This window comes from Salvia hispanica, chromosome 2, assembly GCF_029641045.1.
Source record: "Salvia hispanica isolate PSC_SH4W2 chromosome 2, Shi_PSC_v1, whole genome shotgun sequence".
Classification (NCBI taxonomy): Eukaryota; Viridiplantae; Streptophyta; class Magnoliopsida; order Lamiales; family Lamiaceae; genus Salvia; species Salvia hispanica.
Window position 1 is genome coordinate 38,510,884 of NC_142693.1, and position 130,362 is coordinate 38,641,245.

At 36.3% G+C, this 130,362-nt stretch overlaps 10 protein-coding genes and 3 pseudogenes across 14 annotated transcripts; 9 read left to right on the forward strand and 4 right to left on the reverse strand.

Annotated features, from left to right (window-relative positions):
- The first annotated feature begins 12,366 nt into the window (after positions 1–12,366).
- On the forward strand, positions 12,367–14,884 carry LOC125211228 (Pentatricopeptide repeat (PPR) superfamily protein). The gene is made up of 2 exons (XM_048110953.2): positions 12,367–14,406; positions 14,489–14,884. Exon 1 carries the CDS (start codon positions 12,488–12,490, stop codon positions 14,375–14,377), a length of 1,890 nt encoding a protein of 629 aa, XP_047966910.1. The 5' UTR covers positions 12,367–12,487; the 3' UTR covers positions 14,378–14,406; positions 14,489–14,884.
- Positions 14,885–18,001: 3,117 nt separating this feature from the next.
- SGR9 (RING/U-box superfamily protein) lies at positions 18,002–19,044 on the forward strand. The gene has a single exon (XM_048099581.2). It carries the CDS (start codon positions 18,031–18,033, stop codon positions 18,895–18,897), a length of 867 nt encoding a protein of 288 aa, XP_047955538.1. The 5' UTR covers positions 18,002–18,030; the 3' UTR covers positions 18,898–19,044.
- Positions 19,045–24,671: 5,627 nt separating this feature from the next.
- Positions 24,672–26,359, forward strand: LOC125201461 (uncharacterized). Of its 2 annotated transcripts, XM_048099582.1 has the most exons (6): positions 24,672–24,690; positions 24,809–24,888; positions 24,979–25,099; positions 25,237–25,610; positions 25,697–25,804; positions 25,918–26,359. In XM_048099582.1, the coding sequence occupies exons 2-6, from the start codon at positions 24,884–24,886 to the stop codon at positions 26,165–26,167; spliced, it is 858 nt and encodes a 285-aa protein (XP_047955539.1). In that variant the 5' UTR covers positions 24,672–24,690; positions 24,809–24,883; the 3' UTR covers positions 26,168–26,359. The 2 variants fall into 2 exon arrangements, with proteins under 2 accessions (XP_047955539.1, XP_088921672.1); XM_089065546.1 differs by lacking the exon at positions 24,672–24,690 and having other exon boundaries at positions 24,746–24,888.
- Positions 26,360–27,351: 992 nt separating this feature from the next.
- LOC125201462 (TBC domain-containing protein C215.01-like) lies at positions 27,352–32,365 on the forward strand (annotated as a pseudogene). The gene is made up of 11 exons (XR_016135721.1): positions 27,352–27,507; positions 27,596–27,941; positions 28,059–28,128; positions 28,358–28,969; positions 29,055–29,222; positions 29,494–29,607; positions 30,202–30,260; positions 31,141–31,207; positions 31,283–31,334; positions 31,429–31,694; positions 31,763–32,365. The product of XR_016135721.1 is annotated as a TBC domain-containing protein C215.01-like (transcript).
- A 508-nt stretch (positions 32,366–32,873) lies between these two features.
- On the reverse strand, positions 32,874–35,452 carry ADK (adenosine kinase). Its single transcript, XM_048101009.2, has 4 exons — positions 35,069–35,452; positions 34,596–34,736; positions 33,406–33,678; positions 32,874–33,239 (listed from the first exon to the last, which is right to left on the reverse strand). The coding sequence occupies exons 1-4, from the start codon at positions 35,342–35,344 to the stop codon at positions 33,096–33,098; spliced, it is 834 nt and encodes a 277-aa protein (XP_047956966.1). The 5' UTR covers positions 35,345–35,452; the 3' UTR covers positions 32,874–33,095.
- Positions 35,453–36,800: 1,348 nt separating this feature from the next.
- Positions 36,801–38,633, reverse strand: LOC125199396 (2,3-bisphosphoglycerate-independent phosphoglycerate mutase). The gene is made up of 2 exons (XM_048097421.2): positions 38,410–38,633; positions 36,801–37,214 (listed from the first exon to the last, which is right to left on the reverse strand). The coding sequence occupies exons 1-2, from the start codon at positions 38,540–38,542 to the stop codon at positions 36,946–36,948; spliced, it is 402 nt and encodes a 133-aa protein (XP_047953378.1). The 5' UTR covers positions 38,543–38,633; the 3' UTR covers positions 36,801–36,945.
- Positions 38,634–40,661: 2,028 nt separating this feature from the next.
- On the forward strand, positions 40,662–41,534 carry LOC125194699 (cyclin-dependent kinase G1 pseudogene; annotated as a pseudogene).
- An 11,558-nt stretch (positions 41,535–53,092) lies between these two features.
- Positions 53,093–55,052, forward strand: LOC125202540 (actin-depolymerizing factor 1-like). Of its 2 annotated transcripts, XM_048100950.2 has the most exons (4): positions 53,093–53,203; positions 53,304–53,343; positions 54,267–54,532; positions 54,656–55,052. In XM_048100950.2, the coding sequence occupies exons 2-4, from the start codon at positions 53,341–53,343 to the stop codon at positions 54,804–54,806; spliced, it is 420 nt and encodes a 139-aa protein (XP_047956907.1). In that variant the 5' UTR covers positions 53,093–53,203; positions 53,304–53,340; the 3' UTR covers positions 54,807–55,052. The 2 variants fall into 2 exon arrangements, with proteins under 2 accessions (XP_047956907.1, XP_047956906.1); XM_048100949.2 differs by lacking the exon at positions 53,093–53,203 and having other exon boundaries at positions 53,210–53,343.
- Positions 55,053–59,081: 4,029 nt separating this feature from the next.
- LOC148932358 (zinc finger BED domain-containing protein RICESLEEPER 2-like) lies at positions 59,082–62,811 on the forward strand (annotated as a pseudogene).
- A 6,388-nt stretch (positions 62,812–69,199) lies between these two features.
- On the forward strand, positions 69,200–71,428 carry LOC125201079 (putative ADP-ribosylation factor GTPase-activating protein AGD6). The gene is made up of 3 exons (XM_048098987.2): positions 69,200–70,238; positions 70,317–70,406; positions 70,691–71,428. The coding sequence occupies exons 1-3, from the start codon at positions 69,450–69,452 to the stop codon at positions 71,180–71,182; spliced, it is 1,371 nt and encodes a 456-aa protein (XP_047954944.1). The 5' UTR covers positions 69,200–69,449; the 3' UTR covers positions 71,183–71,428.
- Positions 71,429–73,757: 2,329 nt separating this feature from the next.
- CHX20 (cation/H+ exchanger 20) lies at positions 73,758–78,160 on the reverse strand. The gene is made up of 5 exons (XM_048098985.2): positions 77,933–78,160; positions 77,391–77,850; positions 76,436–77,004; positions 74,383–75,207; positions 73,758–74,251 (listed from the first exon to the last, which is right to left on the reverse strand). The coding sequence occupies exons 1-5, from the start codon at positions 78,110–78,112 to the stop codon at positions 73,919–73,921; spliced, it is 2,367 nt and encodes a 788-aa protein (XP_047954942.1). The 5' UTR covers positions 78,113–78,160; the 3' UTR covers positions 73,758–73,918.
- A 43,028-nt stretch (positions 78,161–121,188) lies between these two features.
- LOC125212005 (heat shock cognate 70 kDa protein 2-like) lies at positions 121,189–124,019 on the forward strand. Its single transcript, XM_048112009.2, has 2 exons — positions 121,189–121,583; positions 122,158–124,019. The coding sequence occupies exons 1-2, from the start codon at positions 121,370–121,372 to the stop codon at positions 123,888–123,890; spliced, it is 1,947 nt and encodes a 648-aa protein (XP_047967966.1). The 5' UTR covers positions 121,189–121,369; the 3' UTR covers positions 123,891–124,019.
- Positions 124,020–125,485: 1,466 nt separating this feature from the next.
- On the reverse strand, positions 125,486–128,128 carry LOC125221000 (uncharacterized). 2 transcript variants are annotated; one of them, XM_048123132.2, is made up of 2 exons: positions 127,861–128,128; positions 125,486–126,782 (listed from the first exon to the last, which is right to left on the reverse strand). In XM_048123132.2, exon 2 carries the CDS (start codon positions 126,768–126,770, stop codon positions 125,697–125,699), a length of 1,074 nt encoding a protein of 357 aa, XP_047979089.1. In that variant the 5' UTR covers positions 126,771–126,782; positions 127,861–128,128; the 3' UTR covers positions 125,486–125,696. The 2 variants fall into 2 exon arrangements, with proteins under 2 accessions (XP_047979089.1, XP_088921807.1); XM_089065681.1 differs by having other exon boundaries at positions 125,486–127,621.
- Between the last annotated feature and the right edge of the window lie 2,234 nt (positions 128,129–130,362).

Here is a 130,362-nt window from a genome sequence, read left to right on the forward strand (position 1 = left end):
AATCTATGGTAAGAGTAAGTTTACTCACCATAAGGTGTTTGAGAGCGTGATGCGACACGATCCCAAAGTGGGAATTGAAGTTGAATACACCATCGCGATTCCAGCCAAATGACACCAACCTTGAAGAAAGTCGTGGAAGCTCAAAAAGGTCAAGGACTAGTGAGGAGGGAGGACCTCAAATCAACTCCACACCTGTGAGTGTTTCTTCAACATTACAACGTCCTATTGGAAGAGATAAAGCTAAGACTAAGGTTAACAGAAAAGGCAAAGAAGTTGCAACACCATCATATATAATTCCTAATGATTTCACTGCAGCACTACGTGAAATGAGAGTCACACGTGAAAGGGAATGTGATATTCAAGTTCGGAAGATCAAGGCAGCTAGTGATATTCAGGAACGGAACATCAAGGCAGCTATCCTTACTCCGCTGATGGCTTGGAGGGACTGAACTCCAGAAGAAGAAACACAATCTAATAACAGAATTGTTTGGGAAGTGATCGTAGTTTATCTGTTTTCAATGTATGTTTCTTAGTACGTATCTTTCAACTTCTGTTGCTTCGTATGTAACCTTTAATTTATGTTGCTTATGTAACTTCCAGTTTATGTGATAAGCCTTCAATCAAAGCATGAATAGATGAAATGTTCTCACAAGTCGTGGAGGAATCCAATGACATCCCATGTGTTCACAGAATTCAAAGTTTAACTAGATGACAAGTCACTCTCTATCATAAGTGGTGGAGGAATACAATGACATCCCATGTGATCACGAAAATCAAAGTTTGACTAGATGACAAATCACTCTCCTATCACAAGTGGTGGTGGAATCCAATGACATCCCATGTGATCACGAAAATCAAAGATTGCCTGACAAATCACTCTCCTATCACAATTGGTGGTGGAATCCAATGACATCCCATGTGATCACAAAAACCAAAGTTTAACTAGATTACAAGTCACTCTCTATCACAAGGGGTGGTGGAATCCAATGACATCTCATGTGATAGTGGTGGAATCCTATGCTCAACAAATAACTTCTATATATTTACCTATATGCTTCACGAAAATTACACACAAATCCTCTCACAATTATTGAGGCAACTCTCCCTAAAAAATGTTATCAAGTTCTAATTTTGAAGCTTCCAATCTTCTTGAAGACAATGAATGGGAAGAAAAAATTGTTGAACAAAATCAGCAACTCGATCAACTAATCGAGGATATAGATATTTGGCCAACAACCCTTTCTTCACAACCTAGAACCCAAACGGTTAGAGCTAGAAGAAGATACATTGAAAGGAATCGCTAGGAGGGTCATAATACTATTTTCGAGTAGTGTTTTGCTGAAGATTCAATCTATCCTCCACATTTTTACCGAACAAGGTATCGCATGCGAAAATCTTTGTTCGAAAATATAATGAACAAGCTCGTCGAGACTGACAACTTTTTTGTTAAAAAAAGTGATGCTACTGGTCAGCTTGGTATGTCTACAATTCAAAAATGTATAGCAGCGATAAGGATGTTGGCCTTCGGGACGACGACTGACTTGCACGACGAATATTTAAGAATGAGCGCACAACTCATCCGCAAATCTCTCATCAAGTTCGTTGAAGGTGTAATTTCTAACTTCGGCGATGAGTACTTGCGAAAGCCCACCGAAGAAGACTTGGCAAGACTTCTATATATTTGAGAACAACGTGGGTTTCCAGGTATGTTGGGTAGTATTGACTGCATGCATTAGGAATGGAAAAATTGTCCCACTTCATGGGCTAGACAATATGCCGGAAGAAGCGGGAGTCCGACAATCATCTTAGAAGCAGTAGCATCTCAAGATTTGTGGATCTGGCATGTTTTTTTTTTGGAACTCCAGATTCGAGAAATGATATTAATGTGCTTGATCAATCTCCTGTTTTTGACGATATTTTGGAAGATCGAGGACCAAAGGTCAATTACATAGTAAATGGCCATGAAAAAAATATGGGGTATTATCTTACTAATGATATATATCCTCAATGGGCGGCATTTGTTAAATCTATTCCAGGTCTACAAACGATGAAGTTGTTTGCTCAACATTAAGTCCGCGTGAAAAGATGTTGAGCGAGCTTTTGGTGTTTTGCAAGCTTGTTTTGCTCTTATCAAATGTCCATGTCTTATGTGAGATCGTGAGATTATGGGGAAAATAATGATTGCTTGCATAATCTTGCACAATATGACAGTGGAAGACGAAAGAAGCACGTATTCGAACTATTGAGATACAACAGAATTTATTCAAGATCGACTTGGACAAAGTAGGTGAGAATGAAGATGGAGATGAGAATAATGATTTCATATATTCTACGAATTGGATTGCAAGTCTAGCTTCTTACATGAAAAATAGAGCCCAACTTTTAAACAGGGAAGCTCACAAAGCACAACTAAACGATTTGGTTGAGCATATATGGCAAAATTCGGAAATTGCAATTGAATATCTAGTTTTCATCTTATGTATGAGCACCAATTATGTATTTTCAATTTCGTATTTCAATTATTGTAATTTATGTGTTTTAAGTTTGTCTATATAATTTTGGGTTTGTCATTTATAGTGTTTTTTGTCTAAATTTTATTTTGCAATAATAAATATTCATGTAATATTATTATTATTAAAAAATAATATAAAAATAAATATATAATAGTGTGGTTGGGTGGTCATTGATAAACCATGAAAATAGGCGTGGTTGGATTGGATGAATATTGATGATGTGGAAGATGATGTGGAGGAGATGGAAATGAATTAAATATTGAAAACGTGGATGGTTGGGTTGGGTTGGATGGTTGCTGATAAACATGGTCTTAACGACACGAACCACATTGGGTCAATATGACACGATAACAACACGACCTGATAACACGGTAAGAACCTGATAACAACTGGTTTTTATTAACAAAAGTTACAAAACCTTGAATCTGATCATTAAGAGTCTCATTAAAAACCTAAAATCTGATTATACAATCTGATCTGATGAAAATAACATCAATAGATTCCTAGCAACGAAATCCAAAGAAATGCAACAAAAAAAATATCAATTTTAAAATATTAAAAATTAATAATATTATAATATTATTTTTAACGGGTAACTCGAATCTGTCACGAATTTTCGTGTTTTTAACGGATCGAACCCGATAAGGATACGAACCCAATAAGCTTTGACTCAAATCCATTAATTTCGTGTGGATTTGTGTCGCGATATCGTGTCGTGCCAAAATTGACAGCCATATTCTAACCAACTTCAATATTCGTGTATATTTTAGGATGATTCGTAATTAATTTAATATCGATTATTAGTTGAAGGTATAAAGATCTTTTGTGGCATGACAATGTCACAAAATATCTCCACATAATATAATTCTATTCTCCACGAGTTTTTATAATTGTAGATCGTAAGTGTCTTTGAGTATTTAAACAGTGGTTTAACTTTTATGTAACGGTGCTTAGTATTTGAGTTGATAGCTGGCTCAGTATAATATTTGGAATTAGAATTGATCACCTTTATTTGTTGTTATCGCAATAATTTATTTTATGAATATAAAAGAAATAGCTGTAAAAAGTTCTGGTTTTAGTATGTATACTTATTTGAGATTTTGAATTTAATATAACATGGTCGGCGGAGTGACTAACATTGCTCTTAAAACTGTTCACGATCTGTTAGAGGAAGCTAAATTCTTAATAGGCATGCGCAGCGAAGTGAAGGCACTAGAGATCATTCTTAAGGAAACGATAGCTCTTCGGGTTAACGCTAAAAACGCCAATGAGACCGTTGGTAGCTGGCTCAGGCGTGTTAGGGACCTCGCCTGCAGAGCCGATGATACCATTAGTCTGTATGTCTCATCCAATAGAAGTCTGCTCCACAAATACTCATGCATCCTTACAAAGAGGCAGGGCTACTCTCTTCACCAGATTGCCTCTAAGACCAAAGAAATCAAATCCAAGATGGCAAGTCTCAACTCTCAGTACTGGATAAGAAGCATCAAGAGCGCTAAAGCAGACAACCTTCAAATTCCCCTTTGAGACTGAAGATTTTGTGGGGAAAGAGAAGGAAGTGGAACAACTTGTATCCCTTGTAGTTGATGATGAAGCACATCTGAGTTATTTCGTTGTAGAGGATGGGTAGTATAGGCAAAATTAGTATTGCCAGAAAAGTGTACAATCACCCAACCACCAAGTGCTTCTTCGACTCCTTCACATGGGTTTGCGTTTCTCAAAAGTTTCACACCAAATCAGTTTTGGAGGATGTCTTGAAGTAACTCAGCCCACTTCACAATAGCTCATATTTGAGCCACACAGAGTTGTCACACCTATTGTTTCAAGTTCAAAAGGCTAAAAAGTACATGCTCATTGATGACATTTGGAGTGCTAACCATCGGGAACAACTTAAGAATGCCTTTCATCCCAAAAATTACATGCTCACTGATGTCGCAAACATTAGATCTGCAATCAAGGTTGGCTTCCTCACCGATGACGAGGGTTGGGAGTTACTCAAGATCAAGGGGAAACCATGTATACCCACCAATGTTCTAGGTAAATTAATTCTATATATAACAAGAGTTGACAATTACTAATAAATTATTGCTTTCTTTTTTCCTACTTCGCAGCTGAAGAAATTAATATGTTTGAAAAAATTGGGAAATAAATCGTATGCTAGTGTGATTACCACTCGTCATTTCATTGCTTGGCGGGATATTGAGTAACAATGAATCAAGTGAAGAGTGGAAATCGGTTAATAAAAACATAAGTGCCCGTACTGGTGTTGAAAATCCGAATGATGAAATTCGGCAAGTGTTGCACTTAAGTTATCTAGACCTGCCATATTACTTGAAGCCATGCTTTCTCTATATGGGTATGTACAAGAAAGACGAGGTCATTCTGGCAATATATCTATGTGTGATGTGGATCGCAAAAGGCATGATCTTGCACCATAATCACCCAAATGAAGTGAAGTTGATGGACATAGCACAAGACTACTTGACTGAGTTGACTTCTAGGTCAATTGTGGAAATTGCACGTGATGATCTTACTCGTGGATAGATGACTAGAACGTGTAAACTTCATGGCGCGATGAGAGAGATGTGCTTGTCACTGGCAAGAGATGGGGATTTTGGTTTGCAAAATTTAGATTACGAGGGTGGACCATTTAGTGGTTTTTTCCATGATAGATTGTCATGGTCAAAACGCGTCATTTGATTATTTATTTGAAAAGTAAATTACAAGAAGAAAGCAAAGAGCTCGCAATCACTTTTTTTTTTTTGGATCAGCATGATTGTTCTCCACTCAACAATTAAATCCAGGAAAATTCACAGCAAGAAGTAAGAAATCCAAACTTCTAGAATTCATCACATGAAAAGAGAAAATCACATGAAACCACAGAGAAATGCTAAAAAAAATCGGCTCATTAGTAGTGGCCATCTAATCTAGATCCTTTCTTGTCTTCAATAATAGTGGTTAAAGGCAGTGAATGTGGAGTCATGGTTCATCACCCGTATCCTCAACAGATTCCCTAGTCAATCCCATCATTCCCGACATGGGCCTCGTCCCCATCATTGTTGATAACTTGAATTTTTCTATTCTTGACCATGGACTTCTTTGTCCTTTCCCGACAGATTTTTCGATACTATTCGAAGTTTGCCTAGTGGGGTTCCATATCAAATTTATGTTCCACCTTTCCTTCCATAGCAGAACATCCTTGAGTCGACTTGGAGATAATACCCATGGAAATTAAATCCTTGGACATGTTGAGAGAATAACTTTTCGGCCCAGTTGTCTCCATTTCCATCTCCATAGTAAATTGGGGGGGGGTGTAGGAGTCCTCCCTCCGGCTGGAGGAGATCGGAGGAGTCCTTGGCAACGAGTCGACGGAGGTGGAGGCAACTGAGGACCAGGTCTCGGAGATGATCGGAGGGAACTTCATCATCCACAACGATTTGTCAGCTTTGTAGGTTTCAAAGTTCTCCATGGAATCCTCGAGTTTCTTCTACCTTTCTTCGTTGATTAACTCATCCAAGAGTTCGCAATCACTTGTGGCCAAAATCTCACCAAAATTGTGCGATCTCTACTTTCTGTCAATGACATGGAGGGAAGGCCACTCACTCGATTTCTGCATAGAATTGTTCATTTGAAGGAATTCAAAATGCTTAACACGCTATTTATAGGCGGATTTGTTTTCGAGGGAGGAAAGTTGCCAGAGAAGATAAGTAAACTAGTCCTCCTTCGGATTTTACGCTTGTGCGATTGACTGTTTAACGAGATATGTCGTCCGTGAAAAATTTGGTGTACTTGCATACACTAGATCTATGGAATAGTGGGAACGTTCTAATACTAAATGGTGTTTTAGATAGAATGTTACGATTAAGCATTTGTTCCTTCCGGTATATTGTGCTAAGAATTTAGAGGGTTATAGAATGAGGTTGGAAGGTCTTGAACAACTGGAGACACTTGTTGGGTTCAATAGTCTAGTGCACCAATTGGACTCCCAAACCCAAATGACGAACCTCTGACATTTTGAAGGCATAGTCCACGAATGCCAAAGTTTGTCGGATATCATTAATGCCTTTTATACAAGCTGGAGTGAGTGTAGATGTGGTGGACTTATAATCAAACAAGGCTACCATATTTCATCAGAGAAAGATTTGATGATTTTCAAGAAATTGTTCAAACTTCACAATTTGTATATTTTTGTTCCGATAGAAAATCTGTTCAAGGAGCTGGTAAAATATATACCTCTAATCGTATTTGCTTGATCTTGTCCGGGAGTAAAATTGAGGAGGAATGGAGACACCTGGAAAAATTCCCCATTTAGTACATATGTCGATGACTGATGCATGCTTATTGGGAGAAGAAATAACATGTCATGCGTCTTCGTTTGCTCGTCTCGAGAAGCTTATAATAGAAGAATTATCAAACCTAAGAGAATGAAAAGTGGAGAAAGGAGCCATGCCCCTCGTTTCTGAGATTGGTATTCATGACTGCCCTTTATTGGGTATGGTTCCGGATTGATTCAGATTCCTCAATGCCTTAACAGATCTGCAAATTAGTGGAATGCCTGAATTAGGAGAACGAGTAAGTGAATGATGTGAGGATTTTCACAAAGTGCAGCATGTTCCGTCTATCGTGGTCAGGTATCCCATTTAGTTATGAATTCAAAATAATGTACGAAACAACATCTATGGTTTCGTCCCTTATTCTTGGTCCTATCATTCTTTGATTTTGCAGAACTCCATTTCAAGTGAAGAAACATGAAGCTCATCTTTATAATTCGGTCATGTCTTTTCGATACTGTTCTTGTTCATTGATAGTTTTCAACTATATGATGCTGCAGATATTGATGATTGAGCAATACTTATTTGTATTTTGGATACTTGTTATTATGTGTCATTCCAAACTCAATTTGAAATTGAGTGATTCTGTCTAAGTTATCGTTGTTGTTGTCTTTGAATACTTTTTTCTTATTTCTTCTACTTATAACTATGCAATACTTATTACTTTTACTTTAGGCTCTTGTTTCTTGGTTTATACTCAGTGTGAATGATCAAATTTTAATGTAAATTGACCGATCCTATCTGTTAATTGCAGATATAACCCCTTAGGTTTGAGTCAAAACTCATTTATTTGAATATATGTTTGATAAGACTAATTTCATGCATCGGTTATATGGTAAAAAGCGTTACAATTTGCTGGGTCTAACATGTTTCCTAAGCCAGGTGTGTGATAAAATCGCTAGATCGAGGGAATGCTGAAGGAAACGGTCTAGCAAAGGAATGAAGTGAAGTGAGCAGAATTCGAAAGAAAAGAAGGCGTGACGGAGAGAGTCAGTGGCTGAGGGCAACAAAGTCTATCTATACGTCGCTGGACCCCACTCCAACGCCTATAAATAGAAGAGCATGCAACGCACAACGATATCACTTTTCACTCTCTTTTAGCTCACACACATAACACACACACTTGGGAATGGGAGATCTGGGGTAGTTCGGGTTACGAGGGGTTCATTTCTTTAGAAGGTCTCAGTTGCAACACCGTCCGTGTGTGGACGAAGATACAATCTCTTTAAATTTTCAGTTGTTTTGCACTTTTGCGGTCGAACTTCACTTTCGGGAGTCGACTTGGCTGTTGATGTTACTTGTTATCTTTTTGCTTCTGTTGGTTTGCGTTTAGTTGTGATATTTTGAGTTGATTTACGTAGATCTTGCTGCTGAGAGTTTATTTTAACAAGTATTATGTCGATCTCTGTTTTATTTTGATGTTGTGGTACTCGATCTGGGAATTTGGTGATAGATCTGTGGTTTATTGACTGATTGGAGGTTGTTGTTTAAATCTGAAGTGATGAAGTGTTTCTGTTGGGAGGAGTTTGTGTCGGACGCTTGGATCCGGAGTGGATTTAGCGTCTGAGGTTGGATCCGAAGTAAGAAAAGGAAGTTGTTAGATGGATTTGAGTTTTCTGCTTGTTTCCTGCTTTACTTCGTCTAGCATCTGTAGATCCGTTCAGTTCTTCATTGTTATGCATCAATTTGATTTAGATTTAGTTTGCTGTGCTCTGATTTCGTTCAAGTTGTTCTTCTTATGAGTTTTTTTTACGCAATTTGGTTGAAGAAGATGATGTCGTTGTTAGTTAGTACCCGAGTTAGTTATTCTGCCAGCTTTTCGTCCGTACCCTGCTTTTTTCAGTCATGGTCCCCACAGTCAGTTTGTTTCCTAGGTCTAGGTAATTAGAGTAGTTTTTTTTTAGATCTGGTGATTGAGCAGTTAATTTTCTTGCAACGTTCTCTTGTTATTTCGCCTAAGTCTAGCTATTAGCGTAGGAGTTTTAAGATTCCCAAGTCAAGTTTAATTTGTTTCCTCAACCCAAGAAAAATGCGTGGCAGCAGCCAACACCAAAAACAAGTCCAAATCCTTGAACATGATTATTACGCATCCTTCTCTGTAGGATCGATCCCTACTTCCCTATACTAGGTTTAGTAAAGTGGTTGAGGGTTTTTGAAAGAAGTGCTCTGTGTGTCCGACGACCAGGATTTCCTGCGACCAACGAGTTCCTAGACCGCGTGATCTAGTGGATTGGCTGGACCAAGGAAACCTGTTTATTTCCTTCTGTGCGCACCGTGAACGCATACTCGTACTTTCAATGTTCTTGTCCAGAGTTAGTTTGTTGATAATACTCGTGATGTGTGCAATACTTATTTATATTTTAGACACTCGTTTGATATATTTAATTCTCAAATTCAATGTGAATGATGAGTTTGAGATTATTTTTATGTAACACCTCTTAGTTTTGGGTCTAAAGCGAACTTAAAAAGATATGACAAAACTCTCTTTGGAGTTACTCCCTCCGTCGCTCTATTGCTAAGTCGTATTCCTTTTTGGGTTGTCCTTATGTAGCTGAGTCATTTCCTTTTTTGGCAAAAAGTACTTTACTATCTCTTAGTTTACTCTCTCTTCATCTCTCTACCTTTTTCCTTTCTACTTTATTCTCCTTATACTTAACTCATTTAAAACATTTTTTCTTAAATCCTGTGCCGAAAAGAAATGCCTCTATTACAGAGGGACGGAGGGAGTACTAAATTATTTGACTTGATAACAAGGTAATATAAGTATAGAAATAAGAATTGATCTTTGGAGGAACTATTTTTGGATCGAATTGATCATTTAGTTGATATAAAATTTCGGTGACAATTTTGAAGCATTTGATTTGTTCTCGCTTTTGCACAATGTGTTCGTTGATTAGCCAGAGAGGTTCTTTGTTTTATTTTTTGTTTTCATGTATGAATAAGATGCAAACAACAAGCTTATGCATTTGGTCGTTGAACTCTCTCAGTTGAATGTTTTTTTCCATCACCAAAATTCATTCCTAAGCACATGGATTTATGGTTCAAACACACAATTGTTTTTTAAGGTTTTTGGATGATAGATTGATTGTTGTATCGCTGGTGCACCTGTGAAGGTAAACAATATCCCACATTGGAGAATGAACAAGAGTTGCAAGCATATATATATATGGGCTACCCCAACTCCATTAGTATGAGGCCTTTTGGGGTGTATCCCAAGAGCAAAACCGTGAGGGCTTTTCCCAAAGTGGATAGTATCATACTAATGTGGAGTTTGGGTGTGTACCACCGATCTCCAACAGTACCAATCACAAAATGCATCCAAATTTTCCTTGGGAAGTATAAAACATTCACAATAAGAAATTATCTCAAAGCTCATCTTCATTTTCCTCTTGCCACTCAGTAGCTTAACACACAGCTCATCTCTACATATCTCACTATTTCTATATAATTCATTTTAATTGTTGGTGTTTTTCAAATGTTACCTCCGTCCCCTAAAATAAATATTTTTTCCTTTTTAGTCTATCTTCTAAAAATAAAAGCTTTCTATTTAAAAAAAAATTCTCTCTCCCTAATGAGATGAGACTCATTTTCTACTAACTTATTTTTCTTTCTATCTTTCTTACTTTACCAATTTTGCATTAAAATTCGTACCATTTCAGAAGTTTAATTTTTTGGAGATGGTGGGAATGTAAAACAATAAAAACGAAATAAATTTTAGGAAAAAAACATAAGAAAAAACCAAACATAATTTATTAAAATAAAAAATGAAATTGGAGATTAGCGCCCGTTCGAAGTGTTCGAAGCGCAATAGGCGCTGATCTCGCGCCGATCGGCGTTCAACGCCTGGGGCAGCGGCGCCCTCCGTTTGCCGCCGCTCGGCTCTCACCCCCAAATAGGCACCGAGGGAGGCACTGATCGACGATCCTATTGTTTGCTTTTAAAGAATGGCATTTTTGCTACTAAATTTTTTCGTCAATTAGCCATTGATGAATTTGCACGAGATGTGACGACAAAGGTAGGAGGGAAAAACGATATTGGGATAATTGGATCGTGAACTACATAAATGGTACTTGATCTTTCACTTTCGCACATAAATGGTACCTGATCTTTATTTTATAGTATCGTTTATGGTACCTATAAATCACATTTTTTGTACATGATGCAATTTTCACCCCAAAATACCCTCTAAACAAATTATTTTTCCATCTGTGTCATAAATGATATTTTGGGCATTGACAAAACTAGTACCAAAAGTGATATTATAAAATTTTCTCTCATTCTCATCACTCTTTATGCTATTATTATTAATCAATATTCATATTATTATTTTGATGTTATAAATTAATAATTAGTTAGTTTTTAACTACTCCCTCCGTCCCGGCTAAGATGACACATTGCTTAGTCGGCACGGGATTTGAGGAACTATTGGTTAAAGTGTTTAATTGGAGAGAAAGAAGGTGTGTGTAAGTATTAAAGTAGAGAGATAAAGAAAAATGAATATTTTAATAGGAGTGAGAAAAAGTGGTTGAGTGTATTAATTGGAGAGAGAAAGTTACCAAAAAAGGAAATGTGTCATCTTAGTTGGGACAAACTAAAAAGGAAAACGTGTCATCTTAAGCGGGACGGAGGGAGTATCATTTAAAAATACTTATCATAATTATAGTTATAATTATATTGAATTATTGTAATAATAATATTATTATAATAATAAATTATAGTTATAATTATATTGAATTATTAAATAATATTATTATTATTATTATAAAAACTAGCAGTAATTAATAAATAATAATTATTTTATATTAAATTAATAAATAATCAATATAGTCTTAATAAAAATTTAAAATTGTGAATTGTATTCATAATTATAAAGAGTTGAATATTTTTAATTAGGTGTTTCAACCCTAAAATGAGTATAAATAATTTAATTAAAAATATTCAATTGATTTAATTACTTTTACTAATTAATTTAATTAGGTGTTTTGTTATTGATTTATATTATGAATGCAATTAGATGTATGTATAAAACACTAAAAAAAAGAAGAAAAAGAAGAGAAAAGAAAATAGAGGAAACATAAACTAAGGAGAAAAAAGAAAGAAGAAAGGAAGATAAAATACTAAAAAGAAAGAAGAAAATGAAGAAAAAAGAAAGAAGAATAAACTAAAGAAGAAGAAAAGAAATAAGAAAGGAAGAAAAAAAATCACATATTTGATTCTATTTAATTAAATTTTTAAAAATATCCTCCAATACAAAAAAGTCACATTTTTTATACCTAGGGTTTTTGTCATAGGGTACCAAAAATGATATAAAATAAAGATCATGTAATATTTATATGCGAAAATGAAAGATCAAGTACCATTTATGCAGTTCATCCGATTGGGAAAGCCGAAAATTCAATGGAAATCTTGTCCAATTTTTTCACAAGGAAATAATAGAATATTTACCCAAAAATATAAAGTACGTGTAATTTAAATAATTTAATTGAGTGAATTTCACGCCAAATAAAATCTAGTAGTCCGCTCCCTTGATCATGGGCATTTTGAGAGCGATGATTTAAAATTTAAATTGAACTGCTGTAATTCCTTTCGAAAATTGAAATAGAAATATTATTGGATTAGAAATTTGAATTCACTAGAATTTGAATGACAGTGACAGTGGCAGTGCCATTCCCCCGCCTACATGGCTACCACATCAACTACACTCTCTACGGCCGCCTCATCCAGCGCTGCACCGACCTCCGCCTCCCGCGCCAGGCCGAGCAGCTCCACGCCCGCCTCATCCTCACCTCCACCACCGCCGACAACTTCCTCGCCTCCAAGCTCATAGCTTTCTACTCCAAGAACCGCCAGATTTCCCGCGCACGCCATGTGTTCGACCAAATTCCGCACAAGAACACCTTCGCCTACAACGCCCTCCTCATCGCCTGCACCGTGCACAACCACCACGCTCACACGCTGGATCTCTTTGCCTCCTTGTTGTCTCGACAAGGGGATCACGATCGTTTCGATTTGGCGGATGTCAAGCCGGATGGTTTTACATTGAGTTGCGTGTTGAAGTCGATGTCAGAGGTGGCCTTGGACGGGCCTCTTCCGGCTCGGATGGTTCATTGTTATGTTGTTAAATGTGGGTTTGATTGTGATGTTTACGTGGGGAATGGGTTGGTGACTTACTACTCGAGGTGTGGTGATGTGGCTTCGGCGAGGAGCTTGTTTAATGAAATGCCTGAGAGGGACTCGGTCTCTTGGAATTCGATGATCTCGGGGTACTCGCAAGGTGGGTTCTTTGAGGAATGCAAGGGTTTGTATAAAAGAATGCTGGATTCGGAAGCTGTAAGGCCCGATGCGGTTACTGCAGTGAGCGTTTTGCAAGCGTGTGCGCAGTCGAGTGATCTTATAACAGGGATGGCAGTGCATCAATATTTGATTGAAAATGAGGTTGAAATGGATCTTTCACTTTGTAACTCGATCATTGGGGTTTATGCTAAATGCGGTAGCTTGGACTATGCTAGGCAGCTTTTTGAGGAAATGAGTGAGAAGGATGAGATAACTTATGGAACGATTATATCTGCCTACATGGTTCACGGGTTCGTTGAGGAAGCTATGAGTGTATTTAGGGGAATGTGGAAGCCGGGATTGAGTACTTGGAATGCAGTTATTTCGGGTAGCGTTCAGAATAATCAGCATGATAGAGTTTTAGATCTAGTTCGTGAAATGCAAGGTTCTGGTTTCAAGCCTGACGCTGTAACTTTGTCGAGTATACTTCCAGCTATTCCATTTGTCTCACATTTGAAAGGGGGAAAAGAAGTCCATGCTTATGCTATTAAAAACAATTACCATAGGAATATCTATGTGGTTACTGCAATGGTTGATGTATATGCCAAGCTTGGATATCTGAGGGGAGCACAGAGAATATTTGATCTTGCACAGGATAAGAGTGTGATAGTATGGACTGCTATAATCGCAGCCTATGCAGCTCATGGAGATGCTAACTCAGCACTTAGTCTATTCGAGGAGATGCTAAATAGCAAGATAAATCCAGATGCTATCACATTTACTGCTGTTTTAGCTGCTTGTGCTCATGCTGGGCTAGTGGACGAAGCTCGTGAGATATTTGGTTCTTTGCTGCCAAAGTATGGAATTCAGCCTTTGCCGAATCATTATGCTTGTGTGGTTGCATGCCTGAGCCGAGTAGGTAAGCTGTCTGAAGCAGTAGATTTTGTAAAGAAAATGCCTAGTGAACCTACGGCTCCGGTTTGGGGTGCTCTGCTTAGTGGAGCTTCAGAGGCTGGTGATGTTGAGCTTGCTGAGTTTGTCTGTGAGCATTTATTCGAATTGGAGCCTGAAAACCCAACCAATTACATTGTTATGGCAAATTTATTTTCAAAAGCTGGTAGGTGGGAGGAAGCCGAGAGTGTAAGAGAGAGATTGGCGAAGAGGGGATTTAAGAAAGTTGCTGGCAGTAGCCGAATAGAAACCTCTGGTGGCTTCGTGAGAGGAAGTGCTATGAATGAAAGAAGGGGCAAAAGTTGGTAAATGTTTGCAAGAGTTGTTGGTTAAAGAAGGTATTTGATGATCGATGAATTTAATGAGGGGAGTTATCAAGAGTTGGAAATGTAATGGTGTTTGCTGTTGAGATTTGTACAGGAGTCACAGTAACAACATAAACCCAGTCCGAGGGCTAGGCTCACACACTTGGAGCGCTACAAATGTTGATGGCTAAAGAAGGCATATGATGATTGTTTGAAGGAAGTTAGTACGACATAGAGTTCTCCAGTTCACTGATGGTTGCAAATCGGGGGATTGTAGAAGAAATGTAATGGTGTCTTCTAGGTGCTAGCAAGATTTCTAGAGGAGATACTGTAACAACAAATGAGAGCAGTCCTACTAAAAGTCCAGTTTGAGACTGAGAGCTCGGCTTGTGCACTTGATGATAATTGATGCATCCATGAGGTATCTTGTCCATTTTCTTGATTTAGTTACTATTTAATGAAAACAATCTCTAAGAATTCAATAATACCAGAAGGAAAAAGTTATAGCTTCGGTGATTTGGTGTTGTCAAAATCTTTGAGCTGCTTCTTGCTACATGTTCTTGATTGTTGAAACCTGTGACTTTATTACCACTGAGTAGTAAGCATATTATCTAGTTGAATCTGTTAGTTCGTGTCATTGTGTGCCTTCTGCGATGGAAATTGTGTCCTCTTCAACCAGGTAGGATCAAAGTTTAAGCAACTAAGGCTTGGCTTGTGAGAATATTACACTAGCTAGATGCTTGTAGTTAGATTACCATTTTCATTCTAATCGTCTCTGCTCCAGCTAGTAACTTTCTGTATAGATACATTTCAATAGTTCAAACCCAACCTGTAGACATTTTACCTAGGATTCTCATGGCAACACATATATCTGTCCATTGATTGCATTAGGTAATTAACAGGAGAAGTGGTTCAATGCCCTTAACTTTTTCCTTTTTGCCTTGAGTCATGATGGTACTGGTCCCACGTTAGGCCTTTGCTTGAATCTGCACCAGACTACTTAGCCATTTCATTAATGTCTTTTCTCAACTATTGTTGCATAACCTTTAATGACACCCCGAAATGGTATGTGCAATCGTTCACGTACAAGACGTAACGCCACCACCAAATCCAACTAACGTATAGTCGTATAGAGATTTTTTATGATTTTAGTTTCATTTTCCACACAACTCGATCGCTTGGAACGCGACTGTTCAGGGCTGAAAGGTGTAACTAGTTAGTGTAGTGCAATCTGCATTATTGATTTCCTAATACACACTTTGTAGGACCTGTGAAAACATAGAGTAGATATATGGGCCAACTTGTTTTTTTTATTTTCTTGTTATTTGGTCCTTTTCGTTTTGGTAAACAGATCCGAATGATAAGTAGAAAAATGTATAACTGGACACAAAGTTCAGGACAAATATCAAACATCTCCAGACACTCCCTTCCATGTTACTCTACCACCTGTGAAGTCCCAATGCTTTTTTTCTTCTTGTTTTTCACATCATTGTTAATCATACTTGCCATGCTCAATAATGCAAAGTAGATGTGGAATTTTTTGTCGAATGTCTACAACTTTTGTGAACTTGACTAGGAGTATTTGATATGGTGATAATCAGAATTCTCTCTACACCTTTTTTGTGTAATTGGCTTACAAACGAGCTATTGTGTATTTTAAGGTATAAATTACACAAATATCTAAAAAAAAAATAGAAAGAGCATCATCTCTACTTTTTAGTCTCTCTTACTTTAATTTCTTTTCAATTAACTCACTAAACAACGATACAAAATATCTCGTGCTGATAAGCAAATGTTCACATTTCGTTGGACGAAGGGAGTAATAATCACCCTAAAATTTGCAAGAGAGCCTACACGAAGACTAAAAGGCTATCTTATTCCTTAATTAACTAAATTGAGGGATAAATTGATTCTCGACATTTCGCATGTGTTGTGTGGTTCGTCTTCTGACCACATGGTTTGTGTCATCGGCATTGTTTCAAGAGCAACTTTCTGCATGGCCCTTGCATCTTGAACTCCAACCGACGACCCTTGTTGTTTTGCTTTATTTTCTTGCTCCAAACTTTGTCATTTCTCCATCTTTTCTCCAGCCATTATCTACATAAGTGAGCTAACACTAATAAGTCCATAGAACAACATAAAAGTTCATCAAACCTAATGGAGAAAATACTACAATTTGATTCCCATCATGGGGCTTGCTCCGTGACACGTCTGAATCTTTAGGGTGTCGGGACTGTTGTCTTAGATTCCCATTTTATTGCATGTTTTACTTAGGGCTGGGGGAAAATGCCAAAATACCGGCTTTATCGTATCGAAAAAATACCGAAAATACCGAATTTTTGGTATACCGTGACTTTCGGTGCGGTATGATACCTTACCGAATGATTCTGGTAAGGTAACGGTATGAATTTTCAAATACTGCGGTATATCGGTATACCTCTGCATACCGAAATTCGGTATATACCGTAAATTAAGGTATATACCGTAAACTAATGTATATACCACAAAAATATAAACACAATCATATATAAAATATACTCCCTCCGTCCACCATTAGGAGTCTCATTTATGGCCGACACGAGTTTTAAGAAATGTTAAGAAAAGTGAGTATTTTATATATTTTTAAATTATAAAATCTATTATGAAATATAAATATAATTATGAATAAATTATATTTAATTTATTTTTAAATTTATAAAATATAAATAATATTCTAAAAACTCTAATTTTCTATTTTAATTGATGTAGAAAGTCAGGTATACCGCAAAAGTAAGATATACCGAACTTCGGTATAGTATACTGAAAATGAGGTACGGTATCGGTATGGAAATTCGTCATACCGAAAATAAGGTATACCGAAGTTCGGTACACCGAAAACTTTGGTAAGGTAAAGGTATGACTTTTTCGCATACCGTATTTACGGTAAGGTATACGGTATGATGGTTTCGGTAATGTATACCGTACTTACCCACCCCTAGTTTTACTTTCAGAGTTAGCATAAAATAAGGGAGATATTTGTATATGACTTCGTATTTGATTTTGTTTCCTTAGGGGCCTTCATATTTGATTTTATTTTTGTCTTGCGAATTGGTCTTGAATTTATAATCAGATCGAATGGGTTAAAATGATAAATATGGTATTCCTGAAATACAAAGTGTGTGAGGCTGTAAAATTTACTTGACTGTGGAAGTGGGGCTCATGTTTACTTTCCCTTTTTTGGTTATTATATCCACAGCTTTGGATCTGGTGTTTGCTTTCAAGAACATTCCTCGTCCATCAAATCTTTTTTATATATCTTTTGCCACTTTACTACTGCAAGAATCCATTACACTTCCTAACATTTGATAATCCAAAAACCGGTTTTAGTACTTTAAACAACTGAATCAAATTTGACACACTGAAATACAAGCAATATGCTATCATGAATTGCCTATGTTATTCATGACAACATGTTTTTTTTTGCACTAATCATTTACTAGTATTGATAAATCCTAACTTTTTAACCATGAATGTAAAAAGTGCTTAGTCCTCTATAGTCCAAAGAGGGAAAAAAGTTGTGAATACAATAATACTTTTTCTTATTCTTGTTATAGTCACACACCCTTTTTGTTTCCTTACATATAAAAGCCATTCCACATTTCACAATTAGAGAGGCACATGGTTTTTGCAAACATGGCAAATTACTTGAACTCCACAGAAGCCATACTCATGGGTGCTCTCTCCACTCTCCCTCCTCCCCATCTCTCTCACCTCTCCCACTCCATCTCCGCCCTCTTCCGGCGCCACCTCCGCCGCCTCGTGGCCCTCCTCTCCTACCCGACCCTCTTCACCCTGACTCTCCGCCACCTCCAATCCCTCTCCCTCCACCACAAGTCCCTCCTCGTCGCCCGCCACCTCCTCTCCAACCTCACCCTCCTCACCCACGCCATCCGAAACCCCACCGCCGCCCCTCCGCCGCCGCCCTCCGCCGCCCACATGAAGCTCAGAGACCTCGACGCCGTCCTCCTCCTCCTCCTCCTCTGCGAGCTCCACCAGCACGACCCCAACTTCCTCGACGCCCCGCCCTCGTGGTGGCGCGCCATCCTCGCCGGCTACGTCTCCGACGCCGTCCTGAGGCTCTCGAGACTCGGCGGCTGCTCCGACGGAGAGGCTCTGGTCCAGTTCGTCGAGTCCGTGAGAAGATGCTGGAATTTGGTGGGCGTGATGGGATGCGGCGGCGGCGGGGAGGAGGGGAAGGAGGGGAGGGAGGAGGCGGCGTCGGCGGCGGCGGTGGTGGCGCTGCCGTCGGTGGTGGTGAAGGGAGGGGAGGAGTGTGTGATATGTAGGGAGGAGATGAGGGAAGGGAGAGATGTGTGTGAGTTGCCATGCAACCATTTGTTTCATTGGATTTGCATATTGCGGTGGCTCAAGAAGAGGAATACTTGCCCTTGCTGCCGCCACCGCCTCCCCACCGACGATCTCCGCCGCGAGATCGACCGCCTCTTGGAGGAGCTCGCCGTGATCGCCTCTTGTGAGAGTACATGAGTTTTCCAATTACTAAATGTAATGTGTGATGAGATATTGTGAAATTCATTGCGAAATCAGTTAGATGGAATGGTATAATAGAATTAGAGATGATGATGTAAATCATGTAACAATGCATTATTAGAATTACGCAGTGTAGTTTTTTTATGTGATTGTTTTATTTTTACCAACGATATGATTACTAATGCTTTACCAATTCCGTGATTAATTGCAACGGACCACTTTTAGTTTCTAGATATGTTTTGTGATTTGATGTTACATTTTTATAAAAATTAAATATGTCATTATATAATATTCTTAATAATATCCTACAAAATTGGTGGTTTGGCCATATGTAAATGACACACGTGTCAAAATACACATACACATGTAAAATATAGTCTGACATAATTATTTATCTCGAAAATATATTGTAAAAATATTATGGAAGTCATAAATAAATGTGTATAAAGAATGGTTGAGAAGAAAGAGATGTAGAAGGATGAACATCAACCATTATAGATAAAAACATGAGTTTGTGGTTTAGGTCAATGTTAGCTGGTAGAGAGAGTGATGTCCAGAAATCGTCGAATTTTCAAGTGATGTCAACCACAATAAATATGTGTTCAATAATTTCCATCATATCCATCTATTTATTAATTTATAGTAGTTTGACATACGGATATATACTTGATTGATTGCAAATATATATTGTTCGCAGCTAAATTCCTTATACATACAGTATTGGTTAATTAATTACTGGGTTAATCACATTTTATCACATGAATTTCCAGCTAGCTAGTTCAATTTATAGCCTTAGCAATCGAAAATACTAGTATTTAGACTAGCATTCTCCGTAATCTGATTTATTGTCCGTTTGAGGCTTTGAGTTGTGGTGTTAATTGACAATTTTAAATTAATTATTGTACCAATGATGTCGTTTTGAGTTGTTGACTGTCAGTCCCATATCCGCCCTTGCTAGTTTGATACCTGAGTCGAGCGCCGAGTACCCTCACCCAAAATAGCTAATGATTATAAAATATTATTTTCTGAATCTTTTAACTCCATCGAACCAACTGTTGTAATTTACACACAAGAACCACATGATACTTACTACTAAACGAGAACTGCTGTGATTTATAAATTCAACTACCAAGAATCCCTCAAAAATATATTCCAATACCATTTCAATAGATTCCGATTCCATTTGCATAATACCGAACGGGCATTTTTATTGTTTTAACTTTTGCCTATATATTAAATATTTCAACTTAGTAAAATACGTCATGCACGAATATAAATAATTAGAATATAAACGAAAAAAATGTAAATCAATTAACAATTTAAGCCCACGTAAATGGGCCTATCACTAACATCATATCATGCAGCCCAACCAGCGTGTTTGAATCAAGTCGAATAGTAGTTCAGAACCTGTAGCTTTGTGGACTCATCAAAGTTTTTGAAAGGTCCGCTGATTACAAGATAAATTACTTCCCTTTCTTCCTAATAATTTATCACTATTTACTTTTACATATATATTAAGAAATACTTTATACTCCGTATAATATAATGGAAATAAGTGGTGAATTTTGGATACAGACAAAAATGTAAATAAGTAACAAATGTTTTATCATCTTCGTAATAATTTATCACTATTTAATTTTATATGAATTTTAAGAAATACTTAATATAATAGAATGAAAGTAAGTGATTAATTTTGGGAACGAGTAAAAATGTAAATAAGTAACAAATGTTCAGAGACATATTAGAATTGAGGAGTACCTAATGTCAAATACCATTATCCTATTTTGATACTACGAAAGTGGACCTTTGGCTTTCACTATAACTTAAAGAGTGAACTACAAAAATAGTCCATGAATTATGCGTTTATCTCGCCAATGAACTCTAGATTTAAAAAATATCCTAGACAACCCTGAACTAAGCGTTTATCTCGAAAATGGTCATTTTTCGCTGTTTCGTGACGAAAATACCCTTTTTTTAGGGGGGGGGGTTGGGCAATTTGGTCTTTTTCCATTTTAAATCTGATATTATTTCAGTGATGTACTAAACCTGATATTATTTCAAAATTATCATTCTTCTTTCCTTTTGCCATCCTTCACTCTATTTCTTTATTTCAATATTAGATTTATTTTATAAAATTTAATTTTAAATTTTGATTTTTAAATATCAATAAATTTTTTTAATTATTAAAATTACTATTAAATAACAAATTAATAGTTTTAATCAATATTTGACAGTGTCTAATATTTAATCAATAAGGTAAAGGTACGATGACACCTTAGTTTTAATCATAAATAGATCATATAATACGATTTATTCCGAAATAAATATGCATATAATGTAAGACTAATATAATTTTCGTTTATTAATTTGAAAACAATCAAAATTAATTAGAAAATTTCAACAAAAATTCTCGTACATCAAATTTTTAGTCAACTTCATAATATTTTTAGTCAAATTCTCATATACATTAGATGCATATTTATTGCAAAATAAATCATGTTATATGATCTATTTATGATTAAAACTATTAAATATTGATTAAAACTAAGGTGTAGTCGCACCTTTACCTTGTTGATTAAATATTACACACTATCAAATATTGATTAAAACTATTAATTTGTTATTTAATAGTAATTTTAATAATTAAAATTTTTTATTGATATTTAAAAATTGAAATTTAAAATTTAATTTTATAAAATTAAATCTAATATTGAAATAAAGAAACAAAGTGAAAGATGATAAAATGAAAGAAGAATGATAATTTTAAAATAATATCAGATTTAGTCCATCACTGAAATAATATTAGATTTAAAATGTAAAAAAGCCAAATTGTCAAAACTCCCCAAAACCCCCCAAAAGGGTATTTTTGTCTAAAAAATGACCATTTTCAAGATAAACGCTTAGTCCAGAGTTGTTTGAGGATATTTTTAAAGTTCAGGATTCATTGGCGAGATAAACGTATAGTCCAGAGACTATTTTTGTAGTTCACTCTAACTTAAAATATCTGGTATTATGAAGATAGGAAGTCGTGATATAGATAAATAAGACTTGGAGTGCAGTGCAATCTATCTACTTTTGACAAGCCTATAAATTAAAATTATGCAAAGTAAATTGTTAAAAAGTTGAAGTATAATAATCAAACCTTGGAGTATAATAATTTAATTTTAAAGAAATGAAGTCAATTATTACAGGCAGGCCCAGTTAGTGTATTGTCCAGAAATTGTATCCAAACATTGCTTCTGAGCGAAGGTTAGAGGCAGAGGTCTCGATGTTACCAAAATCATAACAATGTATGAAACGAGGCCCTTTTGTTACACGTCGCCAAACATGATACTTCATCATTATTCATCAACTAGTGTGTGCCATACAATCATGTCGTTTATTGTAGTCTTGTAGTTTCAATATAGATTTTCGTTTAAAATATTTATACAAATCAGATTTACAATCTAATTTGGTTCGGGTATTCGATGTCTTTAACTCGAGAATCAAATAGTATAAAACTAGAAATTATGTTTTCAAACTTATTTTATCTTCACTCTAGACCTAATTTATATAGACTGGAATGATATTTATTACCCATTATTTTTTGTTCAACTTATGAGACATATGAAATGTGTTTGAATATTGTGCGGTTTTTGTGTAACTTATTACTTACGTGAATTAAAATACTAACATTACTATATTTAAATGACTACCTCTAAAACAGTTTCACTCAATAACTTGAGCCAGGAGAACATAATCGAAAAGTTTGAATTATCAAGCACACTGGGAAATCATAAAATTATTGAAATCTAAACCTTCCAGATCCTGTGACATTGTCTATGCTGGGACTCTGAGTCTGTGATCACTCAATCCTCGAAATATAAGAAGCAACAGATATTTGAGATACTGTATTTATATACATTTATTTGTTTGTTTGTTTACATTGGTAGTTAAATTTGAGGGCACGGGCGAGGAGTGAAAGAGAGGTGGGGGCACCGTCTACGACGTGACTTAACCTAGTCTCAGATTATCTATTTGTCCTCTTCCCATTTCATTATATTCAAAGTATTAACTTCTTATTTAGTATCACTACTCACATTCTCACAATTTAATCGACCCATATCACTATATCACTCAATTTTAAGCTATTTTCAATTAGGGTGATCGGGCTCTTTTTTAAGGTTAAAATAGTAGGCCTTCAATTCTAACCCAACCGATTCCGGGCTAGTCGGCCGGGCCTAACTAAATTTAATGATACTGACTTTCTTAGTAACTAGTATTTTATTTTAGTATTTACGAAAAATATTATATTGTGATTTTTAAAATTGGAACGCTTAATTTCATATTTAGATAAAAAAATTTATCATTTTAACATTAATTTACAAATTAACTGACAATTTTTTTTTCATATGAATGAGTAATAATTAGAGCAAATTTTTATCATAAAAATATAAGTATTAACAAATTTTAAAATTAAATACTAAATACAAACATTGCAGTTAACAAGGCATTCCTATCGGTTTTCGATATATTTTCAAATCGAGCCAATTAGACTTTTATTAATATTTTAGGCTAGTTATTCTCGGTTCTAAACCAATTTATTTTTCTTGGTTTATTTAAATCGGTCTCTCGTTTTTCGGGATTTTTGACATAACTACTCTTCTCAATTCAGTCGTCGGGAATGGTCGAATGTACATACATTATATATATAAATTCTTAAATTGTAGAACAATTTAACGCAAGTTTGTTGAATTGACTTAGTTATATTTGAGTATTTCATTGATAAATTTAATAAAACGGGGCAAGGGCTTGTCTCCCGATAAGATCAAATAACTAACTTAGGGGTTTCTAGTATAAGGGACTTAAATAATATGGCTACTGATGCCTACGCTTTTAAAAGTATCCCCGCATTTAATTGCACATTTCAATAAAATAATGAAATTTACATTTGTTATGTAGCTTGTTCCCATGAAAAATGCATATACACAACTAGTTACCAATTACGAAAAGTATTTACAAGGTTAGAATCGAAAAAATATTTGCAAATCAGAAAAAAAAAAATCAAAATACGACACCTATATCTCTTGTTTTCTTTTTCCCCTTCCTTTTCCTTTAAACTTGAATCTTGGTAATAATTTCGAAAAGAAAAAAAAATACAACTGACATTAATGCTTCTTCCCCTATAGGAAAAAGCGGTAAGCTTTTTAATTATCCAAGACTAAATATTTAATTATAAAAAGCGGTAAGCTTATCTGCATAAAGTTGTTTACAAAAATAAAAAAACCGGGCAGTAATTACTGCAATAAATGATCAGTAATAACTATAAGTCATAATACAGAAATAATCTTGATGGAGTAGTATAAAGCCAGGACTCAGGTTTGACTTAAGAACATAAATACTCTTAAATTTATTTTGATCTCTAATTTATTTTGAGCTGCCTTCACGCAATGTCTAAGAATTTCATGATATGAATTAGTCAATTCATAATTTTTAGTATTAAAATTTGTAAGATGAATTCGGTTAGTTTACAGTTTCATATATTAATATAATATTGAGACTGAAATTACGTGCAGATTTAGTATGAATAGTCTGAATTTGGCCAGTTCAAACCATCATTCTATTATTTCGATAAACATAATGAAATCGTTTAAAGGAATTTCAACTGTCTCATTCCTAGATTTTTGTTGAAGAAATTGATTGTAACTTGCCGTTTAAAAGATTTTAAAATGATGAGATAGCAGTAATAAACATTTATGGTGGGTAAGAAGAGGCCAAAGGCTTCCTGACATGTAAAGCCCCAATGATTTTGTAACCTACTTTCTTTATTTCTCTTTTTTGCTACAATTCAATACAGTATTTATTTTATTTCAAAAGTCGAATTATTTATGTATTCTATAAATTCCTCTATATTTTCAACTGTAAACAGAGAAAGCAACTGTTGAGATGGAGATGTTGAAGAACTGAGAATGATGTGGAGTGAAGGAGACAATGCAGATAAATAATGAGGTGAGTTTTCACAGAATTTCATGGCATTGTGTGTGTGTGTGTTGTCTTTTGTTTTTTTAATTCGACCAATTGATGTGATTGATGGTTTAGTGAGAGAAATATGGAAGGAGAAGACAGTGTGAGGACGGTGGATTGCTTGAGAGGAAGACTGCTTGCAGAAAGAGCTGCTTCCAAAAATGCTAAAGAGGAGGAACTACAATTGGAAAATAAGGTATCAAATCAAATGTAGAAACCTGTTAAATTTGGGAATTGTTTATTTTAACTGATTAGTGCGGATTCATTTCACTCAAATTTGGAACCTAATTCAACTGAATGTTATTGTTCTTTTCAATGTCGAAAAAATCACAGTTGATGGAACTAGAAAAGCTGTTGAAACAAGAGGCGAAATCAAGGAACAAAGCTGAGAAGAGGCTGAAATTTCTGATGAAGAAGCTTGAATCCGTGAAAAGTTCTCATTGCTCAGATGAATCAGAATGCATTTCATCCAATCCTTGTTCAATCACCAAAGAAGAACAAGAATGGAAAGAGGAAAAGGATTTGATTGACACACAAAACTGTTCATTTAATCTCAGTGATGACAGCTGCTCCACTGCTGAAGGGGCTTCTTCAATCTCTTGTGCAATTGAATTCAAAGGCAGAATTGTTGAGCAAAGAAATGACACATTTGCGGATTCTTTATCGTCTGCTAGCGAAAAATCGAGTTCGAATGTGGATCAAGGGAGGTGAGCTTCATTCAAGAATCTTTGTTATTGTAGACTACCTTTGAGATCTTTAGTCATAGTGAAACTGTACTAGTGTTTTCTTGCAGCATTAGATCCTCTGCTGATGAGGGCATCAAGCAAAGAAATGGCTTGTTTGAGGATTCTTTGTCATCTGCTAGTGATCAGCACTCAAGTTTAATTACAGATCAGCAGAGGTGAACTTGATTACATGCTTGATTTTGGAACTATAATAATCTTGTTTGAAAACCTCTTTAGCTTAGAAGTGATACATTGGTAGTTTAAACTTGGACTAGTTGTTTTCTTGCAGTGGTGTGTGCTGTCATAGCTTTAGATCTTGTGCTGATGATTCCAACAGCCAAGTAGATGATTCCATGGCTCTAGTTGTGGTTGATACGCCTCAAAGGGAGCATAGGATTGATCCGGTGGCTCTTGATGCTTCAGTGAGGGAGGTGCTCGACACACTGAGGCGGGCAAAGGAGGAACTTCAGAGCTCCATGGTGAGACGGCGGATGAAGATGATGGGAGTTAATGTCAAATCTAGTGCAGTTTTCATATAGAATAAAATGGCTCATGTATTGCTAAATTATTGACAACCTTGTTGGATAATATGCTTGAATGCTACTCTCTGTAGTTTGGATCTTCAGTCATGTTAGAGAAAGTTGAACTGTAGAATAAGATCATATTTCATGTCCCCAAGAGAGGATGAGGTTTCTTTTGGTATTGAGATAGTGGGGGCTTGTTGGATTTTACCGGGCATGTTCATTTTTTGTTTCATACAAAAATCAATTGATAATAGAAAGAGTGAATTACTAACAACTAATTATGTTATATTTCAGTTGATGCTTTTTAAATGAGGCAATTCATATGTGAATATTTTAGTTCTATGTGGCTTCGATTGGCTCTATATGCCTTTGCAAAACATCCTAACATCTAGATAAGCAGCCTAACTGCTTAACCGATAATTTTGGTGCCATAGACCTATAACTAATTTCTCAGGAAAAGAGTTGGGAATCGGCCCATGTTTCTTAAATGACATGTATTATAGCTCAAGCCTTTTTTTTTTTTTTGGCTCATCAAGCTTAAGAAGTTAAGAGCATTACTATTTACACCAATATTGAACTACTTTTGCTTTGTTTAATTTTTCATTCACGTGGAGCATAAGTTGTTACATTATAACTTTTCTTTATTACATTGACCAAAGTTTACCCCCTTCAATAATTCCACTCACATGATTTCACCTGTATTCTACCCCATCAATCAAGCTCACATATGCATAATAGGGAAATGAATAAAGTTCAAGAGATAGCAATGAGCTAGTTGCAGGAATTTCGTGACCGAATTCAAATTTCACAAATTCCATATAAATACTCCCTCCGTCCATGAAAATTTGTCATTTATTTCCATTTTCTTTTATCTTTAAAAATTTGTCACCTTTCACTTTTATCATTTTTTTAGTGTCATTCTACTAACTTATTATCACTTACATTTTATTATAAAACTAATATATAAAAGTAGCACACATCTGTCATTAATTTTTTTCAATCAACTTTCTATTATTAAAACTCATGCCGGATTAATGGTGACGAATTATTAGGAACGGAAGCAGGAATTATAGATTTGAATGATAATTCAACTCAATATTGCGAAGGAGATATTGAGAATGAAGAGACGGCCCAACTACATAATATTGAGAATGAGACGGCCCAACCCAATTCAACGCACACCAGTGCTTTCAACCGTTGGGCACCTCAAAATGGAATATGGAGAGAGAAAGTGAGGGCGCGAAAGAGAGGGAAAATCAGTTAGCTGTTGGAAGAGATGATCAATCGATACTACGGAAACTGCACTCTGTGTCAGTCAATGTATAGCGTCTATGCAATATGCTCACGCTCTATAGGTATGATATTTCTGTAACCTATGAGCTCCAGTTATGCGTTTCCGTTGAATTCATGATTCGAAACTTTTGGAATTTCTTCATTTTCCAGAGAGAGAGACTTGTCACCAATTCGGATAGTCGCTGATGTTGATTGCGTTGTTTTGGTTTGGTATTGTAGGCTCATTAGAGGATTCTGAAGTCTGAGACTGAGTGTAAATTTATCATCATCTGATTCTTCTCCCTTCCGTATTGATTAAATTTTGATTTTCTAGGGTCAGATTTAGGGAGTTCATGAAGAGATCTGGAGTGTAATTAGGGAATGTTGGAAGGTATTTGTATTGGAGGGTGGCTTGATTGAAAAGTAGAGCGTTATGGGCGGTAGTATTAGATTTAGAATTATTGGCAAGTATGTTGCTGTCCTTGTTGAGCAAGCGTACATTATATGATGATTCCAGGTATATTTATGGTCGATTCCTTTTCTGATTAATTTAAGATCTATTCTAGCTCTACAATTTCAATGATGAGGATGTATCTATGATGTACAAGCATACGCATGTGTGAAATGTTGGCAGGGATACCTATGGATTTACTGTGAGACCTCAACATGCCCATAGGTACCGAGAGTACGCCACTATCTACAAGGTAATCCCATCCGTGTACATCTTCTTGGTGAAATGCCAATATGCCTCAGTTTTTCTTTGTGTTTTGTGGTGGCTTGTACTTGAGTTCTTACATTTGCTCATTACAGACCTTTGTAGATTTTATTTGTTATTTATCGTATTTGTTTGATGAGTGCAAGAAATTCTGTCTAGAAAACAGGTGTAGAGTCACACTCGTGCTCCACTAAAAACAATAACACGTAATATTCCAGGAAGAAGAAGAGGAGAGATTGGTGAAATGGAAGGGATTTCTTGTGCAGGAAGAAGAGTCTACAAGGGCTAGTCATGCTAAGGAAGAAGACATTGAACCTGTTGTTTCTGAGGTTACAGAGCAGCCACGTGATCTCGGTGAAATAGCTACTGAGGAAAGTGATGATTCAGCCAAACAATCTGCTGCCATTTCTGAAGTCACTGCTGTTGACAATGTGAGTGGAGAAGATGTGAATTCAAGTGAAAAGAGGTCTGAGGGAAGTTTACCTCCCAATGAAGCTCCAAGTAACCAACCTACAAAGCCCCGTGAGGTGAAGACATGGGCTGATATTAGTTCATCATTAAATTCCTTAGACCATTTGATGAGTTTGCGAATAAAGAAAAATGGGAACATGAAGCGTGAAAAGATAAGATGCGGAAATAATGACCTTCCATCAATAGACGAGGTAGATAGTGGAGGATCTGAACTCGACAGTGAGAGAACTGATAATACAGACACTCCTACAGTAGAAACTAGTTCCAGCGATAAACTACCCCCAGAATCCAGTTTCCCTGGGAAAGAAGAATTAGCATCCCTTGTTCAATTAGGAGTACCTAAGGACCTTAGAGGGGAGGTACAGTTTTACCCTGCACCAAATGTAGTGTTATTGACTTTCCAAGATCTAAAGCTTCTTCATGTTTTTGCACTGAACTGGGCAGGTGTGGCAAGCATTTGTTGGTGTTAGAACTCGCCGAGTTGATAGATATTACCAAGATTTGCTGGCTGTAGAATGTGATTCTAGTAGTGATGGCAAAGAGCATGATAAATCAGCATCTGTAGGGAAGAAATGTGATTTGTCAGAAAAGTTGAAGAAGCAGATTGAGAAGGTCGTTAGCTGCATGGCTCCTGGACTTTATCGTTCAATCTTTTTGATTCGTAGGTGCTGCTTCTTTTAGGATTCATCTAGGATGGTCTTCCATTGCAATATCCCGCCAGATGGATGCTTTAACTTTGTTAACTTTGGCATAGAATTCCATCCATTGTTGAACATTTTAGTTCTCTCTTTAAATTGGAGTCAACATTCTGTTACTAAAGGCTATTTCTATCATGCCTTGTCATTGTTTCTAAAAGACTGATCTTCTTGTCTGCTTGCTTCAGGATCTGCCTCGAACATTTCCAGGCCATCCTGCATTGAATGAAAATGGCAGGAACTCATTGCGGCGTGTGCTCTCAGCATATGCTCTGCATAATCCCTCAGTTGGGTATTGCCAGGTGAGTGCCTGCTTTAGTGTTATCGTATTTGGAGTGAAATGAACAAGTAAAAAAGATGAAAAAAAATCTTCACATAGATATGGTATGAGGTGAAGTATGAACATTGAAGAAGAAATTAGAAGCAGGATGTGATTTATCATCTAGCAAGATGATTTACCAAATGTACGTATTAGAAGATAACATTAACAATTGAAGAGAGTGGAAAAATTGTGTCTATTATAATATAATCAAGAATATTACTTTCATAAGCACATATAGGTGTATGCTATCTATATGTTTTAAAGTAGAAGGAAAAGTTACAAATTAGGAAACTGGTAGATAAAAGTTATTTGCAGTGAAAACTTCCGATGATTTCTGTAATCTGGATGTCATCGGAAACATCGTGGAAAAATGTTAGTGTTACGAGAGCATAGCTGAAAAAAAGAATACAAGTCCTGTAACAAGATGGGAGAATACAAGTTGTAATATTCTTCACATACTCTGTTTGCAAGATGAATTCTTGCTTCTGCATAATTAAGTCGAACTTCACTAAGATTTTTTATTTTATTTATTATTATATTCAGTTTTTCTCCTTTGTTACCATTACATTTTCAGGCAATGAACTTTTTTGCTGGCTTATTACTTCTGATGATGCCAGAGGAAAATGCTTTCTGGTAACTTTCAAGCTTTACATCATCCTGTTTGGACATGCATGAACTTTGGTAACTTAGGAAGGGAAAAAGATCATATCATCATCATGTAGATATTATTGGTATTTCCTCTAGGATAATTTCCTTTCCCTTTGTTATTGAAATACTAAAATAGAGGAAGTACGAATGTTGTTCTTAATTTTTGCTTGACAAGTTTGAGCTAAAGTAGTTCATCAGTAAACCAAACATTCAAAATATATTTTGGCAGAAGCTGACGGTTCATTCTATCTTATTTTAATTACTATCTCAGTGCTACAAAACCAGCAGTACCATTGTTATGTTGTTTCGAGAGTATTCATTAACCATCAACACTATTCTTATTGATAGGAGATTGAGCTGTTTATGCATTGAAATTGTTATTAACAGGATTTACTTAAGTTTCCATGTATGCAAGGATACATTTTATTTACTTCCAGTTCTTCATGCAAGATGGTCAGGAGCTCTAAATATCCTATGGTTTTTGTGAAATCATTCCGTCAAAACAATAGATTGGATAAGTTTACCATGCATATTCATCTTTAAGAAAGAAATCTCATAATAATAGATGGTTGCCTGTTACCTCAGTACCTGTACTTGAGCATCATATGTAGTTATGCCTGAACTTCCCTTTCAAGAACTCATGTCTCCAACCAAATGGCATGTTGGCAGTTCTCTTATCTTAACACATGACCATCTCATATATTACTCTGTTTCTTAAGGTTCCTATATCTTTGTTACTCCACCGTCATGTCATCTGCCTTGTCTCAATAAATGAAAATATTTGTTTTTACAGCAACATCTACTCATGCAGAAATAATAATGAATGGGTTAATTTTTATCTACTAGTCTTTCACAAACATTTCAGGACACTGGTGGGTATAATCGATGATTACTTTGAGGGTTGTTTCTCACAAGAAATGATAGAATCCCAGGTTTGCGTCTCGACAAGTATCATTTCTGGAACGTGCTCATGTTAACAGAAGCCTTAAATTTTTGTTACTTCATAGGTTGACCAGCTTGTTTTTGAGGACTTGATGCGTGAAAGGTTCCCTAAACTAGGTTTTTGCTATACAAAAAGCTAAAAACTTTTCTCATATGGCTTTGTTACGCATATTAGCTATACAAGTCCCTCATCAATTCCAGTTGGCTGCAGTAAATCATCTTGATTACTTGGGAGTTGAAGTGGCATGGATATTGGGCCTTGGTTCCTATCAATCTTTGTAAGCACGCTTCCATGGGAAAGTGGTGGTGTGCTTTTTATTGTTTCACTTAACAGGCTGAAATACATTACTTCCCAACATAGCTCAACTCTACACTATCTTGCCCTAATTTCAGTTCTTCGAGTGTGGGATGTGATCCTGTTTGAAGGAAACCGTGTCATGCTCTTTCGAACTGCACTTGCTTTGATGGATTTATATGGTACATGTTACATATTTTATGAATAGTTTTAGTTTGAGACATTGAATTATTTTCGCTTTGATATACAGGACCCGCTCTAGTTACAACGAAGGATGCTGGAGACGTCATAATTTTATTGCAAACACTTACTGGTTCCACATTTGATAGCAGCCAACTTGTCTTAACTGCTTGTATGGGTTTCTTGGCCATTACTGAAGATCGACTGCATGAACTGAGACAGATGCATAGGCCATCTGTAGTTTCGACATTCAAAGAACGAGCCAAAGGGTGTAAAAGTTTCAAAGATCCTAAAGGTCTCGCAACTAAGTTATACAGCTTCAAGCATGATCGTGGATCAATAGTAAAAGAAAACGAGACAGAAGCAGGCTTGAATGATGATACGGATATGTTATTTATATGTGGGTGTAGATGAAAACAATCAAACTATCGTGACAGGGGAAAGATGATACAGGAAATAATGTGTCCGGAAATAGCGATGGCCACCAGCAAGAATAGAAAGAAGAAAATTACAAAAACTATAGTGAAATTTATGTTGCTAGAAAATGATGAAATTGAAAGGGAAACGCTCATGCATACTGCAGTTTTTTGAGATCGTTCAAGTTTGTATATAGACGATGAGGTCATAAACAATGTCCGTTATCTGGAATGTTTGAAGATTTTGATTTTACATATCTGATCACAATTTACAGAGACTACTTGTTGGAGAGTATGGTACTAATACGTTTTAGAACAAAAAAAAAATTAAAATGCCAATTTTGTAATATAGTAGGTATTTCTTTCGTGAAAATTGCTTACTGTATATGAATTTGTAACAAATTATTGAAAATCAACTTTATTTTCCTTTTATCAGCAAGACATCATTTTAGACTTTAGTGATAGAAAGCAAACAAACATGGCCAAATAATTTTAATAGTGCCTGGTATAGCTGTTCGCAATCAATGTGGTATTTACAGTATTAAAAAAACAATCAGATTGTAACAAATGCTGTATTAAATTATTTACGATAATTTGAGATTTTACGTGTAGTTATGTACATACATATGATGGTAACATTTATACATACTCACAGCAATTTAGAAATAAATAAATTGCCCATGTCAAAAACATTGTTAATAAATAATGGATGTCGAATATAGTACCCTTTTAACATGTTGGTGATTTAATTATTACACTTGAAAATGAGATAAAAATTGAACAAACTTGCCGCAACCTCAATCGATAAATAATCTTACAACATAGTAGTTGGAAAGCGAAAAAGAGGCCGTTCACCAGCATTACTGCACAGTGCACTCATAGTTTTGTTATTTTTCCCATGTCGAGAATAAATGGTATTGTGTAAAAATATCAAAACTTCTGTTGTCTGCAAAACTTGAAGCATGCAACTCCACATGCCAAGAAAACCTATACTGTCGCCGACTGTTTCTCCTCGTTTTCGTCAAGGTTCAGTGCTTCCAGCAGCTTTGGCAATGACTCTGGGATACCACCGGGAATAACAAACTCGAGCAGTTTCCCTTGACGACGGTAGAAGTCCTCCACCGGCTGACTCTGCATTGTCCAAAGGAAATTGAATTCAGTAAAAAGATGGACTAGAAGTAAAAGCTAAGGCCGTGATCACAAGACTGATCAAACGATATTCTACAAGGTTATACTAAATAGATGGACTTTTGAACCCAAGAATTACTTGTGAAATCGGAAGGGAAAAAAGTACTACCTTTTCAGTGTACACAGCTAGCCTCTGTTTTACAATACTTTCGGTATCGTCAGAACGAGTAATGAGCTTTGAAGCACAGTGGGGAGGAGGGAGAAGGGGGTCCATGTATATGTCTGGATTCCCATTCTCACCCTTGACATCGATTGTTGCCACATTGAAGTTCTTCCCACATTGACTGCAAATTCTTCTTCCCAGGCATTTATCTATTAGTACTTGTTCAGGAAGCTTCAGATTTACCACCAGATCAATGTCGGTTACATCATTTAATATTTCCTGCATAATAGGGAAGGTTAGTTACTCAGCATCTCAATAGATAACAGACAAATTTGTACACAAATGAGGAAAAACTGCCAATTTGGGTAGAACATATTTGGTGGTAAAACACAACATTCACGGAGTGGAGTATATTGTTAGAAAAACACATAATGCATAAGTAAGTGGATATGGAGTACATATCCTTTCTGACGATTACCCACCATAGCCCAAAGCATTTGGGACCAACAAAAATGACTATACTTCAATTCTTTTGACAATATTGACAAGTAAATTTTGATAGCAAAATGACTATGAGTGTAGCATGAGAGGGATAAAATTGTCATGTTTCTCGGTTAATGATAAATGGCAAATGGCCCTTTGTCAGTGACTATAGTTTTCAGAACTTCTGAGCTACAAACATTATTTTGAAAAATGATTTTAAAAAAATGCATTAAATGCAGCTTTAAGACTACCAGGTGAGAGATGCAATATCTTAAACAATCACAATCGTGCCAATATAAGTGTGTTCACATGACGCAGAGGAAACACTATAGAGGTCTTTCAAACCATAGTGTTTTCATGGAATTGAGGTTGTTTCCTCCCACGAAATGCTAAATAACACTCCTATTGGATTCCAACACTCATGTGGAGTAAATGAATTAAGTCTTTCAGAGAACCATTGATGATCATATCTTTAATAACTAGAAATATCCTACTTCTTCTCCTATTTCGACCCAGTTCAGAAAATCACTTGAAGAAACTTGCAGGGAAGCAATAATTCCTGAACTAAAGTGAGAGTGTTCCACTACAATGCTTCAGATGCTAGCACCACTACGATTTGGAACAAAACCTTTATCATATCATGTAGTCACTGATTTCACCTACTTCATAAAATATCACAACCGCTTCAATTTGCACAAAGAAAAATCACTCACCGCCTGTCTAACTGTGCGAGGAAAACCATCAAGTATGAATCCAGATTCTCCCTTGGATTCTCCAGATTCAAGCCTCTTCGATAATAAATTAATAATTATCTCATCCGATACCAGTTTGCCTTGGTTCACAATTTCTTCCAGCTACAACAAAGAGATCCAACAATTCAGCTAAGCAACCTCAACCAACACCAATTCCCATCACACTAAATAGACATAAACAAAAACAACACAGCATGGGAGATTCAACCTTGCACCAAAACTATAAACTTGATTACAATTCACTAGAGTGTCAATTTTTTCCAACTACTTTTAACACATCTCAAACTCCACAAATTTCACCCAAGTTATTTTGTGAGTATTCCAAAACATAATTGGAAATTTGAAATCACAGAACATATGCATTCAAATTCCACGATCCCACTCAATAAATTCAAGCACAAACCAAAACATCACCACATGAAAATGCACCACACCTGCTTGGACATAGGGCCGGAGGAATTGAGCTCTTCGCGGACGAGATCGCCGGTTGCGATGTGCGGAACGCCGAGGAGAACAGAGAGGCGGCTGGCGTAGGTGCCTTTTCCGACGCCGGGGCAGCCGAGGAACACCCACTGGACATTTCTGGCCTTGGGATCTACACGGGGAGGGGAGGGCTGGGGTTTGAATTCGGTAGCGGCCGCCGAAGAGAGGGACCTCCGGATTGAGAAGACCGCCGATGAGGATCTGAAGAGGCGGGTCATAGCCGCCATTGGTGGTGGTGGAAACGAGGGTTTGGCCGGCGGCGCTCGAGCTGAATCGAGAAGGGTAGAAAAGGAGATGTGTCGTGTTTTTTTCTAGGCTTTATGTTTTACAAACGGCGGAGATTCCTTTCAGATTCGGTATTTTCTATTTTTAGATTAAGCATTCTTTTCCGGATCAAATAACCTTCTACATTTAGATTTAGCTATTTCGTGTATAACCCTCCATCTTTATGCGGTAGTGGTTACGTTTCTTTTCGGCATGTAATTCAAGAAAAATTATGTTAAGAGCATCCGCAATAGCATGAATTAGCAAATAAGCTAGTATTAGGACTAGCCAAAAACACTTCCTGCCACATCACTGGGACTTCTCATAGTCTGCTACAGCATCAGGACTTTCTACGACCCAGTAATCGGCTAGTATTAGAACTAGCAACGCCCTAGCCAATCAAACAAATTCACAAATACGGAATCAAAAGAGAATAGCTCTCGTCCACCGTGCGTTCGTCCGTCCCGTTCGCCGAGTCCAATAGCGGACGTCCGCAACGCTCGAGCCACTAGTCGGTGGCTAGGGCGTGCGTTCCGCCTATTGCGGATGTTCTAAGTGAATTAAGTAAAAGAAGCATAAAGTAGGAAATGGAAAAGATAGCGAAATAAAGAAAGAATAAAGTAAGAAAAAGTAAATAAAACGAGAAGAAATGTATTGACCTTTACTAACAAGGAAAATGACTCAACTATTATGGAACGTACAAATATGAAAATGACTTCACTACTGAGGGAGTACAAAATGTCAAAATCGTAATCAACTTTTATATAGTCTAAGTTCTACGATTTGTAATTTCACTCTAATCAAAATTAAGGTGGCAAAATTAAAGGAAAATAGCCGCTATTTTTGTTAATGTAGGTAGTTTCTGATTTTTTCTCATAAATTTTGATGGATTGTGTCAATTTTTTACTACGAAATTTCCAACAATGTAACAAATCTTAAATGTCATTTTTAATCATATATTGATCTATTGGGATGTTGTGTGGCTTGCAACTGATCATGAATTCACGATGATGTTGATGATCATGATGATCTGGACATGGATGAATCAAACGAACTGGAAGCTAGCCTATCGAAACAACATTAGAGATGAAAGAACCAGCTGACATTGTGTGATCCTGGGCTAGGCAGTACAGTCAAGGCTTTACACCCATTTTTAACTCAGCCTGTCAGCGGTCGAAGAATGCTTGCTCAATTGGGACAGTCACCTCCGCTGAAAGCTGCATTGCACGTGAGGGAGAGAGATATGAGCTATAATTTCCTTGTGCCTGGTCCAGTTGTTACACCATATATATTGCTAAGTATGGTGTAAGAAGCTGATTCTTCAAGTGATGTTGGTTTATTTCTTTTCTGTCTGTCAGTGGTGCTAATTGAAAATAACAAGCATTACACTTACTTGAAATCTTGATACGACATCTAAGATGTTTGAACTGAATCGTTACCTTTTAATCTCTGAAGTAAATAATCATACCATCCAGAGTTTTTTTTTTTCATTTTGCTCATATATGTAGCAAAATGTAGAATATTTCCACTAGAAGGAATTTACAGAATTGGAAGATGAAAGGGTTCATTTAAGGGGGTAAAGAATTGTATAGACAAGAAGAAAAGTAACAATGATAATCGCTCCAAACAGAGTAAACCTTGGACTAGTCCATAGCATAAGATTCGATCTCTCGCTTCTTTTTATGGGGTCCACCTCCTCCGACAGCGGATACTCCGACCGCCTCGGGTTCCAGCTCACGTATTTGTTTGGTGAGAAACCTGAGAACAATGTGTTCTTTCCTTTCTTTTTGAAGCTGGTCCATGCTTTATCCCAGTCTCTTGAGGATTTATCTTCTGCAAAAAGATGTCAGTAACTACTTCGCTAGTCTTGCCATCCTACTCAGAAACTTATGGCTCAATACATAATGAACTTAAGTTCTGGCCAGACCATTAAGCTCTAGATGGACATAATAGGCTTTGGCAAGGTTATCAATCATATAAAAATAAAGGCAAGTCCGATGTATATCTATGTTTTGTTCACAAAGTGGCAGTACCTCCTATACATTTTCCAACAGTTTCCTGCGCTATGATCTTTGTGAGAAAATCTGATGTTTATGATGCATCACCATTATATTCCACTCACATGACACATAAATTTCACATACCTATTACCTTGGGGAGGAAATATAACACAAGCACAAATAAATACATCAACCTTACTATAAATTGACACAGTTACAAATGAATGTTTTACTTAAGAGGAACACAGCAGACGAATGTATTCGGAAGCGCAGAAAAGTTGTCGGATGCACATGTATCCAGGAGAAACCGTTAGCATCAACACATTAGGTCCAAAACAATTCCAACATTTGGATAAAATTAAGTTCTTTTCCGTGAAGGGGATGAAGCCTATAACGATAACCTACTGATCCAAGTCTTGTGAACAGTATCTCTGGACTCACAACACTGCATAAGTTTACTCAGCATTGAGCAAGATTTGTACCGTGTCTACATTGAAAGTTACTATGGTAGGACTCAATTGGGAGGGTTTGAGCGTCTTAAATAAGGTTCCTAGAGAACTTTGGTGTTCCTAGAGAAACAAACACTGACAAATGCAACATCTTATAAAGAAAAAGTGGAAAACATAATCCTATTTGGCTGTGAAACTACAATGGATAATCCTATTTGAAAGTGCATCAAGATCAATTAAGCTTCTCAAATTCTCACTGATAGGCATCCTATGTTTTTGTAAACCATGTAATTTGTAGGTTGAACAAAGGGACCAAGAACACCATAACAGAGGCTCCTTGCAATTCGAAATCTATTCCCAGCCAAATCAAACATTGCACACGCAAAATCAGTAAAACCTAACAAACCATCAAATCGACGCAACTATTCACGCAAAAAACTAGCTAGGCCCCAAAAAAAACCCATCAAACCCCCAAACACAAACAAAACAAATCATTGAGTCCTCGAACAAACACCTAGCAATCAGGATTTAGCATTCAGTGAAAACGGGTGAAGTTAATATGAGTGTGGGTACACTTACCGTTGTTAGTGTTATCGTTATTTTGCTGGGGAGGCGGCCCTCTGACGCAGCGCGGTTTCAGAAATTTGGAATTTGATGTGAGATTGAGACGAGTGTGAGAATAAAGGCTTCCGATTCGAAGTCGAATATCCATGGCTGCTTCAATGGATTCTGCAATTTTCAGCCGCAGAATAATTTTTGGTTATAAGCTTCAAACCGGTGTGGAGTGAGTGATTGAGGAAATCGCATTTCCCACACTGCGATTTAAGTTGGTTATTATTGTTGGGAAAATTATTTGTTGGTGTAGTAGTACAAAATTACATCCAAACACTTTTCCAGAAAAAAAATGCATAAATAAATCGGTAAATGGATCAATAAATTAAATTATTTTTAGTTGTGACGGTTTTTTATAGTTTAAATTTATCATTGAACTATTGAGCATCAGTAAATCAAAATTTTCACCATATTCCATCAACAGTCTACATACGTTATTTTCCTCAAACTTCAACAACATCACGCCACAACTTAATTAAAATAAAAAATTGTAAACATAACAAAAAGACTTTATTACTTTATCACTAAATCAAAAACCTAAACAACTAACATTTGCCAGTTCTCCTTAGTAATCGACAATATATTTTGTGCTAGCATCATAGAATACTGAATACATGTTGATCAGCATTGCATCTCCGATAAAGCCACGTTCTCTTTATACTTTGTGAGTTGAGGGTCCACCGTGCTGTAATGTGCGGAGAAGACGCACAAGACCACCACACAGTCACGGCCCTACATCGCTCCCTGCATGTATGTACCAGATGCGGCCCACACCTCCCCGATAATGCAGGGCTGAATCGGACCTTAGAATTGCTGTCCGAAAAATGTCAATTTAATTCAAATCATTGACATCCTAGATTTTTTTTAAATGAATTAGTAGTACTATAAGTTTAGATGACATTTTATGATATTTTGTAATGACACTATACTAGGTTAACTAAAAAAAAAAAAAAAAAGAGAGATTTTACCGAGTACATATTACCAAGCACAATGTGTTCTTGGAAAATACTGAACACTCTTTTGCTTATACACCGAGTACATTGGCGCTCGGAAATGAGCATTTTTGTAGTGGTATTTAATGACGTTTTTAAAAGATTTAAGTGTTAGAATGACATTCTGTTTGGCATATTAATTCTAATGTTATAAAATGATAATTTTTTAGTTAATTTCAAATTTTATACAGTATAGATTAAATTCGTATCATTTCTATGCTTCTAGCTAGGGATTGATAGTTAATTGCTTTACCTTCATGAGAAATAAAAGTAAAGATGTATGAGTTAAGATATGAAATACAATAATTATGGTAAAATCCAAAAATCAGATATAGAAAATTATGACATAAAGAGATTATATTAAAAATTATATTCTGAAATTTAATTATAATATAATTGAACTCAAGTATGTGACACCGTACTTTTTCCATGTATGCAACAAAACAATAAATCAAGATATTACAATTATTATTTTATAATTTTCTTATAACTAACTGATCAGATATTGCAATTATCATTATAATTTTTTAAGAAAACAATATATATCTCAATTTGAAAAAAGATTTTTTCGAGAAAAGAGTGAAAATAAAAAATGAAATTCTGGAAAGTTATAGAAAGAAGCGAGACAATATCGGAGATTTTCTTTATTTCAGAGACCATATTAAATACTCCCTCCGTCCTATGCTACTCGCACTTTTCATTTTAGGCCGTAAATTTGAGATTGATTTTTTTGTGTAATTAAATTAGAATTTTAAGTGTAATGAGACGTCACTTAATAAAAGACCTCTTAACTTAAACTAACATATTAATTAAATGCATTAATTCTAACTTAAACTATAAATAATGTAAGGAGTTTGTGACGTGCCGAAAAGTAAAAATGCAAGTAATATGGGACGGAGGGAATACTAATATAGTGTTTACTTATGGAAGATATGATGCGTGAATATTGGGTCCCCTGGAGATTTATCCTAAATTTACTTACCATAACTGAATTAATGTATTATATCCACTAATCTAATCTCCTGACAACAAAAGCAATCACGCGGCTTTATCCCTAATTAAGAGCATAATGAGTTGTAATAGGATTAGGAGAGGTATATAATACAACTCTAAACCTAGTTTGTGCTTGATCGTAGTAGTATATATGTAATCAATCCGGTCATTTCACAAAATTAATCTGAGTTTGTTTGTTGTGTTTCGAAATTGGAATTGATTGGTATGGCAGTAATGGCGGGATTAGGAACTGCTTATTTGGTGGACTACATGTATTCGAGCGATGATCCGAACGACGACGAATACTTGATTCTGGAGGAGATCAGCCGGGGCACTTACGGTGTGGTGTACAAAGCTCGGAACGAGAAAACGGGAGAGATCGTGGCGATGAAGGAGGAGGTGGGCGGGCTGTGCCCCTCCACCTTAATGGAGATCAGTATCCTGAAATCACTACCGCGCCACCCATGCATCGTGGGGTTCAAGCAGGCGGCGGGTGGTGAGCGCGCCTACGTGGTGATGGAGCACATGATGTCGGACCTCAGGCGGTGGAGGCGCACGCGCAACAAACCCTACGCGCTCTTGGAGATCAAGTACATAATGGAGGAGATACTCAAGGGTGTTGCCTTCCTCCACCACAATGGCATCATGCATAGGGATCTCAAGCCCTCCAACATCTTATTGGGCCACAATTCCGATGTCAAGATCTGCGACTTTGGGCTCTCGGCCCGCTTTCCTGGGCGCAAATACAGTTCCCGCGTGGGGACACTGTGGTACATGGCCCCTGAGATCCTCCGCGGGGAGCGCCACTACACGTGTGCGGTCGACATGTGGTCTGTGGGGGCCACCATGGCGGAGCTCCTGCTCGACCGGGTGCTTTTCCGAGGGGAGTCCGAGTGCCACCAGCTTCAGTGCATCAAATGGACCATAAACCCGCTCTTCAGTTTTCTCAAGAAGGAATTGGCGGCGGCGGCAGAGGCGTCTCCGAACCTGGCCGTGGCGGCGCTGACTGAAGTCGGATTTGACTTGCTCCAGAGGCTCTTGGCGTATGAAAAAGAGGATAGGATAACTGCCAAAGACGCACTCAATCATGCTTGGTTTGCAGAATGACTTTGAGTGTACATTACATATATACGTGTTGTTTGTTCATTCACATATCAAATTTAATTAAATTAATACACGGTTGTTTGTTCGATGGAGTATTCTTTTTTGCGTTTCTAATTCAATGAAAAAGTGTTTGCGAAATACCAACAAGGCCAGTGCTGCCATTTGTGATGATTTAATCAATTCTCTTTTCCAAATCTAATTTCAGATTATTTAATTAAGCACTTGATTACAGCTCAATTTCCTAGTCCCAAACCTAATTTCCACTCTTTGACTTGTGCTTAAGTGCAAAATACCAACAGAAAGGAATGGTGATCACTGATCACTTTCTTGCCATAATCAATTTACTTTCTACATGAAAAAAATGTTGTATTCTATACTTTTTGGCTTTCAAGAAGTCTGTAATTCATGTCGATAATAACACGAGAATTGTACCGACCAAATTTTTCGGCAAGGAAATTAGTCAAATTACTATACTATGTAGATTATCTAGATTAAAAATACGATAAAATCAAATCTAACCACGCTGACAAGATGATCTTGCAAATATTCCCTCAAAAAGAAGTATCGAAGTTTGTTAAATACATTAACAAAAAATCCCGTCAAATTTTTGCAATCGAAGTTGAACACGGCGAGAGGAGACCAAGCCACTATAGGCCTTGGAGGCCCATGGTCCCTACAAGAATTTAAATTGTTAAAATCACCAACTTTGGTCATTTTTCGATTTTTCCATAAATTTTAAAAATAATTAATTATATCATAAACTTTGGGGAGTTGTGTAATTTTCCAGCCAAAGAACTATTCTTGCACGTCAAATTATTCATATGTGGCTCATTAATTACGTGTCAATATATGTTATATGGATTTCAAGGGCATTGACGTGACACATTAAATTTCATTTAGATGATCTAAGCGGATACGGATATTGATATAGCATATTTAACTTTATAATAACTTAATTAATCAAAATAATACACCGAATCACAAATCATAGTACTCACTTTGTCCCACAATAAAAGTCACATTTCACTTTTATCATGTCTCACATTCCACTAACTAACTTCACTCATATTTTATTATAAAACTAATATAAAAAAGTGTGTCTTATATTTCACTAACTTTTTCAACCCACCATTTTTTATATTTCTTAAAATCTGTGTCAATACCAAGTGTGACTCTTATTGTGATACAGAGGGAGTAATAACTAAGATGCACAGTACTCCCTTTATCCCTCAATATGTGTCTCACTTTGACTCAACATGGGTTTTAAGAAATGTACTGAAAAAGTTTGTGGGATATGATACTTTTATATATTAGATTTATAATAAAATATGAATGAGAATAAGTTAGTAAAACGTGTGTTCCATTACTAAAAGTGATAAATATGATACAATTAATATAGAACATATCAAAATAAACTAGGACACATAATAGGGACGGAGAGAGTATGATTTAACTCCTCTCTCGTCACAAATCACTTTGTCTGTTTTTTAACAAGAGAAAAGATTTCTGGATTTGTTTCATGATACCTTCTTCTTAGTTGTCGTACCTTCTTCTTTGTCGTACGTTTGAAACCAAAATTCATATAGAAGAATCTGTCAGCGTAGGACTTAGGAGTGATTGATACAGATAAAAAAGGAAAACTCAGTACAAAATACTAGTAGTAATTTATTAGGAGAGAGAGCTCATTTAATCTAAATACCCACTCCAGTTGTTCTCACGATCGATTTAGGACATTGAGTCCGTAACACTAATGCAGTTACATATACTCCTACCATGTTTCCAATCACATGATTGAAGTTTATATTCCAAACTCCACATGTTCTATTTCGTCTTCTCCTCATCTCCAAAATGAACTCCGTCGTTGGCAACTACTCCTTCTCCAGTTATATCGGTCGACCTTGGAGCTCTCAAATAGATTCGCAGTAACACATTTGAAACGTGCAAGGGTTCAAGGCTCTCTCTGTAGATCTGGCGCTTGGTTTGCATAACAGAGGGTCAACATTAAGTGTACATGTATAAGGCATGCAGAACAAAGTGTTTGTACGTTGAATATATTGTTCAAAAATCTAATTGATTGAATACATATCTTTATTCATTGTCTGATACTCCCTCTATCCACGAATATATGTCTCACTTTTACTTACTTCAGTTTTAAGAAATTATTTGGATATATGATAGCCGGAGTGTGGTGGGTACCACTTAAACATTGGATAAATTAAACATTCTTTTATTTTTAAGTTGTAAACTTATTTTCATTTATAATTTTAGATTAATTTATTTTAGTTTAATATAAGTAATCTGAACCAAGAAAGCCATAAAGTAAATAAACTTAAAGAGATGATATGTTGAGGGACTATATGTGAGCACCATATGAGCGACTGCTGAGGTGTCAAGTTAATTTCCATAAATCTCTCCCTTTTATTTGTATATCCACTACTATCACGAATCACGATTGTTATGACAACTGAAAAATCTGAATATATTGTCATTTGATATTCTTGTCTCTCCTGCACAAATCTGGTTTCCAGTTTTTAACCTTCTCGACTTCCCTCACCTTCACATTCTAATCTAAAAACTCTTCATTCTTGGGAAAATGTCGAAAACAATTTGTTCTCCATCTCTTTTGGTATAAATTGATTACGAAGGACTGCTATTTTCATGAATAAGATTGCAAGTTTTGAAATTGGTCATTGCATAAAATGAAAAGGATTTCAAAATGAGTTCAAATGTGTTGACTATCAATGTTTATCTGCAAAGACTAATTTTTTCAAAACTAAACTTGCAAAAGCTATTTAAATTTTATGAAATTTTTTGTAGAAACTCATTTGATGAAAAAATTAACTACAAAATTCTGTTAACGTGTGCGGAACTAAATCCAATTGAATTGAATAAATTGGCATTCATTAAATTATGAGAAGCTATGCTTTTATGGTGAAAAAACACACTCATGAGTGAGGTTGAAGATATAAGGTTAAAAAGAAAGAGGTTGAAGCAACAAGCGGCGAGGAAGAAGAAGTAAGCGTACAAGTAAAAAAAAGAGAAGTGAAGGGCCCACCACAACCAATTTGTACCTATAATAATAATAATAATAATAATAATAATAATAGAAGATGAGAAAGAGATTTGGTTTTAAACGTTAGTAACATGAGAAATTTATGGAAATTAATTTGACACATCAGCAGTTGCTCGTACGGTCCTCACCTATTGTCCCTCTTCGTATCATCTCTCAATAAACTTAATAATTAAAAGCATAATAAAAGGAGAGAATAATTGTCTGCATTGCTTAAATGAATCATTACATTATATTGCAGATGTGATCTTAAAAAGGAGAGAAATTTTATTGCGACATTCAAACTAAAATTACATATACTTGAGCACGTCCCACCAGCGTGCTCTAGCCAAGTTTCGATAGAAATTGAAAAACTAAATAGGAGAAACAAAGAGGGTCTCAAAGCAAACTCATCATACGGCAATGGGTGTTAGAAGAAATTCATATATTCAAAACACAACAAAACTCATCATACGGCAATGGCCAATGGGTTTTAGAAGATATACGCACTTAAATCACTAGAGAATAGGAATAGGTTTATTTACTTTATGGATATATCCACATATTTTGTATAAATATCTAATAGGAACAGAATTAAATTAGGATTATGATTATATTTTTCCAATATAAAGAACTCATTATACATTGTATGAAAAATAACCAAAGCATGTTACAATGTAGTTTTTAAAATTCTTCCGCCTTTTATTTTTTATCTTTTATTTCAGCATTATATTTTCTTACAATGGGTGTTCAAAGGTATAACCGTATAAGGGAGCTTCAAGATCATGGAACCTCCTTTTCAATTAGATGGCCAAGTCCTTAATTTGACAAAGTTGATAGAAAAAATATGGTATTCTTGGTACTCTACATATATGACATTATATTGATTTATAACAACAAGAATATGTTTCGGGCATTGGGGCATGATTATCCAATAAATAGAGATGAGAGATATGACAGAAGCTGAGGATATACTTGGGATCAAGATTATTTACTATCTTGGGGCATGATTATCCAATAAATAGAGACGAGAGATATGACAGAAGCTGAGGATATGCTTGGGATCAAGATTATTTGAGATAGTAAGAAAAATAAGTTATGCTATTTTAGCTAGATCCAATGTAATTTAAATCCTCTAATTTAATATATGACCCAAGTAATTAAATCCCCAAAATTAATTAGATAAAAAGTAATTAATTCTTCTTATTTAATTAAACACAAATTAAGTAATTAAATCTCGTGAATTAATTAGACTCCAAGTAATTATATTCCCTAATTTAATTAGAAAGAAATAAAGACTTCATCCATGGATCTCTAATAGGAGTACAATTTATTTTTGTAAAATACCATAAATACACAAAATTCATTCACGTACTAATTTTGTAATTCACTCTTATTTATTGGTGCCATACTCACGCTATAATTTTGTAATTCACTCGTATTTTTTGGTGCCATACTCACAGTAAAAGGCTAACAAGACTTATAACCAAAAATATTTTTTTTACCAAATTTTCGTTTGAATTTATGAATAATTTAATGCAACATAATCCCATGTGAATGGATAATCTGACTTAATTTCCCTATATAATAACCATTCTAGACACATCTTTTCACCACACTTCCAAAACATCCAAACATTTCCTCCACATTTTGTCCACTCCTCTCAAAATGTCGCAGAGAGCTAACCGTCACCAGCGCCGCCCCTCGCAGTGCGTTTTCGTCATTCCAGACAATCTCACCGCTCCTCTGCCGGACGAGATCTCTCCTCCGCCACCTGCCGCTCAGCCTCCACATCCACCGCCAGAGAAAAACGGCAGCGGAGTCCACTTGCCGCCCAAGCCGGCGGAGGAAATGCTGGCTTCCGGTCGTCCTATTAGAGGATAATCCGTTGAGCTTATAAAATAAAATTACTAGTTTCTTCTACCTAGCTTTCTGCTTTTTTAAACTAGATCTTTGCTGTTAGAGATTAATGTAAGCTCTTCATTTCGTGATTCCAGTTTCTCATAATGCGATCTAGCTCATTTGTTCCTTATTGTGTGATTCGAATTTCAAATTTTAGCTTTAATTTCAACAAATCATGAACTATTTGATTCCACGTGCTTTGTCCTTACAAGCAATCGGGTTATACACAAGAAATTCAATCAATATCCATTTTGTTTCGTAAACAAATTCGAAAAAGAAATGCCGAGAAAAGCAAAAATTTCTCGTTTGCTCATGAAAACTTGAATGTCTCGTAGTGCAGTTTGAGGTGCAATTATTAATTTTAATTTTTGTTTCTAAAAGAAAAGAAGATATTTGATGATTGGGACAGGGGAGAGACTTTGACCCCCCTTAAAGTTGTGGAGGTGGTGATTTCTCACAATAAATTGGTTGCAAAAATCTCGATGGTAGTTGTTAGATTAAACGGCCGAATATCAAAATTTAGGTAGCGAAAGCATTTAATTTCAAAATTTTGAAGAAAAACATTTCACCGACACAGGAAAGAAGAAACAGCATTCTACGATTTTATAATGTGGTTGCTTTTTTTTTCCTCATTTCTTGTCGCTCATGAAATCTTTGTCATTGCAAAAGGAATGGCTCAAATTTTGCAGCCTTTTCTTGAGATAGGACATAGGAATGAATACTCCTTGTTTTTGTGTTGTCGTTTAGCTGAGGGGTACCCCAGTCGGGACAAATATCGACTGATTTTATACACTATAAAAAACCAATATGATGAGATTAAATACTAACTATAATTTGAAATTATTATGAAGTCGTTGGTGAAGATATTTTTCAATCCAATGATTGTCTACATAAAAAAACTATGAAAGAGATATTTTATCTTCGTATTCCGAGGGATATTAATTATATGTGATTATTGAAACAAAACTACTTTGATAAACAATTATGGTTGTTTTCTTTTGGTTGATGACCTGATTTCTAGAAATTGTGACCCTTCAGTCACATAACAATTAATTATACAAATTAAATCACCGATTCACCGTTAGATACATTATTTGGTCATTATATTGAATGTACAGTCAAACGCATTCAGATTTCTTGGTCTCTCTGTAAGTGGAAAGTTGGTTAATGTACCTAGTCAATTTCCTGTTCTTTCGTTTTTATGTGCTTAACTTGTTTAATTGCGGTTTGCAATTGATCCAATGTTATTATATCATTTTCATGTTTTAAAAGATTTTGGTAGCATAAAACATAGAATCCATATCAAATTTATGAAAGATATGTTGGTTTAAAAAGACAAAAAAAGGTAAAATGTAAGAGCATCCGCAATGGGTAATAGGTCAGCCATAGGCCAACCATTCTCTCCCCTGCCATGTCAGCAACACTCAAAAAACCACCTGCCACATTAGATTTAGGCCAGCCATAGGCCAGCCGCAATAAAAATAATTCAAAATATACTACATTTACGGAATTAAAATTACTAAAATACGGAATTAAATTTACGACACATATACGGGAAAAATAATCCATTCCATTAAAAAAAAAGTACAAATATTTTATAAAAAAAATACATGATTCTTTTCTAAAAAAAAGGGCTTCAACACACGGGTCCCGCCGCTCTCTACTCCTCGTCGCCGTCTCCGTCGCCGTCGCCGCCCCCGCTGCCGCTGCCGCCACCCGCGGTATCTGAGCCCACGTCGGAACCCGTAAGCCGTGCCCTCGCGGCGGCTAAATCGGCACGCATGCTCTCGAGCATCTCCTGAAGAAACATCTTCTCCGTGGGGTCTGTGGCGGCCCTCCACTCTTGTAAGACCTTGTACATCTGATCCCGCGTATGGTTACGCGAATGGAGAGTGTACTCGAGTGGGGCGGGTGGGAGGGCGGAGGACTGGACCTCGCGGGGCGATAGGGGGGATCCGCCCCTCGCAGCTCGCTGCGCCCGCTTCTGTCCAATCGGGCGGGCGCGACCTGTAAATGAAGGAGGAGACGGAAACTCCTCGACATCCGGGGGGAGGTCGTGAGATCCGCCGCTGCTGCCGCTGTAGTCGCCGCTATAGTTCAGTCGCTGCTTCTTCGACCACCCAGCGTCGCACCCCGCCCGGAACTTCTCGAAGTCCTTCAGCAACAAGAAGCACTCCCAGAAGGTGAACTCCTTATACTTCCCCTCCACAGGGAACTGACTCGCGGCTATCCTCCGGGCGTCCTCCTCGTTCTGCCCACTCTTGAGCTGACGGAGGGCGTTGGCGTACAAGTTCGCAAAACGGCCCACCGCGGCCCTGGTGCGCTCCCACCCCTTCCGGACCTCCTCGTTGCTGAAGTCCTTCCCCTGCGGGCAGTGCCTCCTATAGGCAGCTCTGATCTTCGCCCACATGTTGACGACCCGCTGGTTGTTCGCAACAAGCGGGTCGTCGCACACCTCCAACCACCCCCTGGCCACCCCGACGTACTCATCCTCCGTCCACTTCCTCCGGGTCGGGGTGTGGTCAACAGCGGGCTGCGATGACTCGCCGACCGCCTTCGCCTTCCCCCTCGTCTTCTTCTTCGGCGCGGCCCGCCTCGCCGGAACGGGAGTATCCGGATCATCGAGATCGATCCCCATGTCATGCAACGACAGAAGGTCATCGCCAGTGAACTGCGTCTCCGCTGGGGTCGAAGTGTGAGACGAAGCCGTCAAAAAATCAAGAGAGGGCCATATACCGGGTACCCTCCCGGTGACCCCTGCCCCTGCAATCCCCCCTGCATCCCGGGATACATACCCTGCTGCACCCCCCCCTGCCCCCCGCCCTGCCACATCATCCCCATCATCTGCTGCAGCATCATCTGCTGCTGCATCTGGGGCATACCCCCCCACCCGGGCGCTGACTGCCCGCCGCTCCCCTGCCCGCCCGTCATCCCCCACGGCATACCCCCCGGCATCCCACCAGGCATACCCCCCGGCGCACCAGCCATCATCCCCATCATCTGATTCCAAGGGATGTTAAACCCCAGGCCCATCTGCCCCCATCCAGATCCCACAGGTACCGTGGGAGTCTGAGATCCACTCGTCGCTGGGCTGGACTCGTTGTTGTGATCCATCGCTCGATAATGCTCTTGTACAGAAAGTTAGAGAGAGAGAAAACTCGTTAAAACAAGTGGTGCAAATGAAAATGAAACGAAAATCGCGTTTATATAGGTTTTTAAAAAAAAAATCGGAAAACACCGCTGGCCGATCGCTAGCCGATCGGGCCTCTACAATGGCGGCTAGCCGATCGGCCAGCGGATCGGCTAGCGACGAGCGATCTGCCAGCCCACGCCGATGCGCTGGCCGATTTCGCGCTGGCCGATTGCAATGGTTCGGCTAGCCGATCGGCTAGCGCGACGAATCGGCTAGCCGGTCGCTAGGCGACCATTGCGGATGCTCTAAGGAGGGCCGAGTAATTGATGATAATATCAACTATTGTTGCAACATATGTCAATTATATCATCAAACTTAATAGAATTAAGATTGAAAAATTTACACGAAAAAAAAAATCACAACTCAAGGGTGCTTTTAAGTTATACACTGTTATGATATAAATTTGTGAATTACTCCCTCCGTCCACGAATAGAAGTTCCATTTTTCTATTTTAGTCCGTCCGCGAATAAGAGTCTCAGTTCACTGTTGACATAAATGGTAGGGCTGGCAAATCGTGCATGTCGGGTCGTTATCGTGTCGACACGATAACGACACGAAACAACAAACACGAACACGACCCGTTAAGAAAACCTCGAACACGAACACGAACACGAACACGACCTGCTACCCTCAGACACGAACCACTTCGGGTCAACACGACACGATAACAACACGTATTGAAAAATGAGATTGTAAGAGTCATTTAATAAGTATTGAAAAATGAAAATAATAAGAATTATTAATATTAAAATATTATTTGTTAACGGATAACACGAACCCGACACGAACACGACACGAACACGCATTGTTAACGGATAACACGAACTCGACACGAACACGAACACGACACAAAATTTTCGTGTCCTTAATGGGTCAACCCGATAAGGACACAAACCCAATAAGCTCTGACCCAAACCCATTAATTTCCTGCCGGTTCGTGTCGTGTTATCGTGTCATGTCAAAAATTGTCAGCCCTAATAAATGGTACTAATACTGTTCCACATTCTACTAACTCATTATATTCACATTTCATTTAAAACTAATATATACAAGTGAGCTCTTATTCTGCTAACTTTTTTTTCATCCACTTTTCTTAACATTTCGTAAAATCTGTGGTGCCAAAAAATGAGACTCCTAATGACAGACGAAAGGAGTACATTATGAAACTCAATTTGATGAGGTAGGAAAATAAAAATGATCAATACAAAAATGCACCTTAATATAATATCCAGACTAAATCCTGACCATGAGATTTGTCAATTTAATGGTCAATAATATCAAAAACATGAAGGGTCACATTATTAAGCAGTTTTAGGTCGTATTATAAAATTCGAGTTGAAATCATGTTAAAATCATTTTAGGTAATATTCGTTATAATAACTTAAAAATAAAATAACAATAATCTAAAAGTGATCTTCGTATATTTGTTTCTCCGTTTTTGTATTAAAATTGAGTTTTGCATTGATAAAGAGTAAAGACCCTGATTTAGGTAAGAAGATCTATATTTGGGCTCCCGTCACAGTCGGACCATTTATAACAAATTTTAGCATTGATAATTTAATTCATGTATGGGCCCAAATTCGGTTCAAATCAAATAAAGGACATATTAACTAAAGTGATCACTAATCAGACCAAGCCAAGTTTCAAGCCACTGAAATCTAAAATTTCTTTATTAGGGGTATTATTATTTTTAATTATTTATTATAATAATAAAAATTATTATTATTATTATTTATTATTATTATTATTATCATTTATTATTATTATTATTATTATTATTATTATTATTATTATTATTATTATTATTATTATTATTATTATTATTATTATTGTTATCACAGAAAGTTATTTAATAATACAAAAGTACAGAAAATTATATAATTAGTTACCCAAAAATCTTATAACCTTGATCCAATTTCAATTTTGAGTGTGTTTTTTAAATCGATTTACATGTAAAATGTTAAAAAAAATTCGATTATATACATAAATTTTATTTAAAATAATTAGTATAAAATTTATTTGTTAGCAATGACTAGTTTTAAATAACACGAAATAGGCGACCTATAATGGCGACAGCACCTTGCACCCCATGGAAATCTTGCCTCCACGTTCTTACTTTTGCAAAATACTATAGAAAAATAAGTTCAGATCAAGTAACAATATTTTGTTAATAAAAGTAAGTTCAGATCACAAAATCTAGGCATAAGCAGGTCGATCCTAATTAAGCCACTGCTCTACTTTTACTAATCGCAAAGAAAATTTAATTTTATTTCTCTTTTTTTGGAAAAAAGAACGTGAAAAGTCATTTCATTATGATCGAGTAGCGTGGAATTAACGCAGGAAAGTAGAGAGAGAATCTGTGGTGGACCCCACTCGGCGACTTGCATTATCATTATTATATTCTTATAATTTTCTTTAATTTCATAAATGTTTGGAAATTATAATACTCCATCCGTTCTATAGTAATTGAGTCATTTTATTATTTTGGTACGTTACATGGTATACTAGAGTCATTTTCTTTTTAGTAAAAGTCAACACATTTTTCTATATTGCCGAAAAGAAACGCCTACATTTTTATGTAACCACTGGCGGACCTACATACAATGGGGGAGAGGCTTTAGCCCCTAATGAATTCATTTTTTAAACTTTTTTCTACTATAAAGTTCTAAAATTTATTCATATTTTATACATATTATTATATAAAAGCCTCTATTAATAATCCAAACTACATACAAATTTATTTTTGAGTAAATTTTGAAAATTTAGCTCCTACTCACGTCCATTTCTGCGTCTGCAACTGTACGTAACTATGGAATGCATTTCTGTTCTGGTGATTTTTTTGGAAAAAAGTAATGAAATAATAACAGCACTCGAGAGCGTATTTTACAGAATGCAGACTCGTGGCGTGGCTGATTTACAAACCAAGCCGTGTTTCCCCACTACATTAGCTTCCTTCTTCCACAATACTAATAAATGATTAATTATGAAATTGTTAAGTTTATAACATTAATTATTGTCCTCCAACATACAAAAAAGGTTTCCAACATATTTAAAATATGCTAATTACATTTCTTTAGTTTATTATTTAATAGATGCACTCGTCAATTGACATTTCTTTTAAGTTCGTAGCAATTTAAATTGAGATTATAGTCAATTTGCTTCGTAGCAATTTAAATTTAGATTATAGTCAATTTGCTAGAATTTGTTGGATGACTGGATTTTGAAACAACTTGCTTAAAATTAGTTTTTTTACAATGATAATACCATTTATATTGTTGTTATATTCATGGAATTCCTATTTGATCATCTACAATGTCTGGTGATAATATTAGCTATTCTAATTTTGCAAATAGTAAACGAATTTTGTTGATATCTTTTCAATGTTTAAAGTGTAACAATAATATTCAAAGTAGTAATAAAAGTATAAATAATACTCCCAGTATTGCAAGCCGCCATTGCCGCCGACTGCATAGAGAAGAAGTGCACGCGGCGTCACGCAACCGTTGTTTTCACCCACTGTAAAATCAAGTAAAAACCCTACCGCACCCGCTCAATAAAGATAGCTCGCACGTTATCGCTTGCTCTCATATTCTCTATCTAATTTTCTCTGCTTTTCTTTTCTCCACAGTTCGCGTTATCTGCTTCAAAATTAAGCACGATTGAAAATGGTGAGTCTCCGCCCATCTGTTTCTCCAGATTTCCTGTTGCATTGCTTTCGCGTCTCCTGATTATTGCTCGCTTGATCTGATTTTCGTTTCTGTTCTTTCGTCTATTTTGAAGAAGTAATCCGTTTTTGTTTCGGCGAGCTACCTGATTGATCTTGTTTCTGTTGGATGGTGTTCTCTTGCTTTGATTTTTCAGTACCGAGTTCATTAAGAATCATTTAGCTATTGAGATAAGTTTGCGATTCGCATAGCAGAATTGCAGCTTAATTGCGCTCGAGGCGTGGTATCTGTTGTTTGATTGATCTGATATTAATTGCTATCCATTTCTGTGGTTTTGCTCGATTGTTGATGGTTTTGTCCATTTTTCGAAGTTTATGTAGTCCATGTGAAATTACTTATTGATTCAAACTTCAAACCATCCTAATGCTTAATAATTTTAGCAGATAAATCGTAGAATGATTCGACTATATGAACAGCTAGTTGATGGATGGGGATTCTCCTCTAATTAGTTTCTCTATTCTGTAACAATGCAATTAGTATGTGTTGTGAATTGTGATTTTCTAGTTTGATCCATTTGCTATCACTATAGAGGCTAAAATATACTGCTGTACTTGTTTATGCGGCAAAATAGATAGGTGATATTTTTCAATGTCTCGAGCTGTGATTTTGTATGAAGGCACGATTGCTGAAATTATATTTGGATTCAGGGTCTGTTGGTTAGTGGTGATGTGTGTGGAAGGGGGTTGGACATTGCACATTTCTTTGTTACTTGTGTTTTGTTTTTTTGACTCTTGAGATTATTAAATAAGTATATCACGTTTCTGCAGTAGCTGCTTCTTGTATTAGCATGATGATTTTTCCTGATATGCCTCCTGCTATGAAGATGTATATGTTATCGAAATGATGTTCTTGTGATCACATAACAGGCAAACGCAGCATCTGGAATGGCAGTTCATGATGACTGCAAGTTGAGATTCTTGGAATTGAAGGCAAAAAGGACTTATCGCTACATTATCTTTAAGATAGAGGAGAAACAGAAGCAGGTTGTTGTTGAAAAAGTTGGTGAGCCAACTGAAACCTATGAGGACTTCGCTGCCAGTGTCCCTGCTGAAGAATGTCGCTATTGCATCTACGATTTTGACTTTGTGACTGCAGAAAATTGCCAGAAAAGCAAGATTTTCTTTATTGCTTGGTAATGTCAGCATATTATTAGCTTATCCATTAGTTAACAAATCATGATGCACTACATTTTTGAGAAAAAAATGCATTACTCACGGAATATGGTTTATTTGCTCGATTGCTTTGCTTTTGTAAGGTCTCCTGATTCCTCAAGGATCAGAAGCAAGATGATCTATGCTAGTTCGAAGGACAGATTCAAGAGGGAGCTGGACGGAATTCAAGTTGAACTGCAAGCAACCGATCCAACTGAAATGGGCCTTGATGTTATTAAGGGTCGTGCTATGTAAGTGAACATTCGTATGCAGTTGTTCCATGCAATGCATACAGATTGTTGGATGGTAAAATTGGGTATAAGTAGTCGCCAATTACTTGGTATACTGTTTCTTATAACTTGATGCAATTTATGTGTGTTTTAGTATATGATGTTTTAAAGTATTGCAGTTGTAGTTTTAATCTACAAGCTGATATTGTAACAATCTGGGAGGTGTAAGACTGGCATGTTTTGTTATGATATGATATATCTACATTTTTTACTCCTGGCTTTATTCCCGAGTTAAATTAACATTCTTTTCACCATCGCATTACCATTTCATTCTTTTTGTAGATATGGATAGAACAAACTTTCTTTGATAATTTATTCGTTTCTTGCACATGTATGCCATCTTTACTCAGCTAGCTAGCTAAAAGTTTGATTTCTTGATTGCTTGATGAGTGTCTGCAGAAGTTCTTATTTTGTTGGGTGTTCTGCATGTGTTTCCATTCTGCATGTATTTAGGTAAGTAGTGTGCTAGATGTTTGAAGCTATAAATGTCCCATTCTTGATTTTATTTTTCAGATTACTTTTGCTTAAATTTTAGTACATGATTGCAACTATTTCCACCTGTGTTAGATACTTCTTCGAATAAGTATATCTAAGTCACAATCCTGGAGTGAAATATTAATACATTCACTCAGAAACTACTGCAAATCTTAAGTGACACACAAGTTTTAATAAAAGTTGGGCATAGTATTTTTTTAGTGAAGAAACGATCTCAATCAGTGGCAGACTTAGCAGGGGGCGGCCGACTCTTTTAGAGAAGAAGTTGGATTCAAGAGTGGTGTTCGCCCAAGGCTGCAATGTAGTTAAGATCTTGTTGTCATCGGTAAGCTTGAAAGGGATAGAGTGAGGGTGTGGTTGAACAGGAACTGAGGCAGTCCCAATATGTAGACGATGAAAGAGTGGATGCCTGAGTTGACTCTGATATCATATCATAGGTACCAACCCAGGGCATGGATCACCTGCTGTGGAGGAAGCACAGCAGGTCCGCCGTAGGGGATCCATGGCCACTAACCCGACTCACCAATGCAGTTGAGATAAATAAGACAAGATATGATAGTACATTTTTAGATAATTTTCTCCTTGATTACAAACAGAAACTGAAAGGGGAATAAATATATACTGAAAATCTTCACCACTAAAATGAACATTACGTCAAGGCTATTTACATAAAAATTCTATATGCTATATGACATAAGAGATCAAATAAAATTCCACTATTACAGAACATCATATGAGGCCATCTTCTCTTCTGGGTAGATTTTTCTTACCTCACTTCTATCATTCAATCCTCCACAACAGTCCTTTCTCCTTCTGGATAGCTCATTAGATTTTCTTGTTTCTTTCATGACTCAGTTAATCAAGTACAAGTGGTCTGACCTCTGACCCCAGCCATCAAGAATATTATAGAAAGAAATATAGGAAATTTCCACAACTCTTAACATGTGAATATGACAAGTAAATAAAAATTCCAGAGCTGGAAAGGGTACAACATAATACTCACATTGTTTCTCAATAAAGAAAAGTTCAGTATTCAAGTCAGATTGCACATTAACCAAAATGTCTGAGTTATTGCTAAACGTAAATTATACTCTCTCCTTCCGCCATTAGGAGTCTCATTCATGGATGACACGGATTTTAAGAAGTGTTAAGAAAAGTGGGTAGAAAAAGGTTAGTGGAATAGGGGTCCCACTTGTAGGAGAGTGGTCAATTGCTAACTCATCATTTAATTGCTAACTTCAACTAATTTAAGGCCATAGGATTTTAGAAAACGTGTGGTCTACAATTTGCCACGTGTAATTTTTGTTTTTAATAATAAAATAAAAAAAGATAAAAAAAAACTCCAAATTAGGATTTTGGATGAAAATGTCAATATAGTGTTTCGAAAATATCAACATAATGCTTTGAGAATGTCAACACAATGCTTTAAGAATGTTAACCCATTGCTTATATTGACATTCTACATGTGTTATATTGACATATTTTTATATAGTATGTTGACATTTCTACTGTACGAAAAAATTAAAAAATTTTGAATTTTTTTCAAATTTTAACGTCGGAACATATGCATGTAGGATATCGTTGGAATCCTTATGAAATTATCTTTAATTTGATATATGTTATATGAATTTAAAATTTTGGGATTTCTTTTAAAAGTTAGTTATAACTAAACATGTAGTTAATTGACATTAATACCCCTATTGATATTTTTTGGAATTAATCCTATGGTCTTATAGACGTTTTTCGTTGATCGTATTGACATTTAGAGATTAATGATCTAAGCCCTTAATTTGAATATCTAATGGCTATTATTTAGTTGTAGTTAGCAATTAAGTTATTAGTTAACAATATAACACTCCCCCCACTTGTATATATTAGTTTTAAATGAAATGTGAGTGGAATGGGTTAGTGGAAGGTGGGACCTTATTACCATTTATGGTAAAAGTGAACCAGGACTCTTATTCGCGGATGGACTAAAATGGAAAAACGGGACTCCTATTCGCGGACGGAGGGAGTATCTTTTATTTTTGGAAAGTTGTTATTTAAATTGTGGTACTTCCTTCGTCCATGAAAAATAGACTCATTTTTCTAATTTGAGGTGTCCAAAAAAAATAGTCTAATCTTTTTTGTCGATAACCTCAGACCAATCAATCGAATATTGATTAATACATAATTGATCGAACACTATTTGAAATCTATCATACTCCCTCTGTCCCATTAGAAATAAAACGTTTTCCTTTTTAGTTTGTCCCATTAAAAATGGAACGTTTCTAAAAATAAAACAATACCCTCTCTACTTTTTGTTCTCTCTTACTTTACTCTCTATTCATTAACTCACAAAACAACACTACCTAAAATCTTGTGCCGAAAAGCAAATGTTGCATATTTAATGTGACGGAGTGAGTATTATTAACACTATTGTATTCATATTTTCTCATTATTGTTCTTACTTTCTTCAATCTTAGAGCATCCCCATCCGTGCTCTTGGCAAGAGCACGGATGTGGGGTCTGAATCCATTTTTATTCATTTTTTACTATCTGCTCTTAGGCAAGAGCACAACACCCACATTCATGTTCTTCTGCAATGACAAGCACAAGGGTCTCACCATTCTATTATTCAATTTAAATACTTCAATTAAAAAATATTTCTACAATATAAAAATACATTAAAATATAAAAATTACATAATTAAATCCTAAAAAATAAAAATTACATAATTAAAATTTTAGAAAATAAAAATACATAATTAAAATCATAGAAAATAAAAAAATACATAATTAAAATCCTACAAATTAAAAATTACTCCCTCTGTTCCATAATAATAGAGTCATTTTGCTATTTTAGTACGTTCCATAGTAATAGAGTCATTTCCCTTTATAGTAAAAGTCAACACATTTTTCCACATCTACTTTACTCTCTATTACTTTTTTCTCTTTTCATCTCTCTACCTTTTTCATTTTCCACCTTATTCTCATCTCTCCCTTTACTTAACTCATCTAACACAATTTTTCTTAATCTCCGTGCTGAAAAGAAACGTCTCCATTACTATGGAAAAGATGGAGTACATAATTAAAGGCTAAAATATGCCATCGTGGAAGACTAGTCCTCTATCCCAATGTTCTTCGGAGACCCCGTATCATTGCAACATGTGAATCAAGTTGATCGGGAGTCATCCGAGACCTATCGGCCATATTGAGTGTGGCCAAGAGGGTCCACAACGAGTTGGTGGGGGGTTGAGGTGGCACAAAGGGAACGGGGGCGGGGGCGGGGGCGGGAGCGGGTGGCGCGACGGCGGTAGGCGGTGGCCGTTGCCTTCTTCCTTCCTTTTTAGGTGCATGATTTGAGTGCTATACGCTTTACCTTTATACACTTTGGGAGTGAGAGAAAGAACACTTCCCATCTTTGGAAGTTTGACACATGTGAGTGCATGAATTCAATGTGTTCCACGAGTTAATAATGAAAGTGCACTAATAAGCCTTGCTTGATTTGATTGCGTTAATTCATGCTTAATCTATTCTTCCATCCTATGAGTCAATTACGACGTCTAGTCTTTGTGCATTTCGTGCGTATATATTTGTGTTTTATTGTTTTGTTTGAGGACAAACAAATATTCAAGGTTGGGGGAGTTGATACGCTTTGCACGGTTTTAAGGCCATTATTTGGTCCGTTTGACTGTAAAAGTTGCATTACATGTCCATTATTTGAATATTTTACCCATTTTGGTATTTTGACGTTTTTGTGAGAAATGTGCAAAGTAGAGCAGAAAAAGGGCATAAAAAGGTGAATTTCCGGAAGCTGGACTGAAGGGACGCCCAGCGGCCCGTTGGAACAAACGCAACGGTCGTTGCAAAGACTCCAGAGGGTTATGACTCTCTCCAGCGATCGCTAGACCCTTGCCAGCGACCGCTGGGAAAACGCGGCGCACGACATCTGTGTTCAAATTCAATTTTTCGGCGATCCTGAAGTCCGATCAGGGTGTTCTACATGTCATTCTCTTCGTCTTCGAAAGAGCTTCGTGTTAGTACCAAGATTTCTCAATCAGAATTCTGTGGAGAGAGTTATGGTCGTTCTACCAAAGTCGCGCAAAACTGTCAATTGCAACCTAGGCGGAAATTTAAAGAAGAAAAGAAGATAATACCTTGTGAAGCCAAATTTTTTCCTTCTACTATGGGGAGCGAAAATTTCATCTTTCCTATTGCTTGGAGGAGACTTTTTACCAAATTTAAATCCTTCTCAACCTAATATATACCCCATAACCTAATTCATAGAATTCACCCTTCCATAGCCCCAAAAGGGGAGCTTTCATAGCTCCTCCTCCAACCCTAATCTTTCACCCTTCATCTTTTTGCCAATTAATTCCATAGCATAAATTTGAGAGTTCTTCATTGTGCAAGGGGTTGAAGAAGGAATCAAGAGAAGATCAAGGCTACAAGGATTCAACCTTTAAGTTTTATTTGCTCTAGTTCTTATTTTCTTTATGACTTCCCTACAATCTATGTTTTTAGCTTACTCTTTCATGTGTAACTAAATTCATAGGATTTTAGGGATGTGTTAGTAACTTTTATTGGTTTATACAATTATGTTTTCTATTTAATATCCATTTTCGTTTTACTTCGTTTATTCCCTAAGTTGTTCCTAATACTTCATGCTTGAGTAACATATTCGATGAAGATTTAATGTAACTTGCTACATTAATCGTGAGAGGAGGTTGACGAGTTACATCCACTTAGTAGACACTACAGTTAGCTTTCCTTAAAACGACACTGTTAATTGAGAGTGGAGACTTTTCAAGGGCCTTAGGAGCTTTTAGGAGTTATGAATCTAGGATTGACAACCCTAGTGTTAGTAATAGGGCTGGGGAAAAATACCGAAAAAATGATATATCGCTCGTATCGTATTGAAAAATATCGAAAAATTATCGAATTTTTGGTATATCGTAATTTTCGATACGATACGGTATCGTATCGTAAGTTTTCGATACGATAACGATATGAATTTCCTTATATCGTCATATATCGTTTTATATCGAAACATATTGAAATTCAATACATATTGAAGTTTAAAATTATAAATATATAAATCCATTTAATTCATTCATATATTTAGAAAATAAATATATATATATATATATATATATATATATATGAAACCCTAATAAGAACACTATTTATTTTATTGTGTTGAAGTTTTATTAACTTTTGTGTTATTTTTCAGTTTTGAAATTATATTTTTCGATATATAGGTATTCGATACGATAACGATATTTCGATATATCGTATCGATCTTACGATATATCGAAATATCGATATGATAACGATATTGATATTATCCATATCGAAAGTTCGATATATCGAAAGTCGATATATCGAAACTTTCGATACGATAACGATATGAAATTCTTTCATATCGATATTTTCGATACGAAACACGATACAACGTTTTTGATACGATATATCGTATCGACCCACCCCTAATTAGTAATCTACACTTGTACCACATGGGCATAAAATATGTGACTCGTTCTATCGAAGTATAAACTGTGCTAGAGTATTGTAGTTGGAATTTGTATAACCATAATTGTGAAAGCACATCCCTAGAATTCTCTTATCTCTCATACTTTATCTTTGTGATTTAATTGCAATTAGTTGTTTACTTGCTTTTAATTATTTTTATTTTCAAAAATACAAAATTCTCTTGTTTCTCTAGATAGTATTTGACGCTTAGTACATAATAGCCAGTTGCAATTATATTCCCCGTGTTCGAAAACGGTATAATTTATTAGGAAGAAACTACATTCTTCCATTAAGGCTACTAGGAATGCAGTTATATTCCTTCATTCATCCCCTTCTAGATTGAATAAATTTAGGGAGTTTGCTCTTCTAGCCAAGTTTTCAAGTATATCAACAGTACCAATGGATGTGAAAACTAGGTGGAATTCAACCTATAAGATGCTTGAAGTTGCATTGAAGTTTAGAAGGGTGTTTGAAAGGATGTATGAAGAATGGTTTCCTTTCACGAAATACTTTCAAGAGAAGGATGAAAAGGGTAATAAAAGAATGGGGCCTCCACTTGCAGATGATTGGGATAATGCAAAATCATTTGTGCATTTTCTCAAGAACTTTTATGATGCGACTTTAGAGTTAAGTGCATCAAAAACACCTACATCTCATTTGATTTCACTTTCAATGTTCGCTCTACAAATTGAGATTGAGAAAAGGTGCAGTGATGGTTCAGATCCGAATCTTGCAGATATTGCAAGAGCAATGAAGGTGAAATTTGATAACTATTGGGGGAATTGGAATAAGATGAATCCACTGATTTTTATTGCTAGTGTTCTGGATCCAAGAAACAAGCTTAAAATGCTTACGGTAAGCGTTAAGAAATTGAGAGGCTAAAAATTGAGAGATGATGATCAAGAGCTTCAAGAGTTATGTGATCGATTTAAAAATGACTTGGTATGTTTGTGGGGAGAGTATAAGGGAGTGCATGATACCTTGTCCACTCAGGATCAGAAGTCGTACATAGAACATGTGGACAATGAAGACAATATTTGTCAAGGTGGTTTGCATCTCTTTGATGAAATTTACAATGGAGTGGAAGAAGAAGTTTCTCAAGACCAACTTAAACAAATATCCAACGAAGTGGATAAGTACCTAGCTGATGAGATGGAGCAGCGGTCTAATCCTTCTTTTGATCTTTTGGATTGGTGGAAAGTAAGTGAAACTAGATATCCAATCCTTTCACTAATTGCAAAGGATATCTTTGCAATTCCTAGCTCAACAGTTGCTAAACAGTTGCTAGTGAATCAGCTTTTAGCTTGGGTAAAAGGATTGTGGATCCTTTTAGGACTAGCTTGAGCCCAAAAATGGTAGAGTCATTGGTGTGCACGAATGATTAGCTCAGAGGAGATAAGTTCAGCTTATATAAAGATCCAACTGATGATGATCTTGAGTTGTATAAAGAAATTGAAGAAATTGAAAAAAGTAAGTGTTATTGTGTTAGTGTAATTTATTAAATTTCTTTATCTTATATATGATAATTATTTTTTATATTATTTTGTAGATGCAACCATGAGTCAAGATGACTCTCAAGTTTTATCTCCTATTTGATCCAACAACTTATGAGGTACTAGATATTATATTACTGTTTTAAGATACATCTTTTCAATCAGCCATGTAATGTCGAGTACTTCTGTTCATATGAAAACTGAAGTCATCTACATAGTAGTCTATATTGTCATTATTTTACTTTTAAGTTTAATCGCTTCACCTCTTCTTAGTTAATTAGGTGGTGTCGATATATGGATTTTACACTTCATATATTTATTTTAGTTTGGTTGTTTCATAGTATTTGCCATTATGATTATGCTCGACTATTTATAAAGATTGTCAAATGCAGATGACACCTTCAAAGATTTCTTGTGGGATTGTGAGTATGAAGACAACAAGGTTGCGAGAAATGAAGATAGTGTTTGATCAATTGAAATGTTATTTTAAATATTTTGGGTATAGGTTTGGTTGTTTTGGATTTAGATTCTTGAAGTTTATTGTTTCGAGCTTTTTACAAATTGTTGAACACTTGGAAATGTTATTTTAAATATTTTGGATATAAAACTATAATAGTTTTTTTTATAGCAGGTATAATGGTATTACGGTATGCTGTACTGTATTTTGGTATACCGCAAAAGTATGGTATACCGTAATACGGTATGGTATACCACAATAATGGTACGATAATGGTATTGAAAATTATCATACCGAATTTTCGGTACACTGGACTCCAGTATACCGAAAATTCGGTAAGGTATCGGTATGGAATTTTGTCATACTGCTACTTTCGGTACGGTATACGATATGACACTAATGGTACGGTATACCGTAGCGATCCACCCCTAGTGCCAACGTCCGGATCTTCGGAGACTGCCAAGTAGGCTCTGAATAACTGATCCATCTCCCGCGGAGTGTACGGGGTGCGGGTACCATGAGGAGTAGAAGTAGAAGTAGAAGTAGGAGTATGAGTAGAGCCGCCGCTCCCTCCCGAGCCGGGTTCGGGTGCCCATCCGTATCGCCCATCGGGGGCATCTTGGTCGTCCACTGAGTAAGACCGGTAGCCACCCGGAACTTGAGAACCTTGGGTTTGAGGAAAGGCCGAGAATTGCGTTTTCGGACTAGGGAATGGTTGTGAGCCGAACCATTCATGGTTCCAACAGCGGGAGTCGGAGGGGTGATCGCAGGAGCCAGACATTTTTTTTGTAAGTGATGAGAGAATTTAGATGAGAAAATAGATGAGAGAATAGATGAGAATTGTGTAGTGTGGTGGGAAATTTTTTGTGTTGATTTATAGATGAAAATGTGAATTTTGGGGAAAAAAATTGAAAAAGAAATTAAAAGTGTGTAGAAAACGGTTTAATTTATTAGGAAGTGGGAAAATATTTTTTTTATTTAAAAAGATTTTTAAAATTAATTTCGAATTAAAAAAAAAACGAAATTGCCAATGGTTAAGCCGTTGGCCAATCGCATGCCGTCACGTCAGCCTGCTCAGCGGCACGGACGTGCTCTTATTATCGAGCAGTGTCGTGCCGTCGGCACGTACGGACAGCTGCGCAGCGGCGGGCAGCGCATGCCGCGCTGTCGGCACGGACTGCGTCCGTCTTACGGACGACAGCTGCGGATGCTCTGACTATACTGATTTATCATTAAAACCCCGTGTCCTCCATATATGGAGACTACTTTTAGTGGATGAAGGGAGTACAATTTTTTCATTAAATTCTTGGTTTATCTAATAGCCTCAAACTTTGTGAATTAAAATATAACTTTACTAAAATTTGCAATTGTTCCAAGATAATTGTGCACCCAACTCTGCTTCCACGTCAATTAAAGCTACGAACCATCTAAATATCAAATTTTTAGACGTCAATAATGCAAATTAAGCAATGTGGTTTCAAGTCTACCTAGATGACAACATTTTGAAGAATCAATATTTTGTTTACGTCGGAAACATTGTGCTTAAACTATGAACAGTTTCGCTAAAAAATTACTTCATGGAACAATTATATTTAGAATAATGTTTAATTAGTAGTGCTTAAAATCGTACTCTCTATGTCCGACTCAAGCAGTCCACATTGAGTGGCACGAAATTTTAGGAGTTGTTAGATGAAATAGGAAAGAGAGGTTTTATTTCTAAATATAGAAAGTGAACGTCTTGAATGTGACAAATTAAAAATGAAAGGTGGACATTTTGAATGTGGTTGAGAGAGTATGAGATATGTCAGAAATCAATTAAAAATTGTGATTTAAAGTAATATTTTTTATGATGCAACAAATTCATGATAGAAGGCCTTCATTGAGTCGAGATCCAACTTTAGACCATGTTTATTAGCAACCACCCAACCCAAACATCCACTTTTTCAATATTTTATTCATTTCTATATCCTCCACATTATCTTCCACATTATCAATATTCATCTAGCCCAACCACACATATTTTAATGGTCTATCAATGACCACCCAACTACACTATTATATATTTATTTTTATATTATTTTTTTAATAATATTATTATTACATGATATAGTTATTATTATACATTTATAAAAAAACCATAATAAATGACAAGCTAAAAATTATAAAAACTAACAAATAAAAAACATAAACTACAATAATTGAAATATGAAATTGAAAATATATAATTGGTGCTCATATTTAAGATGAAAACTAGACATTCAATTGCTATTGCCGAATATTGCCCATATATGCTCAACCAAATCACCTAGCAGAACTTTGTGAGTTTTTCTATTTAGAAGTTGGGCTTTATTTTTCATGTAAGAAGCTAGACTCACAATCCTATTCATAGAATATATGAAATCATTATTCTCATCTCCATCTTCATTTTGACAATTTCTTTGTCCAACTCGATCTTCAATAAATTCAGCTGGATCACAATAGTTCGAATACGTGCTTATTTCGTCTTTCACTATCATATTGTGCAAGATTATGCAAGCAATCATTATTTTTCCCATAATATCACGATCCCAAATAAGACATGGACATTTGATAAAAGCAAAAAGAGCTTGCAAAACACCAAAAGCTCACTCAACATCTTTTCACGCGGACTCTTGATGTTGAGCAAACAATTTGTGCTTCATCGTTTGTAGACCTGGAATAGATTTGACAAATGCTACCCATTGAGGATATATGCCATCAGTGAGATAATACCCCATATTTTTTTCGTAGCCATTTACCATGTAAATGACCTTCGGTGCTCGACCTTCCAAAATATCATAAAAAACAGGAGAATGATCAAACACATTAATATCATTTCTCGAACCTGGAGTTCCGAAAAAAGCATGTCAGATCCACAGATCTTGAGATGCTACTTGTTCCAAGATGATTGTCGGACTCCCGCTTCTTCCGAAATATTGTCCAGCCCATGAAGTGGGACAATTCTTCCATTCCCAATGCATGCAGTCAATACAACCCAACATTCCTGGAAACCCATGTTGTTCGCTAATATGAAGAAGTCTTGTCAAGTCTTCTTTGGTGGGCTTGCGCAAGTACTCATCACCGAAGTTAGAGATTACACCTTCAACGAACTTGATGAGAGATTTGCGAATGAGTTGTGTGCTCATTCTCAAATATTCGTCATGCAAGTTGGCCACCGTCCCGTAGGACAACATCCTCATCGTTGTTGTACATTTATAAATTGCAGACATACCAAGCCGACCAGTAGTATTACGCTTTTGAGCTTCCACGACTTTCTTCAAGGCTGTCGTCATCTGGCTGGAATCGCGATGAACCGGTGCTATTCAATTTCAATTCCCACTTGGGATTGTGTCACATCACGTTCCCAAACACCTTATGGTGAGTAAACTTACTCTTACCATGGAGTCGTTGAACGGCTTTCTCAATATCCTCATTAGATCAGCTGCTCGTAGCTCGATCGTGCACATGCTTGTATGCACCAATCCACTTGGGGACATTTGGGTTGAGTCGTTTGTATAGCTGCCTCAATGACTCCAAACTCCTTTGTTCACCCATGTTTGGATTTTTTTTTTCTTTTTTTTTCATATAGATCAAGAATACTTAGCCATAGATTCACACTAGTTCGGTTGGTACCAACAATTGTATTTGTGCTGATAAAACACCAAGCAAACATTAGTGCAATGTCTTCTTGCTCACTCCAACCATGTGGAGCGTTTGAAGTGTTCATGTTAGTTTGAAATTGGCTAGAATTTGAAAAATCATTAAAGCTAGAGAAATAATCTTAGGAAGGATTGAAATTTTGGGTTGAATAAAAATTTTGAGAATCTGAGAATATGTTAAATAATTAATTATACCAAAAGAGAAGGATTATATGAGGAGAAAAGATAAGACTTTTTTTTGTGCAAAACTATAGCAAATGTGGTCTCTATTTATAAAGGATAAAAAATTATGAATTTTAGTATAATTTTTATAATTATTTAATATAGTATTTTCAAAATATATAAATTTTAAAAGAAAACTATCAACCAATGAGAATGTGCCATTTGGCACAATCTCATTGGTTGAATCATTAGATAAGTTGACCAACCAAGCAGTTGGTGTGTGGTTGCCTCCAACCTGACCGAGATCAAGGAGAGAGACCGATCTTTAAAATCATTTTTTTAATGCATAATGAGGTGGCAGTCGAGCCTCCTCAACCGATAAACATCGTCTTAGAGTGTCCACTATAGCGCTGGACAAGTCTAGCCGCCGTTGGGGTAGGACGCGGGCGCGCCGAGCACTCGGCGTGGAGGGGGCGTTGACTGCGCGCCCTATTGCACGGCGCCGCGAGCCGTGGCGGCCGGGAAACATTTTTTTAGGCTGCCCGCGGTGGGAGCCGCGGCGTGTCCACTATTGTACACTCTCTAGGGTCGCTTGTCGACTTGTATTTAAGAATAGCATGGTTTGCTTCATAGTAATAACTTGTATAACACTTCAATTTCCAAACCAATTCCACTTGCACCACCTGCAGTTGGAAATTCCGGTTATTTACCAAACTTCTGTTACTACCAATATGATGATTGAGTGTAGAGAAATTACCAAATTTAATAAAGAGTGAACTACAAAAATGGTCCCTGGATTATGGGTTTATCTCGCCTATAGTCCCTGGACTTTAAAAATATCGCCAGTAGTCCCTGGACTAAGGGTTTATCTCGAAATTGGTCCTTTTGGCTTTTTTTGGTACGAAAATACCCTTTGATATTATTTTGGGGGGTTTGGGCAATTTGGTCTTTTTACACTTTTAACATTTTAAATCTGATATTATTTTAGTTATGTACTAACTTTGATATTATTTCAAAATTATCATTCTTCTTTCATTTTGTTATCCTTCACTGAATTTTTTTTTATTTCAATATTAGATTTAATTTTATAAAATTAAATTTAATATTTAGATTTTTAAATATCAATAAATTTTTTAATGAAAACTATTAATTCATGGACACTATAAATATTGATTAAAACTATTAATTTTTGTTATTTAATATAATATTCAATTGAATTGAAGAAGTACAGAAAAATAATATTAATCATGATGGAAAAATAAGAGTTATTCTATTTAGCCTCCGTTCGGTTGTTATAATTGCTTATCATTAAATATTATGAAGTTGACTAAAAATTTGATCCTACTTAAAATTTTTATATAGGAGTATTTTTGTTAAAATTTTCTAGTAAATTTTGATTGTTTTCAAATTAATAAACAAAAATTATATTAGTCTTACATTAGATGCATATTTATTTCAGAATAAATTGTGTTATATAATCTATTTATGATTAAAGCTATTTAAATATTGATTAAAACTAAGGCGTTGTCATACCTTATTGATTACATAGTACTATACACTATCAAATATTGATTATAACTATTAATTTTTGCTATTTAATAATTTTTATAATTAAAAAAATTTATTGATATTTAAAAAATAAAATTTAAAATTTTATAAAATTAAATCTAATATTGAAATTAAAAAAACAAATTCAGTGAAGGATAACAAAATGGAAGAAGAATGATAATTTTGAAATAATATCAAAGTTAGTACATAACTAAAATAATATCAGTTTTAAAATGTTAAAAGTGTAAAAAGACCAAATTGCCCAAATCCCCCAAAATAATATCAAAGGGTATTTTCGTACCAAAAAAAGTCAAAAGGACCAATTTCGAGATAAACCCTTAGTCCAGGGACTACTGACGATATTTTTAAAATCCAAGGACTATGGGCGAGATAAACCCATAGTCCAGGGACCATCTGTGTAGTTCGCTCTTTAATAAAACGCAAAATGTATGATCACATTTCTATTTTATATACCAAAAGTAGTCTGTACCTATTATTATAGAAATCTATTTTTAAAATGAAAAAGATTTAAGAGTTCGAATAACAATGGTAGAATTGAGAATAATTTGCACATTATTAAAAGTCCAAAAAATCAATGGAAATGATCAAGATTGAAAGATTTCCTGGAAAAGTTCACTAAAATTTTAAATAATATAACGTCTGATTCGGACGTAAAGGAAAATCATATAACGCAATGATATGAAATCAATAAATGAGAAGTGTATTACCTCTACAAAAAGAAGAAAAGTAAATCAAGTCTATAAAAAACACCATATATATATAATAGTCGAACTTTCAAAGATTGTTTCTTACCGAAACCAAATTACAAATACTAATAGTACTTAAATTGGAAATGGAAACAATAGTTTTCCCTTTATTCATAAGTATCAACAAGTATTCTTCAAAGCTATTTCAGGAAAACTATGATAACTCACGTTTTATATATCAAAATTGGGGGTATAGACAACACATTTTTGTTTAATAGGAGTATATATAAAATTATATAGTGCTAATTTTTATATGCTTTTTCATTTGGAAGGTGTCTCCTGTCAGTTGGCAGTGGGTGTAATTGTAAATCCATCTTCTCTCTCTATTTCGTCGGTTTCCATCAGCCATTCCCTCCTTTATTTGATTGGATCCGATTTGTTTCTCTCTCAATCTCTTTCTCGATTGCGTGCGCTGGCATCGACAATCATCGATTCAATTTTGTAGATCCACATCGCCAAACCGCACGCACCGATTCCGACCCGGATCCGACATTGTATGGCGGCGACACGGCGGCTCCGGGAGCTCCAATCGCAATCCGGCAACAAGATCTGCGTCGATTGCTCCCAAAAGAACCCCCAATGGGCGTCGGTCTCGTACGGCATATTCATGTGCCTCGAGTGCTCCGGCAAGCACCGCGGCCTCGGCGTCCACATCTCCTTCGTCCGATCGGTCACCATGGATTCGTGGTCCGAGATCCAGCTCAAGAAGATGGAGCTCGGAGGCAACGACAAATTCAACAATTTCATCTCGCACTACGGCGTCCCAAAGGAAACCGACATTGTTGCCAAGTACAACATGAAGGCTGCCGCCGTCTACCGCGATCGCATCCAGGCGCTTGCCGAAGGAAAGCCCTGGCGCGATCCTCCGGTTGTGAAGGAATCGTTGAATTCGAATAAGAATGGTTGCAATAGTAAGCCCCCTTTGAGTGGCAGGAATGGCAATTCCGGTGGTGTTGATGCGGGGTGGGATAGTTGGGATAGCTTCGACGACGGCGGGAATAGTAATATCAGGAGAAATAATACGGTAGGGGATTTTAGGAGCGGCGGTAGTGGCGGCAACACGCCGTCGCGGTCTAAGTCGTCGGAGAGCATGTATTCGCGGGCTGAGTTGGAAGCGTCCGCGGCGAATAAGGGGGATTTCTTCGCGAGGAAGATATCGGAAAATCAGTCGAGGCCGGAGGGGCTGCCGCCTTCGCAAGGTGGAAAGTATGTGGGGTTTGGATCGACTCCATCGCCTGCTCCTGTGAACAACGCCGATGGGGATGTCCTTTCGGTTGTTTCTCAGGTTTAGTTGTGAGCAGTTTTAGTTATTGTATGTGGTGTGAATATGGTTGTGATGGTGGATGTCATTTTGCTTATGCAGGGATTTGGCATGCTATCAATGGTGGCTGCATCAGCGGCGCAGTCGGCCGCCAGCGCTGTTCAAGCTGGAACCAAGGAGATCTCCTCCAAGGTAGTGCATTTTTGTTTTATCTGTATTTTTTTGATAGAAAATGATGCAACATTGTTTGTACATTGACTCATTAGATGTGTATGTAGCATTACATGCCCGTTGTTATAGAATCTTTACTATAGTTAGAATTTCATTTGCTTAATACTAGTAAATAAATTGCTTGATGTTGAACAATAATGCTCCATAAATCTAGAATGTTTGAGGTGTATTTACCTTGTTCCAAAGTTGAGTATGTGACTACGGTTAAATTTGAGTAAGTTGCATATTGATCCCTCTTTTGACAGGTCAGAGATGGGGGTTATGATCACAAGGTGAATGAAACTGTCAATGTTGTTACTGCAAAGACATCGGAGATAGGGCAGAAAACATGGGGGATGTTTAAAGGGGTTATGGCTCTGGCCTCCCAGAAGGTTGAGGAGTTAACAAAAGAAGGCTCTGGCTGGCCGAGAAATGAGAATGAAAATAATGGTTATTATCAGGATTCTGTACAGGGGTCTAGAGGATACAATTCTTCTTCAGTTGGAGTGCAATCATCATCGAGTCAGCATTTTAACTCTGTTAGCTCTGGTTCATGGGATGATTGGGATGCTAAAGACAGCAACAAAGAGAAGTCACCAAAGGAGACGACTTTACAGAATGGGGATAACTGGGCAGGCTGGGGGGATGACGGTAAAGATGATGGATTCGATGATTTTTATCAGAGTGCACCTGATAAGAAGTCAGTGGGTTATAATGGAAAAACGGACAGCAACTGGTCGGAGGGTGGGTTTATATGAGGTTAGAGCATCTCATTCCCCTCCTCCCTGTGTATTTGATTTTTTCAGATTGATCACTATAAACCATTTGTGGTGGGTTTGTGGATGAAAGTGGTCTACAATTGTAAAACTTCCTGTAGTGGACCTGCAGCGCCCAAGATACTGTACGGATTACTTATTTGTGTTGCGAAGACAATTTTTTCCCATTCTAAGATTTATTTAGACTGCATTGAGATTTGCATTTATGATAGTTGAGTTTTGATTATATATTCTCTGTACTTATTGTGATCTACACTAGCAAGTAGCTACATTGAATTCTATACATCTTGCATTTATGATGGCTTGGTTTATTATATGTTCTATGTACTTATTATGATTTACACTAGCTACATTGAATTCTATGCATTCTGCTTTATTCTCAATATTGAGTTGCTTGTTTCTATTTTAGATTATTGGCTACCTTATGCCCATTGATATGTTGAATGGCTAGCTTTCTGGAATCTTTATATGGTTGAGTTTTGGTGTTCCATTAGATTGGTTACTGATTACATAACATAGTTCATTTTTTCCTACAGCTAGGCAAGTTGCTTCAAGCTAATCTAGAGTTGATGGTACAGTTAATTCTCATTGCTGCTTTCACATCTAACTCTAAAGCTGTTGATTTTAATTTGCTTGAAAGTGCAGATAATGATTAGTTCATGTTGTCTCCTTTAATTATTCTTATTGGAGCTTTGATCCCCCAGTTAAAAAATGTATAGTTCTTATTTATAATTGTGTTTCTATACTAATTTTAGGTGGAATTCTTGAGCACATATTGTGTTCTGTGTAATTTTAGGTAGAATTCTTTGCATGCCTTCCCCACCACAGTGAGCTCGAATTATGCGCTTTGTGTGATGCCCAACCACTCTTTCTCTCGATGTTGTTAGTCCCTTTCTCTACGGCCCTCACCTTGCCATCCCAATCAAGTTTTTTGACATTTTACGAAATACTATATCATACCTAGTCTTCTATTTCAACAACTTCCATGAAGATGGTTGTGCTCTGTTTTCACTATAAGGTCGAGTTTGTCCACATAACTTAATGACGGTGATCCCTCATCCCGGGTGATCTGGCATCATACTTGTACGACTCCAGAGCTTCCTTGCTATCTGCCTTTGCCTAAGAGAGCTATGCACACCCTCTGTACCTGCTCATCCCTGCTGCAGCCCAACGGCCGCACTGACTCCTCTCTAACTTATCACAGCTGCTCAATTTTATTATGCAAAATGACAACTTATATCTTAGATTAGATTTACTCCGTAGTTGTTATTCTTTATTCTTTACTCACCATGTTAATTCTCATTTTGTCATTTCAATATGTCAGTTCTGGTTAGGGATATTGGCTGTCATGAAACTTTTTAAAAATTTATTTTTTCCTAAGAACTTTAAATTTAACATATAATATCACAAATTAAATAGTTGTTGAATTTTTTCCACTGGCGACAAAATTCGGTTACACTTTAGTGGCTGGTACTAATCCAGTTATTAGTTTGTCAAGTTTTTGACCATATTAATGTTACAGAAAAAAAATAAATACATATATAAGCAAAAGAAAATGTGTCCACTTGGGAGCATGTCTTCATATTGTCAAATTATGTTTATGTACTTATCATACTTGGACACTAGACTGAATAATATAATTCCATTTATGGTTGGGGTTCCGATTCTTTTGAATATAGTACTAACATAATTTTTACAGATAACTGCCCGATCTGATATAACTCACCATCAATTCGTGATACTTTGTAGGTCTATTTGTAAAATACATTTATTACTAATTAAAAGATCCCTTTTATTTAGTTTCTATTCTTAAAAAATCTACCTATTTTAATTTTTTTTAAATGAAAAGAAATTTAAAAGCTGCTTCACAGTAGGTTAGAACTCGAGAGTTTTGACCTCGAGCATACCACTAGGCCAATAAATCTTACTCCACATGCACACATGCAACTAGCTTTTCTATTATTTATCCTAGGAAGTAAAGAAAGTGAGTATAACATATGAAATCAATCACCAAATGACAGTAATCTCAACGAAGAATTGAAAGGCAAGAAATGAATCAACACATGACAGTAATCTCAACGAAGAATTGAAAGGCAAGAAATGAATCAACACGGCATTCAGCCAATTTGGCCTAAGTGCACGGGAGGACTCAGAGCAATTGTATTGATATCAGATGAAAGATTACAAGCGTACAAGAACCAGAAATTCACACACAAATTTTCACACAATTACAAGTCGATCACAGCAGAAGGATCTACTAACCAATGTGAGACAATAACACCAAAATTGAGCTGCACCTTCCGATCACAAAGATTCCCTCTCCAGCCTTCTTCTCCGACTGATTCTTGAGTCAGCTCTCTGGTGTCAATCTCTCAATCAATGTGTTGTTGTTTTTCTAATTCTCGCCTCTTAAGGAATGAGTATTTATACTCAGCACTAAGTAGAAAAAATCCTGAGCTATGATCAAATGCAATGCACCCTCACGTACACCTCACTTACTCATTTAATTGACGCTGTGAGATGCACAAAGCTAACCTAACAAGTAACAAACAAGTAGTAACAAGAAACAAGTAACAATACTAGTACTATCATCCAACCAAAACGAGTAGTACACAGATCATACATGATATAATAATACAGTCTGCGAAAAAAAAAAAAAACCAAAATAGCTATAGCCAATCAAGAACTATGTTCCTAATTAACTAGTAACAAATCTATTCATGCCAAATTGAGTTTCTGGTCATGGCCTCCCACTGGCCTCTTTGAGAGCGACAACTCTTGGCTGATAGGTCGTTGAACCACCAGCACCGAGGCAGTGACGCCTTGGTAAGACGAGGCCAAGACGTTTCCGATTGGGCCGAGCTCTGGATGCTCGGCCGCTGCAATGGTGGATGAGCACGGCGTGCCTTTGCCCACTATTATTAAGTCGTAGCCACCGTCTCTCCCGATTTCAATTACGTCATCCACTATTTTGATAGCTGTTTTCTCTATCACTTCTACTCTCCCTTCCATTCTATGCAACAATTTCGCAACTGCTACTTCATCATTTTCCTAAATTATAAACGTACTCCATTATAGTTATTCATTTATTTAAATGAAAACATAATTATAACTGTATTTAAGAAAATATAATTCGCATGAGTACTAGCATATTTTTATTACTAACTCGTTGATCACCTTACCTTAAATTCAGGCGCAGTGATCTTTCCGGTAACGGTGTTGGTGAAACTTATGACCGCCACCTTCACCGCCGGGTGCTCCGCCATCCTACCACCCAACTCCAACGCCTCTACGTCGTCCGTCCCTCCGAAAAACAAAACGCAGACATTTTGCACCGCCGTGGAATTCGTAGCGGCGGGGCCGTATCCACGGTCCACCATCACCGCCACCGTGCACGGCGCCTCCTTGAGAACCCTCTGAGCGACGCCGCTCCACCGGTAGCCCACAGTCTCCACCACGTCGTCGCCGTCGATTTCCACCCACTGCTTGTGAAAAGGCAGCACTATCATCGCCACCGCCTTCTCCTCCGCCACGTGGCATATGTCTTCATGCATCGTCGCCAACGCCGACACGGCGGTCGCCGGACGGATGGTCACGCGCCCGAGGCTGCTGTAGGCCTGGAAAGCGGCGGCGGCTCGGTCGGCCAGGTGAGTTCCGGCGCGGCGGAGGCGATTGATGAGAGGGAAGCCGTTTTGTGTGAAGCGGCGGACCATTATGATGGAGGAGGAGCGCTCGGTGAGTTCGACCAGATGCATAACGTATACTTTGAGGCGGGAGGATTTATCGGCGGACCGAGTTGACTCGGTGAGGTTCACGAGAGAGGGGATGTTGGCAGGGCTGTGGACGCACGCCAGAATGCGTAATTCGCCGGCGGATGCTGACTGCAGGCAGCGGTGACCGGTGGCAGCATGCTCTGGTTGATAGATGGCAATGACGGCCGGGGTGGTCAAGAAGGTGGTCACCAGCGCCATTAGGACTAGTATGGCAAACGCCTCCTCGTTCAAAACCTGATTCATTTGGCCTTAAAGATCATACGTTCTCCATTTAAAAAAAATAAACACGAGTTTTAATGAGAAATTAGTAAAATAAGAAAATGAAAGAAAATATGATTAAAATATAAGAAGGAAAAAAGTAATACTCCCCTCCGTCCCTTACCATTTGACTTTTTAAAAAAGGTAATAGAAAGTGGTTGAAAAAGTTAGTGAGACGGAGGTTCTACTTTTATATACTTCCTTTATTCTCTCATGGTCGAGTTATTTTTCTATTTCAGTAAGTTCCCTCATAGTTGATTCATTTTCATATATAGTAGTAACTTTTTTCTCTTTCTTCCTTTATTCTTTATATTTTATTCACTTTCTATTTTATTTTCTTCACTTTTTTTCTATTATTTTTTTATCTATTTATTTAAAACACTCAACATCACTTTTTTAAACTCCGTGCTAAAAGTTTCGCCTCAACTATGAAAGAATAAAGGAAATATTAGTTTTATAGTAAATATGAGTAGAATGAATCAGTGGAATATGGGTCTATTACAAAAAATGATAAAAGTGAAACGTGACAAATTTTTATAAACGAACAAAAATAAAATAAGTGATCATTTTTAAGGATGAGAGGAGTATTAGAAAAGGAAAAAGGAACATTTTAAGAATTAAGAAAAGTTTTCGATTAGATTAGTTTCAGTGTGAATGGAGAAAAAAATTTACTCAATATTTTTCACTACAAACTTTGAAAATGGTTTTAAAAATCACAAACTTTCAAAATATGTACTAGTAATTTTCCCAACTCTATCCGAATGAAGTACTTTTAAGGGATACTCCCTGTCTTCCAAGGAAGATGGCCCCTTCTTGGACGGTACGAGATTTTATACAGCTTTATTTTATATGTTAAGAAGAGAGAGTAAAGTAAGAGAGATGAAATAAAGTAGAGATAAAAATGTTTCCATTTTTAGTATTGGGTGATCTTGGTTGGGATAAACCAAAAAATAAAGTAGGTTATCTTCAATAGGACGGAGGGAGACTTATTTGACTTATATGGCTTGCTGTGATATCCATATTGCGCTGAATTATAAATGAAAAAAAGTCGGTTTTGACAACCTAGTTATTGATTTTGATGTTAAATATGTGCCTTAAAGTATATGGTTTCTAAAAATTACTAAGAAGATGTATGAGTGCAAATAATAATAAAAAAAGAATATTCAAAGTTCATGATTTATGAGAATATACTAATTCTACTTACCTTCTTCTCCCTGCCAATATTAAGAACAATCAACTCCACCAGCCCTTTCGTATTCATCAAAACGCCGAGCGTAATCGACTCCCTCGCCGGAATCTTGCACATCCTCGCCGCCACATACGTCCCGATTATTTTTCCGGAGCACGCGGCCGTGATCACCAGCCCCAGCAGACCCCACGCCTCGACGCCTTGGATCTTCGTCACGTCGGTCTTCAGGCCGCTGGAAGCGAAGTAGAGCGGCAGCAACAATCCGGACACGAAGTCCTCGATCCTCGCCACCAATCGGCTGGCCAGATCTCCGCCTTTCGGAATCGTCAAGCCGAAGACGAAGGCGCCGAAGATCGAGTGGAGGCCGATCAGATCGGTGACGAGGCCCGCCGCCAGAACGCCGCCGAGGGTTAGGCAGATGTAGGCCTCGTCCTCGGCCGTGCCCCGCCGCGACGAAGAGCGCCGCTCCACCCACGTCATCGCTGGCTTGATCACTACCATCATCAAAGTGACGAAAGCGACGCCGGATAGTAGCACCCATATTGAGATCAACGGGCTTTTTTTCGGCCCGTCGCCTCCGTCACCTACCAAAGAAATTTGTAATGAATGGATAACAAATCCTCAAGTATATAATCCGATCATAGCAAAAAAAAATTCCATTTTAATATATTCACCAAAATTTATCACTGTTTATAGTAATTAAGTTTCCCTGTTAGATTTTATTATAATTAATAATATGTAAATCACTTTTCTCTTGAAGGTATCATGATTATGGGAGGATATGTTGAATATAATGTGTACAATTACATAATTTAAGATTGTATCTTAAAGTTTTTAATGCACGTAGGATTTTATAATAAAAAAATGATAGACTAGTGCTCATTTCTTTTAAGTTTAGTATGGAAAAGGGTGTAATGAAAAGATTAATTAAATTATATGAGATCCTAAAAAACATGAGGCCATGCAGTACCGGCAAGAGCGACGGCGAGGGCGAGAGAAATCCAGGCGGCGACGTCGTTGAGCGCAGCAGCAGACATGGCGGTCTCCCCGACATGCGTGGTGAGGAGCTTGAGCTCGGCCAGGACGCGTGCCAGGACAGGGAAGGCCGTGATGGAGAGGGCCACCGCCATGAAGAGCAAGTAGGTGGCGAAGCCCACCTCGTCGGCGCCCTCAATTTCCCTGCGGAATACGAACGCCACCCCGACGCCGAGCACGAAGGTGGCCAAGATCCCCGCCGCCGCGATGGCTGTGGCTCTCCACCCGCTCCGCCGTATGGAGCTGAGGTCGAGCTCCAGCCCAACCAGGAAGAGGAAGAAGAGGAGGCCGAAACTCGCCACCGATTCAAGAATCGGCGCGCCCCATTTCGGGAAAATCCGGTGCATGTATTCTTCATTCCGCCCAAATAACGACGGCCCTAGCAAAATTCCGCCCTGAAAAATGTACAAGTTTTACATACATATATACTATATTAATATTAGTACATATAATATAGAGAAGGAAGTGTATACATACGAGCATCTCGGCAATGACTTGGGGTTGACGGAGAGGTTTGAGGAAGACGGCGAGCAAACGGCAGACGGCGATGATTAGAGTGGTTTGGAGAATGAGAAGAGGGAGAGCGAAGTCTAAGGGGTTGTCGCCTTGCCAAACGCCGTTTGATGATGTTTTGATTGAGCTTACATTCACTGCCATTTTTTCTTCACAAATTAGTTAATTTCAGTTGTATTGAGAATCTTGATTTCGTTGGGTTGTATATATAGTAGTGATGGTGCAGCTCTTTGGACTTGGTATCTAATTTTACATATGCAAATGACTAATTCTACATAAATATTACTCCCTCTGTTCCCAAAGAGTATGAACAATAGGTTTGGCATGATTTTAATAAATAAGGAGAAAAGTAAAAGAGAGTGTGAAAGGTTAGTGAAAATAATGTTAGTGAAGAGTGAGGTCCACATTATTTTAGTGGTATAAGTTGTTAATAATAATAGTATGAGTTGTAAATAAAATGATGTGTATGGATAATAAGTTGTTTGACTTTTTCAAAATTAGAAAGTTCATACTATTCAAGGATGGACGAAATAAGAAATAGTTCATACTCTTTGGGGACAAAGGGAGTATAACATCCTACTCCCTCCGTCCGCCGATAGATGTCCCATTTTTTATCGGCTTAAGTTTTAAGAAATTGTTTGACTTTGCAAACGAAAGTGGTATAAAAAGTTAGTGGAATGTGGATCATACTTTTTTGTATTGATTTTATAATAAAATGTAAGTACAGTGAGTTAGTGGAATGTAGAGATCACTTGTAAAAAATAAAAGCGAAATAAGATATTTATTGGCGGACAAACAAAAAGGAAAAAATGAAATATTTAATAGCGGACGGAGGAAGTAACAGTTTCTAATAGTACTACTTTATATTGATAAATAAATAGAAATTTTAAAGATCTTGTTACTATGGACTTAGAACTTGAAACTTTTAATCTTGAGCATTAACCATTCTACAACTAAATTGACCCACGCATAAACCACCGACTTATTTAGTGTCATATATAATTATAATACAATGCAAAAATGATTCAGTTATCAAATTTACCGTTATTCAAATTTCAATTCCAGTGCAGCTATGACTTTACATTCCTTTAGTTATGCTTTGCATTGCACAATGACTAGAGAGAGTAGGTTTTCCTACTTTAATTTCTCGATATGTCATTTTTCGAAGATTGGAGAATTTTTTGGTATGAAGTGGGGGATTACGTTGTCCAAAGTCAATGGAACTTTATGTCATATATTTACTGGAATGCTCTGGGCAATCATTTACTTACTCGCATCCTCTGTACTGCGTCTTCTCTACTCTACTTTACTTTTTTTTCTAGTTTATTTTTATTTTTTTCAAAATGAATGAAAAATAATATGCTTATATTAATGAGGAACGGAGGGTTCTAGGTCGCAACAAATATTATTGTGTAATTGTGATTTACCACTAAAAAATATTCTGTTGGATTGCAATTGTTTTATACAGTGTGTACTTTTTTAGATGTATTTTGAATTAAGCTGGTTTGATGTGTTCGTAATTTTTTATTTAGAAAAATGTATTTCCTCCGTTCTATAGATATAGGTTATTCGAGGATAATACGGATTTAATGTATTATAACGTGTAAAGTAACAGAGAATGGGAAACGTAGTTCAAATTTTATATCGGATGATGGGGTCCATAATTGATAAAGTAAACGATCGAATGAGATATGTTTTCATAAATGAATATAAACTATTTTTATAGGCCGGGCAAAAAGAAAATAGAGCATATTTATGTGGGACAAATGAAATATACAAAATTTTAAAAAAATACATGAATACGGACGATATGCCAACAACACCGGTGTGTTCATAGTAGCTGATGATCTCATGGGATGTGTAGCATGACAGTTTTTTTGTGTTTGTGTATCTATGAATATTATTACCATAAAATTATATACTTGGATTACTTTTAATAAAATATACTCCTACTTACATACATTTTGTAGGTGTTGGGAATTAGATTAATATATTATACTCTCTCCATCAAAAAAATAGAGCAATTTATGTATGACATGGGTTTTAATGTAGAATTGGTAAAATAAGAGAGAAGGGAAAAAAGTAAGAGAGCAGGAAAAAAAGGAAATGAGAAGTAGTGTTAGTGGAATAATGTGTAGGTTTATTATTTATTGAAAACTTTCTATAAATGAATGTGTTCTATTTTCTATGGACGGCCAATAATAGTAATTGTGCTTTTTTTTTTCGAAGGGGGAAGTATATTTGATTATGGAAGGTTGCTATAACACCTACAATGTGAGCGTACCTTAAAAGCTGAAACTAGTTAGCTATGACTATTATAAGTTAGATCCTTAAATATTCAAATAATTAGCTCGAGTTAATAAAACGGTAAGAGAAGGGAGAATTGAACAGAATAGTACAATTAATACTTTAATAGACGTTACCATTTACGGTGCAAACCAGATCATCCAAAAACTGATAAGCTATTAAAACTTTATAATATACAGCTTTCGACTGGAACATGTCATAATAATGGTGGGACATTTTCGTTTACGACCGGTGGCTTGATGGTCAAGATTGTTGGAATCTATACGGGTCAATGGACTTTAACCAATTATAATTCCAATGAGACATTTAATTTTGTGAAATTAAATGATATAGCGTCGATCTATGTTCGGAGTAGATGACCGTGGTATATTCATTTTCTCAAATTCGATTCCCGGTGAGTGAGAAATAATGAATTAAAGTTGGGCAAAATTGCAAACTAAATGAGCTATGAGGGAAGTTTAGAGAATAATTAAGAAAATTAATTATCTCACATTGGAAGTTACAACCTTATTAAACAAGTATTTAATAAGAAGGATTATTAGATGTAATAATTATAGTGGACTAAGATGGGCTGTAGAGCCCACACGCGCGCGCCGCCGCCACGCGCCCTTGGACTTGGACTTGGATCTTGGCAATTGGTCTTGGGGCTGTTCTTTGGGCCTGGTCGTGGGCTTGGTGCTTGGGCTCGACCCAAGGCTAGTGGGTCTAGTTCTTTTTAGACCACCACCGTTTCCACATCAGCGAGCCAAGCGGGATGACACCTCGTCAAGATGACGCGGTAAAACTAACGTGGCTGATGAAGGAACTGGCAGCGGAAGCGTGCGGGGTTTTTGAATTCATAATTTAATAATTAATCGAACAAATAAATCACATAATAATCAGATCTATTTAGCAGATTATTTAGACAAAATCTATTCGCGTAATTCTCACATGTATCATGCTCATAACTTGAATTAATCATTCTTTAAGTATATTGAAACCTAAAACATGCTTTTCTACGGAGCAAAAATAATACCTAATTAATTCTCCAAAGAATTGATGATGACTAGCTGCTTCTCCACGTGACGCTTTGAATAATAGACCACGGATCTTCTCTCTGGTTCCCGAACTGTACTCCAATATCAGTGTGTGCTGATCTCACCGGAATACTAGGACTTAAATAAAGAAGACAGAAATTCTACTCCACGGAGGAGAGGAAAATTCGATCCCTACTAAGAGAGGGGGACGAAAATTTTAGAAAAAATAATTGTGTTATTTTCTGTCTCCTTTATTCTCCTAATTATATTAAGTTCCTTTTGGGCCCAAACAGAGATCTATGGAAGGTTTTGGATATGAGCTCATCCAATTTACTTTTTACTAATTAAATTGAACCCACAATTTAATATAAGCTTTCATTGGAATATTACGAGCAGCCACTACAGAAGTAATATTGAACTCTGCCCATCCAAATCCAAAATTATAAGTAATCCGGGTGTCCGTTTTAACTTTCATTTCCCGCGCTTAAGATAAAATTGTCCATTAAGTAATTAATTTCTTATTAATTCCAAGAGTAGACTTAGCATGAAACGCTTATTTATTATTCATAGAGTGATCAAACTCCAACTAGCTAGTTTCCGAATAATAAAACCTTGTTTCGCGCTCCTCTTGAGGACATTATCAAACGAGACTCACCTCGCGCACGATTCAATATAATAGCAATCCTAGCACCGCTAGATATTAATCACCACTACCCAATATATCAGGATTATTGGGTTACGAAAAACCCACACCATTTGATAAGTCAAAGTAATGCATAATCAATACCGTATGCTCAATGCTAACCTACATTGATTAAGAAACAAATATTTATCAAGACCTCGCCTTTCAGTAGATAGCACAAAGACAAGTCTTGCTGTTAGATCCGTTCAGTGCTTTACCACACCAATGTCATCTTATTTCAGTAAGGCTTAGAAATATGCGGACTGACATTGCAACCTTTCACGATTGATAGTCTAATTCCATCAAGGTCGTGAAATTCTTCTTCTTCTTTGTTTAGGACTGACCGTGTTACCTTAAAGTGGACGCCGCCCACAACCGGTCTACTAAAACAAAGACTTAGACTTTGTTAAGTTAACTTATACATTTAAACATGCAATTAACATCCATTAAATGTAAAACATAACAACATTATGACAAAAATAATCTGTTTTATTCCTTGGAAAATAAAATAAGAGTTTTACAGTATTCAATAACTCGAAACGTGATTTCTAGTATACAAACTCAAACAATCTCCCACTTATACTCAAAACACTTTCGAGTATACAAAAATGTGCTAACGTCTAATTCTCCCACTTATACTGAAAGCGGATTGAGGTCTTGTATTAGTCGAACTCTCATTCCTTCAACATGGCTCTCAAACGGCTTGACCACTAATGCCTTCGTGAAAGGATATTCCAGGTTGTTTTCTGACTCAATCTTGACCACTTGTATGTCTCCTCTCTGCACTATATCTCTAATGATATGATACTTCCTCTCTATGTGCTTGCTCGCTTTATGAGCCCGTGGTTCCCTTGAATTTGCCACAGCACCATAATTGTCACAATAAATGGTGATGCTCTTGGGCATATTCGTAACCACACCTAAGTCCAGAAGGAAGTTCTTAAGCCATACAGCCTCTTTTGTAGCCTCCGAAGCGGCCATATATTCGGCTTCCATGGTAGAATCTGCAATGCATTTCTGCTTTACACTCTTCCAAATTATAGCTCCACCTCCTAAGGTAAACACATATCCGAAAGTTGATTTTCTCGAATCTACATCAGCTTGAAAGTCTGAATCTGTATATCCTAAAGGATAGAGCTCGGCTGCATTGTAAACTAGAACATAGTCCTTACTCCGATTAAGGTACTTGAGTATGTTCTTTACGGCAGTCCAATGTCCTTGGTCCGGATTTGATTGATATCTCGCTACCATGCCAACAACAAAGCAGATATCAGGTCTAGTACAAAGCATAGCATACATGAGACTACCAAGAGCCGATGCATATGGTATCCTTCTCATCACTGCTATCTCAGATGCTATCTTTGGACACATATCTTGAGATAAATGGATGCCATGTCTAAAAGGTAAGAAACCTTTCTTGGCATCTTGCATGCTAAAGCGTCTAAGTACTGTATCGATGTAAGATTCTTGGGATAAGCACAACGTTCTCTTTGCACGGTTCCGAAGAACCTTGATTCCGAGAATGTGTCCCGCATCACCCATATTTTTCATCTCGAACTGGCCGGACAACCAAGTTCGTACTGATGACAACATCTTTTTATTGTTTCCAATTAGAAGAATGTCATCTACATATAAAACTAAGAACACAACATTTCCTTTTTCAACCTTCTTATACACGCAGCTTTCATTAGGACACTTTTCGAATCCAAACTTTTGAACAGTTTGATCAAAACACTGGTTCCATGATCTAGATGCTTGCTTGACGCCATAAATGGCCTTCTTAAGCTTCCAAACCATGTGTTCCTTGCCCTTTACCACATAGCCTTCAGGTTGTTCCATGTAGATGGTCTCCTCAAGACTCCCGTTTAAAAACGCAGTCTTAACATCCATCTGCCATACTTCCCAATCCATGTAAGCTTCTATAAACAAAAGAATACTGATCGATTTGAGCATGGCTACTGGGGAGAAGGTCTCATCGTAATCGATGCCTTCCCTTTGGGTATTACCCCTTAGCCACTAGTCTTTCCTTAAAGACTTTAACTCGTCCATCAGGTCCACGTTTACATTTGTATATCAACTTGCTCCCAATGTCAGTACAACCTTCGGGTAGGATAGACAAATCATAGACGTCTTTGTCTACCATTGATTGTAGTTTCGAATCCATTGCTTTCACCCATTCACAATGATCGACATTTGCCTGCACCTCTACAAGATTCCAGGGATCAAGTACATTGTTGTCGAGGAGTGATCCATGCACTCTCCCAAACCAATGTATCTTTCGGGCTTATGAGATACCCTCCCACTGTGACGCGGCACTACAACATTTGGAGTAGTAGTTGAAATTTCTGGAATTGTTGTTACACTAGGTATTTGTTCTTGGTTAATGGAACTTGTGACTGATGTTAGCTCTTCAAGAGCTATCACACTGTTGGACTTATGATTCATTACAAAGTCTTCCTCTAAAAATGTGGCATGTGTGCTCACAACGACTTTCTTATCTCGGAGACTATAGAATTCATAAGCTTTCGATCCTCTAGGGTAACCTATAAACACACATACCTCCGTCCTAGATTCCAGCTTAGTTGGATCTTTTTCCAACACATAAGCCGGACACCCCCACACTTTGAGATGTTCTAGATTTGGCTTACGCCCAGTCCACAACTCATATGGGGGAACTGATTTAGAAGGTAAGTTGTCTAATATATGGCTTGCTGATAGCAAGGCATGTCCCCAAAATGAAATTGGTAACCGTGCATAACTCATCATCAATCGGACCATGTTTAACAAGGTCCTATTCCTTCTTTCAGCTATGCCATTCTGCTGGGGTGTGCCCAGCGTAGTCAGTTGGGATTGAATTCCCGACGATGATAAGTAGTCCGAAAACTCGGCACTTAGGTACTCCCTCCGCGATCAGATTGCAGGCATTTGATACTCTTGCCATGACGCGTCTCTACACTAGCCTTAAACTTCTTGAACTTGTCAAAAGTTTCAGACTTGTAGCGTATCAAATAGACGTATCCGATTTTCGAGAAGTCATCAATGAAGGTGATGAAATATCGAAAACCGCCCCTTGCCTCGGTTGACATTGGTCCACACACATCAGTATGAACGAGCTCAAGTACTTCCTTGGCCCTATTACCCTTTGACCTAAAAGGTCTCTTAGTCATCTTGCCTTGCAAACAGGATTCACATCTTGAAAACGGTTCCTTCTCAAGACCTTTAATAAGATCTTGATCAACCATAGCATGAATCCTTCTTTCGTTGGCATGACCAAGTCTAAGGTGCCATAAGTACGTTTCGTTCATTGAAATTGAAAGTTCTTTTCTTTTCTTAGAAACTCTCAATGTAGCATTGAGTTCTGATTTATGTTGATTAAAGTGTGTAGAAGTGATTGTGTACAGATTGTTTTCCATGATACCACAACAAATATAAGAACCATCTTTCTTAATAACGCAATTGTCATTAAAAGAAATCGAATATCCATCAAAAGACAATTTAGAAATTGAAATTAAATTTATTCTAAAAGAAGGTATCAACAAAACATTCTTCAAAATCAAAAATCTATCACTACTAAAACGTAAATAAACGTCTCCCACTGCAACGGCCGCCACTTTAGTAGCGTCGCCAGCTGGACTTCGATCTCACGATCATGTAACCATCTTGTCACCTGCATTAAGTCAGGATCAAAACATATATGATCAGTTGCTCCAGTATCAATAACTCACGTATGAGTAGATGTCGAAGCCAAACATGACTCGACTACTAGAGCATGGTGCATACCTGTAGCCTTGCCCTTCTTAGGACAGTTTGGCTTCTAATGACCTTTCTCTCCACACTTGAAGCATTTTCCAGTAGGCTTCTTATCGACCTTCTTCTTCTTCTTTCCCTTGGCATTCTTAGCTGCAACTGGGTTCAGCGCCTTTTTCTTTCCTGCGCGAGGCTTAGAGCCAGAGGAATTAGGTGTCAAACTCAGCATAGCTACCTTAGCTTGAACCATGAGGTCCTCCGTCGACTGAAGCTCATTCAGCAGCTCAGCCAAAGTGTAATCCCGCGTGGTCATCTCGAAATTGAGCTTGAACTGCTGGAAGCTAGGGGGAAGACTCTGAAGGATTATAGTAATCTGGGACTCGGGATCGATCGTCCCTCCCAAAACCTCAATCTGGTTGAGGTGGCTCATCATCTCGAGGACATGTTGCCTCACAGATGTGCCTTCCTTCATAGTCTTCGTCATGATACTCCGAAAGGCTTGAGACTTAGCCGTTCGATTCTGAGTACCAAAAAGATTTGCAAGATTTTGCATAATCTCGGCGGCAGTCGCCATGGCAGAATGCTGATGCTTGAGTACTGAAGACATAGATGCCAACATGTAACACTTAGTCATCTCATTCGCCTTATGCCACCGTTTATGCGCATTCTGTACTCCCACCGATGCGTTAACAGCGGGAACTGGAGGCTGTAGAGTAGTGAGCACAAACTTGTACTCTTCTACTGTGAGAACGATATCCAAATTTTGTTTCCATTCTATGTAATTTTGGCCCTCGTGTTTGTTTTCTTTGAGTATTGTAGAAAGAGGATTAAAAGACATCTTGACGGATTTTATTGCACTGCAAACAGAAAAATTTACTATTTGTCATAAACTTATGTAAGGAAATTGAGTAGATTAACCATAAAACTTTTCAAAATCTTACAACAGCAAAATTAAAATTTTGTACCCTCCAGAGGAGGTTAATACGCATTAAAATTTTGGCAATTTTACTGGTCACAACACCGACGAATAGTCCAGAGACCATAAAATGGCATGGCCGCCTAATGTTGCCTAAGCACGACCATCAGATTTAGAATTACAGAATTTTATTTCTATAACACACTCCCATGACAATGTTCATGTGCTGATAACAAAATCAAGCTATCTCATAAATTCTGATTGAACCCTGAAACTCGTAGTTCTTTAGGATTAATGTCCCCACAGAGCAGGTGGCGATAATATTAGGAACCACTTTCTAGTTCATTCTATTTATTATGTGAGAAGTCCGCCCTTATGAACTTACTGTTTCGTAGGATTATTGTCCCCACAGAGTGGGTGGCGATAATATTAGAAACTATGTATAAACTTTAAGTTCATAATTATCGCTTAGATATTTGGGTTATGGTTTTTCATTAATTATCCTTTAGCCTTAAGGCAGACTAAGACTAATTAAATTCTGTTGGTATTTAATTGACTGAATAATTAAATATTTTATTATCTTTAAGTATCTTGGTTTAGGAATTAATTAATTCTTAGAATTTAATTCTTATTCATGTATTACTATAAGATATATCTAATATAAATTACATTATTTAAATCTTAATTAATCATGAAAAATTAAATTCAAAATATATCCATGTTCAAGATTAGGAAGAAATAATTATATTATTTAATGTAATCTTACGTATCTATCCTAATAAGGATTCTAGATATATAATATTTAAGAAATTATTAAATTATTCTTATATATATCATCTACGATATAAAATATTCCATAATTATAGAAAATAATGAAAATATTCCTAAAATCTAGGGAATTCTTCCCAAAATATTTTATTTCATTAAATAATATTATTTTTTAATGATATCAATTTAGGAATTAAATAATCATTAAAATATTCCTTCATCGTTATCTCATCATACGAGGTTTGCACGCACGACGAACGACGAAATTCCGGCGAGTTCTTGTCAGAATCTGGTAGCCCAGCGTCTCGGCCAGCAGCGCACGTTCGCTCTCGGCCTTCCGACGCGTCCTTGGGCTCGGCTTCTCGACACCATGGGTGGCGCTCCGTCTCGGCCAGCAGCATACACGGCTGCGCCGCTGCTCTCGGCCATGGGCCCCGCCCGTCTCGGCGTCGATCTCCGTCGCTCGCTCCAACTATTCCAGCCATCGTCGCACGTTGACGCGCAGCGATCACAGCCAGATTCTGGAGGACGTCGGACCTCCCGCCTAGGGTTAGGGTTCGACGGCTAAGCGTCTCGGTGGTTCTCGCATGAACCACCACGCTACGCCTACCATCGCTGATCTCACATTGGGCCGCCGCCTAAGGTTTGCGGATTTGGCCGGCGGCGCGCACGAGCCCACGCTCATCTGCGCGTCGCCCCATGACCGTCGACCCTCGGCTCCCACTACATCGACAACCCTAATCTCCGAACAAGCGTAGTGGGATTCGTCTCGGCGCAAGCGCCGACGGATCGCACGTCTCGCGTGATCGAAAAATTCAAGTTCTTTGATTCGATATTTCTTGAGTTCATCATTTATATAATTAACAATAAAATACAAGAACATGCTTCGCAATCAAATAACACATGCATACATGAATTTCGCGAAATTTAAATCCAAATAATCAGATCCAAAAACCTAGCTCTAATACCAATTGAAAGAACTGGTAGCGGAAGCGTGCGGGGTTTTCGAATTCATAATTTAATAATTAATCGAACAAATAAATCACATAATAATCAGATCTATTTAGCAGACAAAATCTATTCGCGTAATTCTCACATGTCTCATGCTCATAACCTGAATTAATCATGCTTTAAGTATATTGAAACCTAAAACATGCTTTTCTACGGAGCAGAAATAATACCTAATTAATTCTCCAAAGAATTGATGATGACTAGCTGCTTCTCCACGTGACGCTTTGAATACTAGACCACGGATCTTCTCTCTAGTTCCCGAACTGTACTCCAATATCAGTGTGGGCTGATCTCACCGGAATACTAGGACATAAAAAAGAAGACAAAAATTCTACTCCACGGAGGAGAGAAAATTCGATCCCTACTAAGAGGAGGGGACGAAAATTTTAGAAAAAATAATTGTGTTATTTTTTGTCTCCTTTATTCTCCTAGTTATATTAAGTTCCTTTTGGGCTGACCGTGTTACCTTAAAGTGGACGCCGCCCACAACCGATCTACTAAAACAAAGACTTAGACTTTGTTAAGTTAACTTATACATTTAAACATGCAATTAACATCCATTAAATGTAAAATATAACAACATTATGACAAAAATAATCTGTTTTATTCCTTGGAAAATAAAATAAGAGTTTTACAGTATTCAATCACTCGAAACGTGATTTCTAGTATACAAACTCTAACAGCTGACACGTGATATTCCACGTCGTGAATGAACCTAGACGCGTCTAGATTCATCCTCTCAGCTCCAGCTCTCATGGGGGTTCACCTCTTCATCAACACTGTCATGGGGGTTTTCAAACCCCTTTGGAGCCACTTTTGGATCCTCCTCCAGTGGGTCGGTTGGTTCCACTTTTAGTGGTTCCTTCAGATCCTTTAATGGATCGAGTGTTGGGGCCTTCGGGTCTAACACGGGTGTCGGTTCCTTCGGTTCCGGTGCGACCATGGCTGGCACTATGCCCAACATGAATGGTGGGGGCTCTATGCCCAACCATGTTGTTGGCTTCTTCGGGGGCAACGTGAATGGTTCCTTCTAAGGACCAAGTGCGGCACCTTTGGCATCTAGAATGATGCCACCCCCCGAAAAACCACCCAAATTTGGAGGATCCGACTTCAAAAGGTGGTACCAAAAGAAGTTATTCTACTTGACAACATTGGGCGTCGCCAATTTGCTCACGGAAAATGAGACGCCCGCGCCAAGTGATCAAGATACGAGGCTTGAGATCTTGGCGGACTATGAACAATGGCGCAAAGGAGACTATCTTTGTAAAAATTTCATTCTAAGTGCTTTAGATGATAGTTTGTACAATGTATACTCTGTTGTAACCACATCCAAAGAGATGTGGGAAAGCCTAGAGAAAAAGTACAGTATCAATAATGCTGCAGGTACTGAACATGTTGTAGTATCCAAATTTACGGACTACAAAATGGTCGACTCTAGACCGGTCATGGAACAAGTTCAAGAGTTCCAGATAATCATCCACAGACTCGTATCCACATTGATCTAAGAAAATTAACTATTTTACTTAATAATTCAATACCTATAAAAAGTCAAATATAAAATTTATTATCCTCATAAAATAATCTAATTTATTTTTCTTGGTTTATCAGTGACACTTTTACCTTATCAATGTAAAGTCATGTATCTTCATAAGTCTTTTATCTTGATGTATGCCCATATTTTGAAATAATGATATATAACTACCAAAATTTTCTTTACAAGTTCTACAATTATCATTTAATGATTATTGTCATTAAAAATAACATTCTCTTCCATTTCCTATGAGTGTCAATCTTCTTGATTATTCACTTCATTTCCTATAAGCATGGATCTTAAATTTATCTGGTACAATTAGTTTACTTTTCTATAAATATGGGATAAAACTCTTCGCTCAGTAAAAAGATGAAGCAATATCATTTAATTCTGATTATGTTAGCTCAGGGAAGCATTAGCTTGTTCAATTCTCTAACACACCTTTTATCATATATGTTAACAAAATTTATTATCAACGATACGATATCATGGGTGCATATACTTCTTGTTCCATCAAATAAGATTTAATCATTTCCATATGATACCATAAACACATAAAATACTGGTATAAATAAATAATGATGCGGGGCGACCGACCCTTTTCTCCTTGATGATAACTGCTCAGGAATGTCCATATTCTAGACATGTTAAATGAAAATGCAACTTATGACAAAGTGTTTCATATAACACGCACAAATGTACACTATCCTAGTTGGATCATATTCCTGCTCTGATACCACTTAAACCGTCACACTCCAACCCCTCTGACATATATACTTAAAATAAATAAATTTCAGAAATTTTAAAGCTATTAGTTCACATGTCAAATAAAGAACTCATATCATATACATTTAAAAACTAACATCTATTTAAATCAATAATATGTATAAGCCACAATCCAATGTATATAATTTTCACCTTTAATTTCATATTACAATTATCAAACATATTCTCCAACCAATACATATAATCATAAGCATTAATAATCATAAATAATTTCACATCCATATGCATATGCCTATCTGTCCAGTTTATTATTCTGTGACAAATCAAGTCTGGTATCTGCCCGGGATTTTCAATTTGCCAATATGATTTGACCCGAAGGTCCAATATGATTCGACCCGAAGGTCCCACTGTGATTTGACCCGTAGGTCCCAATACGATTGACCCGAAGGTCCCAATATGATTTGACCCGTATGTCCCACTGTGATTTGACCCGAAGGTCCCAATATGATTGACCCGAAGGTCCCAATATGATTCGACCCGAAGGTCCCACTGTGATTTCAGAACCAGGACAAGACCGTCACAGATCCTCTTTAATCATACGATTCATGTACTTTCAATACCATATGTAAAACATATCCATTTTCTATCAACTACGTATCCATATTATATTCCATCAAATAATTCCAATACTATAAATAAATATATCATTTGCACAAATCACAAGTCACATATCCAAATCATATTGCACCATCAATATATAATAACACCTAACCCTTTCCAGCTCACATCATATAATTCATATATTCACTCCAATTTCACACATAGCAATCAATCACATAAAATTTGTAAATACACACTTCTTATACCTGATTATAAGAAGTAGTTTAACTGAACCTCCACTAGCTATATCCTTAATCTTTTATTTTCTCCAATAAAATCTTTTTGCTATAATATCTCCATGTATTTCTTCTGAAATCTCCTTCTTCTTCTGTTTTCTTCTTCTTTTTTTTTCTATTTTTTTTTTTTTTTCTATTTGTGCTTCTTCTCCCCCAACTTATGTATCTCTGTTATATGTAATCCTCCTTATTTCTTTTGCCCCCTCCTTTTTATAATACGCCACATAATTATTATATATATAAACTGGATGTGTTCCATTTTAACATAGATTCAAACAAAAATAGCTGACTTATTTTATTTTTATTAACGAAAAGTGATGACTAAGGAATTTGGCCACGCATATACCTATTATTGTAACACCTATCACTATTTTAATTATAAAATAATATTCCATGCATACACACATAACTATTCTTTCTACTTTTTCTTTTGCATGTAATTACTTGTCTAAATTATGGAATACTTTAATAGTTAAGAAACATCTATCAACTTGAACATAGAATATGTACATATTTATAATAGATATGAGGTATTCGATTACTTCACTAAATTTATAATTTATATACATATTTTATTCGGTATATATAAATACATAGTATTACATATATTCTACTCGTTTTAAAAAAATTACCATACTAGTCGCCATTTATTAAAAATTATCATACTCGCTTGATATCCTTATTTTACATAAATAATTTATATGCAAATACATAAAATGAAGCATAATTTGAGCTAGGGATGTTACAAGTAGGGTCAGAATACTAAAAATATTTGATCCTGACTACATTGCTTTTGTGTTGGATGAAGAGCCAATGTCAATAAAAGTAGCCTTCGATGGCCCAGACGGGTTACATTGGAGAGAAGCTGTTCAAAGCGAAATTGATTCAATTTTGCTAAACCACACTTGGGTGTTGGTTGATTTGCCCGAAGGTGCGAAACCTTTAGGGTGCAAATGGGTGCTTAAAAGAAAATTTAAGGCCGATGGAACAGTGGATAAGTATAAAGCCCGACTGGTCGTAAAGGGTTTTAAACAAAAGGAAGGACATGACTTCTTCGATACCTATTCACCTGTAACGAGGATTACATCTATCCGAGTGCTTTTCGCGATTGCTGCATTGCACAATCTTGAGATTCATCAAATGGATGTTACTGCGTTTCTAAATGGTGAACTAGAGGACGAAATATATATGGAACAACCCGAAGGGTTTGTAGCACTTGGACAAGAGAAAAAGGTATTCAAACTGGTTAAGTCCCTCTATGGGTTGAAACAAGCGTCGTTGCAATGGCACTTGAAGTTTGATAATTTGATGTTATCAAATGGGTTTAAAATCAACGAGTGTGAGAAATGTGTCTATATTAAGAGCACTGATAACGGGTACGTTATAGTGTGTCTTTACGTTGATGACATGTTAATCATGGGTAGTAACACTTGAGTGATTAACGAGACAAAGGTCATGTTAAGTAGAAACTTTGACATGAAAGACATGGGTCTAGCCGATGTAAGTCTTGGAATGAAAATTCTAAGAACATCCGATGGAATCATCTTAACCCAATCTCATTATGTTGAGAAGATATTAAAGAAATTCAATGCCTATGATGGCGCACCGGTTAAGACTCCAATTGAACTCAATGTTCACTTGAGCAAAAACAAGGGCGAACCCGTTGCACAAAAGGAATATGCACAGGTCATTGGGTGCATTATGTATTTGACTAATTGCACTCGGTCGGACATTGCTTGTGTCGTGAACAAGTTGAGTCGTTACACGAGTAATCCAAGCAAAGAGCATTGGAGAGCTCTTGTAAGGGTTTTGAGATATCTAAAGCATACTCAAAATCATGGGCTACATTTTTTGAGATACCCCCGGTACTTGAAGGGTACTGTGATGCAAATTGAATATCCGACAATAAAGACTCACTTTCAACAAGTGGATACGTCTTTACTATTGGGGGTGGTGTTGTCTCGTGGAAATCCATGAAACAGACATGTATAGCCCGTTCAACCATGGAATCTGAGTTCATAGCTTTAGATAAAGCCGGGCAAGAAGCCGAATGGCTTAAGAACTTCCTTGAGGATATTCCAGGTTGGTGTAAGCCAGTGTCTCCAGTGTTGATTCCCTGTGATAGCCAAGCCGCTATCGGGAGGGCAAATAATGGCTTCTATAACGGTAAGTCTCGACATATTCGTCGACGACATAATACCGTGAGACATTTGATCACAACATGCGTGATTACAATTGACTATGTGAAGTCAATAGATAATCTAGCGGATCCGCTAACCAAAGGGTTAAACCGTGATCAAATGAAATAAGTTGCTAGAGGGAATGGGTTTGAAATCCACAAACTAAAGAATTGTCATAGTGGTAACCCAACCATGATGACTGGAGATCCCAAGAACTTGGTTCAATGGGAAACTAAGCTATGAGAGTTCGTGTGAAACACTCATCTACATCTATTCCCTAGAGAGCAATAGAGTGTTGAAAGCTTGTCTTGTGGTGAGGATAAATCTATGACTTTTAATGACTCCTAGGACCTCAAGGATATTGAGTTCTCAAAGAGACCGAGTAGGGCAAGATACTCGAGTAGGAATCACCTATGTAAGTGTGAAGTGTGGCCGCTACAAATTACACACTTATGAATCCAAAGTGGTGTCCAAGGCCGCAAAGGACACAAAACGTGAGAACTGATGAGGTTGAGGTGTTTAAGTGTTAACACCATTGTCTCGGTGCACGCCGTGGGGGACTAGTTCAAAGCATCGCGCTACTAGGCCGTCTGTGTATCCGATGGCGTTGACTATGGAAGGTTCAAAGCTAAAAACTACCTACCTTTATGCTTATATACCTCTCGAGGGTTGAGCTTGTGTCTGCATGCATATGCATTGGGCTATTTCCACTAATGTGGGGGATTGTTAGAATCTAAGCCGGTCAATGGACTTTGACCAATTATAATTTTAACGAGACATTTAATTTTGTGAAATTAAATGATATAGCGTCGATCTATGTTCGGAGTAGATGACCTTGGTATATTCATTTTCTCAAATCCGATTCACGGTGAGTGAGAAATAATGGATTAAAGTTGTGCAAAATTGCAAACTAAATGAGCTATGAGAGAAGCTTAGGGAATAATTAAGAGAGTTAATTATCCCACATTGGAAGTTACAACCTTATTAAACAAGTATTTAATAAGAAGGATTATTAGATGTAATAATTATAGTGGACTAAGATGGGCTTTAGAGCCCACACGCGCGCACCGCCGTCGCCTGCCCCTCCGCTTGCCGCTTGCCTCGAGCCTCGAACCTCGAGCCTCACACCCATGCCCTTGGACTTGGACTTGGATCTTGGATCTTGGCAATTGGTCTTGGGGTTGTTCTGTGGGCCTGGTCGTGGGCTTGGTGATTGGGCTCGACCCAAGGCTAGTGGGTCTAATTCTTTTTATACTACCATCGTTTCCACGTCAGCGAGCCATGCGGGATGACACCTCGTCAAGATGACGCGGTAAAACCAACGTGGCTGACACGTGATAGTCCATGTCGTGAATGAAACGAGACGCGTCTAGATTCATCCTCTCAGCTCCAACTCTAGTAATGTCTTGTAACCGACGTCCGTTACAAGTCTAGCACTGATGACAGCCATCATGGCTGTTGACCCCCTGCAGTAGACCGAGCCTATAAATAGGCTAGTCATTCTAGCATTCTAGACACCAGAAACTAGAATTCACATAGCATTTGCATCATACGCTCTCTCCTCTCTCTGCGTTGTTTTTCTGTTGAAAGCTTTGCCCTCTCCTACATCCAGTTCGCCGGAGCTCTGTTGATAGCGGTGCTGCTTCATCAGAGACGTAGCCGTTTTATCTTTGGGGACGAAACGCCAATCCGAAGAGCACTACCGGGGCGTATCTCATCTTGCGGAAAGAGGACTCCTCGACTCGGCTAAATACTTTACGGTTTATTGTTTCGAATTCTTCATTGTAATTTCGTTCAGTTTACTTTAGTTTATTCCTTCTTTTGGGTTGTATTACGTCCGGCTAGTGTTTATCTCTTGTAACACAGAATCACCAACAAAGATAAGGTTGCGTTTGTGTCTATTGAAAGCAACACTCAATCAAATATGAGGTTAGCTGGTCTTGAACATGTAAGCAAGAGATCACAATTCGTGGATTATCTAGTGTTACTTGATTGTAGCGTATGTTAAATATGTGTCTTGTTTATAGTATTTTATTCTGAAGTTAAGTATGAACTGAATTATCATCACAAACAACATTGTACACATAACCGTCATATAATCTCAAATAACAAGTTGTCATGTAGCTAGCATACATAATGTTGAATAGTAGTATATCTTTAGAGACCAAATAAAAGGTTTTTATAAAAAGTGAATAGCCAAGCCACCACATTTTTCAGAGACAATTGTATGTTCAACTAATAAACTTAACTTAGAGAGTGCACAGAAACATGGTAGACATCAAAATTCTGAGAAATACAATCTATTGGGTGTAGTTCAAAAGTCACGATCTTCCAAAATTCACCTGTCTCAGTTGTCCCACTATCATATTTTGTTAATGAAAGTCAAAATCAAGATTGTCCTGCTCGCGCACATACATCAAGTCATCCAGAAATTCTATCCAAAATGTAAGTAGAGTCTGTCCTTCTCACATGATAATATTACAAATAAATAAGAAATGAAAAACAAGTTGCCCCACTTTCCACAATTAATTAGTAGTTTCACAAGATATAAATTCAATCATGTGGCATGCAAGGAATTTTGGAGTGATTCTACTTGTGGCTGTTGGGAACTCTTGCACTATATGTGGAGACATATATTGCGTGCAAAAAGTATATATAGATTCATATATACATGGATATTACTATTCTTTTCATTACCCCAATAAATAATAATTAAGCGACTTGACATTTAGAAAGACGACCATTATAAACTCATTTCCTTTCACTTTGGAACAATACACAAATGCATGCATATTATCTACTCACTAGAATAGGAGTTTCCATTTAAGTTTAGTGTGGGTTTTAAAAAAATACTCTGTAGAAAGAAAAATGGATAGAAGAAGATAGTGGATATAAGTCTCACTTTTTTATGTATATTTGAATGAGAATGGAAAATGGTTGGTGGATATGAGTCTCACTTTTATATACTCTCTTCGTTTCCTAAAAATAGGAACTTTGGAAATGGCACAAGTTAAAAATGCAAAATTGATAAAAGCAAGAAAGAGAAATAGAAAAAAGGGATAAAGTAAGAGGGGGGAAGAGAAAAAAGAGTGGAATTAATGTTAGTGGATCATTTCCTAAAATAGAAATTTGCCAAAAAAGAAAGAATTTCTCTTTTTAGAAATGGATGAAGTATTACTTACCATTTGTAGTAAAAATAAATTGGGATTATTATTGGTGGACGACTAAAATGGAAAAATGAGACTTTTAATTATGTGCAAAGAGAGTACATATTTAGTTATAGTAATATAATAAGGATAAGTTGTCATTGCTCATTCGCTATATTTAGTTATAAGTTAACTTAACAAAGTCTAAGTCTTTGTTTTAGTAGACCGGTTGTGGGCGGCGTCCACTTTAAGGTAACGCGGTCAGTCCTAAACAAAGAACAATAAGAATTTCACAACCTAGATAGGCTTAGACTACCTATCGTGAACGGTTGCAATGTCAGTCCGCATATTTCTAAGACTTATTGAAATAAGATAACATTGGTGTGGTATAGCACTGAATTGGATCTAACAGCGAGACAAGTCTTTATGCTATCTACTGAAAGACGAGGTATTGATAATTATTGTTTCTTAATCAATGTACGTTAGCATTGAGCATATGGTATTGATTATGCACTACTTTGACTTACCAAATGGTGCGGGATTTTCGTAACCCAATAAACCTGGTATATAAGGTAGTGGTGATTTATATCTAGCGGTGCTAGGATTGCTATTATATTGAATCGTGCGCGAGGTGAATCTCGTTTGATAACATCCTCAAGAGAAGCTTGAAATAAGGTTTTATTATTAAGAACCTAGCTAGTTGGAGTTTGATTACTCTATGAATAATAAATAAGTATTTCTTGCTGAGTCCACTCTTGGAGTTAATAAGATTTTAATTAATTAAGTGCATAGCAGACACTAATTAATTAATGGATGTTTCTATCTTAAGCGCGAAAAATAAATAACAAGCAATGGAAATCCGGATTACTTATAATTTCGGAAATCCGAAATAACAAGCAATGAAAATAAATAACAAGCAATGAATATTACTTCTGTAGTGGTTGCTCGCAATATTCCAATTAAAAGCTTATATTAAATTGAGGTTCAATTTAATTAGTTAAAAGCTAATTGGAGGAGCCCATATCCAAAACCTTTCATAGATCTCTGTCTGGGCCTAATATGTGACTTATTATAAATAGGAGAATAAAGGAGACAGAAAACACTTTTTAATTTTTAAGCAAAATTTCGTCCCCCTCTCTCTCTCTAGAAGAGGACGAAAATTCCTCTCTTTCTCTCCTCCGTGAGATAGGTTTTCCGTCTTCTTTATTTAAGTCCTAGTATACTGGTGAGATCAGGCCACCCTGATAATAGTTTATAGTCCGGGAATCAGACAGAAGATCTGTGGTTTAGTACTGAAGATCTTCACGTGGAGAAGGCGCTAGCTATCTTCGATTATTTGGAGAATCATCAAGGTAAAATAGCTAAACCGTAGAAAAGCATATTTTAGGTTTCAATTATTCTAAAGCGTGATTTATTTGAGTTATGAGCATGATACATGTAATAATTGCGCGAATAGAATTTGTTTAAATAATCTGCTAAATAGATCGCTTGATTATCTGATTTATTTGTAACCCACCATACGTTTCCGTTGCCAGTTTCTTGAGATAGTATATATGTAATGTGTAGAAGAACACAGTGCATCTTCAGATGAAGATGCATCTTCAGCTCTTTAGTAATAGAGTCATTTTGTCATTTTGATGCATTTCATAGTAATGAAGTCATTTCTTTTTTTAGTAAAAGTTAACACATTTTTCTACACCTACTTTACTATCTCTTACTTTTTTCTCTCTCCATCTATCTACCTTTTTCATTTTCCACTTTATTCTCCCTTTACTTAATTCACCTAATGCAATTTTTCTTAATATCCGTGCTGAAAATAAACGTCTCCAAACGGAGGGAGTATATCTTATCGAAAAATTCTATAAAGCTGCATGGATACACAATTTTACTACCCTTCCATATGACGAAGGGGCAACAACAAAAATAAGTGATGATTGGACAAAAGTCCAATATTTTATTATTTGCTTTAGACTAGTTTGGTAGTCACCAACTATTAGCATTCACCATATTTATCATAGTTTTGTGGACTTTGGATTGCATGTACACTTATTATAAAGATGATAACACACTTATAAAACGACATATATAGAACATATATGATGAATTTTACATGTGATGAATGTGCAAGTGGGATTGCGGGACACAGATTACTCAAATGCTTAGTGATATGAGCCCCTATCAAATTTATTTTGTACTGTATAGATTTTTTTTATGTATATTGTACATTTCAAATTTTATACTAGTACAAATTTTTAAACAAAAGTCTATATTAATGATCTGAATCATCTACAATATTTCAAATAAATTTTAAAAAGTTAATCTTTACCAATCTTTTTTCTACATCAGGTCATATATGTATCTATCTTATAGGTATTTCGTGGTATTAAATTTAGATAGTTAGTCTTTGTAAATAGTTATCATAAAAAGAGCATAGTTTAAAGTTTTCATATATAAAATATGGTAGTTAGTCTTTCTATCATAGTCTGATAGGACACTATGAACATTAAAATATTTTGGTATGTATATAAAATTTAAAGTATCAGGGCATTTAATTAGTTTTCAGTTTACTATATTATATATTAAATTATAGATGTTTCCCAATCTACTTACAGCAAAAAGTTCTCATTGGAAAATAGGTCCTCATAAGTGTGAACAATTATCGTTTATAACGTAATATTTGATGGAAGTCTTGAAGCAAATTTTACTTTTCCGTTATTTTAGTAATATTTGATAAATTATGGTACTTTTGAATATTGCATATTTGCATCAAATTTCCGCACTATGTCGTCATGCTCCCGCATATAATGATAATATAATACGTGGGCGTGGCAAATAAATGCTTTAGTGGATTAGTGGCCATTTCAATTTTAAACCACTCAAATCACGATTTTTTTATCCGATATTAGATCTCAATTGTATAGTACTCTTTTGGACTTTCTTATATACAATTATTTTGGACATTTTGAATCTAATTCTTTGGATCGATTCAGTGCACGAAATTAGAATTAAATTAGAATTAGTATTTTATGAAATTGAATTTGAAGGAACTAATTAATAATTCAATTTCAAATTTTTTTTTCGGTAAATGATATAATTGATATGGAGTGTGTTTGCGCGCGATTAATAATTCAATTTCAAAATCTTTTTTTCAGTAAATAATATAATTGATATGGAGTGTTTGTGTGCGCGCTTGCACACGCACATAATGTGTGTAGTGTGCATTGTGTGTATACAATGTGTGTGTAGTGTGTGTTTGTATACAATGTGTGTGTAGTGTGTGTTTATGTAACGTGTGCGAAAGTGTATAGTTTTATTTAGTAACTATTAGGGTTTGATATGCAATTCAAATTGTGAGATTATACTTCAATTTTAAGTACAGATATTTTTCGATGGCAAACATTAAATATAGAATTTAAAGGTCTAATAAATTCTATATGCTCAATTCGTGATACCAAACAAAGCCTTATAGTATCCATACATAAACCTTCCCTATAGTTAATCAATACCATTGGAGGTATTCGAGAAAAGAACTCATCAAATCCAAATATAGAACGGCATGTGATATCTTTTGGACTGGATTAAATAAGGGTTTTTGGCTTTTTAAACCAAAACCTGTTCCCGAATTCCGGTTTTTCCCATGAACTATGAGATTTGTTTTTAAAACCACGAACTTTCATTTCGTTAGGATTTTCCCCCGGCGGGTCAACGACGAAACCCGGGTTGTATACATGTCAATTTTAATCCTATTTGTCACTAAATTGATTACTTAGATACTATTTGGCACAATAATACATACGGTCACAATTATTACATAACAAATGACAACCTTTGAATAAACAAAACACAACTTTAACATTTTAAATTATGCTATTCGGGTCGGAAATGTGCTATTCGGGTCGGGTTGGGAAAATCCTAACGAAATGAAAGTTCGTGATTTTAAAAACAAATCTCATAGTTCATGGGAAAAACCGGAATTCGGGGAAAGGTTTTGGTTTTAAAAGCCAAAAACCCATTAAATAATTGCGTAATGGAAGTTGGCATGGATATAGGAATGAGATCAGAGTAGATAGCTCTCGACAATTTTTCCTGAACTCTTTTCATATTTATCTCACACAAACTCACAATAACACATATCGGGTGACTCCACATTAATCTTATATCCAGTTATATTGTATTGGCATATTGCTTAAGGGTGTGCATTTGAAAAACCGTACATGTTTTTAAAATTTTGAATGCCTGATTTTTTTTTTATTAATATATGACTTGAATAAATAAATTAATATATTTATGTCGAATAAGAGTACTACTAATATAGGCCCATTAAAATTATAAACTCGATAGGGCAATTTTAGCATTTGGACCTTCGATTGTATTGTTGGATTGACGGCCTACCCAAATGAGTCCACTTATTACTTACAACCTGATGTTATCTTATGTATTCAACTCATGCTTAGATTACTCCACCCGGGAGGGCCTAAGAATATACGCAGCGGTGCTCTTACAGGAGAGCAGGAGCCGTGCCGCCGTTACAGTGACCGACGTGCTCGTCACTGGGCTCTTGCTGTCGGCACGGACGTGCTCTTGCCAAAGAGCAACGTCCTTGCTAGCGAGCAGGCGACGTGGCGGCTTCCGGTTGGCCAACGGCTATGTTGTTGGAATTTTCTTTTTTTTTAAATTTGAAAAATTTGAAAATTCTGATTTATATAAAAAAAAATTATTTTCCCACTACCCAATAAAATATATCCTTTTTTCATTTTTAATTTATTTATTTTTTATTTTTATCCCAAAATTCACATTTTCATATATAAATACCCCCTATTTCAACCCAAAAAATCACACTGCACCAAACAACTCTCTCAATCTCATTTTCTCCCAAGTCACACTCTTTCTCTCTTGCAAATATATAGTACTACTTTTTAATTTTTTAGTAATTTGTAATAGTATTTCGAGTATTTTTAATACATTTTAATATTGTGGAAATGTTTTGAGCAATTGAAGTATTTATTTTGAATAATAGAATGGTAGAACCCATGAATAGTGTAAGAGCATGCCTTGCGGAAGAGCATGGATATGGGTGTTGTGCTCTTGCAGAAGAAAAGAGAATTAAAAATGAATAAAGGTGGACCCAGACTCACATCCGTGCTCTTGCTCGGATGTGGATGCTCTAGTTCTCGAGCAAAATACTACTGGAAACATGTCTTTTTTTTAAATAAACTCCTATATGAAGTAGGAAATAACAACTGATGTCAAGAGGGCTCGAACTCGGCACCTCATATAATAATATTTAAGCTCATTGCTGCTAGAACAAAGGCTCTAGACGTTATTGGAAACATGTCGAAATATCAGAAAGTGCAAGATAATAAAAGTGATTTGTTTTTATTTTGTAATACCTCAATAAAATGTACTCCCTCTGTCCCATTAGAAATGCAACGTTTTCCTTTTTGGGTTGTCCCACTAAAAATGAAACGTTTCCTAAAATGGAAACATCACTCTCTCTACTTTTTCCTCTCTCTTCATTAACTCACAAAACAAAACTGCATAAAATCCCGTACCAGAAACCAAATGTTTCATATTTATTGGAACGAAGGGAGTACTTTTCTAATTTCAAATTTTATTACATTAAAAAAATTATTATAAAATAAATAGAAAAAGAATAAGATAAAATAAGTGAGAACCATGAATATTTATAAGGGAATGAATAGTAGATTATGACTGCTGTTTCTTAAATAAAAAAGATAGAATTTGTGTGAAACTCATTAATAGTGTAGTGGAAGAATGAATATAAGAATGAGTTATGGATGCCCTATGAATTCAAATTTTAGAGGTATGAAAGACACGGCCATGGAATCTCCGATTAAGGGCTAATTAACGATATGTTTTTCATTAGTTTTCATTGGTTCTTGTATCCTACTTACTCTGTTCTTAAAAAGTATGGACATTTGGTTTGTTACGAGTTTTAATGTACTCCTTCCATCTGTATAAAAATAAAAAATATTTGGAACGGTACGTGAATTAATGCATAATTGATAAAGTAAAAGAGATGAGAAGAATGTAGTTAAAATAGTGTTAGTTGATAGTAAAACCCACATTATTATTAGGTTTTAATGGTGGGCCCTAATGGTATAAATTGTAAATAAATTAATGTATATATGGGTACTGAGTTTGGGTGAATTTTTCATAAATGGATATGAAATATTTTTATGCGACAAGTGAAAAAGGAAAGTGTCCCTTTTTTGGTGTTTAAAGGAAAGTGTCCTTATTTTTATGGGATGAAGGGGGTATAATTGGTAAAGTAAGAGAAATTGTACTTCTGACTATTTGTAATGTAAAATTAAATAAGAGTAGGGTTGATGATAAAAATATTGAGATTTGGATAGTTGAGTTTAATCAAATTCATAAAAATACGACATCCGTCCCACAAGAGTATGCATTCTTTCCTTTTTAGTCCATGCAATAAGAGTATGCACTTTTTAATTTTGGAAAATCTTTTTTCTTTAATGAGATAAGACCCATTTTTCCTTAACGATACTTCAATTATTTTGTCATTTTATCCCTCTTATACTTTACCAATTGTGTATTAAAACTCACGCTTAACTAAAAATGCATACTTTTGTAATACTGGAGGAAGTATATTGCAACTCAAATTTCGTTTACGCAAAATTCAAATTATATAGATCAGTTGGCTTAGCTTTAAAAATGACATAAAATCGAAATAATGTATATTAATATATGAATACTTTCTTTGTAACAGAGATCCAATAGTAGTCTAATCACTATCAATGTTCGGGCTATTTTATTTCAAAACTTATTTAATTTTATCTAATTAACAAATTAAAATTAGTGCGAATTTAATAAACTTATCGTGCATCGCATGGGTGTGATACTAATGCGAAGAAATTAAAATTAAGCAAAATCCATGTAATAGTACAAAACTAATCCGGGAACTTCTTCTTATCGGCGGCGGGCATCGGGGTGGAAAAGCAAGTGAGTAAGGGCAGCGGTAGTGAGGGTGATCATTGTGTGATTGAGGTGGAGATCAGAGGCGGTGGGGGTTATGTCTCCCCAGACTTCTACCATGGTTTTGGGGTGACGCCAGGAAGAAGAAGATGTTCACATTTGGAGCACTATGTTTCAACATTTGGAGTATGTGGTTGTAGTACTTAACTTCAATTTTTCAGATGGATAGTCAATTTATTGTCATAAATCTTTTCACTTTTATCACTATGTATGTAACAAAAATAATACTGGTATAACACACTAACATTTTTTGTGATAATAAAATTGAAATTAAATTAAAATATGCATATCAATCATAGAAAGAATAAAATTTTAATAAAAATAAATTATTATAAAGTAGTACTCGTATTCGCATAGACATAAAAAAAACAAGTTTATGTAGGAGTAATTGACTATAATAATATATCAATATGATAATCTAAGTATGCTACCATATATGTGTACGTTAGGTTAATTTAGTTCTTTCATTCTATTATTTTTGTGTCCAAAAGAAAAGTTCGACCCCAAATCATTACTTTTGACAATGTTCTCTTGCAGCTAGATGTTTTTGAAATGCTACTATATTACTACTTGATAGATACGTGCTTAAATTTTGTACTACAACATTGAAAAAATAATTCATTTGCATTGGATTCTTAGATGGACGAAGACCAATGTCAAGCGTTGCATTGGATTCTTAGATAGACGAAGACCAATGTCAAGCGTTATAATGTACAATCGACCTTAAGTATCCGACGAAGTGGGGCTGGGATCCCATGCTATGATGGGGTGCACACCGGGGGGCTGCTGTCTCTCATACTTTATTACTTAATTAAAAAAAATTGAATTTATTTGATAAATAAAATAATATTTTGTGAGGGACAACAACCCCTGTCCCACCACAGTGGGGGATCCATTCTTACGAAGTGTTGTACTTTTTTTTATACTTCTTCTGTCCCACAAAAGATGTCACACTAGTGGAATGTCCCGGGATTTTAGGAGGTTTTGTTTTGTATATTAAATGGAGAGAGAAAATATAATTTTTATATTAATGTGAGAGAGAACTTTTTACAAAAATGGAAATGTGACATCTTTTGTGGGATAAACTTAAAATGAAAGTGTGACATATTTTGTGGGAAGGAGAGAATAGTAAAAGGTGTTTAAGTGAAAATGTGAATTGAGAAAATTTTTGTGAAAAAGCTAGAGGTTGTGGATGTAATTTAAAGAGTAAAGGCCAAAATTGATCATGAACATATGACCATTTTATGTTTTTGGTCCTAAATATTATTTTTTGGATTTTGTGGTCCTGAACATATGAAAATTTGATTATTTTGGTCCTCCGTCAACATTTCCGTTAAAAACTGACGGTAAACAGGGTTTAATCCCGATTTTAGTTGGGATTTGAGCAATAGTTATAATAATTAATTGGGATTTGAGCAATTTTAGTTTATCAAACTCGACGATGGGAATTCAGTCTTCAAGTTCGACCGCTCTGGTCCATTCTACTCAACAGCGGCAACAGCGGGAATTAAAAGTTTAATTTGGTCAAAATCGGGATTAAACCCTGTTGACCGTTAGTTTTTAACGGAAATGTTGACGGAGGACCAAAATGATCAAATTTTCATATGTTCAGGACCACAAAATCCAAAAGATAATGTTTAGGACCAAAAAGATAAAATGTCCATATGTTCAGGACCAATTTTAGCCTTTACTCTAATTTAAATATACATGTAAACTTTAAACCACTAATCTATTAATATGTGTTGATTTTACAATAAATCAAGATTTTAACATTAATATGATATGATGATTTTTTTTACGTGGTATTATCCATTGTTAACCAGAATGGGTCACATTATGAGCAACAAAATAACATTATACTCCCATGTCCTATTAAAAATGAAATGTTTTCCTTTTTAGATTGTCACATTAAAAATAAAACGTTTCCTAATATAGAAACAATTCTATCTCTCCTTTTTCATCTTTCTTACTTTACGCTCTCTTCATTTACTCACAAAACAATACTACATAAAATCTTGTGCCGATTCCCAAATGTTGCATATTTAATGAGACCAAGGGAGTATTATAATCCCTTTGTCCACCAATAAATGTCTCACTTTGCCATTTTTGTTCCTTCACCAGTAAATATCTCATTTGTTTTTTTTACTACTTTTGGTAATTAACCTCATATTCCACTAAATATTCCACTAACTTTATTTAACTCATATTTCACTTAAAGTATAAAAGTAGGATTCATCTTCCACTAACCTTTTCCACTCACTTTCTATCATATTTTAAAATTTATGCCTAATCAAATTGGTCTTATATTGATGGACGGAGAACTCAAATAATTCCATTTGCTGTAACCCTTCCTTCTGTTGATAATATCAAATTTTTCTTTATATATACTTTAATTCAAAAAATGAAATTATTTAACTTATCATAATATGACATTGTTTAACTAGTAATAATGCGGTATATATATATATACCGCATTGATCACAACCAACCAATTCAAGGATCCAAGGGCTGAGATTAAGAAGGAAATAGGACACTTAGAGTGCAAAGGAGCCTAACGCACCCTTATATATATATATATATATATAGAGAGAGAGAGAGAGAGAGATAGAGAGAGAGTAGTGATATAGGGCAAGTGCCAATTAAGTGTATAACTAGAGAATAAATATCAGCCACAAAATTAAGAAATTAAGGGCTGGTATTTACCCATGTGATTTTCAAAATTGAAGCAGAATTAGTTCACTATGTGAATGATTCGGTTCACTATAAGAATGCGGGGGCATAATAGACTTTTCAATGGTTTAAAAGGAATAGGGTTCAATTTGCTTCCCCATTTCCAGATTTCATTCTCGCTCTAATTCTCTCCAAAGTGATGGGATTTCCTCTTCAATTCTGCGATTCCTCATTCTGCAGCTAGGGTTTAGTCGATTTTTCATATTTTCCCACAGTAAGGAAGATAATCATGAAGAAGAGGGGAAAACTAAAGGTAATTTGTAGTTTTTTTATTTATTGAATTTGTTTTTCGATTTGTTTTCAAATTTCTGTATATTGTGTTATTTGTTATCCCTTTGTCGGAATGGGTTCTTAATTTGTTGAATCTGGTTCAAAAATTCATTTGGTTTCTATTTGTTGAATCTGTTTCTGCAGAAACTAATGAAAAAATGAGTGAATTATTAGTTCACTCTGTAGAAACTAATGAAAAAAGGACAAAACTGAAGGTATGGTTCATTCTACGTGAATGAATTGGTGTTGTGTACGAGTGAACTATATTGTTTTTTCATCTCAGTAAAGTAAAAATGTGCTTAGAGTGAAGTATTCCATGGTTAGAGTGAAGTGTTTCTGATCCATGTTATTATTGATTTGTTTTTCATCTCGGTGAAGTAAAACGTGCTTTAAGTGAAGTATTTCATGGTTAGAGTGAAGTGTTTGTGATGCATGTTATTAATGATCTATTTTTTCATCTCAATTAAGTAAAATGTGCTTAGAGTGAAATATTTCATGGTTAGAGTGAAATGTTTTTGATCCATGTTATTAGTGATCTGTTTTTCATCCCAATGAAGTAAAATGTGCTTGGAGTGAAGTATTTCATGATTAGAGTGAAGTGTTTGTGATGCATGTAATTAGTGGTCTGTTTTTCAACTCAGTGAAGTAAAATGTGCTTAAAGTGATGTGTTTGTGATCCATGCTTATAGTGCACTGTTTTTTCATCTCAGTGTAGTAAAATGTGCTTAGAGTGAAGTATTCCATGGTTAGAGTGAAGTGTTTGTGATGCATGTTATTAGTGATTTGTTTTCATCTCAGTGAAGTAAAAACGTGCTTAGAGTGAAGTATTCCATGGTTAGAGTGAAGTGTTTGTGATCCATGTTATAAGTGATCTATTTTTTCATCTTAGTGAAATAAAACGTGCTTAAAGTGATGTATTCTATGGTTAGAGTGAAGTGTTTGTGATTAATGCATATAGTGCACTGTTTTTTCATTTTAGTGAAGTAAAACGTGCTTAAAGTGAAGTATTCCATGGTTAGAGTGAAGGGTTTGTGATCCATGCTTATATTGCACTGTTTTTTCATCTCAGTGAAGTAAAATATGCTTAAAGTGAAGTATTACATGGTTAGAGTGAAGTGTTTGTGATGCATGTTATTAGTGATCTGTTTTTCATCTCAGTGAACTAAAATGTGCTTAGAGTGAAGTATTTTGTGGTTAAAGTGGAGTGTTTGTGATCCATGCTTATACTGCACTATTTTTTCATCTCAGTCAAGTAAAATGTGCTTAGAGTGAAGTATTTTATGGTTAGAGTGAAGTGTTTGTGATGCATGTTATTAGTGATCAGTTTTTCATCTAAGTGAAGTAAAATGTGCTTAAATAGAGTGAAGTATTTCATGGTTAGAGTGAACTGTTAGTGATGCATGTTATTAGTGATCTATTTTTTCAATTCAATGAAGTAAAATGTGCTTAAAGTGAAGTATTCCATGGTTAGAGTGAAGTGTTTGTGATCCATGCTTATAGTGAATTGTTTTTTCATCTTAGTGAAGTAAAATGTGCTTAGAGTGAAGTATTCCTTGGTTAGAGTGGAGTGTTTGTGATGTATGTTATTACTAATCTGTTTTTCATCTCAGGTGAAGTAAAATGTGCTAAGAGTGAAGTATTTCATGGTTAGAGTGAAGTGTTTGTGATGCATGTTATTAGCGATCTTTTTGTGTTTGAATGTTGTTATGTTCAAGCATATTGGGTTTGAATATTGTTATTAATCATTTTTTACTTTCTTTATATGATAGGATAACCAGGGAATCTTTCGGAAACTGCTGATATACGTAAAGAAAGACGAAAGACGAAGAGAAAAATAAAGAGTAGGCGAAGCTGATGTATGTATGGAGAATGAAACAATTGTAGAAACTGATATAGTTCATACATGATTCAGTTCACTATAATACCTATTCTGTTAATTTACATTCAATAGTTTCATAACTTTACTATAATAGACATTTAACAATTGAGTTAAGGTTAAAATCAATTACCCTATTATATTCATTTTCAAAATTCAACTTTGTCTGTCCTTCTTCTATTCTTCTCTACTCTCTGGAAATTCACCCAACGTCGTTTCCTTCACCTCCATTCGTCGTTTCCTCCACCTCCAGCTACCGTTTCTTCCATCTCCAACCGCTGAAGTGAATATTATCTACAAATTTACTCATTTCCATTTATTTATCTTTAGCTAATTTTCTCAATCGTGTTTCTTAGTTGTTTGTATACATTTAACTTCACCGCCTCACGATCGCTGCGATTGCCTTTTCTTCTAATCCAGATTGTAAAATTAAAATCTCTTATAAGTTTCTGATTTTTTTTTTCTTTGAGCAGTAGTTGGAGAATCGGAAAAAATAGTACACTAAAAGGCATCCGGAATATACTTCATTATATGCTCAATATACTTCACTAGAATGGAAAAACAGTACAATATAAGGCATGCGGAACATACTTCACTATATGCAAGATATACATCACTATATGTTCAATATAGTTCACTGAAATGAAAAAACAGTACACTATAAGGCATACAGAATATACTTCACTATTTGCTAATACACTTCATTAAAATATCAAACATCATATTTACTTCACTATAAACAACATTTATTTCACTCTAAACATCATATATGATCTTGAAAGAGGCATGCAGAATATACTTCACTTTATGCACAATATACATCATTATATGCTCAATATACTTCACTAGAAAAAAAAACAGTACACTAAAAGAGGCATGCAGAATATACTTCACTATATGCACAATATACATCACTATATGCTCAATATACTTCACTAAAAGCAAAAAATAGTACACTATAAGGCATGCAGAACATACTTCACTATGTGCACAATATACATCACTATATGGTCAACATATTTCACTAAAAAAAAAATCGTACACTCCAAGGCATGCAGAATATACTTCACTATATGCACAATATACATCACTATATATGCTCAATATACTTCACTAAAATGGAAAAACAATACAATATAAGGCATACAGAACATACTTCAGTATATGTAAAATATATATCACTATATGCTCAATATATTTCATTGAAATGAATAAACAGTACACTCTAAAGCTTCCAGATTATACTTCACTATTTGTTTAATATACTTCACTAAAATATCAAATATCATATTACTTCACTCTAGACATCATATTCCATGATTAATACGTGGAGATTGCATAAAGATGGCCTGATCTCGGTTTCAGACGTTAAATTGAGATTGTGTTTGAGTGATGACGAGTGATTCTCGATTTCTAGCGTGAAATCTAAACTAGTAAAATCCGATGCTTAGAGTGAAGTATTACATGGTTAGAGTGAAGTGTTTGTGATTCGTGCTTATAGTGATCTATTTTTTTCATCTCAGTGAAGTAAAATGTTCTTAGAGTGAAGTATTACATGGTTAGAGTGAAGTGTTTGTGATCCGTGTTTGGAGTGAAGTGTTTGTGATTCGTGCTTATAGTGATCTATTTTTTTCATCTCAGTGAAGTAAAATATGCTTAAAGTGAAGTATTATATTCTTAGAGTGAAGTGTATGTGATCAATTCTTAAAGTGCACTGTTATTTCATTTCAATGGAGTAAAAAGTGCGTAGAATGAAGTATTTCATGGTTAGAGTGAAGTGTTTGTGATGCATGTTATCAGTGATATGTTTTTTCATCTCAATTAAGTAAAATGTGCTTAAAGTGAAGTATTCCATGGTTAGAGTGAAGTGTTTGTGATCCATGCTTATAGTGCACCGATTATCATTTCAGTGAAGTAAAACGCGCTTAGAGTGAAGTATTCCATGGTTAGAGTGAAGTGTTTGTGATACATGTTATCAGTGATATGTTTTTTCATTTCAGTGAAGTAAAATGTGCTTAAAGTGAAGTATTCCATGGTTAGAGTGAAGTGTTTGTGATGCATGCTTATAGTGCTCTATTTTTTCATCTCAATTAAGTAAAATTTGCATAAAGTGATGTATTCCATAGTTAGAGTGAAGTGTTTGTGATGCATGCTTATAGTGATCTGGTTTTTCATATTAGTGAAGTAAAACGTGCCTAGAGTGAAGAATTACATGGTTAGAGTGAAGTGTTTGTGATCCGTGCTTAGAGTGAAGTGTTTGTGATTTGTGCTTATAGTGATCTATTTTTTTCATTTCAGTGAAGTAAAATGTTCTTAAAGTGAAGTATTTCATTCTTAGAGTGAAGTGTTTGTGATCCATTTTTAAAGTGCACTGTTTTTTCATTTCAGTGAAGTAAAACGTGCGTAGAATGAATTATTTCATGGTTAGAGTGAAGTGTTTGTGATACATGTTATCAGTGATATGTTTTTTCATCTCAGTGAAGTAAAATGTGCTTAAAGTGAAGTATTCCATGGTTAGAGTGAAGTGTTTGTGATCCATGCTTATAGTGCACTGTTTTTTCATTTTAGTGAAGTAAAACGTGTTTATAGTGAAGTATATAGAGATTACCTCATGTCCCATAATATCATCAGTCAGCCTGCAAATATTTTACCTTTTTTTTTATTTCGTGAAGTATATAGAGATTAAAGTGAACTAATAAAAGCTAATAGTGAAGTATTTAACTTTGCAGAGAATCAATTTATGTAGAGTGGAATATATGATGCATGTCTAATAGTGTTATGTGTTTTGTGTTTTCTGATTTCAGTGAAGTGTATAGAGCTTAGAGTGAAGTGTATGATGAATGTTACTATGGTGAGCGGGAACAAGATTGGAAATGTGAATTGCCTAGAAGTATCAAGGGAATACTACAAAGGCTAAGAGCAAAGTATTGCAGTGCATTAATGTTGTCGAAAACAAACCACAAGTCGTTGAATAACTTGGCGACAACATCAAAGCATTATAAAAAATGTAGCAACAACATGGAAATAGATGTGAAAAAATATGATTGTAAACTTCAAGCGTTCATGACCATTTTAGTTCATAATATGTGTTATTTAGTTCAATATAAAGCTCATCCGTTTCGATTAAATTCAATATTTTGTTAACTATTCACTTCAATGTAGAGTATATTTATTTCAATATAGAGCATGTTTGCTTCACTATAATTCACAGATACGATCATTCTAAAATTCAAAATTACGAAACACATGAAAAGAAAATAGAAATTTAGCTTTATTAATAAGCAAAGATCTCACTTTATTACTCAAAAATTTATAAAATACAAAGAATATATCAATAATACCCAGTCAACCACAACAAATCGCTACTACTACTACTACGAATCATAAAAATCCATACATAAAAGGGGGAAAAATACAACATTTCTAGTTTCAGTGATTCAAATCACTCAATTCAATGCCTGAGCAGCGCGGCGGCGGATAGGAGAACTGACGCGGCGACGGCGGTTCCGGAGATCGACAACGACAATGAATCTCCGGAGATGGATTCTGGAGCCGGTGCCGGAGCCTGAGCTGAAGCGGTGGCGGCGAATGCCGAGATCGCGACGGCGGCATACGCTAGCATTGCGGCAGCCTTGTTGAAGCTAATTTGAGCCATCGGCGAGCGGTGTAGGTTAGCAGAATGATCGTATTTCAGAATTGAATTCATATAGCAATTCAGACTATTCACGATGAAGGACGATCGATCAGGAATCGAATATGGAAATCACGCTTGACGAATGATTAGAACTCAGGAAATCACGAACGAGATGAACAAATCTGGAATCATGATAAATCTGAAATCTGGAATCGGATCGTGATGAACAAATCCAGATGATTAACGATCAGGAATCGTAAATTTTGGAAGAAATCATAAGTTTGAAAGAAATCATGAATCATGAATCATGAATGACTTGAGCTAAATTTGGTGAAAATACACAAATATGGTAATGGTGAAGAAATCGTAAATTTGAATTAATAATATTGAATTCCTGAATTCCAAAAATGCCCTTGGGCTATATCTAAGCAATATGATTATTTAAGCCATAGGATTAATTTAAAGTATTAAAATGTGTGGCTGAGATTTATTCTCTAGTTATACCCTTAAAATTAGTTAAACATTGATCACTCCTCTCTCTATCTCTCTCTATATATATAGGGACGTGTTCAGATCAATAAGTGAAATTCTGTCAAAAATTAAAACAAATCTCAATCATTGGATCTTGTAATGTAACCGTTAGATTATTGCCACGTGTCATCTAGTAATGTAGATTACTAGTCAAATAATGTAACTTAGCTAATAATGTACTATTTTAGTACAATAATGTAGCATTTTAGTCTAATAATGATAATGTAGCATTTTGGGCTAATAATGTAACTTATCACATCCATCCAATCTCAGGATCCAAGGGCTGAGATTTGTTTTGATTTTTAACAGAATTTCACTTATTGACCATAATGCGCCCCTATATATATATATATATATATATATATATATATATATATATATATCATATTTATGTAATAACCCTATCATTTTATGGGTCAAATGTATCATTTTTATTACAAATGATATTTATACACGATAAAATTATATTTTTTCAGCATGCATAAAATGATACATTTATTCCATAAAATGATATTCTGTTCCATAAAATGATATTTTTCGTCCATAAAATGAGGGTTATTAGGTTATCACCATAAATATGGGTTATGATATGGTCACATCCCTATATATATATATATATATGGTCTTTTTAGGTTGAGATTTTTGGGCCTAATTGAGAACTAAGATGCATTTTCAGCCACTCATTCATAATTTTCGCGCAATGTCAACTACAGAGACATTATGTCAACTAGGGGTATAATTCTCATTTTCGCACGATGTCAACTACAGAGACATTATGTCAACTACGATGTCAACAGAAAACGTTACTTATGTCAACTACGATGTCAACAGAAAACGTTATTTATGTCAACTACGACGTCAACAACAAACTTTATTTATGTCAACAATAACATTTTACAAATAATTAATGTCAACAACAAATATTTTCATGTCAACGACGTATATTATTTATGTCAACAAAAACATTTTACAAATAATTCATGTCAACAACAATATTTTACATATAATATGTAAACAACATTTTTCATAAAATTTATGTCAACGACCTATATAATTCATGTCAACAACAAACGTTATTATGTCAACGAGCAAATGCAAGTGATTTGCGAAGCAGATTTGAGAGGCATAAATCGAATTAAATAAAAAAATGCGAGATCTCTGTGAAATCGCGAGATAAAAGCGAAATTCAGCATTGAAATGAGCATAAATCAGTATTTTCAGATTTTCCCCCAAATGTTCAAGCATTTTGATAAAAACAGCGAAAATCGCGAAGATGAACCTCAAAATAGTCGACTTTCTGGATTCTACACGGAGCTCCGGCGACAAACGCGAACAGTAGCAGCGAAAACAGAGGTAGCAATTTCTCTCACTAAAAATCAGTTCACATCCAACACAATTGATAATTCAAAGCCTAATACCTCCAAATCCATACTCAAATCAACAATTAAGCTTCCGGCGAAGCGACGGCGTGAGAAGCGAAGGTTGTTCGGAGTTTCGTAAAGCAGGAGCGGCGAAGCGCGGTGAACAGCGGCGACATTAAACTGCGTGAGAGAGAGAGAGGGCGTGTCTGGAGGCGCCGTCGTCTCTGGCTTGATTGATGATCGGCGAAGACAATTGATGGTGGCGATAGGCTGCACGGTCAGTAGCACCGGCGAGCGCTACAAATTGGAGCTGGAGAGAGAGGGCAGCGGCAGAGCGGAAATTGAGAGAAAGGAGGAGTTGAAGATGTGTTATTCTGAAATTCTCATTCTTCCCTTTCATAATAAATTAATCTAAAAATATTTTTTGTGTGGCAAAATCTGGACCACTCATTTAATAAAAATGAATGGCTGATATTGCATCTCATTTCTCAATTACCCTAAAAAATCTCAATTGATCATGGACCTATATATATATATATATAGGTGTGTATTCAGATGAAAACCATAATGTATATTAAAACATCAAACCATGTAAATAATGTACATTATACACACTAATAATGTACATTTTATTCATGTATAATGTACTGTTCTAAATATTGTACACACTAATAATGTACATTTACATTATATGAATTCTGTACATTATGCTGATAGTACATTATACATGAATAAAATGTACATTATTAGTGTGTATAATGTACATTGTTTTACATGGTTTGATGTTTTAATATACATTATGGTTTTAATCTGAATACACCCCTATATATATATATATATATATATAGGATTGTGATCAATTGAGAATTTTTATGCTAATTGAGAAATGAGATGCAATATCAGCCACTCATTTTTATTAAATGAGTGGTCCAGATTTTTCCACATGGAAAATATCTGTAGATTAATTAATTATGAAAGGGCAGAATGGTAATATCATAGTAAATTTTATTCAATAAATATTTTTTTAATTTTTAATTTTAATTTTTTATTAATTTTTTTAAAAAAATTAAATTATTTTTTATTAATTTTTTATTTTTTTTTATTTTTTTTTATTTTTTTTTTCAACTATATATATAATTCATGTCAACTACACACATATAATGTCAACTATGTGTACAATCCATGTCAACCACACACACAATTCATGTCAACTACACACATAATGTCAACTATGTGTACAATCCATGTCAACTACATATACAATTCATGTTAACTACACAATATAATGTCAACTACATGTACAATTCATGTCAAATAGTATTTATTGAATAAAGTTGTTGACATTTGATGTATAGTTGACATGAATTGTATATGTAGTTAAAAAAAATTTAAAAATAAAAAATAAAAAAAATTTAAAAAAATTTAAAAAAAATTAATAAAAATTAATTAAAAAATTAATAAAATTACAATTATGCCCCTCTGTTGACATAAACTACATGCTGTTGACATTTCACAAATATTCTGGATGAGTGGCTGAGATTGCATCTCAATTCTCAATTAGGTTCATAAATCTCAACATAACAAGACCCTATATATATATATATATATATATATATATATATAAAAGGTCCTCTTATATTGCTTATAGCATCATAATTCAAAACTCTGACCAAATTTATACCCTAAATTTTTTAAATGAGTAGATGAGATTAAATCTCACGAATTTCAATAAATAATAGAAAAAATATCAACAAAGGGGTAAGATCGTCATTCTGTTATCATATCATAGTTTTCGTGGGTATTTTATATCAACACAATGACATGGGTATTCCAACACAAGTACACAAAAATATCAACACAATTTTATTAAGATTTTACATACATTAAATTGAATTTTTTTTTGATGCTTTGTTGATAAAAAATATGTTTATCAACATATACAAAACTGAAATAAAAATTATCAAATTTCATCATCCGACGTCGTCTGAACATATGCAATTTAGATCTCGTTAAAATCCTTATAAAATTACCTTTAATTTGAATAATTTTTTTGCGGGAAAAAATATTTAAATCGAGAAAGTTACGTAAATTTAAAGTTTTGAGTTGATTTTGAGAAGAGAGAAAATGGTTAGTTATAACCACCATATACATTAATGTGTACCTTTTAAATTTGTTTTATAATTATTTAAATTTAATATAATCCACGGATCATTACTAAGTCGATATGAGACAAGATTTGAGAATTTTAACACGCCCCCTCATGTGTGGGCCGGAATGACACATCGAACTTCCATCACGTGGGTAGGCAAGGGAAGAGATAAAGAGATAAAATCTATCATCGACTTGAACCCGTTCTAATACCATATCTGAAATGGACCACTCACCCCTTCAAAGGCCTTATAAGGGGGAGAGTTATCCATGTTAGGATTGGTATACAGGAAAACATATTTCTAGCATGTTGCACTGATAGAATTGCTTGTATACAATATATTCTACAATCCAATTTAACCCAATGCGAGAAGAAGTAATTTTATCGCATTGGTGTTTGCTTATGCATTTATAAGATGTTTCTCAAACATTTAAATGTTTAAGAAGCAAACAAGTATAATCCTTCTGCATAGTAAACTGGTCGTGAACGACGTTCACAGAAGATGACGCAGTCGGTCCTTTATAGAAGATAAATAGATTTTCACAACCTAGACAGACTTTGACTACCTATCGTGAAAGGTTGCAGTGTTAGTCCGCATGTTTCCTTGCCATAGGAAATAAACGACACTGGTGTGGTGTAGCACTGAAGGATCTAACAATTGAGATAAGTCTTTCTTGCTATTTACTGAAAGCGAGGTCTCGGTGATTGTTATTTCTTAATCATTGTTGACATAACATTGAGTATACGATATTGATTATGCTCTACTTTGATTTATCAAATGGTTCGGATTTTTAACAATCCAAGAATCCTGATATCTTGGGTAGTGGTGATCAATGTCTAGATGTGCTATTACTGTTATTGCAATGAATGGTGTGTTGGGTGAGTCCAGTTTAATAATATCTTCAAGAGGTGTTCGAAAAAAGTTTTATTATTCAGAAACCCGGTCGGTTGGAATTTATTCCAGAATAATAAATAAAGATTTTGAACTAGACAACTCTTGAAAAAAGATATTAATTAATTAAAGTCAAATAACATACTTAAATTAATTAATGGATATCTATATCTTAAATACGAAAAATAATAAATTAAAGAGATAAAACCGGGATTACTCATAATTTGGGATTGGACGGGCAGTCAATATTATTATACTATATGATGATAATAATATTCTATATAGATTTGAGTTAAATTGGGGCACAATTTAATTAGTAAAAGTCCAACAGGTTGGCCCAAGTCCAACCTTCATGGTCTCTAATCTGGTCCATTATAACTCTATATAAAAAAAGGCTAGAAAGAGAATTTTAATTGAATTAAAATTCATGAATTAGGGTTTTGATTCCTTGTTTGTGAATTATATGTGTTCTAGCATGTAATTGGTTGTTTAACATGTGATTAATTAATCCCATAATAGGTCAAATAAATTTGTAGATCTAATTTATTTGTTTATGCATGACTTCCGCTGTGCAAGAGGCACCAAACCCCAGCAATCCATATTTATATAGATGAGCTGAGATCATCACCAAGTCGATGTGGGACAAGATTTAAGAGTTTTAACATTCCTCCTCACGTGTGGGCCGGAATGGCACATCAGACTTTCATCACGTGGGTATACATGGATTATATTTAAAATTAAAAAATAAGAGCATCTCCAATGGTCGGCTAGCGACCGGCTAGCCGATTCGTCGCGCTGGCTGATCGGCTAGCCGAACCATTAAAGTCGGCGAGCGCGAAGAGGGCTGGCCGATCGGCTAGCCGCCATTGTGGCGGCCCGATCGGCCAGCGCCGATTTTTGTTTTTTTTTTTGTTTTTTGTTTTTAAAAAAAAAAACTATATAAACGCGATTTTCGTTTCATTTTCATTTGCACCACTTGTTTTAACGAGTTTTCTCTCTCTCTAACTTTCTGTACAAGAGCATCATCGAGCGATGGATCACAATAACGAGTCCAGTCCAGCGACGAGTGGATCTCAGACTCCCACGGTACCTGTGGGATCTGGATGGGGGCAGATGGGCCCGGGGTTTAACATCCCTTGGAATCAGATGATGGGGATGATGGCCGGTGCGCCGGGGGGGGGGGGGGGGCGCAAGGGGGGAACCAGGGGTATGCCGTGGGGGATGCCGGGCGGGGGGCAGGGGAGCGGCGGGCAGTCAGCGCCCGAGTGGGGGGGGTATGCCCCAGATGCAGTAGCAGATGATGCTGCAGCAGATGATGGGGATGATGTGGCAGGGGGGGATGCAGCACGGTATGCATCCCGGGATGCAGGGGGGGATGCAGGGGTCACCGGGAGGGGACGCGGTATATCGTCCCTCGCTTGATTTTTTGACAGCTTCGTCTCACACGTCGACCCCAGTGGAGACGCAGTTCACTGGCGATGACCTTCTGCCATTACATGATATGGGGATCAATCTCGGGGATGCGGACACTCCCGTTCGAGCGAGGCGGGCCGCGGCGAAGAAGAAGAAGACGAGGGGGAAGGCCAAGACGGTCGGCGAGTCGTCACAGCCCGTTGTTGACGACACCCCTGGCCGGAGGAAGTGGACGGAGGATGAGTACGCCGGGGTGGCCAGGGGGTGGTTGGAGGTGTGCGACGATCCGCTGGTTGCGAACAACCAGCGGGTCGTCAACATGTGGGCGAAGATCAGAGCTGCCTATAGGAGGCACTGCCCACACGGGAAGGACTTCAGCGGGGAGGAGGTCTGGAAGGGGTGGGAGCGCATCAGGGCCGCGGTGGGCCGTTTTGCGAATTTGTACACCAACGCCCTCCGTCAGCTCAGTAGTGGGCAGAATGAGGACGACGCCCGGAGGATAGCCGAGAGTCAGTTTCCCTTGGCGGGGAAGTATAAGGAGTTCACCTTCTGGGAGTGCTTCTTGTTGCTGAAGGACTCCGAGAAGTTCCGGGCGGGGTGCGACGCTGGGTGGCCGAAGAAGCAACGACTGAACTATAGCGGCGACTACAGCGGCAGCAGCGGCGGATCCCACAACCTCCCCCCGGATGCTGAGGAGTTTCCATCCCCTCCTTCATTTGCTATTCGCCCCCGCCCGGTTGGACAGAAGCGGGCGCAACGGGCTGCGAGGGGCGGATCCCCCCTATCGCCCCGCGAGGTCCAGTCCTCCGCCCTCCCACCCGCCCCACTCGAGTACACTCTCCATTCGCGTAACCATACGCGGGATCAGATGTACAAGGTCTTCCAAGATTGGAGGACCGCCACTGACCCCACGGAGAAGATGTTTCTTCACGAGATGCTCGAGAGCATGCGGGGGTTGATTTGGAAATCGCGAGGGCACGGCTAGCGGGTTCCGACGCGGGCTCAGATACCACGGGTGGCGGCGGAAGCAGCGACGGCGACGGTGACGGCGACGGCGATGAGGAGTAGAGAGTGGCGGGGCTCGTGTGTTGAAGCCCCTTTTTTTAAAAAAAAAATCATGTACTTTTTTTAAAAAATCTTTGTACTTTTTTTTAATGGAATTGATTAATTTTCCCGTATATGTGTCGTAAATTTAATTCCGTATTTTAATCGTAATTTTAATTCCGTAAATGTAGTATATTTTGAATTATTTTTATTGCGACTGGCCTAAATCTGATGTGGCAGGTGGATTTTTTAGTGTTGCTGACGTGGCAGGGGAGAGAATGGCTAGCCTATTGCTGGCCTATGCACCATTGGAGATGCTCTAATACTCCCTCCGTCCCACAATATATGACATACTTGTAAAACGACATGAGATTTTAGAAGATGTTGTTTTGTGTGTTGAGTGGTGAGAGAAAATAGTATTTTTATATTAATGTGAGAGGGAACTTTTTGAAGAAAAAGAAAAGAAATTTGACATCTTTTGTGGGACAATCTAAAAATGAAAGTGTGATATTTACTATGAGACGAAGGGAGTATTAAATTAACTTAAAACGATATTAATGTCAATTTTATAAGTGGTAATTAAAACTAATCATTTTCTCTCTCCTCAAAATCATCCTACAACTCTAAATTTACGTAACTCTCTTGATTTTAAATTATTTTTTCGTAAAAAATATATCAAATTAAAGATAATTTCATAAAGATTTTAACGATATCTCAATTGCATATGTTCCGATGATAATCAGATCATGGAACTTTATAATTTTAATTTCTGTATATATTGATAAACAGATTTTACATCAATAAATGCATCAACGAAATTCAATATAAAGTAAGTACAATATCAATAAAACTGTAGTGATATTTTCGGGTATTTATGTTGAAATTCTCATGTCGTTGATATTGTAATACACTATGTTGATATAAAAAAATCGTGAAAATTATTATGTTATACAGATTGACTATTTTACTCTTTTGTTGATATTTTATCTACTGTTTATTGAAATTTAATTTCTATCACTCAATTTAAGATCTAATAATGTAGATTGGTATTAGTTGTGGATTGGATACTGTATGCATTTTAACATTATCAAGTTATATAAATGTCAAAATTTTAATTAATTAAAATATCGGAATATATAAATATTCGAAACAAATCAAAATTTAGCGAAAAGTTAGAAATTCATAGACAAGCACTAAATTTGATCATTAGTGGGAGAAGATCTTTATCATTAAATTACAAAATTAAAAGAAAACAATTCCAAAAGGAAACATGGAAAATATTCAATTGCGTGGTCGGCAGATCTCGAATCAGGCGGCTGAAGAAAAAGTTCAAACGAGTAGAAATTTGAAACCGCAAATACAATCCAACGTCTCTTTAAAAATTAGGGTATATTTGGAACATTCTAGATTGTCAGACTCAGCTCCCACCCTCGAATATAAATACTAGTTCTTGTTTGGCTCTGCCTCTCAGTTTATACTTCAAATCTAAGTCTAATTCTCCTTTCAAATCTAATTCTCCTTCAAATCTTTCGCCAAATTCGATCTGTAAATTGCAACAATGGCTGGAAAGGGTGAGGGTCCGGCCATAGGAATAGATCTTGGAACTACTTATTCCTGCGTCGGCGTGTGGCAGCACGACCGTGTTGAGATCATCGCCAATGACCAGGGGAACAGGACCACGCCGTCGTATGTCGGCTTCACCGATTCCGAGCGCCTCATTGGTGACGCCGCAAAGAATCAGGTCGCCATGAACCCGATCAACACAGTTTTCGGTATGGATTGTTTTTCTCTACTCTTATTATAAGAGCTATGTTAATATTCTCAATTATTCTGCTAGGTCTGTGTTATAGTATTGTGTTGTTTCAGTTGATTTATGAGTCTCGTTGGATTTTGACTACTTTTGGATCGGGTATATGTTTTAGTTCGTTGATTTATTTTGTTTGTTTGGTACATGAAGAGTTCGATCTGTGATATTAAGTTAAGTTGTAAACAATCTGGTCTAAGTAGAATCATCTTAAACTGCTTGTTGCTGAGCATTTATTTTTTATTGAATGGCCTTAGATCGGATTCTGTGCGAGGGCATTTTCGATCTAAGTGATTTTGTCATATTCTGTTGCAACGATGAGATATAGATGACTAAAGTAATGAGAATCCAACCTTAAACCTTTTGGAATATAGACGAATGATCTGCTTTCTTTAGTTTTCTATTAATTCACTCTAGCTGAATGTTATATTGCTTGTGTGATAGTTATTGCATCTTTAAATGTGTGTAAATTCCAAATTGTATAGAGAATTTGTCTTCGTTGTGAGTAGAAGATTGATAACACTCTTTTGATTATTTTGCAGATGCCAAGAGATTGATCGGAAGGCGGTTTACTGATGCCTCGGTTCAGAGTGATATCAAATTGTGGCCATTCAAAGTTTTTTCTGGACCTGGTGACAAGCCTATGATCAGTGTTAACTACAAGGGTGAGGAGAAGCACTTTGCTGCTGAGGAGATTTCATCAATGGTTTTGATGAAGATGAGGGAGATTGCTGAGGCATACCTTGGTTCAGCAGTGAAGAATGCTGTTGTGACTGTTCCAGCTTACTTCAATGATTCCCAGCGTCAAGCCACCAAGGATGCTGGAGTTATTGCTGGCCTCAATGTGATGCGTATCATCAATGAGCCTACAGCTGCTGCCATTGCTTATGGTCTTGACAAAAAGGCAACAAGCGTTGGAGAGAAGAATGTGTTGATCTTCGATCTTGGAGGTGGAACGTTTGATGTCTCTCTTCTAACGATTGAGGAGGGTATCTTTGAGGTGAAGGCCACCGCTGGTGACACTCACCTCGGTGGTGAGGACTTTGACAACAGAATGGTCAACCACTTTGTTCAGGAGTTCAAGAGGAAGAACAAGAAAGACATCAGCGGTAACCCCAGGGCCTTGAGAAGGTTGAGGACAGCCTGTGAGAGGGCTAAGAGGACTCTTTCATCCACTGCTCAAACCACCATTGAGATCGACTCTCTCTATGAGGGTATTGATTTCTATGCCCCCATCACACGTGCTAGGTTCGAAGAACTCAACATGGATTTGTTTAGGAAGTGTATGGAGCCGGTTGAGAAGTGCCTGAGGGATGCGAAGATGGACAAAAGCACCGTGCATGATGTTGTCCTTGTTGGAGGATCCACCAGAATTCCCAAGGTTCAACAATTGTTGCAGGACTTCTTCAATGGCAAGGAGCTTTGCAAGAGCATCAACCCTGATGAGGCAGTTGCCTATGGTGCTGCTGTCCAAGCTGCTATTCTGAGTGGTGAGGGTAACGAGAAGGTCCAAGACCTATTGCTTCTTGATGTCACTCCCCTCTCTCTTGGCTTGGAAACCGCTGGAGGTGTCATGACTGTTTTGATCCCAAGGAACACCACCATTCCCACGAAGAAGGAACAGGTCTTCTCTACTTACTCAGACAACCAGCCTGGTGTCTTGATTCAAGTCTACGAAGGTGAGAGAACAAGGACAAGGGACAACAACTTGCTTGGAAAATTTGAGCTCTCTGGAATCCCCCCTGCTCCCAGAGGAGTTCCTCAGATCACGGTTTGCTTTGACATTGATGCCAATGGTATCTTGAATGTCTCTGCTGAGGACAAGACCACTGGTCAGAAGAACAAGATCACTATCACCAATGACAAGGGTAGGCTCTCCAAGGATGAGATTGAGAAGATGGTTGAGGAGGCTGAGAAGTACAAGTCGGAAGATGAGGAGCACAAGAAGAAGGTTGAGGCGAAAAATGCGTTGGAGAATTACGCGTACAACATGAGGAACACCGTGAAGGATGAGAAGATTGCCTCAAAGCTCCCCGCAGCTGATAAGAAGAAAATTGAGGATGCCATTGAGTCGAGCATCCAGTGGCTTGACGGGAACCAGCTGGCAGAGGCTGATGAGTTTGAGGACAAAATGAAGGAGCTGGAGAGCATCTGCAACCCCATCATCGCAAAGATGTACCAAGGGGCTGGTGGGGAGGCGCCAATGGACGATGATGATGTGCCTGCCCCCAGTGGTGGCAGCAGTGCTGGTCCCAAGATTGAGGAGGTCGACTAAATCAGTCGCGGTGTCTGACCCATGTTTATTCTATCTATCCCTTTTTTTTGCTGGACAAGATTGATTTTGATGCCGTTTTGTCAGAATCATGTTAATGTTTTTTAATGCTATGGATTCTAAGTTTTGCCCTGCCCTGTTCTTGCTATTACTGTTTCTTTATTTTTATATACGGATGTTCCTAGTTTGGGCAATGCCTTGTTTAAATTATCGTAAAACAAATTGTCTTTCATCTCATTACCCTATCTATGTACATCCGAGAAATTACCTTCTAAATTTCAGCGTTGAACATAGAAAAAGGGGATGAATATGAGCGTTGAATATAGAAAACCTTACAATATGAGATTTTTCATTGGGTAGAAAGAAGACTATTTAGTCGCGTTGTTCTATATTCTCAGTTGAACACAGTACATTTTTTTATTATTTTTTCAAATGAGAAGATTCATTTCTGTATACTGCTCCCTCCGTTCCATAGTAATAGGGGCGTTTTTTCATTTCCGTCCGTTCCAAAGTAATAGAGTCATTTTTCTTTTTAGTAAAAGTCAACATATTTTTCCATACCTACTTTACTCCCTCTTACTTTTTTCTATCTTCATCTCTCTACCTTTTTCATTTTCCACTTTATTCTGTCTTTACTTAACTCACCTAACACAATTTTTCTTAATCTCCGTGCCGAAAAATTTTGCCTCCATTACTATGGAACGGAGAGAGTATAAAATATGTGGATTTACAATCGACCAAGCAATTCTTGGAGAATCCGTAGATTTTCAGGTTTGAACTTCGTTTAGTTGAAAACTGGAGCAAAAAGAATAAGAAAGAATAACCATGTTTTATTCATAAAAAAATGTCATGTCTCGCAGATATTTTAACAAATGCGTTTTCCCAAATTGAATGCTTATCTTTTTTTTTCTTTTTTTAAAAAAAAGGTTTTGGTAGTTCACTTGGGCCACAACCAATTCAACTTTAATGGGCTCGGCCAGCACAGGCACGTAATCTAATGCAGAGAGCGGGAAGTTTAACGCGCACAGCCCAACTCCGCTGCTTGGAAAGGGCAAGCCCGTAACACGCTGCCCAAAGCCCAGTAAACGCTGATTGGTAATGAGCCAACGTCCAACCACCTTAGTAAACTCAATCCTGTCATAGAACTCAATTCTAGTCCTAGATAAATAATTATGAGATAATTAGTCATAGAAAAATATCTTTTATCTCTTTGTGAATTCATTTTCTTGCCAGCCAATCCAACCTACCAAGTTGAATTATTGGAGGAAGTGGAATATTAAAAAATAATAAGGGACCACACATCCAATACGACAGATGCAGTTCGCTAATAAGCAAGAGGCCCTTATCATCAGACACATGTTTTTTCAACCATTGGTGCAACTTTCTTCAAATTAAATTCGACATTGATTTTCAATTTTCTAATATTATACTAGTAGTAATATATAATTTTCTAAGATGGAACTGCTACCACTAGTTGCCGCCCACTTCAACACCATCTATCATCTTTTCTATCACCAATATGTGGTGCATAGAGATAGAGCATTCAAACATGATATCAAACCAATCGGATTGTTAAAGACAAACTGTAGCTAGAAACGTTGAGAAAAAAATGCCATTAGCTAATAATTCAAATACAACTTCCATAACAAAAACAATTAGTACAACTTAAATCAAACTAGATGCATGGCATAAAAAACTACAGCATTTTAAGAGCTTCACAAACCGAATATATGACAAAAAACCATATTGGATTTGACGCATCTGCTACCTCAGATTATCAATTTCAGTGAGCTCACTAAGAATGACATTTTAGGTCAGTTTGAGATCATTACCACCGTGGTGAGGCCGAAGACAGACCCTGACCTCGTGTTCCTCTGGCCCCTCTCGCAGTTTTGGCACCAATATCTCAAGCACTGTTCCCGGCCCATCATAGTAAGCTTCTATGTTAGCATCTTCAGGGATTCGAGTTGAAAGTGGGATTTCTCTAACGAATTCCCCAGGCGGGCAGTGCTCTGATGATGGATCCGTGAGCTTGAACGTCCTGTTGTGTCTCTTGATGAATGGTGTGCGAGAAGTACTTGTGCACGAGACCTTAATGATTCCATGGGTGAGGGTATTCCTCCACGAGACTTTCACCCTCTGAAGATCTACAAAAGGCAGGCTGATAACAATGAGATAGCCATCTGCATCCTCATAGACTGTTTTGGCAGCTGTGACAGGGCCGTAGGCATTCCTCAGCACTCCACTGAACTCATGCAACCAGTGAGGCCCATTTGGATGAATTTCAAGATCAGGGGCACGGTCAGGAGCAGGAGCATTCACTGCCAGGAAACAATCTTCATCATTCCCCTGTGGAAAAAAATCTTTCTTCCTCTTGTGGTTGACAGGCGAGAGGTCAAGGACATCCCCATTGCTATGATTGATAGGCTGAGTCGATAGATTAAGCACAGATCCATTGAGCAGCTTCTTCGTGTGGGACTGTGGATTGGCCTTCACTGGGGCAGATCTTTCAAGCTCAAACTCGGTGTTCGGTAGATTTCTCCACGAGCCATAGTCACTAGCTTCAGGTGGAATGGTGAGGTTAGCGTCCCTCCCGGTGAGCTCGGTCCATCTTTTGCGATCCTCTTCATCCAGAGCCATAAGATTTGGGGAGGGAACAACCTCAATTCCATGAACACACTGAGGGTTTGAAAGACCTCTGTAATGTTTCCTCTGCATCCGGTGTGACCGGACAAAGCCTTTATCCACACAAAAAGGGAAGGGACGCTCTCCTTGACGAGAATGCCCATTCATATAACTACGCAGCTGCATCTTACCAAGAGCATTCTCAGGCCTTTCCTTGAACACCCACATATACATGTTTTCCATATCATGTTGAACCATGAATGTATCGAGCTGCAGGTCAGATTTATCAAATCCAGAAGCCCCATTACTATCCCGTATTATTTTAGCCTTTGATTTATCATTCAGCACAGGCTTAAAGTAAAAGCTGAAGAAAAACCAAGCACCCCAGATACTATCAACCCTTTTGGCACATTTCCTCCCAACCTTGGGAGCGACAAGGAAACTCTCGGTCTCATATATTTGAGTACCTAGCCCAACATCAAGAATATCACATGGTTCAGGGTTCCAAGGCTGTGGAGGGGGGCTTCGCTCGGCTGAAAGGGGCAGGTTGATATCAGGTGGGCGGGTCAAAATATCTTGGGGATTCATCTCAAGGTCTAGTTCTTCGTGGGAGGATGAGGCGCTTGAATCCATGGACAAGATGGTTGAAGGGTGATGATTCTCCATTTACAACCAGTCAGAAGTGTATCACCCATCACACACAATAAACAAAAATTGAACCCATTTGGTGAGTAGGTGAGATGTTAGGCGTTGGACAACAAAATGTAATCTTTATATGAGAACAACCATCGTGTCAATCCCAGCTGCAAACTCCTACTTCCATCAACACCCTAAATTTATTCATATCTAAACCACTCCTCAACAATACACACACATCAACCAAAATCCTAAACCTCCAACTCAAACAAAAAAGAAATCCATACCCAAATTACATATAAAACAGAGCATAAGGAACTAGAAAATAAAGGACTATCAGGTTGAAGAAATCCCAGAAAAGAACAAGAAAAGAGAGATATTACCCCTAATAAATATCAAGAAAATCAAATGAAGACCACATCCAACACTAATCCACCAATCTCCTCAAGCCCTCCAAAGACAGGTGGGAGACACTGAATCAAGCCCACCAAAATCAATTTTTCAGCTCAAGGGAAATATTCCTAAAGAAAGACACTAATAATTTGCATCTTCTCCTAATTCTATGTCATAAATATAAAATATTTGAAGAGAGAAATTTAGTAAATTGAAGCACACTAGCTTCTGTATCAATCAAAATTTAAACGTATATTACCAATCTATGAAGCCAAGGCCCAAGAAAAGAACCAAATCAGAAGGGATCTTGGAAGAATACCTTTTGGGATAAGCTTCCACAACCATAAATCCACACAAACTAGGGCACGAAGAGGAATCAATTGTTCTCAAATCCTCATCTTTTGTTTTCTCCTCCCAATAATTCAAAGAGCAGAAAATTTTCTCCTCGTATCCACCAATTTTCACGAGAATTACTGTTTATCTTGAACGAGTTTTCTGCAGACACAGTCAAACACAAAAGAATAAACATGAAAAAAACGGGGGGAAATAACGCGTAAAAAGTGGTTATTTTTCAGAGGGAGAAATTGTAAATGTTGAAATATGATGATATTTATAAGCAAGTGGACTGGTAAAAGCCGGCACCAAATATCGCCGGGCCAAAGTCCGACGGCGCCGTTTTGACTTATTAAGATAGATGATGGTTTTTCCTTCTCCCGATAATTTTATTATCTATAAAAAGTAGTCTCATTTTCAAATAATATACTTTTTAATAATAAAATAATTGAAAAAGAGGGAAAAAATGAGTAAATTATAATGTAAAGTTTCTATTTTAAAAATAAAACTATTTTCTGCATAAATCTAAAATGATAAAATATGACTCTTTTTTCATTTGGTAAATAGAAATTTATATAGTATCAAAATCTTTCATTAAATTATTGTATCGTATTGAAAATTATAATATATAATAAATTATATATTTTAATTTTTTTTATACGATAATGTTGATATATTTTGGTATTTTTTTCCAACTATTCATTCAAATTTTTATGATCTTCCCTATATTCAAAAATATGTATGCTGTCATTATCCACAAGTTCTGGATTTGTATTTCAATTTCTTCTATGCACCATAAATACTGTTAGTTTCGGAGCCGGCCGACAAAATCTAATTTTGGTTTTGCTAAAAGAAAAAAAAAAAAAAAAAAAAACTGAAAATGTAATTATTGTTATGTTGATGTATTCATTAATATTTTTGAAGTTTCATATATTAAGTAATACCCATCGAATTGTTTTATCGTTTGGAGTCTATGATGGTCCATATCTTAATTGGTCATTTAACATTCCTTGGCTATGAGAGCGAGTTCTAGATTGAGGTGCCACATCTATAAATTTTCCTAAGGTCAGTATATAAGAAAAAAAAAATCTTGTGCGTCGATAAATAGATAAAATATGTGTTTCAATAATTAGAGAGAGTTGTGTTGTTCAAGTAGTACACGCCTCTAGGATCTTGATGGGCGATAACTCGTAGTTGTGGTCTTGTGGATAACTAGATACCAGATATGGCTTTTTGATTTCTCTTTCTTTCTGAAAACTGAATTTGCTTTTCTATAATGCTTGATGCTTATTGATTGCTACCAAGAAAGGGTGGAAAATAATTCCTTTATTTTTTGGGAGTTCTTTAAATGTCAAAATTAGGACGATTAAAAAAATATCAAAATCATGATATACTTCGTCCGTTCATAAAAAATAGTCTAATTAATAAACGATACAGATTTTAATGTATATTTGAAAAAAAGAGATAAATGGATAAAGTGGAAAGAGAAAGAGAAAATATGGATAAAATAAGAAAAAGAAATTTAAAATAATTGAATACTAGTTTGGGGGTAATATTCCATTTTTAGTTTGAGATTAATTTTAGTGGAATGACGAAAATAGAAAAATGAGACTATTTAAAAAAAAAGTATATACAATAGTTTACCAAATTTTAAAATTTATGTGATTGACTAGAATTTTATGAAACTATGAATTTTTTTAGGCAAATTGCCCTTGTATATTCATAGACTCATAGTGAATTTTCTGTAAGATCATTTCACGGTTTGAAATTCAAATTCAATAAATATATAGTATTCTTCGTCTTATTTTAAGTGAAGTATTTCATTTTCGACATGAGATTTTATACAGTTTTGTTTTGTGAGTTGAGTGAAGAAAGAATAAAATAAGGATGAGAAAATATAGAGAGTAATATTTCTATTTTAGGAAATGTGTCATTTAGGATATTACATTTAAACGAAGGAAAATGGTTCACTTCGAATGGAACGGATGGAGTATAATAATGTTTTTCCTATGTACACACTATACAAGCACATTCACGAACAGATTATTGGTCCAAATGCCACATGAGTAATTCTTATTGTTGTAGTATATAGAATAATATTCTGTCTATCCTATAATCTACTATATCTAAGTAGGAGTACTTTACAAGTGTAGGGATTTAAGATTATCAACAAAAAAACACTTAGTAGAGTAACACTTTATGCTTCAATTTATAAACCACGGTCTATAGTTATTAGTGCTGCTTATACATAAGGGCAAGCTTGATTTGTAATTGCGTGCACTTAGTGACTTTTATGTGTGCAATACATTTGTTTGTTATCTATGGAACCTTTCTTGGACGCCATATATGATTCAATTCAAAAATTGAAACTCATTTTACTTTGGGTTCTACAGATTAAATAATTTTCCCATCATGTGCTTGTCTCCAAAATTCAAGGGTGTACTGGATTGTGGAATATTCATGATTTTTTATACTATGGGGTTGGATT

Bases quoted from the DNA above. Each gene is read 5' to 3' on its own strand.
- LOC125211228 (XM_048110953.2), top strand. From the start codon at position 12,488: ATGACAGTGACAGTGGCAGTGCCATTCCCCCGCCTACATGGCTACCAC.
- SGR9 (XM_048099581.2), top strand. From the start codon at position 18,031: ATGGTTTTTGCAAACATGGCAAATTACTTGAACTCCACAGAAGCCATA.
- LOC125201461 (XM_048099582.1), top strand. The intron at 25,100-25,236 runs GTATCAAATCAA...AAAAAATCACAG, and splicing joins AACTACAATTGGAAAATAAG to TTGATGGAACTAGAAAAGCT. The intron at 25,805-25,917 runs GTGAACTTGATT...GTTTTCTTGCAG, and splicing joins TTAATTACAGATCAGCAGAG to TGGTGTGTGCTGTCATAGCT.
- ADK (XM_048101009.2), bottom strand. From the start codon at position 35,344: ATGGCGGCTATGACCCGCCTCTTCAGATCCTCATCGGCGGTCTTCTCA. The intron at 34,737-35,068 runs GTGTGGTGCATT...TCTTTGTTGTAG, and splicing joins CCGGCCCTATGTCCAAGCAG to CTGGAAGAAATTGTGAACCA. The intron at 33,679-34,595 runs GTGAGTGATTTT...CCTATTATGCAG, and splicing joins CTCGCACAGTTAGACAGGCG to GAAATATTAAATGATGTAAC.
- LOC125199396 (XM_048097421.2), bottom strand. From the start codon at position 38,542: ATGGATATTCGACTTCGAATCGGAAGCCTTTATTCTCACACTCGTCTC. The intron at 37,215-38,409 runs GTAAGTGTACCC...ATCTTTTTGCAG, and splicing joins TAACGATAACACTAACAACG to AAGATAAATCCTCAAGAGAC.
- LOC125202540 (XM_048100950.2), top strand. The intron at 54,533-54,655 runs GTAATGTCAGCA...TGCTTTTGTAAG, and splicing joins AAGATTTTCTTTATTGCTTG to GTCTCCTGATTCCTCAAGGA.
- LOC125201079 (XM_048098987.2), top strand. From the start codon at position 69,450: ATGGCGGCGACACGGCGGCTCCGGGAGCTCCAATCGCAATCCGGCAAC. The intron at 70,239-70,316 runs GTTTAGTTGTGA...TTGCTTATGCAG, and splicing joins TCCTTTCGGTTGTTTCTCAG to GGATTTGGCATGCTATCAAT. The intron at 70,407-70,690 runs GTAGTGCATTTT...CTCTTTTGACAG, and splicing joins CCAAGGAGATCTCCTCCAAG to GTCAGAGATGGGGGTTATGA.
- CHX20 (XM_048098985.2), bottom strand. From the start codon at position 78,112: ATGGCAGTGAATGTAAGCTCAATCAAAACATCATCAAACGGCGTTTGG. The intron at 77,005-77,390 runs GTACTGCATGGC...TTTCTTTGGTAG, and splicing joins CCTCGCCGTCGCTCTTGCCG to GTGACGGAGGCGACGGGCCG. The intron at 74,252-74,382 runs GTAAGGTGATCA...TTTATAATTTAG, and splicing joins TCACTGCGCCTGAATTTAAG to GAAAATGATGAAGTAGCAGT.
- LOC125212005 (XM_048112009.2), top strand. From the start codon at position 121,370: ATGGCTGGAAAGGGTGAGGGTCCGGCCATAGGAATAGATCTTGGAACT. The intron at 121,584-122,157 runs GTATGGATTGTT...ATTATTTTGCAG, and splicing joins CCCGATCAACACAGTTTTCG to ATGCCAAGAGATTGATCGGA.
- LOC125221000 (XM_089065681.1), bottom strand. From the start codon at position 127,178: ATGGAGAATCATCACCCTTCAACCATCTTGTCCATGGATTCAAGCGCC.